Source organism: Lepisma saccharinum, chromosome 6 (assembly GCF_977018435.1).
Source record: "Lepisma saccharinum chromosome 6, izLepSacc3.1, whole genome shotgun sequence".
Lineage (NCBI taxonomy): Eukaryota > Metazoa > Arthropoda > Insecta > Zygentoma > Lepismatidae > Lepisma > Lepisma saccharinum.
The window spans coordinates 30,965,908-31,102,397 of NC_139234.1; the positions used below are offsets into that span (position 1 = coordinate 30,965,908).

The following is a 136,490-nucleotide window of genomic DNA, read 5'->3' on the forward strand; positions in this document are numbered from 1 at the left end:
ATGACTAGCGCCGGCCCTGGTTCATAACAAAAGAAAAAGCCGCGCAGCTTATCGTCTAGTGGCAGTATATGTACTTGTTATTGTTGTGGAAGCCGGCATCCTTTGTAAATGTACAACAAAGGCAACCGACTGTCGCCGATCTCAGAGAGGAAATAATAATACTGCTTCAGAAGGAGTGTTATGGTGCAATTGTAGCGGTTTAACACGTTGGCATGTTATTATCTGCCGTTGCAGTTCCATACCAGTGTATACAGGTTTTGGGAGTGAAAAGTTAGAACACCACCAGTGCATTAATGCAATGAAAAATAATATATATTTTTTTTTTATTTTGTTTGAAATCACTCAAATAAGGAATCGTATGACGAAGTCTTCTTTGCAGCATTTTTGGTAATTTTACTTATGTGTTGGTTCATATGTTGCGAATTTTTAGTCCATATGTATGTAGCTACATACATAGTCACTTGTTAGTACATATTAATCCTAGTCCTGGTATAATGCATGACGTTTAAAACTCAACGTTAGATAGACCTGAATTCTCTAATTTTATTGTTGTACGTAACAGCTGTGCATCGGCGCACCGCAGCGACTTTTCTATCTGCTCCATTAGCAACACTGCTTCTTTAGTTCTGTCGCGCATTGCACGGCAGAATTATCTGCGCTGGACTCTAATAAAAAATAAATCCTGCACCGCAGACCTCGCCAGGGCTTGGTCCTACCAACCCTTAGAAGCCTTTGAGAAATCCGATAAAAGGGTTGTAACAGACTAACATAATGCCCTAAAGGCATAAGGTGCGTGTTAAACTCAGTTAATTTTTGAACCAAGTAACTGTAACCCAGTTACTTTTTGAACCAAGTAACTATAACTCAGTTACTTTTTGAACCAAGTAAGTGAAACTGTAACTCAATTACTCTTTGAACCAAGTAACTGTAACTGTAACTCAGTTACTTTTTGAACCAAGTAACTGTAACTATAACTCAATTACTTTTTGAACCAAATAAATGAAAGTATAACTCAGTTACTTTTGGAACCAATTAACTGAAAGTGTAACTCAGTTACTTTTTGAACCAAGTAACCGTAACTGTAACTAGTTACTTTTTGAACCCAGTAACTGTAACTGTAACTCAGTTACTTTTTGAACCAAGTAAATGTAACTATAACTCAATTACTTTTTGAACCAAATAACTGAAAGTGTAACTCAGTTACTTTTGGAACCAAGTAACTGAAAGTGTAACTCAGTTACTTTTTGAACCAAGTAACTGAAAGTGTAACTCAGTTACTTTTTAAACCAAGTAACTGTAACTGCAACTCAGTTATATTTTGAACCAAGTAACTGTAACTGTAATTTATTTACATTTTGAATCAAGTAACTGTAACTCAGACTGTAACGTAGAAAATGACGCAAGATCTGCAAATTCCGTCAACGCTATCGTTAAACCCGAATTCCGTCTTTCAAGGGAAGAAGGTGTCTATCTCCTTTGGAAGAACCCAATGGCCTTGTCGTCTTGCGTCAATAAAGCTTCGAATGAACAAACGATACGCTGTTGGAGTGGATTCAAGCTGACAGTTGATCCAAGTACTCAACACGTCTTCAGTACTCGCATACTGACCTTGCAACTTTGCATTTGTCCGTTTCTTCAGTCTTTGAAAGAAACTAGTTACTTACAGTGTCCAAATTACACTTTTTCTATTTTGGGGAGACGTGCAATACGTTGCCACATTCTAGCGTAAACAAAACAAGAACAATAAAGAACAAAACTTTGTATTTACAAGAAAATTCATTATTTTTGACAGGAAGCAAATTCACATGTTATTACATGCTCCCAAAGTACAGAATGCATTGCCTGCGAACATCGCAAGTACAAACAATTCCTTAAATTTCAAAGGTCAAATAAAAGATCTGCTGTTAATGGAACAATGGCAGAGTCCTGGCACACTGAAGGTATCAAGTCACTCACTATATGGAATTGTATTATTATTACTATTGTCTTTTGTATTTGTTGTTACACTTTGTTTCGCATCAAATTTCTGTGTATTTTTTGTATCTGTATGTGTATTATTTTACATATAGCTTACTGAATCGGGACCACCGACCCGTGAACCCTTTCGAGCCACCTTCTTCACCGCCTAACAGTATTTATGTAGTCCCTGATGCCTAAATATTAGGCGCATCCAGAAAGTAAGTTTCCCTGGGGTCGTGCACAATGATTTATTTTGCCACAGATACAGCACTTGCCCAGTTACTTGTCAGCATAATTCCCGCCGGAATTCAGACACTTGTCATAGCATGAGAGCAACTTATGTATACCTGCGTCGTAGAAGTCCACCGCCTGGGCGCCGAACCACTGTGTGACAGCCGTCTGAACTTCTTCGTCGCTGTGAAATTGTTGACTGGACAGGAACTTTTTCAGGTGCAAGAACAGGTAGTAATCACTGGGAGCGAGATCCGGGCTGTACGAAGGATGATCGAACACCTCCCAACCGAACCTTTCCAGAAGGACTGCAGCGCGCCTAGCCATATGCGGCTTCGCATTGTCGTGCAGCAAGATCACCCCGTCGCAATGTCCCCAGTGTTTCACAGTAACGGTTAGCGTTCACAGTCTCACCTCTGTGCAGAAATTCGATGAGCAGAATGCCTTGTCTGCCCCAGAACACCGTGCACATCACTTTTCGCGCCGACATTGTCTGTTTGAACTTTGTCCTGCATGGAGATCCACTGTGACGACAATGCATGGACTGCTGCTTGCTTTCTGGGGTGCTGTATGCAACCCACGTTTCATCCCCTGTGATGATCCGGTTGAGAAAATCGTCATCATCATGGTAACGTTGCAGAAATGTCAGCGCCGTGCCCATGCGTTTTCCTTTGTGTTCGGGCGTCAGTTGTTTCGGCACCCACCGGGCACACAATTTCCGGAACAAGAGGCGATTGGTAACAATGTCGAGCAACAACGACCGAGAAATCTGCGGGAAATGGCTGCTGAGTTCCGTGATCGTGATGCGACGATCCTCCAATATGCGCTGCTGCACCTGCTCCACTGCGCTCGTCCATAACGGCCGATGGCCGCCCACTGCGCTCGTCGTCATGCACATTTTGCCAGCCTTCAGTAAATGTCCTGCACCAACGATGCACCATCTGCTTGCTCATGACGTCTGACCCATACACCTGGGACAGCTGACGAAGAATTTCCATTGGCTATATGTCTTGCGCGTTCAAGAACTTGATCACCAAACGAACCTCGCACGCGGCGGGAGATGGAATAAGAGCCGCCATGTTTCATCGCTGCCGCGACGCTACTGAGGAATTTCCGGAGGAGTCTTCTAAGACATTCACTAGCCAGGGCATGTGCCTCTCACACATGCTCAAAATCGGATTCGATACGCATGGCCTGCCATCTGTGGGCGAATGGGAAACTTACTTTCTGGATGCGCCTAATATTAAACCAGGGTGTAAATTAAAGTTTTCTTGATGATATTTTGGTTTAATTCAATTTAAGAGATATATAACAATATAGAATAATTTTTTTACATATAATATAAAATATTAAAATACATATAAATTAAAAAGGAAAAGTACTGATAAGAAGCATATATACATATATTACAATTGGAGTTGATGTCTCCTAACGTGGAATATAAAATGTATTATAATAGTATACAGAAAAAGATATATGTATGATCTACGTATGATATAGTTACATATTTGTATGGCTATTTATGTAGGTCCTTAGGTATCCTAGATTGTCTTGGATGTGTATAGTTTTGGTATATCTAATAGAATCCTTAGATTCCTATCTTATGAATTCTATTCTTGTAGCCTGGTTTAATATATCTGCTATTGGAAGGATATTTTGAAGCTAACTAGTGTAGAGAGATAGGAGTTGGAATGTACTTCATGTTATTCTTCTTTAAGTCTACTTCTAATTTTCACTTCTCCTCCCTCTTCTTCTTACAAAGATTGATGAGGGAGGTGTAGGTATGCCTTACATCATCTTCTGTTCCTCTTCTTTTCTTCTCTTTTCCTATGTCCTTCCTCTCCTTCCCTTCCTTCTTCTTATCTTCAATTACTTCATTTTTGTTCTTTCTGATGTTATATATATATATTGAAGTGGTTCCTAATTCATAGAATTTGGTTTCCTTTGTCTTCCATATAGCTTACTGCTCCATACGCAGTTTATCTTATCTTATATGTATCATCATATTGACAGGGTTTTGGTGCCAGCGCAGCCCTTGGCTGAACCTCGCCCGCTAAATAAAGAAAAAATATTATTATTATTAAATTATTGTTAGAGGAAAAGGTCTAAATATGGGCCCCCCTTTTCATTTTGTCATTTTCGGAGGAAAAAATTAAAATATCAAGCATTTGCATTTAAAATGCATATCTATGAAATATATACTTAAATGTAATACCATGCTAAAGTATAGGTCTCCATTGTTTAAAGAAAAAAAACAATTTTCGAAAAATGGTAAAATGATATATTTCAAAATTGGGGTCTAAATATGGGCTACTAATGGCAATATCACAAAAAGCAATTAAAATTTAAAAAACAGTCATTTATCGCTAAAATATATAAAATTCATATTTATGAATAATCTGTTTTGAAAATCACGCGGGATGGGAAAAATCGAAATAAGAAAAACATCCAAATATTTGTTGAAAATGTGATCCCAACATTAGACCTCATGTCATAGCCCATATTTAGACCATCGCGCTATTTTTCTTCTTCAATTTATTTTCGCTCTCTGTGGTACATATTTCACAATCATGGCATTATAAAAACCCACATTTGTTTTATGTACCGCTAATATCATAACCTATACAAAGCAGATGAGAATTCAGAAAACGCAGAGTTAAAACATACCTGCAAAAAGTTTTCGGAGGTCTCAATTCTATAACAGCGTCCAGCCCGACCCTGTGGCCGAGTGGTTAGCACATCGCGCTGCGACGCTAAGGGTCCCGGGTTCGAATCCCGGTCGGGTATGGTTGTTTGTGAATGTCCATTTTCATCCATTTCATCATTTCATCACTCATCCCCATCTTCGCAAATTAGCCAAGAGGCACAAAACGCGAAGTAAAATAAACTAAATCAATCAATCAATCAATATAACAGCGTCCAAGGCAGGAACTAACCACCACTTACTCTTGCGAATTGGCGTCGCAACCTTTGTCCTTGACAGATAACCAGTTCCAATAGCCTCTGCCAGGCTGGAGCACCCGGGAGCACTCATAACTCCAAAACCCATATTTAAACCTTCTCCTCTATTATAAGGGCTGGAAAGTTGATGAAAATCATTTTTTTTCTAAGCCTTGAAATTAATGCCATACGTGATATCAGTCCTATTTCGCTTTACTTAGAACCAGAAAACATTGTTTTTATTTTGCATTTATTTGCATACTTCGGCCTCTTTAGACTTTTAGGTCATTTTTCAGCACTTTTTGCGTCTTTATTTTTGAGGTTTATCTTTCTCCTTTCTCGTTGTTTCGTAAACTTTAAATGCATTTGCTAGCATAACTTACATATTTAAATTTCCTGACATGGTCCATCTAGCAAGTTCTTCATTAATCAAAAATACGGTCAGTGGGAAAGCAGAATATTATTAACTGAAACTTTTGGCAATGGATTAAATAATTTATTGTGGTAAGCTTATTTCTCCTCCAGCAAACTTAAAAATACTTTTGCGCGGTCTACTTTGAAGTCTCCTTGCTGGCCACTATTATCGCTTTAATCTGTGGTTTTAAAGAAAAATTAGTCCCGGGTTCGATTCCCGGCGGAGGCACATAGTGGTTCGGATCCCACTCTAAACTGTAGGTCAAGTCCCAATTAGCCTTACTTTGCATAAAGTGGACTTAAAATACCAAATCAATCAATGAATCAATACTTCCATAAGCGTAAATAAAGACAATCAATAAAGAAAACTTAGTCACAATATATAAAAAATATATAATCTGATGTACGCGAAACACAACTGTATTTTCAGATGCTGGCCACCTACTGTATCGTTCAAGACCCAGTCTGAAAGAAGGCGAATGACTTTTACAGTTAAACCTTGCGGTGTAACCTTGAAGTAAATATAAAGGAAACTACATTAATACTTATTTGCTTATATCCCTTCGCTTCAGTAGTTTAAACCACCAAGCATTAAGCATTAAGATCATTAATTTTATTATTACATTCTTATTCTATTGCTGTGCAGCAAATTTTAGATCGAATAATCAAATTAAGTTACGAATTGCTTGGTCTTTCTATGATATACCAAGAAGAATTCATCATCTACCGGCTCTCATGCAAGGATTTAATATGGGAATGGTGATGTGAGATGGCAAAATGGCGCCTTGTAAACACGAGAACAGAACTGATTGATGTCACGTGCCTAGTCAGTCGCGCACAGTCGTTAATACGGAAGGAACTAGTTAGAGAACGCGACAACAGATGGCAGCGCGAAGATAAGATGGAAAGAATGTTGATTGACGAAATAGGAGGATACGGAATAGTATGATATCGATTAAAACAAATGAGAAATAAGTTAATATTGATTATAAAAATGTATATATAGTATAAGAAAAATAAATGTAAATAGAAATTACGATAGTTAAGGATATACTCATATGTTAAATGTGCAACAAAGTTAAGAAGTTGAGATGTTAGTTCAAAACCGCGTCTTATTTCGGTCATTCGATCGAATTTATTTTTGATTACCTCTGGCGAGGAGTATGTCGTCAGTTTTTGGTTGTTCGGTCCCTGGTGGCGCTATAGTCAAGTTTAGACGCCCCAAAGCACTACGGTTTGTGCTATTTCCTTTAGACGCACTGGGCCACAGGTAGCGCTTTTCCTTAGAGATCTTGGGCTGTCCCATTTTCGTTTGGCGTATGAGGTGTCCCTATATCCACTCTGCTGCAAAGGTCGACGTAAACAAGAAAGTCACAGTAATTCCGATCTCACCTTAAACTGTAGGTCCACTTCCGATTAGCCCATCTGATCACAATGTGGCATTGACGCAAGATGAAGGCGCAGATATACAGAACCGATAAAAACTAGGAGCTATTGACAGATTACAAGTACCTCGTCCTTCAGAAGCTATCCGGGCTCTTGTGAGATTAAAAAGCTACCTTTTGCCAGTCACGTCCACGTATTGAACGCTCACAGCACTGACAGGCAGAAACTAAAAAGTCATTGCCAGAGACGGGTGCTAACACGTTTCTAGAGTCGCAGTGAGTATCTCATCTCATGCATTTTACGTTTTTAAGTTTCGCCGTTAGTATTCTTGAGTGTACATTTTTTGTGAATTCCTTATTTGAATTTCTTTGACGTCTGCACACTGCATATTTATCGCCAAGGTCAAATCATGTATCTCAGGGCACATAGTGAATATTCTTGTCATATTACGAGCCTCAAGCATTAGCCTTACTTCCTATTACATAAATCATGAGCTATCCCCTGTCTGATTTTGTGTATGTGTGTGTGTTCTCACCGTGTCATGAAAGCACATAACAGTTGGGCTGAAAAGTTCGTAGGCTGACTCATAGATGGCGTTACTAGAATTAAATCCATGTGATTTTTACTTAGTACTAACCTTCAAAAGATACGTGTATAAATTTCACAGCTGCCGGATAATTAGTTTGTGAGATATAGCATTGTGAGTGAAGCAGCTTTTGTTATTGTGAAAAAATGGATAAAAAAGAATTTCGTGTGTTAATAAAGCATTGCTTTTTGGCGAAAAAAAATACTGTTGAAGCCAAGGCTTGGCTTGATAAACATTATTCGGACTCTGCACCAGGAAAATCAACCGTTGAGAAGTGGTTTGCTAAATTTAAACGAGGCGAAATGAGCATCGAAGACGATGCACGCAGTGGACGCCCCAAAGAGGCTGTTACCGACGAAAACATCAAAAAAGTCCACAAAATAATTTTAAATGATCGTAAAGTGAAGTTGATCGAGATAGCTGAGACTTTAAAAATATCAAAGGAATGTGTTGGACATATTGTGCATGAATATTTGAACATCCGAAAGCTGTGTGCAAAATGGGTGCCGCGCGTGCTCACAATCGATCAAAAGCAACAACGTTTTGATGATTCGGAGCAATGTTTAGCGATATTCAACCGTAATAAACACGAATTTTTCCGTCGATATATTACAATGGATGAAACATGGCTCCATAACTACACTCCAGAGTCCAATCGACAGTCAGCCAAGTGGACTGCACGTGATGAACCGAATCCAAAGCGTGGAAAGACGCAACAGTCGGCTGGCAAGGTTATGGCATCAGTATTCTGGGATGCGCATGGTATTATATTCATCGATTACCTCAAAAAAAGCCAGACCATCAACAGCGATTATTACATAGCGTTGTTGGAGCGTTTAAAGGATGAAATCACGAAAAAAACGGCCCCATTTGAAGAAGAAAAAAGTGCTGTTTCATCAAGACAATGCACCGTGTCACAAATCAATGAAAACGATGGCAAAATTATATGAATTAGACTACGAATTGCTTCCCCATCCACCATATTCTCCAGATCTGGCCCCCAGTGACTTTTTCCTGTTTGCAGACCTTAAAAGAATGCTCGCTGAAAAGAAATTTAGCACTGATGAAGAGGTAATCGCCGAAACTGAGGCCTATTTTGAGGCTAAAGAGAAATCGTACTATAAAAATGGCATCGAAAAATTGTATGACCGCTATAATCGTTGTATCGCCCTCGAAGGCAACTATATTGAATAATAAAATCGAATTTTGTCAAAAAAATATTTTTTACTATGTTAGCCTACGAACTTTTCAGCCCAACTGTTAGCTGGCTGGCTCAGGTAAATGGTTGACTTTCCAACTCGCATTTGAAGTTCGGTGTTCGTGTTCAGGCCTGTGCATGTTTGTTTGTGTTCCTTCATAAACTTCATCTGATTGTCACTGAACCCCATCACAGGTAAAAGTTGCCGAAAAGCGACGCACAGTAACAGGAATCTGAAGTGAAGGCACGCATGGAATGTGCAGGTAGGGAGTCACACATTCTCGATCTCGGCCATACTGGATATTGTGATCAGTAAGGTCCAGATTTTATGTAATTCCGTATTTCTTCCTTTGCATGTGGCGAATCAATAATTGTAGTTACTGTTCTAAGTCTACTTTATCCACAGGTAGGCTAATTGGGACTGGACCTAAAGTTTAAAGTGTGCCTCGACAGGGATTGAACCCGTGACCCCTTGATTAGCAAAGCAATAATGACAAATGTCGACAAATTGCAATATTAGGAACGATATAGATCAGGGTTTCTCAACCTGGGGGTCGCGACCCCTAGGGGCGCGAGAGGATTTCATGGGGTCGCGAAGGGAGACGAAAAAGATAAATGTAATTAGGGTCTAGTAGCGGAAAAAATATTTTTTTAAATTATTTTGAATTTATTTTGATAGACATATTTTTATTTCTATACTTATTGTTAAATATAGCATAAAAATATTAAAATCCTTTTTTAACAGTTGAAGAATCGTTTAAAATACAATTCAAATAAAAGAGTGAAAAACTGCATATTGAAATACAAGAAAAATACAAATACAACAAAAAACTGCATATTGAAATACAATGCAAAATGAAGGCTAGTGTGAAATCTGAGCCTGGTGCGACTTCACCAGTGCGATGGCAATGTCCGGTTCAATTTTCGTGACACACAAGTAGTTGTATTGATGATATTATAAACCCAGGAAAGTATGAACCCCCCTCAGGCAGATTTACCTACACTTAAAACTAGCTCAACATGAGCATATGAGCTTTTTGCTCAAGTGTAGAACCCTGTCTAATCCAAGATTTTTGTAAAAAATGCCCTCGGGAATTTCTCGGAAAGTATGAACCCCCTCAGATTGATGAGGCTACACTTATAAAAGGCACTTCTGTGAGATTGTTGTTCATAATCCTGTCAAAAATATGCCCCTCTTGATATTTTTTTTGGCCACACTTAAAACTAGGCCAAGATACACCCATATACACACCCACACCCACCCACACACACACATATTTACTTCCGGTCTATTTTTGGCTATTTCTACCTATTTCTGCCCACTTCCGGTCTATTTCCGGTCTATTTTTGGCTATTTCTGCCCACTTCCGGTCCACTTCCGGTTTACTTCCGGTCCACTTCCGGTTCACTTCCGGTTCACTTCCGGTCCACTTCCGGTCCACTTCCGGTTCACTTCCGGTTTGCCCACTTCCGGTCCACTTCCGGCCCACTTGTGGCCTATTTCTGGTTTATTTCTATTGCATCATGCTGTGCAACAAATTATTATTGTTATTAAATTATTGAATTTAAACCGAGCCACGATTTTACCTACCAACTAGAAGTGCCTTCACAGAGCAGGTAAATATTCTATATACACCCCAACATGGAATATAAGAAAGATTTGATTCCAACTGCACCTCCACTCTATCAGGAAGATAAATATTTACCAAATGTTTCAATATTAAAAAACAATCAGAATAATATCTTCCAGGAAATATAGATACCTGAACATGCAAACATATTTTGAAAGAAGAAATATTGCAAGATATATAAAATCAGACCACCTGTTGGATTGTTTTAGGAAAAAATTTGAAAATCTATCAGAGTATGATTTTTTTTAAAGTGCAAAATGAAACAGAGGCAAGATGGATGTTTGACAGTGATGTTGGGTTTGGGTATGTGAGCATAGAATTGGGTTCTGAATATGATGATTTTGAATCCAATACATACTGGCATAGAATTGATGCATACCTGTTGCATTGTTATTGGGGAAAATCTGTTGCTTTTTTTACAAAAAGTACTTCAAGTTTAGAAAAATTTAGGTTTTACAAATTTTTCCATGATCATAGAATTTATACAAACAGCAGGTGGCCTGTTGATGACATATCATGGGACACAACAATTTCCATTTTTAAAACATACAAACTTCAATGAAATTCTCATGTATATGTTTAGGCAAAAATTTAAAAACTGTAAGCATAAATGCATATGCCTGTCACTTGATGCACACAACATACAAAATACATGCCAATACGACAGGGAATTGTTCACACTGCCATTGTGCCTGTCATAATACAGAATTTTTTTGACATGAGATCAATTTCAAAATACATTAAATCTAAATCACTTGTTGGGGATTTTAGGCTTAGGTTCCTGAACCTGTCCGAGTATGATCTGTTTACAGTTCAGAATAAAACTGAAATGCACTGGGTGCTTGATAGTGACAAAAATTTTCAATACTTGTCACTGAAGAGCATCAGCAAGTTTGAAAAAATTTATGTACAACAAGTTTAAGAGAATTTGTGGATTGTTTGTGCATCACCACACTGGGAGCTATTATTATTTCTGCAGGTTGAAATTGATTGATAAATATTGGTACAGCAATTGTTGAGATGGGTATGAAGATTATGATTTAAAGCTCATTGCTGATCAGAGCTTAAATTGGGCGTATTTTAAATTTTTGAACAGAATAATTTCCAATCCCAATCTGTTTAATAGGAATATTGAATTTGTGACCACAGATGATGGGAACTTGTTCAGTGCAGATGATTTCCACCCGGATCTTGTTGGGTATTTAAAGCACAAATACCTGAATAAGCTTGTTCTGTATTTTCTGAGACAAAAATTCAGAAATTGCAGCAGTAAGTGCCTTGCACTGTGCCTAGACAAAACCGCTTGGAATGAAACATGCAGGTGCGAGAAACAATTATTTAAATTCCCAATAATACATACATAGGTTGGTACAGTGGGAATCAATCCCGCAATGCAAACAATCAAACATGTATCCCCGGCAGTGGGATTTGGAAATAAACAGAGATTATCAGCAGCAGAGGAACAATATCCTCAGGCATAGTGTTGAACATGCCCTTAAAAAATTACAGCATTGCATTTTTGAATATGTCATTGTCCTAGAGAGATGATACACAGCACTGATTGCACTATGTTTTTGACAGAAGAAACTTGTCACAATATGAAAAATCAGAATCACTTGTAGATAGGTTCAAGCTTGTATTTTCCAATTTATGTGAATATGATGTGTTTGCTGTTAGAAATAAGACAGAATTCAAATAGGTGCTTGACTGTGGCCGTGAATTTGGATGCATGCATCTGGGATTGTTGGGCAGGAAGAAACAATACATATATCTGCTGCATAGGAGAATTGTTGGGCTTTTTGTAGGTTTTTATGCACAGCTCTGTCAGGTATAGGGATATTGAGTATAGATTTATGGAAAATATTATTTCTGTATCTGTATCTAACATCTATCTTCATGACAATCACCTATCCATGATTTGAATCCTGTTCCCAATAACAACATCACCGCACAGCTCTGTCAGGTATAAGAATATTGAGTATAGATTTATGGAAAATATTATTTCTGTGTCTGTGTCTAATATCTATCCTCATGACAATCACCTATCCATGATTTGAAGCTTGTTCCCAATAACAACATCACCGCACAGCTCTGTCAGGTATAGGGATATTATAAATTTATTGATTCTGTGTCTGTGTCTAATATCTATCCTCATGGCAATCACCTATCTATGATTTGAATCCTGTTCCCAATAACAGCATCACAGCACAGTTCTATTAAATTATAAATTTATTGATACTGTGTTTGTGTCTAATAGGATATTGAATATCTATCTTCATGGCAATCACTTATCTATAATAATTCCAAAGCTCTATATCTGTGTGAGATTTGAAGCTTTTTCCCCATAACAGCATCACTGCACGGTATAGGATATTGAGTATAAATTTATGGAAACTACAGCTCTATTAACTAGATATTATTTCCGTGTCTGTATCTGTGTAATTGAATCTTGTACCTAAATTCCAATTCCCAATAATAACATTATTGCACAGCTCTATCATGTAAAGGGATATTGAGTATCTATCTTCATGGCAATCACCTATCCATAATAATTCCAAGGCTCTGTATCTGTGTAGGATTTGAATCCTGTTCCCAATAACAACATCACCGCACAGCTCTGTTAATAAATATTTTTGTAATTGTATAATTGAATCTTGTACCTAATAACAAAAATATTGAGTATCTTCATGGTAATCACCTATCCATAATAATTCCAAAATTTGAATCCTATTCCCAATAATTATATCACTAATATCTTTACTCTAAGCTCAACAAGAATCTATATTTGTGCGAAGTTTTGAAACTTGTTCCCAATAATTATATCACCGCACAATTTTGTTCATGGCATAATTCTAAACTTAGCAAAGATCTGTATATTTGAATCCTGTTCCAATAACAACATCACTGCACAACTCTATCAAATATAGGGATATTGAATATAAATTTATGGAAACCACAGCACTATTAAAATTATTCCCAATAACAGCATCACTACACAGCTCTGTTAAATATAAGGATATTATTTCATGGCAATCACCTATCCATAATAGTTCTAAACCCAACAAAAATCTGTTTCTATATGGGATTTGAATCTTATTCCCAATAACAGCATCACCGCACAGCTGTCAAGTATAGGGATATTGAATATAAATTTATGGAAACCACAGTTCTGTATGCATTATTATTTATCTAGATATTATATCTGTGTCTGTGTAATTGAATTTTGTACCTAATAACAGCAGAAATATTGAGTATCTTCCATGACAATCACCTATTAAGCTCAGCAAGAATCTGTATCTGTGTAGGATTTGAATCCTGTTCCCAATAACAGCATTATTGCACAGGGATCTAGATATAATTTCATAGCAAAAATTAATTCTTCACTCCTATCCATAAATCTGTGTAAGATTTGAATCCTGTTCCCAATAACAACATCATTGCACAGCTCTGTTAAGTTTAGGGACTAGATATTCATCATCACAACATGCAGCAGAGCTGTTCATAATTGATAAGATATAATTGGACTCAGAACAAACCTCTATACCAACAAATATTATAAACACATCACCTCTTGCTCAAATATATCATGCAGAAGCTGAGATAGACCCGCTTGTAGAATGGCTTCACTTTTATGAACTTCCAGACAGTTTGGATTCTGTTTCAAATTTAAGAAACCTGAAATACATAAGCTTTGGGAGTTTTGTTTGCAACCCGTACAATATTATTTTTCCTACATTTGTAGACAATATATTGCACAGTCCCGAACTGCTGAAGCTCCAATTGCAGTATAATTTTTTTGTATGATATGGAATCGTGGAAAAATAATTACTCCATGCCATCGCTTGGAATTATGATTTTATGCGGTGCGTGCCTTGTAATAGTACTTGTGATATTAATTGTATTAGAATAGGTGTGACAGAATCCATGGACTTAACTTATAATCTGGTGGAGGTTCCATCTACAAAAAAAATATTTTGTGTAAAAACTCTAATTATTTAAATCCATCTTGTATTGAAGGAGCCAGAATTGATATTGTTTTTAAGCAGGTACATAATCAACTCATTAAAATATAAACCAGAATTTACATCCAATTTTCCTGCCTCATCAAGTATGGAAATTGTTGTGTCCCATGATATGTCATCAACAGGCCACCTGCTGTTTGTATAAATTCTATGATCATGGAAAAATTTGTAAAACCTAAATTTTTCTAAACTTGAAGTACTTTTTGTAAAAAAAGCAACAGATTTTCCCCAATAACAATGCAACAGGTATGCATCAATTCTATGCCAGTATGTATTGGATTCAAAATCATCATATTCAGAACCCAATTCTATGCTCACATACCCAAACCCAACATCACTGTCAAACATCCATCTTGCCTCTGTTTCATTTTGCACTTTAAAAAAAATCATACTCTGATAGATTTTCAAATTTTTTCCTAAAACAATCCAACAGGTGGTCTGATTTTATATATCTTGCAATATTTCTTCTTTCAAAATATGTTTGCATGTTCAGGTATCTATATTTCCTGGAAGATATTATTCTGATTGTTTTTTAACATTGAAACATTTGGTAAATATTTATCTTCCTGATAGAGTGGAGGTGCAGTTGGAATCAAATCTTCCTTATATTTCATGTTGGGGTGTATATAAAATATTTACCTGCTCTGTGAAGGCACTTCTAGTTGGTAGGTAAAATCGTGGCTCGGTTTAAATTCAATAATTTAATAACAATAATAATTTGTTGCACAGCATGATGCAATATAAATAAACCAGAAATAGGCCACAACTTGGCCACAAGTGGACCGGAAGTAGGCAAACCGGAAGTGGACCGGAAGTGGACCGGAAGTTGACCGGAAGTAAACCGGAAGTAGACCGGAAGTGGACCGGAAGTGGACCGGAAGTGGACCGGAAGTAAATATGTGTTGGTGTGGGTGGGTAGCTCTTATGAGCAATTTTGGCTTAGTTTTTAAGTGTAGCCAAAAAAAATATCAAGAGGGGTTTATTTTTAACAAATTTATGGATAACAATCTGACAGAAGTGCCTTTTATAAGTATAGGCAAATCAATCTGAGGGGGCTCATACTTTCCCGGGAAATTCCCGAGGGCATTTTTACAAAAATCTTGGATTAGACAGGGTTCCACACTTGAGCAAAAAAACTCATATGCACATCTTGAGCTAGGTTTAAGTGTAGCCAAAACTGCCTGAGGGGGGTTCATACTTTCTCGGGTTTATAATATCATCACACATTATCAAGTCATTCTCAATTGACAAGTGGTTTCTGGTCTTTATTTTAACGCTTACCATGGAAGAGAAACCACTTTCGGACAGATACGATGTAGCAAAAGGGAATTATGATTTTTAAAGCTGCAGATACCAGACCAGGATATTCTTCTCTTCAGCCAGAACTTGTCCAGGTCTTCATTACAGAATGCCAGTTGCAAAGATTTGTCGCACAATAATTCTATCAGTTCGTCAAGAAGTTGTGGACTTAGATTGGCTATTTTGATGGCCTGTTCAACGAAGAGGTTAATTATCCATCTTGAACCGGCATTTTCCTCAAAGGGAATATATTCTACCATTTGTTCTTGAAGCTCTTCTAGATGTTTGCACATTAAACTGGACAGCGTCTTCATGTCTAAAGAATAATCGTAAGTTGAAAAGTCTCGAGTCGGAGGGAAATTTTCAAAATTGTGGGTTTTGACTGTGGATGCCCAAACTCCTAATTTCTTCTGAAAAGCATTTACTTTGTCTTGAACAAATAAAATGGCTCTGTCCCGTCCTTGCAAGGTCAAATTTAAGTCATTTAGACGAGTGAAGATGTCGGCCAGATAAGCCAGCTGAAGCAGCCATGTGTCAGAGGTAAAAAATTCAGCTAGTTGGGGATTGAATTCCTGTAAAAACAGTAACTACATATGGGGGTCGCTGGCAAGAGGATGTGATAAAAGGAGGTCGTGATAGGAAATAGGTTAGAACCACTGATATAGATAATTGATTGATTGAATTGGTTCATTTTACTTCGCTTTTCTGCCACTTTGGTTAATTACGAAGATGAAGACGAGTGATGATGTGATAAAAATGATGAAGGGGCACTTACAAAGAACACCCACGCCGATGTTCATACCTGACCATAACGCCAGGCCGGGATTTGAATCCGGGACCACTGACGGCATTGCACGCTGTGCTACTGCTAACTACTCTGCAACGGTGGTCGGCCGATATAGATAAATTGCATGGTACATATTGTGGCACTTTTTGAAGTAGCTATTTTTACTAACAATATGGTTTTGGAATTTCTTTAGTTTTATTTTATGTATATGCACTATACATATGTGAAAAAAATTGGTATTTTTGTTAAAATGACAGACCCATCATCTTACATTCATTTAATCTTATACAAGGCATAAAAAAATTGGTATTTTTGTTAAAATGACAGACCCATCATCTTACATTCATTTAATCTTATACAAGGCATAAAAATCACATGCAGAAGTTCCCCCCTCCACCCCAGCCCCCCGGTGTACTTTGTTCGTCACTAGTACCACATTTCTCACATAATCATGTGTACAAATTTCACTTTAAAATCCTGGTCTTAGTGATAAACAACAACACGTTCCGCCGTCTTTAACCTTGGGTTACCCCCATGTACCCATTCATTACAGGCTAGATATACTGCCCGGAGGACAATATAAAGAAATATAAAATTCTCACCGTACACTATCCACCCAGAGAATTGAACCCAGGTAGCGGCAGTCTGACGTCCCACCAACTGGGGACGTTATTTTACTTCACTTTTTTGTGCCACTTTTGGCCAATTTGCGAAGATGGGGATGACTGATGACATGATGAAATTGATGAATGAACTCTCACAAACATCCATGCTCATAGCGCGATGTGCTAACCACTCCGCCACGGTGTCCGGCGCAATTATGATTCCAAATGAAGGCTTCGGGTGTAAGACATGGTAAGTGACATTCTGGTTACTTTGAGTTACAAAGTAAAATTTTCCATCCTTCAATTTTCAAGTGAAATTGCCATGTCATACAATTTTCATTGGACTCAGTGAAGCCTTCTGAAATTGGTAAACACAACACGAAAACAATTTTCCTACAGTATATCTTCTAATAACCTTTTCTCTTAATGAACTCAGAAATTACCCAAATGTCACTTACCATGTTTTACACCCGAACCTTTCAAATAATAGATGGTTGTGTTAAACTTTATTTGCTTCCAAAAAATAACGTGTTGCCATTACCTTAATTTGCCATTCACTTTACTTTCATCCGTGTTTTTGTAAAAGAAAGTTTCTGTACATACACACACACAGACGCACACAAAGCAAAAAAACAACAACTCAAATACTTAACCAAGAAAAATTTCTAACATCAAGTCTAACACTCCTAACGTAACAACAACAAAAGACAGATAAAAACTTAAACACCTTGTATCTTCATTTTAAACTTTACTAAGCAAGAAATGTAATAAAAGGTTTTTGCCATCTAGCAAGTTTTACAAGTAGCTGTAGGCTGGGGTGGGAGGATGCTATTTAATTTTCAAAAGAATGACATAATATTTAGTATGGGCTTATGAAACCCTTACCTCTCCTTCCAGAGAATTGAAGACTAAAATTGGTAAACGCTGCAAGTGCCACAATAATTCAAACACCGTTTTCCACGTTAAACTGTGAATTGTGCCATGCTTTATAATGTGGTAAACGTTTACCACTTTTAGTCCTCAATTTATGAAATTGCAATAATTTTTACCCTCACCATATAAAAAATATAATACAACTTGTTTTCAACCCTTTGTTGCACGTAAAGTGTGTGAACATCCAGCATGGTCCAAGTGTTTGGGCTGTACAATAAGACGTCAAATTCTTTTAAAAATTACGATAATAGATATGTTATTTACAAATCTCTAACTGGTCGACCTTCTCCCATCTCTCGTTTGTGTTCCTTTTGGTGTGCGCTTTCGTCTGTTATTTTTGTCCTAAGAGGAAATCAATGCAACAATCCCAATTTTCATGCTGTGAAACTCTTTCTGGCAGTTTTCTGTCAAGTCTGTCTCTGTATGTATGTATGTTCCATCAATAATCGACAATGCTCTTTTAAAAATGTAAGAAGTTAGAGAAAGGAGGCACAACCAATTTAGAAGGAAAACCTTTTAACTCATTCTAAGCATTTTCCATGTGATTAGATAGAAGTTCTTTGCGCTTTGTGATTGGTCTTGAAAATATTAAGATTTTACGAAGTCAGTCAGTAATTGATAACGTAAATACTAGTTTTTGTGCTCCAAAAAAAAAAAATGTTGGTTCGAAAAAAGAAATAGAGTTGAAAGAGTTGTTTGAAGTTAAGAGACCTATGAAATTGACCTTATTCCGATGGCGTAGTGGTAACGTCTTCATCTTATAGTCAGGCGGTCCCGGATTCGGTATCTGGTGGAGGCAGGCACATTGCACAGTGGTTCGAATCTGACTTTAAATTGTAGGTCCAGTCCTGATTAGCCTTTGTGTGCATTAAGTGGCGTTAAAAACAAATTCAATCATCAATTTAAACTCTAGGTCCAGTCCTAATTAGCTTATCTGCGCATAAAGTTATCCAAAAAAATGCAATAATTGGCCTCCACGATGGCGCAGAGGTAGCGTCGTTGCCTTGTAATCAAGAGGTCCCGGGTTTGATTCCCGGTGGAGGCACATAGTGGTTCGGATCCCACTTCAAACTGTAGGTCCAGTCCCGATTAGCCTTACTGTGCATAAAGTGGACTTAAAACAACAAATCAATGCAATTCAAAAATGCAACAATTCAATTCAATTGACCTTGTTACAGTTAATGTTTGAAATGTTCCAAATACCATAAGAGATCTTCTGTAGCAGGCCAACATTTTGGTTCAAAATGACTCTTCTCGCGAGTTTTGTGAGACCGTGTTGACAGTCTGCCCGTCTTGAAGCTATTAGCATGTTAGAACGTTATAGTCCCCCCTGTATAAACACACTTTTTTCAAAATAAAATATATTTTCCATACACATTATAATTTTCGAGATACATACATAACTATTTGTACCTGCAACTTTACAATTTATATTGACAAAGATAGTAGCATTCTTACGACCACTCCCTCTCTATCCCCATTTGTATTAAAATATGGTCTCTGTACAGTAAGAGATGTCTATAGTATCATGCCTTACTCGTAATGCCCAAAATCTGAAATAATATCTTAGTTTCCATGATCATTTTCAATCTTTTTTAGGTTACCTTTTGGAGCGAAGATGACCCAAACATCCCATTTCTGGATCAACAAGGAGTTCCTTCAGGATGTTCTGAGGACAGCTGAGACAGACCCACAGCTGGAAGTCGAGGACTGGAACGTGTACCTCGCGACCAAAGCAGGAGATAACTACGCAGCCATAGTCTTGAGAGCTAACATAAAAACGAGGGCAAAACATGGACCAAAAGACTACAAACTGATAATGAAGTGTATGCCAGAGAGTGAATTGAGGCAGAAAATGATGAGAGAGTCGGGAGCATTCGACAAGGAAATTGACATGTACGATAAAGTGTTTCTAGAGTTCGCTGACTTGGAGAAACGCAAAAATGTCGCAACGTCCCTTCTTTCCTACATCCCACGTTGCTATTTATGTCAGCACACGGAAGGTAAGGAGGTGATAATTCTTGAAGATTTATCTCAGTTTGGGTTCAAGATGGCCGATAGGAGGAAAGGTGTGAATATCCTCCATTGCGAGTTAGTCATGAAGGAGTTGGGCAAGTTCCATTCTTTGTCTTACACCTTGAAGAAGGACAACCCGGAAGCATTTGAGAAAAATGTAAAGTGCATGAAGGACTTGCTATACGCAGATGAATTCAGAGATACTACAGGACAATTCACTGTAACAGGAATGGACTCTCTACTTTCTATGGTAAAGCGAATGCCTGATCAGCAAAGGTTTATCAAAAAGATAGAGGAACTGAAAGCCTCAGTCTTGGATATAATGCATGAACTTTGCGAACCTAAAGAACCAATCGCAGTGCTCAATCACGGTGATTGTTGGATCAACAATCTAATGTTTCGCTACGAGGAGAAAGGAGGCGTTCAGGTGCCTAAGGAAGTGAAGTTTCTTGACTTTCAAATATCCCGCTACGCTTCACCTGTCCTCGACATCCTTTACTTCCTGTTCCTGGGTGCCTCTAAGGATCTACGCGATAAGCATTTGGATGATCTACTCCGTGTCTACTACGAGAGCTTTTCGGAATCCTTGAGGATGCTTGGAGCTGATCCTGGGAAGTTCACGTACGAAGCCCTAAAGCAAGAAATGAGAGAGAAATATATGTTCGGAATCATCACAGCCTTCACTATACTTCCCTTCATTGCAGCAGAACCTGATAAAGTACCAGATCTAGATAGCATGAAAGATGATGAATTCTTTAATGCAAAAGATAATCCAATTTACTCCGCTTATGAAGAAAATCAAGTAGTAATGACGCGTTTAAAAGATGTATTGGCTGAAATGGAAGAAAAAGGTTATTTGAAATAATGGGATTGTGTTTGTGAGTAATCATATTTTTGGCATCTTATTCTATTGAGTATATGCGTTGTAATCTGCTTCTCTAATGGACCTAAGTCATTCCCCTCTTTGTGTACACTGATATGCTTACAGTTATTGAACTTGTGTTTCAGATGCCGAGTTATTCAAAAAACATTACGAACAGTTTTTTTGTCCTTTTGTGATGTAGATTATGCTTCACTAGTAGCGCATAAATGGAATTTTACCTTGATTTTCTTTGTAGATTAGCTGTGCCCAATTATACAAATGTGTACAACAAAATAAGGGTTATAATTTTGTCGTTACTTGTACCAAACTACAATGATCTCTTTCAGTGAGAATTACTTGTAAGATAGATATGTATTATAACATTTTGTCAAAAATTCATATCAATGCTAGCCTTATATTGAAGTTGCTTCAAATCAAAGGCATGTAGATGCCTCATGATAAAACACGTAGAGAATCTGACTCATAATACCACTACCAAATATTCTGGGTTATTGTTGTTCCTATTACTCAGAAATATTTCTTTTCTAGCCTCTTTCTTTCATTAGAATAAGGGAACTACATCAAGTCATATCGACTAAAACAGGTTTTTTTTCATCGTGTGCATTCTTTCACCGACTCTCATGTCTCATTATCTCCAAGATCAACCCAAAGTAGGCCAAAGGCAGCGCTATATAACAAAGAGTATAATACAAACATACACATACAAACACACGTAACGTTACTTTTCGCTCTATTCGGTTTAAACGCAAGTGATGATAATCAAGATTATAAGTGGTGTACTCTTCGTTCTTTTGTCGCTGAGGTCTATTTCTAATATGTGTCTGTCTGTGTGTGTGTGTCAGAGAGAGAGAGAGAGAGAGAGAGAGAGAGAGGGTGGGGGAGAGAAAGTGCAATTTGAAACTTTTAGCATAAAGTACACAGAGAAACTAATTGACCTAATATGAAGTCATCACAAGAGAGATAGTATTATCCAGTGGCGCAACAGCCTTTGAGAGCCAGGGCCTACATACCGACCGACTGCTAATCTCTCTCCAACGTGCCTCAGCAGAGTTGGATGATCATCCAACCACTGGGTGACGTGTGGTCAGCACGGCGAAACCCCATTACTTGTCGTAGGTTTCTATGACCGGGTTACGCTTCTCATCCGCGGCTACTAGCTCCCTAATTTCCTCACGATGGTGCACGGCCTCCGATCCCATACACAGGCCGAAACCTAAGGGCAAAGGTTGTTAGGCTTCCCGCTAGACTGGAACCTCTAGCCTTCCATGAATTCACAGGGATGGCCACACGTCAAGTTAAAGTTGTGTAAATATTGGCATGAATTGAATAATACGCTTCGTTCTTGGAGTATGGAATGCATACCATGATGCATAGCATGATGGTAAGTGACACATCGAAGTAAAAGTTCCGAGATGAAATATGTAACTGCTCAGGTATAGCTAGGTAACAGTCACCACTCTTCAAAAGCCTATGATGTGACAAAGAAGATGCTTTGTTGGGATATCCGTAATCAGCAACTTTTGGGTCATAATTAAACTGAAAATAAGGTTTTCTTCAGCATTCAGAAATTTACTTTTTTAAAGTGACTTATTTCAAAAAGTAACTTAGTTGCTCATTTTTTTTAAAAAAAAAGCAACTCGGCTACAGTCACTGGTACTTGAAAAGTAATTGTGAGTTAATTCTACATGTATTTTCTATTGAAAATCTTCCTCAAAACAAATTAGCTACACACGATCAATGAACATGAAATCTAAGAAAATAAATATATGTAATGAAGACTTACTTGTGTCTTATTTATGTTTCTGTTACATAATATATGTATTCCTATATTTCTTTATATTATTACAACAAATAGAAAAATGACGGAATATGGAGTCAACTTGATGTCATCTACTTTAAAAGTAGAAAGAAGAGTTGGTATGGTCCAGTCGGGTGACCCGAGCTCGGTTCACGAGGTGGGTGATTTCGGAAGGAAAATTTTCAGCCATGCTTCTTCATGGCGTGTCTCTGGGGTTCCCCTAATAAATAAGTGTCTGAGGGTAAACGTGAAGGGAAAAGGCGGTCGGAGCGTGGTACCGATCACACCAACTCTACAAAATAGCCAAGTTTGTTCACATTTCCCCATAAGCCTTCACGGCAAGTTACGTCTACCTGCAGGTTAATCGCGGCGTGGAGACTATATGGTGAACTGTGAAACAAACATGCAGCTCTCAGAATCGAACACAGGAACCTTATTAAAGTAACGCGATAATGCATAACGACTCCACCACAGAGGTTGCAGTAACTCCGGACGTAACAGAAGGTATTCCTATTAGTACGAACTGTATGAAGGGCTCATCTCCACATGCGGATGTGCTAGATTTAATAGGCACATTACGTGGTTGGCAAAGCACACGCTTCCCCCTGTCCTTGTGCTGTCATCGGAGGTGTTAAGAGATCACTGTTATCTTCCCTCCAGCAATGACAAAGCGTTTCATCCTCAGCGCTCTGTAGCGGGTGGCATTGTTTTCGGTGGAAATAGCTACATAGGTCGGTTGAAGCCACAGTAAGTAAATCTTGAAATTTGTGTTTGGTCATTTAGCGTGACTGTCAGCAAACCAAATTTTGCTAAAACAACGTTTTAACTTGATTTCATCACAATGAGGCTAAATTACATTGGGTCTGCAACATAATATCTAAATTGTGCCAAACAGGCTCGAGCAATCCATTAGCACTTTCTTACAAATCAAGCAAGAGTGAAGTAACCATGCATTTTCTATGTAGCCATTCTCTGTGGATGATTTGTTGATTGGAAGGAAAGTGAAGTAAAATAAACCAAATCAATCAATCAGATTGGACTGGACCATTCACATGTTGCTGAGATTGATTTTGCTTTATTTTACTTCACTTTTTTGCCACTTTTGGCTAACAGGCCTTTTGTTAAGAGTTTGGTAATCGTTGATTTTCAGTTCTCGGGTTAGTGAAATTCTTGCAACGTCCTGTCGTAACTTCACTGACAAATTGATAAGGTTTAGTTTCTCATTATTGATAAGTGTAAATAAAGTATAATACCCTGTTGCGTGTTATACCCTCTATTTATGGCAGGTAATAATATACGACCACATTTACATTTTTCACGTCTACTTGTCTAAGACGGACCATTCGAATTAACAATTCGAATCGTCCTTCACGGAATATTTTAACATAAATTTGTTTACTTTTACGTGAAGTAAATATGAATATGTTTTCGAGTTTTAGAACTGAGATTTACCCTACGAGACTCTTTCTTAAAATTAATGCGTGACCTGCCATTTCCTTCTTACCAAAAACGTTAAGAGACAAGTTTCTTCTTATTTCTTACTTCTAAACATAACTAAGTTGAAATAAATTTCTACACGGGTTAACTTAAATTAGTTATAATTTTCCCTTTAGAGAATTCGAATTTGCGGACAAAAAAGGAGAGTCTGCTTTCGTGTGTATTTTTAACTCGTCATTTTAAAACGCTCTTACTTTAAATGGATTCTGGCAAATGAAGTTCGTAGATAACCGATGAGAAAGTTTTCTTGACATTCGAAAATCAATTTCAACTTCCTTATGAAAAAGTTGTAGGCCTATATGAAAAACGAAATCGATAACTGAAGACTGAAATTGGTAACACCGTTTTCCACACTGTAAAATGTGCCATGCTTTATAATGTGGTAAACGTGAAATGGGGCTGGTAGCCCTCTAAGTAGTTCAAAGGACGTGTAAAGAGGTCACTAGTGTGAACGTTCTTACGGGCTGATGTGCTGAACGATGCGATTTCCCAACACTTTCGCTTTTGGCACTTACAACGTTTACCACTTTTAGTCCTCAATCATATCTCATGTGTTTGTTCGGGATATTGGTTAGCTGCATTACCAAATATACTTTGTAAACGAGGCTTTATTATGGTACGTTTAACGAAAAACTAAGGTAAATGTGCTCATTTAAAAATATATATATTTAACTTGCAGTTACGAGTGAAATACTAATGATACGTTAACATGAATTTTCAAATTTACTAATTGAAATACATTTTTGTTAAACCTGATTGAGAATGATTAGTTTCAATATTAAATATGAGAGGTCAATCGGTAGGTGCAAGTAATATTTAATGTCATAAATGAATCATACAACTTTAAAAATCCATTTATTGAATAATTTTATTTTTATGGTCATTACTCGGTTAAACATAATGCGTATGTTTATTCAAAGAAGACAACGCTAAAAATTTAATGAGGGAGTTATTTTTCAAAAGATAAATGGAACTCTGAGATTTCTGTTTATATACTACAAACTGAAATATGGAAGTAGAATGATTAAATCAAGAAGACTGTGGTTGGCAGGCCATGTGGCAGGAATAAGAGAGGAAGAAGAGTTTACAGAATTCTTGTTGAGAAACCTGATGACCTTCCTACTGGTCTCTTACCAAGACGAAGATGGAGAGATTACGTTGAGATGAACCTAAAGGAAATCGGTAGCGATGGAAAAGAGTGGATAGATCTTTCTCAGGATAGGGACAAATGGAAGGCCTGTGTTGCTGCAGCCATAAATGTTCGGGTTTAAGAAGGCTAGATAGTTAGTTAGTTAGTAATTAATAGTTTATTTCGCCCAATAGTTTAATTCTCGCCTAAAGACAATTTATTGAGGGAGGACAGTAGGTATAACATATTTCGAAGAAATGTTTGCACTGTCCTGTAGAACACGTTGCAGTATACATATTTTTAGGTTTTAAAAAATCAGACAATTTATTTCATCCCTCATTGTAAATTCTACATTTCAGTTTGGACATAAAAAAGGAACTTAAGAGTTCCATTTGTCTTTTGAAAAAGAAAATTAAACTCATTTAAATTTTAGGGTAACCTTCTTTGAACAAACTTTCGTATTATGTTGAACCGAATAATTGCAATCAAAATAACAAAATTCAATATTAATTATAAAAATTGCGTCATTAGTGTTGATTTACTACTCATTGACTTTCCATATTTAATACTGGACTAATCTCTTTCATACCTGAGCACTGTCATGAGATGCTTCTAGAAAACTGTTGTTTGATATTTAAATTTATTGCATCATTTTCCTCAAAATTAATTAACTAACTAATTTCGCTATTGAAATTTCGGATATTTTACACCCTTCTGGACAGCCAGGGCTCACCATAGGATTTTGTGGTTCGGTTGGAACACAGCGGGTGGCTTTGTATCAGCTTATAAGAGGTTCTTTCTGATCATGAACAGAAAGTAACATGCCACTCGAACTTGAAACGAGCAGTCTTCGAAATTGTGGACTGGGAATGCAGATACTATAACGTAATAATAGATTCATAATAATATTAGTATTTACTCAAGATAGATTCAATTCTTTTCCAGGTCGCATCTTAGGAGAGGAACATGATTCAAAACTCTCACTTGTGGATCAACAGGGAATTTATCCAGGAAACACTAAGGGAAGGGGAACGAGACCCAGATCTGGAAGTAGAGGAGTGCAATGTGTGCATTGGGACCAACGCTGGAGACAACTACACAACTATAGTCTTCAGAGCATCTGCAAAAGCAAAGACGAAGCATGGGTCAAAAGATTACAAGTTAGTTTTGAAATGTCTTCCAGAAGAGGGAGCGAGAGCGAAGGTTATCAGAGAATCTGCCATTTTCAACCGAGAAGTGTCTATGTACGAAGAGGTTTTCATTGAGTTCCTTAATCTGGAAAAACTCAAGAAGGTTTCTAGTTCCCTTTTCTCGTCAGTACCGCGTTGCTACTTCTCTCAGTGCACGGAAGGAAAGGAAGTGATTATTCTTGAAGACTTATCTGAGTTCGGGTTTAAGATGGCTGACAGGAGGAAGGGGGTGGATGTTCCTCACTGCGAGGTAGTCATGAGGGAGTTGGGAAGGTTCCATTCTTTGTCTTTTGCCCTCAAGAAAGAAAACCCAGAAGCATTTGAAAAGAAAGTGAAGTGCATGAAAGATGTGTTGTACGCAGAAGAATTCAGAACTGTTTTGGGTTCTCTTGCTACAACGGGGATTAGTTATGTTCTGTCCTTGGTGGAACGATCAACTGATAGAAACAGGTTCAGAGAAAAGATCGCGAATTTGAAAGATGCCGTCTTCGATGTAATGAATGTTTTTCTCGAACCGAAAGAACCAATCGCGATACTGAATCATGGTGATTGTTGGATCAACAATCTATTGTTTCGCTACGAGGACGAAGGGGATTCTCAGGTTCCAAAGGAGGTGAAGTTCCTGGACTTCCAACTATCATGTTACGGATCTCCTGCCATTGACATCCTCTACTTCCTGTTCCTGAGCACCTCCAAAGATCTTCGTGATAAACATTTAGAAAATCTCCTTCGTATCTACTACCAGACCTTGTCAGAATCTTTGAAGATGCTCGGTGAAGACCTTGGGACGTTCACGTTCGAAGCTCTAAGGCAAGAGTTGAAAGATAAATACATGTTCGGGATCATCACAGCCTTCACCACAATTCCTTTCATTGTTGCTGATCCTGAACAAGTCCCAGATTTGGACTCAATGACAGAGGAGGCTTTCTTCAGCGTGAAAGATAATCCAATTTACTCGGGAGATGAAAACAGTGTGTTGGTGTCGCGTATAGGAGAGGTGTTAGATGAAATGGAGGAGAGGGGATATTTATAGATACCAGTATAATGTCGTTCTGTTATCAGGAGCAGTCGTTCGCTTATTTTAGTTAGTGATTAATAGGGCCCGGGACTTTATCTCCTATAAAACTGTAAAATATGTATGTAATTATGTCATATAAATTGGAAAATATGTCATGAAAAATTAAAAATATGCCAGAAAAATGCAGAAATATTCCCAGTAAAGCCAAAAATATGCACAACAGTAATCTGGAATTTCTCCCATACCCGATAGAGTAGAGTAGGGGCTGTAATATACCGAATGTTATTTTTACTTTTGACTGATATTTGTGAAAAGCGAAAAAGGCAAAGAAATGAGAACGAAACTTCTTTACTTTCCGCGCAACAATGAGAGAGAACATTTTTCTTCAATAATGTTTGCATGGCTATCAATTGTCGACGGGATAAAAAAGTGGGGGTATTTTTGTTCTGTACTAAGAAAAGACTGCACTTTTCTTCCTCCGTAATTTTTATATCCTGCCATCGACAATATAAACTATCCGTTGTGCTAAAGCTACGAAGAAAAAAATATGAAATAACCGATTATGTGCGAAAGAATTAAGAAATTATACAGAAATATGTCTCATTACAACAAAATTGAAGAAATTTTGTTGTAAAAACGCGAAATTGGTGAAATATATCAAAATATGCTTTGTCAAGTTTGTCTATTTCGGGTGATTTTAATCAGATATGTAAAGATCTCACCCCAATAATAGATCCGAAGCCAATTGAAAAAATGTTATAACAAAGTCCCGGGCCCTAGTGATTAACATATCAAGTGGTATTGAATCTATTATTAATATATTAGAATGTATTCATATTTTTACTGTAAGTTTTTTTTTATTGGCAGGCTTGAAGAACGAACCAGAGGATCTGAAATATTATTTCATTTTCGTAATCCAACACTCGATAGTAATATAAACATATTCACGTATGATTAGTAATGACAAATAAGAAAGTACATTTATAAGTATTTCATATTTTGTGACTGAAATTAACAAGTATCCTTATTAATATCTTAACTAATTAATTAACCTTCTTAATATCTTAAATCGCGAGTTTTCAGACCGAAGTGACTTTTAGTTTCAAGTCCACTTTATGCAAAGATAGAGTAATCGGATTAGACTTGCAGATTAAAGTGGGATCTGAACCAGTATGTACCACAAGGTATCGAACACGGAAGTCCTTGATTACAAGGCGATGACCTTTCTACTATACCATCATGGAGGTCCTTAGAGACAGAAGTGAAAAGGAACAAGTGTCGCTTGTCATTTACCTATTATCACTTCGGTGTGCATGATAGTCAAATTAAAACTAAAAAGTTCTACAAAACTAATATAACAGATTGTATACAGCTCCAATATAAAGCTATTTACAAAATGACCTCATTGATCAAGTAAGCTTCAGAACGGAATTTTTGCCATTTTAAAGATGGCAGCTCCTCCCTACTCTTGCACCAGTGAAGAAGAGTAGTTTATAGCCCTCTTGAAGCCTAAAACTTAGAAATTAAAATTCAATATCTGTATGGATGATTATCACACCAGCAATTTACGAATGGAGGCTGAAGTTCCTTAATGGACTCAGCTTGCATGACGATGGGTGGAAACATCCTCTCAGTGGTTCATAAGTAACTGCATATGCACCCGAGAGATTCTTCTTTTTGAAGTATACAGGCACTAACCCAGACTTGAAAATATATTCATTTTATTAATGGGTCTATGCTCAAATGCAGCAAACTTGTTCAACCGTGCATGCAGACAACTACTGGATGCAGGCGAGTATATTCTAGGCTACCTAGGCTATCGCCGAAGCCCATATTAAGATACAGGAAATAATCGACTCGCAAATTTAAACGATGCTTCACTCTCAAGTAAGGACCAAGGAATAAGCGTACGTTGGAATTTTTTTCGGAGGCTGGAAATATAAAAGTGGAAATTTCATAGTGGCCTGCTTGAGAAGATAGGGGGGGGGGGGTACAGCATAAAATATTTTGTAATTACCATTTTTACCTTCGTTTTAAAAGTTGTTCAAAGACAAGAATGGTAATCTGGGGTCACTTTGGTTTCTCGCAAGCTCTTTACTGCTTTCATTTGAAAATTTAGCTTTTCTCACCATTTCGGGAGAGACTCTAGCCCCATCAGCTCCCCCTACTCTCCTGCATACGCCAGTTCGCTGAACCAATTAAAGAAAACATTGTAGGTATCATTTTACATTGTGCAAAGATTCTAAACAACGATGATCGAACATGATGTGTACGATGCTTGCAATGAAAATAATAAGCATAAATGACTGTGTGCAGTAAAATTGATTTTTTTTTACTTGCTATTTCCCGAATAGCCTAGATATGTTCTTTGTTGTGTGAAATCCCCGATTGGGATTCGGACGTGATCAGGAAATTGAACGACGCCCGATTGTGCACCGACACTAAGTCATCAATCAGACCGAGTCATCAGAGTAAATTGGTTTCCTTTGGGCTGCAACAAATATGGGATTTATAAACAAATTTCGCAGATAAATTAATTTCATATAAATTGTAAAATCGACGGACACTTCTGGGCTGTAAGGAGCTCATTAAAAGAAAATGAGTTGTTACAACCCAGAAGTCTAAAACAGGGTGCTAAATCATTGAAGATTGGTGGGAGGGGGGTTGAAGGAGGAAGATTGTAGTCTATACACACCCAGGCACACAAATTATACATATACTATATTATATATGTATAGGCTATGTATACATGAAAATTGTGATACATATTTATAATGTTATTAAATATAAAAGTAAATTACTAAATATTTAAAAATACATTAGTATTAAATACATATAAAAGAATTAATTTGATATTGTTTTATCAAATATTTAGAATTCCTTTACTAACTGGTTAAAGATGTCAAAACAGTTCAAAAATAGTTGAAATAGATTTCATGTGTGTAATCTTTTGTTTAATTTTTGCTTTCTATTAATATAAATTAATTGACATAGTTATATTTGTATTGCAATTCTCGTTTTACTTTTACTGTGCATATATTGTTGTTGATGTAGATCTGTTAATGAACATGAGAGAGAGAGAGAGAGAGAGATGAATCATTCAACACTCAGAACCGCGCTACTTTGTGTTTTTTTTTGACATTATCCTTAGTAAAGTATATTTGAAGTCAAAACTAATTGCGTATGTTTTGTTGTTATAACAGAAAACTATCCCCCCGGAAATTTTTGGTGGGGGAATTTTTTAGGCCAAGATTGTTGGTGAGGGGGGGCATTCCCCTCCTTTCCCCTCCAAGAGTTCGAACCTTGGTGTAAAACAAAGTTTGCAAACATCAAAACCAGATTTTGCAGGCACATTATGTGACTGACAGATTGCACGCTGTCTTCTCGTCCTTGAGCTCCGTCAGAGATGTTATGATTCTCTCTACCAATCACGATGAAGGTCATTCCTCGTGCTTCATCGTGCACGACCACACAACGCAATTTGCAGAAGCTAGTAGCACCGACTGTTGTGGATGTGGAGATACTACGCAGGGAACTTTATAATGACAGTAAGTAAATCTCGCAATTGTAGTACCCGCACCTTAGCTATACGTGGCGTTATGGGTGTAATAACGCGATCGAATCAAAATTATACTGATAAAGCACGCAGCATAATGACAGCTTGAACTTTTTTATATTTAAACTATTATCTATATTGTCCACCCTCGTATCAATGTCATAATCAATTGCTGCGATCACTTCTTCAGTGTCAATGGTTTCCGTGTGACATTCCGTCACTCCAGTGTCAGTATTAACCGGATTTCTACTTAAAAAAATCTGGCACAATATTAATGTCAAAATACAAATCTTGTAAACACCATCTTTGTATTCTCTTGTTAGTGAAAGAACAATTCCACAAGTGTGTCAACACCTTGCAATCTGTTTCCACAATAAAATGTTTTCCTTCGAGGAAATGCCTTAATTTCTTGATTCCATAAATTAGGCTGAGCATCTCACGCTCTGTCGCAGCATATACTTTCTCAGTTGCGGTTAAAGTGCGTGAGATAAAAGCAATAACATGTTGATTTCCATCTTCATCATTTTGATATAAACATGCCCCAACTCCATAGGATGACGAATCCACACTCAAATGAAATGTCTTGCCTTTATCTAAATCTTCTTGTTTACAAACAATGTTTTTAATTTCTTCCTCGGAATAATATTCCGTGCGCGTGGGCAACTTTAGAGCTTCCTTATTTATTGTTTGGCAAGCGTTTACGTTGACGTCATCACAATATGGTTCTAATGAATGATTAATATGATCTACATCATTTAATGGCAAAATAGGTTCTTGAATCATGCATGTAATAATACGTGGCTGAATGGAAACATCGCTCTTGCGAAATGGAACTGCATATTTCTCATCTTGATTCGTGAAATTCAAAAGTCCCTTTTCGAAATCAATATTGGCTTGATATTCATGAAAGAAATCAGCTCCGATTATAACTTCAAATCTCAAGTGCGGAACAACTAAGAATGGATGAATAATAACAGTGTTGCCAAGTATAACTTCACCAAGAATTTGTTGTTTAATTCGGACTGGCTTTTCTGCAATTAAGAATTAACCAGTAGATCTACAATAAAACGAGTTACATCAAAATTTAGCTTTTTCAATTCTGCGTTAATCTATGTTGACCTTTTTTTCGAGTAGTCGTGAGAACGAAAAAAGGGCCGTTTTTCTTTAGTTTTGCAACGATCGCTCTTTTTGAAATTCTCTAAATCAAAAACTGGTTGCCCGATCGTGATGACATTTTGGTATGGTGCAGGCAGAAAGTTTTTAAACGTTTTCAAAATTTGTCAAAAAACCGTAATCATGAATTTTGAGAAACAACTTTTTCTTACTATTCGGTAGTCTTTCAAATACAATATTGGCCTTGTTTGGAAGCTCTTTGAATCTGTTTTAATATCCATTATCGTTGTCAATTCACCTTGAGAAACCGATTTTATACAGATTTTTCATTTTTTATTCAGAGGAGTAAAGCTGTACGCACTGCTGTGGCAACACCGCTTGCAGTGACAGCCTGCAGTTTCCATGATTTAAAGGATATCGCTGTGTGCAGTGTTGCCACGTCATCTTTACTCCGCTGAATAAAAATCTGCATAAAATCGGTTTCTCAAATTGAATTGACAACGATAATGGATTTTAAAACAGATTCAAAGAGCTTTCAAACAAGACCAATATTGTATTTTGTAAGACCACCCAATACTAAGAAAAAGTTGTTTCGCAAAATTCATGATTACGGTCCACGTCGCTCCATGTTGCATATGTGTGAAGCATATATCGTGCACCATAGTTATACATGTTAATGTAAAAAAAAATGAAATGTTTGGAATGCATTTATCAAGCATTTTCTGTCTTTCAAAAATAGTTTGTGTGCTTGTTGTCCATTATTAATGTGAAATTGAACGTGTTGAAAAAATAATTCAAATCGTTTGTTCGAACACATACGTATGCTATAGCATCGACTTCTACCCCATTTTGCAAAATTTATGAGGGTAATAACGTCTTTCATACTACTACCACTACTACTACTACTACTACTAATAATAATAATGTTGGTCCCGGGTTCGAATCCCGGCTTGGGTATGGATGTTTGTGGGTGTCCATTCATCAATTTCATCATATCATCACTCATCCCCATCTTCACAAATTAGCCAAAAGTGGAACAAAAGCGAAGTAAAATATAGCAAATCAATAATAACAATAATAATTATTATTAGCATTATTATTATTAAAATTATTATTTTAATTAATTATAATTTAATTCGTAGTTGCGCCTCTGAACCCGGTTCCCTTCATCAGAAGGCGACAGACAGCGTTATCCACTACGATATCGAGGAGGACTGAAAAGTGGCGTTAAAAAACAGAATACAGATTTTGGAATTTGTTGGTAACAACACGGAATAACCATCATCAAAACAATCGCACATAGGAAATTCCAACCCAAGCTGAGTCGCTGGAGGGCTAATACCAGTGGCGTACGCAAGGGGGGGGTTACCGGGTTTAAACCCCCCCCCTTGAGCTTTTGAAATATTATGGAAAATGATGTAGAAAAAAATTAAAAATGGCTGATTTATCACAGTCAAAGATCTGCGACAGTAATAATAATAATAATAATAATAATAATAATAATAATAATAATAATAATAATAATAATAATAATTTGAATTATTATTCACATGCAGCATAAAAAAACACAACATTCCACACACAATCTAAGCGGCCGCAAAGTTCAATTTTGCAATTTTCTTTGTAAAAAGTCGCGCAGTGACTCTCGCGAGAATTGTGAAAATTCCTTGCTTCGTCGCAGTGTGCCGACCTTATTGCAAACGTTCTTCCCGATTTCACATCCCCTTGTGAACTCTCAAGTGATGCTGAGTCTACATCCACATTATTAAATAATGTTGAAGAAGTGCTTTGTGAATCACCTAGAAGTGATAAATGTGTTGGAATGTCTATAAACTTACTTCTCAACGAAAACATAGACTCAGTGGAATTTAGCAACATGTATTCTCGCGCTTCATCATCATCCTGGGCGAGTTCCATAGGTAAAGGTAACGTATGTGCGACAGTATATGCATATAGCACCGTGCCATGAAGGCACACGTAGTGGTGTGGTGGGCCCCAAAGATTCTAGATCTATTTTGCAGGTGATATGATCAGCACCATGCCCCGGCAGCCTTCATCCCTCAGGGTTGCTCTCAGGTACCCATTGATATTAGGCTGGGTGCGGAGACAAGGCTGGATAAATTCCAACCAATTCCGGGAACCGAACCCGGATATCCCACGAAGTTGTCAGACTAGACCAGCGCGGCTCCTTGAATGAGTTTCATATTTCGATTATTTCAATAAATTTAATATATTTGTTTGTTTTTATGGATTTTCTTCACACTTAAAATGTCTCACTTATCATATACAAATAACCGTTGACTATACTGCTTTTCCGGATTCTCTGGAGTAGCGGCGCGCAGAGGGGAAAGCTTGTGGGCGGGGCCAGACTAGGTGGGGAAGGGTGCGGGATGAAAGCAACGAAGTGCTGCGCGCGGTGTAACGGCCGTAAAGGAAAACACTTTCTGCTGCCAATTTCTTCTTTTATTCTTAACAATGGCCAGTGTATTGTTTTACACAAATAACAAATAATATTGCACGTTTATTTGTCTTTTGATGCTACGAAGAACAGAAAAAAATTAAAACAAATTTAAACATACATTTTCAAAAAACATGCAAATAACCACAAACTTTGAAACATCATGTATCAAAGTGTGTTTTAAACATGTCTGAAAAACATGTTTAAAACACTTTGTTTTAAACATTTGTAAAAAAAAAACAAAGCCATGTGTTTAAACTTTTGAAACAAGTTGTTCTCGAACACATTCAACACTATGAGGCGCTCTCCTGAATGCAGAGTTCCCCTAGACTTGCGAGCTGACATGTTTACTACGGAACTACTGGACGGCGAATGAGCCCCCTCCCGTGGATGCCCCTCCCTATCCGCGCGTTCATTGGACGAGGCGCACACCCTTCAACATGCGCACAGAACGCGTTCGCGTTCTCTTACTCCAGAGAATCCGGGAAAGGAATATAGACAATTATTTTGTAACAAAGAAACAAAAGAAATGTAATTTTGTTATATTTCTTTCATAAATAGCAACTGCATTAATAGTAATTATTAGTAGTAATTAAACTAATTAATTATAAGAATTATTAATTTATTATTATTATTATTAAAGTATAATAAAACAATGGTAATGTGAATTTGTAGAAAGTTTTCGAAATAACACCCCCCTTGATGAAATCCTGCGTACGCTACTGGCTAGTACTACACAGACAATTTCAGTAGTCAAACTTGCCTCAGGGACAGACAGAAATCAAAACAAAAGCAGTCTGAGGGTGTTCGGTGTTCCTAGAATGTTCTGTGAAGAAGGAACGAGGCTCAGCGCGTGTTTCGTATTTTCTGGGTGGAAGTTATATTTTTGCGAATACTATTGTTCGCTATTTGTAAGTAAAATACAGAGTGATTAACTTATATTTTAGAAAAGGAATAAAATGGTGACGTTGCACACAGAGAACACCATAACACTTCCTTGTAGTAAGAAAAATTCAATTACACCTTTTATATATTTTTTTGCTATATCAAATTGAAATGTAAAACAACCTTTCGCATCTTGTCTACTCTAACGCATAACATACGGCCAAAGTACACCTATGTTTCGTGTGCTGCACTAAGGATGGGTAAATTGTAGAGGAAGAACTGCAGCGACGGAGGAAAATGCAAATGAAACAGGGAACTATATTCCATCGCGGAATTAGCCACACTCTCGCGTTCGCGAAAGTATCGTCGGTGGCTGCTAGTAATTCGAAAGTTTCACCCAGGGGGTGCTATTCCGGCTTCCCGCGCTACAGTGGCACGCGAAGGTCTTCTGCTAGAGTGACGTCTAAAAAGGGGACCCCTCAGCTGCGGGCCGCTTAATAGCATGTAAAATCATACAAGTTTATCGCCTCATAGAGGCGATTATAACTCTTGGGAAGCAATGTTCAAAACATGTAGTTCTTCTTCACTGCTTTCCCGTGCCTTCTCAAGTTAACTGAGGATGGCAAACGAACAAATTCATGCTGAATTCAGCAAAAAGGGAATCAATGTCTTTGGTTCTTTAACACTATTTGTCTACACTTCTACACGCATCAATAAAGTTGGTTGGTTGGTTGATTGGTTGATTTTGTGTTTTAAGTCCACTTTATGCACAGTAAGGCTAATCGAGACTGGACCTACAGGTTAAAGTGGAATCCGAACCACCATGTGCCTTCACCGGGTATCGACCCCGGGACCCCTTGATTACGAGACACAGCAACGAAGTTAAATGATTATTAGATGAGAGTCTCATCTTGGGACGAGCACGATAGATAGAACACCCGAAAAATCGTAAAGTGAAACAATTTTAAATGCCTGTGTGTGTGCTGGAGGGGGTGGGAGTAGAGTCTCGTGTGCATATTTTCATGCAAATAGTTTACTAACTTAACTAATTATAGCGTGGACATAACTGCAACAGGATCGAGAGAGTAAGATTGAACGGAAAGTATTAAGTAAGTCCCTCTACATGTATATAACGGGTCTCCATGACAGCATAACGCTTTAGGAAGCCAGAGGCCCCAGTTTGAACCATAGTAAGGCATATAGCAATGTTTGTCTCATTCTCAACTCATTAGTTCATCATTCATCCTCATAGTAGCGATCAACCCAGTAGAAATTCGTCTTTAAATGAACGACACATACATACATATTGATTTATTATTATTCGTTTTTCTTCTACTTCTGGCTAATCGCGAAGATGAGGATGAATCGTCATAAGATGAGGTGGTTGAAGGGACAATCATAAACATGTAAGGACAACACAATACGAGCCCCACCAAGGATCATAATGGCCACGAGTCCAGACGCCAGAGCCTCGCTAGTCACTAGTATGTAAAATGCAGTCCAGGGTGTACTACGTGGAAATTAATACAATTGGGCACTCAGGATATATATATATATATATATATATATATATATATATATATATATATATATATATATATATTGTGTGCGTGTGAGTAAAACTATTATTATTATGAAGTTACAGTTACGCAATAATAAACGTCTAAGCCGTATGAATGCAAATATTGCCATCAGTTTTAATAATACTAATGTTTTTTTGTTGTTTTTTTTTTGATACGAAAGAAACATGCATCAAATTATGTCAATATATTGTACATATATTCAGGTAGTGTTGTATTTTAAAAATTTCCAGCAGTAGAATTTCAGCAACTTCTTTGCAGGGGCGGCTTATTGTTGACAAGAATTAATTGAAGTTACTTGCTGCATAACATAATAAGTACGAGTATATTGCAAAATCATAGAGAAAATGCAGTGGGTGGAGGATGTCTATGCAATTTATCTTAGTGGGGGGAATTTTCTTTAAGAGGATTTTCTTAACTACAGAGAGAACATTCCAAAACCTGTCCCTCTTTGAGCACTGCTGCCTCTCCTGTGAAAAAATCTTGCGGACGTCCATGTCAAATTGCGTCATTACGAGGCAAATCTTTTTTTCTTATTTTTGAGTTGCTTTCCTGTAACTTTTACCTAATTGGAAGGCGAGGATGAGTAATGAATAGATGAAATAGATGGACACCCCCAAATGGACACAATGTCCAGGCGGGACTCGAGCCTTAAACCTTCGCTGGGTAGTGGGATCGTTACTGAACCTATTAACGTTCTCATCTATTTCTATTTTGAGGGCCTCCCCGATGGCGTAGTGGTGGCGTCATCGCCTTATAATCGAGGGATTCCGGGTTCGGTACCCGGTGGAGGCACGTAGTGGTTCGGATATGGAAAAAGTTATTCAATTTGAGATTGTGTTTGCATCCTTCCATGGGTCAACTGTTTCCAAGCAACATGAAGTTATGGACACTCTAAAGACAGTACTTCAGTCAAAATTTCCTGAAGTTAACGAAAAGAATTTTTCCCTGTATGTCAGAACAAGAACTTTTATTAGAATTCGGCATTTGAATAAACTAATGAAACTCAAGTCCATGGAAGCAAGTGCAGCGAGAAAAAGACGACAGTGGGTAGCATCGTCTTCAAAATCATCAGTCTCCAGGAAGGGTAAGTTGTAATGAATTTTTATTCTTACTGATATTTATTTCCGCCTTGGCCTCCACCGTATACGTAGTGATTAAGACTGTATATCATGGAAAGGCCTTTTGCGAATTCGCCTTCCTTCTGCCGATAGAGCGCGCACAGCGTTTACACCACCAGATGTTTTGTCCAGGCCCGCTTCGCGAGGCCCTCAAGAACACGTCTCCTCCGGTACACGGGCAGTTAGTGATTGACAGGTCGTAAAACCCTTGTCATTTCTTTTCTCAGACATGTCCTAGGTTTTGCTGTTCGGGTCGATTGGCATCTTCATTGTCAAAAGCTGATCTTACCATTTCGTGTCAAAATTCCAGACAGCAACAACAATATGTGGCTTGTAACATACATAATTGTGGAAGCTTCTCTTCAACGAATAAGGAGTCCCAGTAGTCTACTATTTGACCTCCGGGGCGAGGTAGTTAGCACAGCGCGCTACGACAGCAGGGGTCCCGGGTTCGAATCCCGAGTAAGACATGGGTGTTTATGTTCTGAATGTGAATGTTAAAAAATATGGAACTGAGTAAATACTGATATATGAGAATAGCAGAGAAAATATGACATCGGACTGCCACGTAGTAAACCCAGGTTTCGATTTTCAGTGTGAATGATTTCAAGCGGAAAATTTTCCAACATTATCCTTGCATAAAACCGACTCTGTGAATGTATTTGATCTATTTTTATAAAACTTTCACTGATACGCAATATATGCGCTAATTTAATCAAACTTGCATATTTTAATTAATATTAGGTCTAAAGCAAAATATGGTCATTTAATAACCTGTGGTCCAAAAAGATAATAATTGAGAAAATGGTCAACTTTTTCTATTTATATAGCCTATATTTTTGTTGTTGTAACCCCTATGCAAGGGTAGTATTTTCCTTTACATGACTTTGTTTAAAAATTGCGGCCCTGTTTGACTTATGATTTGCGGCATTTTTAGCCTTTGTAGACAGTTGCAGTAATTATGATAACTCATCTAAGAAAAATGATAGCTTGGGTAAAAAACATTGTTTTCAGTACATTTCAAGCTACATTGTATGTTTCGTGTAATTTTTCAACATATTGATTTGGACCAAAATTTAAAGTTTAGGATATTTTTGTTAGGGAAGTTATGTAATATCAGAGTATTTCGGCTGAATTACTGTTATAGCTCCTTGATCGTTTCTTGATTCTCTTTTTCAAAATTTTGAGCCCAGATGTCTCCGATCGGGGAGCTAAAAAAATTGATATTTACAGCGTAAAGATTACTCTATGACAGGTACCTGTGAAACAAAAAATTCCAGATTGATATTTCATGGATAACAAACCTACAACAGGGGAGGGATTGGTCAAAAACAGGCATTTTACATTATTATTTACAAAGAAATGTTTGCTTTTTAATAATCATGTAATTAGAATTATTGTGTTTATTAATTACATCATGCGAATGGCGTAATAAGTCCGTTAGTACTGTTACGAATTAAATTTTCCTTTTTCTTTATCCAATTAGTTATGAAGAACTTCATCCCGGCTCGACAAATGTCACAAGGTCTTTCCAACTAAAAAATAGACTGCTTTATGCCAAATTTAAGTCAGATTACGTGTCAGTAAGCAGTTTTTTACCTGTTAAGACCACTACTTCAACTGCGACATTTGTCCGAACGGGAAGTTTACCGATTCTGGCCTATGTTAACTTATTCTTTATAGAATTACAACAAAATTGGTTGCTTTGTTATTTTATTGTAATTTTGAAAAATCCAATTATGTATAAAAAGATGTTTTGTTACTATAATTAACTACTTGTATTTGAAAGAAATTGGTAAAGCCACCCACCTGCATTATGCAATGTGTTTTGAAGGCATATTGGTAGGTGGGTGGTGGTGGCTCTTTACATATTCACAGTCTCGGTTATTTATAGAGGCGATGCAAATCGTCTCTATGCTCCGACGTAGTTATATAGTATAGTTCCTTGTACGTAGATGCACCCCATGCAGTGGGAGAGCCCACTTTCCTCACCCTCTCCTCCGGGAATCGAACGGCAGTCAAGTTCTCCTATCGATGGTCTTTATCCTCCCAAAACTAATTTCCGAAATAAATTATGACCGATTTTGAATCAGGTGCAACACAAACAACATTGGAGATATTGAATTGGTTGAATCGGTAGAGAAAACCCGATTTGCAGGTTGTAAACTTATATTGGCTCCCGAGCGTTCGTGTATATAAATACAACCCCCCCCCCCATTTTTTATAATTCTCTAGGCATTGAATTAATAATGGAGGTTAGTATATTGAATCTTTCACCCGAAATTCATTATAAAATTTTAAAATGAGTTCTTAATGATTTATTGATTTGGTGTTTTAAGTCCACTTTATGCACAGTAAGGCTAATTGGGACTGGGCCAGGCATGGAACCCGGGATCCCTTGATTACAAGGCGACGACGCTACCACTGCGCCATCGAGAGTGCTCAATTTTTAATGGGGATGTAATTCAAATTATTAATATTACAAAAGCCTCCTCGCTATTTATTCCATCCTGTTTAATGATTACGAAAGATTGTTGTTTCAATTTAGCATGTAGGAGGATTAGAACAGGTGTACCAGCCAGATTAAATCGGCGTTATCTTCCAACGTTTTGAGCACATACATAGCAACATCATCTCATCCCTGAAGATGAGAGCAATGTATACGATGGAAGCTAACGTCGATTGACGTCGCCACGAAAGCTACAACTCTTGTGTAGAAGGGTGGAAATGCAAACGAGTTGGATGAGATAATTGAGGAAATTAATGAATGATAAGTCTGATGAGATGGAGGCCAAAAAAAATATGTACATAAGAAGATAAAGTGCCTACTGGCAAGAGCTAAATATAATAAGATATTAGATGGAAAATACAAAAATTGATTTAGTAATAACACAGGGCCGCATGGGTTCTGTTGTTTTTATAATTTTGGGTGTTTTACATGCATTTGAACTTGCTGATGCCGAAACTGGCATTAGTTTTCTCACATCACGCAAGAATTTTTTACAATTCACGATTTTTATATGTGGGTTGTGGTATGCACGTTTCAGTGCAATTGAAGTGATTGTCGCTAGATGTCACTGGTAAGTTTCAAAATTATTCAACAAGTAATAAAGACGAACAAGCTTTAAATACAGAGATGTTTTGTTTTATTTAAATTAATTAATATGTTTCTTGCCTAAATGCTGAAAATAATACTATGTAAAACATTGATATATCATTTAAAATTAGTTTTATATGTAACTCTCAAAAGTCCTAATTTGCATGGTGTGGCCATGGCATCTCGTGGTTGTCTAAATAGCCCAGATATGTTTTTGTACATCTGCGGTGAATTTGTTCCCCGGGTACAGAGACAGGAAATTACAGATTTTGTAAGAAGAGCATATTACGCATACTTTAAAATGAAACTAGGAGATCAAGATAAATCGTGGGCCCCACACAAGGTATGTAGATCATGTGTGGAATCTTTACGAAACTGGAGCACGGGAAAGCGGCCATCTATGCCATTTGTAATACCTATGGTGTGGAGGGAGCCTCAGGATCACAGCAATGATTGTTACTTCTGTTCCTGTGAAATTGTAGGTCGAAATATTAGAAACAAGAAAAGGATAGTGTATCCCAATATTCCCTCTGCAATGAGACCTGTGTTGCACGGTCCAGACTTGCCTGTACCAACACCTCCATCAAGTCTTGATTGTGTAAGTGATCCTGGTTCACTAAGTGATTCAGTGGAAGGAAGTGAAATGGAAGATGACATTTATGACCCCCCTCACGGATCTCGTGACCCTATACCGTTCACTCAAAGCGAACTCAATGATTTAGTTAGAGACCTAAATTTATCTAAAGAATCAGCTGAGCTTCTTGGTTCCAGACTTAACGAAAATAACTTGCTGGCTTGTGGAACAACATTTTCCTTGTATAGACACCGAGAAAAAGAGTTTGTGCCTTATTTCCCGAAACAAGATTCTCTCGTGTTTTGTTGTGATGTGTCCGGTTTGCTGACTAAGTTAAATTTTCCTTGTCTTTCAACTGATTGGAGGCTATTCATTGACTCGAATAAAACAAGTTTAAAATTTGTTCTGTTACATAATGGAATATGTAATATTGCTCATTCTGTGTCACTAAAAGAAACCTACAGCAATATGCAACTTGTTCTTAATAAAATTAAATATGAGGATCATGGTTGGTTGGTGTGTGGTGATCTTCAAGTTTTGAGCATTTTACTTGGACTACAATGTGGATATACGAAAATGCCATGTTACATCTGTGAGTGGGATAGTAGGGCACAATATTACCACTAGGAAAGAAGAGAATGGCCAATACGGAAAACATTGAACCCGGGTTCAAAGAACATCGTACAACAACATTTAGTCAGTCCTGATAAAGTTGTACTTTCTCCTCTGCATATCAGATTAGGGCTGATTAAACAATTTGTGAAGGCACTTAACAAGGAAGGACAATGTTTCCAGTTCATATGCAACAAATTTCCATCCCTGTCGTACGCCAAAGTGAAAGAAGGTGTTTTTGTTGGACCAGACATTAGGAAATTAATGAATGATAAAGACTTCGAGGAAACAATGACTGTAGTTGAAAGAGATGCTTGGATAGCATTTAAAAGTGTAGTGTTGAACTTCTTGGGGAACCACAAAAGTCCTGATTACAGAGAAGTTGTTGAGAACATGTCACTTAAATTTCAAGAGCTGGGTTGCAACATGAATCTCAAATTACAATTTTTGCATTCACACCTTGATAACTATCCACAAAATCTCAGTGAATTAAGTGAGGAACAAGGCGAACGGTTCCATCAGGACATGAGGGATATGGAGAAAAGGTATCAAGGACATTGGAGTGTTAGCATGATGGCTGACTACAGTTGGGCATTTTACAGAGCAACGCCAGAAGAAAATCACAAGAAAGTTAGGAAAGCTTACAGAAGAAAGCGTGCTAAACAGAACTGAAAAGTATGTATTGTGTAATGATTTTGTTGTGTGTATATTATATACTGCTATATGTCGTTTTCTATATTATATGGGTCCTTTGTGTCTGTCTATATTCGTTCTAAATAAACATGTTGATGCGTTTAGTGTGATAAGCTACTTATTCTGCTTCAAAAGCTGCTTACTTTTAGGGATATTTGATATCGAAGCAACACGCGACAAGCGACACGTGTCTCTTGGTAACTGGCTCTCAGTAATAAACGATCAACCATTCAGCTTGTGTTGTCTTTTGCTTGTGTGTCCCTAGGACTGAGTTCTTTTTCATACCGTCCATCGTGTCGCCCTGGCCTGTTGTTCGCGCATGCACAGTCAATATTTTGCTTTAGACGGTGTGAAATATCTGTGTCGCTTGAGGATTTCACCAATTGAACGCAGGCTTGTGTGAGACGTTTCTGTTGATTGGATTGTTCTCTAGAGGTGTGTGTCGCTTGTCACTTCGGTCTGCAGCTATATTGAGAAACGTTGCTGTTGACTGGCTCGTTCCCAAGCGACACGGAACATTCACATCAAGCAACAAGAGCCTATTCAGTTTAAAGCAAAACATGCACGAACAACAAACCGAGTCGACATGATACACGATATTAAGAGAAAGTCCCAGTCCGAGCGACATGCGACACGAGTAGCTTCTTTCAGTCATGAACAAGCTATGAAGATGTAATTGAATTCATTGTCACTCGCCCTCTTAGGGAAAACTCACACCGAAGCGACAAGCAACATATGTCGCTTGGGAACGAGCCAATCAGCAGCAACGTTTCACACCGTAGCGGCATGACAGGCCGCACATGCCTACGCTCGATTGGTGAAATTCTCAAGCGACACGCCGGTCACTTGTCGTTCCGGTGTGTTTTCTCCCTCCATCACGATTAATGTATTCACATAATATCCAAAGTAAAATGTTAATGAAACTAGAATTAAAAAATTTGCAAGATGTAGGTTCCATTATTATAACATAACATTACATATAGTATAATTGAATGTACAGTGAATTATATTTAAAATTTAAATATCTACCTTCAGCATAGTTGTCTTACCTCTTTATGAAATATATCGGTGTTCTCTAAATGTGAATGTATTGCCCAAGCGTGTTCTTTGTATAGACACAAATTGTATTTTTAAAATGCGTTGAAGTTAATGTGACTATAATTGAAATTATATTCAGAGATCGAGACAAAAACGAGAGAGCGTTTACATAACTTGGGACAAGAACAAGATTTACAGTTTGAAAGAGGACCAGACTGACTGTCTGACTTCCTTTCGCTGTAATTTCTGTAGGGCCTCCCAAGGCATGTATCTAGAAATACACCGAACCAAGTGTGTCAGGAATAATAATAATATGATGTTTAAGTTAAAATTATATTATTATCACATAAATAGGTAAAAAGATCAAATAACAGCACGTATTCATTATCTAGCTTACCTAAGATCGGTATAATTGTAACGAGTGCACTCACGGTCCCCGAAATGACGTGTCAATCATACCCCGGCACGGGGCCAAACGTCGTTATGTGTACGGAAAGCCGGTCGTGACTCTCGGTCCAGGTTTTAAGTTCGGTACTGAGACGGTCGTTTATTGTCATACTATTGCGAGGCTGAGATTAATACCTTGAAATGTTACACTGTTTTGTTTACCTTTGATATGTAGATTCGAACAATCATAACACACTAAAAACATAATATCGGTACCTGAAAAACGTCAAATAACAACACTGACGAACGGTAAAAAGTGAATATATATTGTAACAACAAAAATTATTGCAATCAACAACTGTTTACAAAGCCTCCTCAAACTCTCACAACATTCACTCTATCTCTCTTTCACACACATGAGGTATTTTTACATGTGAAGTATAGATACAAATCATGGGTCTCATTAACATATCATTCCTTTTAATTTTTAAACCTTTATGTGAATTTAGGGCATTTGTCTGCCAGCTCCTGTGCTCTTTTAAATTAACTTAAGTGCCAGCCCTCGGAAAGCGGTTAACTAAGACAATTGGGTCGGCGTGGTTAAATCTTTCGTTCGAATGAACGTATGCATCCAGTCGTAAGCACGACATTATACAAGTTTCTCGGACGGGGGTATTACACACAAGCCTCTCTCGTCCAATGAGAACAACTACACAATTACATAGGGATGCAAAAACTTAATTGGCTCCAGCTGTCGGAATACACAAATCAATCGTCGGCGCGAGAAAAAATTACATTAATAACCACTATGCAACAAATAATACTACTTCATGCGCGCGACCTTGCAATAAAAATTACGCTTTCCACAATTAAAAAGGACTCATCAGTCAACTATTGACAAGTTAAATGGCGCGACGGGGCGGTCGGTTACACAAAAAATGGAGCACACTTTGACAATTTACACTAAATATTAAAGAAATGGAATGGAGCTTCTAACCCTGAATGCAGACAATTAAATTAGCACATCTGAACAAGAAATAACTCTTTTTTACAACAATACCAAAAATTATCAGACACGGAAATTAGGTTCGGGCTTTCCTGAGTAACTTTGCAAATAAGTGAGACTTCGGCGTTAACAGTACGGTGTTGATACTAACAATGCACGTTTACATTGACATAGACCCTCTGAAGTATACTCTACCGGACTCTGCTACATCGCGTGGTCGTCCATCCTTCCTGGACGCGGGACTTGCACACGGTTCCTTTGTGGCGGAATTGTTCTCTGAGGTCGATCGCGACGAAGAATAATTGCGACGATATGGTGTACTTGCACCTCCTTAGTACTTCGGGCGTTCCTCTTGTCACTAGCGTCGGATGTACGTGGTCACGCGCCGGTCAGGAATCTCTCCAGTGTCGGGCATCAATTGGACGTCGATCTGCAATCATCTCTCTCTGGTGACGGGCTTCGTTTGGGCGTCGTTCTGGAATCGTCCTTCCCTCTCTCTCTCTGTTAACGAGCTTCGGTTGGAACGTCGATCTGGAAACGTCCTTCGGGCTTTGGTTGGGACGTCGATCTGGAAGCGTCCTTCGGGCTTTGGGCAGTGTTTGGTTTTGGCGTCGTCTGACTGGCTTCGGCGTCGTTGCAGGCGTCAAGAGAGTCGACGGACTCCCTTCTCTATCTTCTTTAGCCGCCCATAATTATGTAGTCCACGCTTGGCAAAAACAAATAACCGCGTAATCTTCACCAAAATAAGGCGCACACTGGTAACTCTCTATCTGCGATTCGTTCACGGTACGTAAGGAAACGAAGTTCACGGACACAAAACAATACTCACGCGAGAGTGTAGCGCGGAGATGCACAATGAAAAAACAGCCGGGTGAAGGAAATCAACCTTGGATTTTCCGAAATGGTCGGAGCACGGTCAAAAGCCGCCCCCAAGGGAAAAGACAATGCCAAGGGTAGAAGAAGAAGTAATCCAAGCCACGCCCACAGTAGTAAAATCTGGTCAGAGTCATCTATCGGCAGACGGCTGAACTTGTAGGACTTGAACATAACCCCGCCAGCCGATGGCCAGCCCCGCTATGGCTCGAATAAAGCCATTCTCAAAGGTGTTTGAAAATGCATATCAATGTTTGCAATGGCGTATTGTCACAATGGGCCTCTCAATTTGAAAAATACAAAAATCAGTTTACTCAGGAAGGATGCAAGAAAGCCTTGCAAGGTTAAATTTTTACAGTAACTTAGAATCGGGATCTATACGCCGATCCAAACACTGAGATATTTGACAGATAATATCTATTAAAATATGGAAGTGATAAAATAAAATCGATAATCACTGTTAAGATTCATCCTTTCTGATCAATTCACCACAAAGCTCATTCAAATGTCTCAAATAGTTTTCGAGTAAAAGTGTTCTGAATGAAGGTCTGTTTTTCCGCTGCCCATGATATGGCCTCTTAACAAAACATTGCTAAACCAAGACAGAGGCCAGGCCTATTGTTCACGTATTTGTTATTTGACGTCGCTTTTTTACCACTTTTGGTTAATCGCGGCGATGAGTGTTGATAACATAAAATTGATGAAAGGGCAGACACAAAGAACATTAATGCCCACGACGTGACTCCAAGTCGGGAACTTCAGTGATGGGATTCAAAGTCGAACACGCGGTTGACCAGATTCGCCATCGAGCTGGCACGAGTTTCCTTGAATTTATTAAGGGATTACGCTTTCCCACGACATTGCATTTTATCCATTTATCATATATTTATTAATTTCTTAAAAAACATATTTTGATGTTACGGTTTTTTAAACACAAATCAGTTTGGGTAGAATATTTCTGCAATTTTACCATAGTGTAAACCTTAATGTAAGCGAAAGCATGTGTTCATCACTAGTTATAAATTTTCACATCTACAAAAAAAAAAAAAAAATCCAAAACTAATTTCCACCTCGCTCAAGGATTATGTTAATTCAATTCAAATTGTACGCGGGTTCAGTGCCATGAATCTAACCTTTACTGAACAGAATGAGATTGGTTCATAGAATGTATCGCCGAAAATCAATTTCGCTGATATCCCGTTGTCGCTGTTCTATTTTCATTAGATACGAGCTCCAATTACCATTTTAATCCTTCGTTTTAAAAGTTATTCAAACACAAAAATAGTTATCGGGGTTCATTTTAAAGTTTTTTTTTACTTCATTACTGTCTTCATTTGATTTTTTTATTTTCTAAGAATTTCGGCGGGCTGCAGCCCCTTAAGCCTCCTTGCGTAGATCAATGCTTGCCACACTCATCTAGCCTACGCTCCCATCAAATTTATCATTTCATCATTCATTTTTATTGTTGCGGTTACCCTAAACACGTAGAAAAGCGACGTCATATAACAACAGCGACAGCGACATCCTATGTATACTAGATATATAAATTATAATGAACAAATTATTAATAACAAACATCTGTGAAAATTTGAAGGTATGAAGGATAATAAGTTTTGGTGCGGTAGCGAAATATTTAATACGTAAAATTGTATTTATTTACCCATACGCAACTTCAGATTTCAATGTAGGGGCGATATAAGAGGATAGTCGTGATTACTTTTTGTTTGATTTGTATAAGGCCATTTATTGTAATTGCGTGCTGTAAACTTCTTCATATTATTGCCTAGGTCTTATTCCTTGCGTTTTGCTTATTATTCTGCTGCAAATGGTTGATAGAACCAAGATATGGACAATTAAAAATGAAAATATTTCCCTTAAGCTTCCATTGCTACGCGAGCCTCGCCCCTTGACAGATCCCCTTGGTCACGTCAGAGCTCGTTGCGGCTTCTGGCCAATGGGAGAGCTCCGTGTCTCGGAATGCTCTTCCTAAAATACTTCTACATTCCTTGAGTTTCACCACCAGATGTCTCAGACTTAAGACTGACAATCTCGTCTCCTTGATATTGAAAGCTTGTTTATCAGTGTCCAGTGAAGCTCGGTGTGGTGAGAGAAAGTGTGTGTATTTTGCTTCGTTTGTCGTTACTGATTTTAGTAGGTAAGTGTAGTTAATTACAGAAGGAAGTATTCGCTAAAACTAAACTATAATTTGACTCTGGATGTACAAATATGAGCGAAGACTTTCCTGCCAGAGATTCTTGTAAAATCGTCTGACATCTACAATCTATCTTCTCAATGTTTTAAAGCACATCGCCCACTATGGCGCACCGAAAAGCTGCACGAAAGCAGTATTGCCAACCTCTCAATAAGAAGAAGTGCTACTTAAATTATGAAATTATGCTCAATGCCGCTAAATTGTCCTACGATCTGTTATTGTTGTTAATATTTTGTAATATTAATAATAATTTGTATTTTCTTAGGACTGTAGTTTTATGCTCAATTTATGCTCTAATTTTGGAGTTTTGAACTTTCATTGTTGATTACGGTATTTACTATACTTATGTGATGTTGATAGTTTATTCCATAAAATTAATTACTACGCTTCAACCAATAAAAAAGACTGAATATTGGACTTGTAAAAGTTTGAGGAATTTCAACGACTACGACAGGCCCGTAGCTAGAAATGACCTCCAGGGGGGGGGGGGGGGGGGGCTCACGGGTTATCAGGGGGGGCTTTGTAAACCAAGTCCATTTTTCAAAAGTTTAATACTCGTAGTATTAATTGAAGGTAAATTAAATTATGTCTGTCGGGGGTCATTAAGTTAATTTAAAATATAAAATTTAGAAATATCATACGAATATTACAGTTCTTTCTATATTTTCTAAAACATCTCTTGAGGTGCTAATGACTGCTACTTAATACACACTCCATACTATTCTTGATGATACAGATATTTATATCATACATGTTAAAATGTGTCTGTACATTCCACGCCCGGCCAAAGCAACAAAACTTGAGATCTGTTGACATTTGATGCAGATACGGAAGGAATATGGATAATTACATCAAAGTCACAGATTTCTGTCAAACTAGAGGCTGCAACAGGGACAGGGAAGGTACCGATAAAGAAGGATCCCTATGAAATAATTATCTAAAGTCTAGAATCTTCTAAACACTTGCCGCTGCTTAGACTTCTGATCATAAACAAGATGAACGAACGAAGTTGTGAACAAAATAATATATTCTGTGTACATTTTCACCCTTCACCTCAAACAAATTAGAATACAAAATAGTTTTACCTAATGTCAAGGGGACTGGCGGCAGTGCCAGGGGGGGAGGGTGCTGCCGACCCTGTCAGGTTGATATGATCCACATTTTTATGTGACGTCACCAGCAGAGGTGGTCACCCTCCGGAGGGCGACCCTCATGACGGCAGACCTCACCCTCACCCTCCGAAGACTTGTGAGGGTGAGGGCGAGATCGATCCGTGAGGGTGAGGGCGTGTGAGGGTGAGAGCGACTAGTGAGTCGTGAGGGTGACGGCGTGTGAGGGTCAGGGCGAAGCCGAGCTGTGAGGGTGAGGGCGAAAGGCGAGTCGTGAGGGTGAGGGCAATGTCAATCCGTGAGGGTAAGGGTGCGTGAGGGTGAGGGCGAAAGGCTAGTCGTGAGGGTGAGGGCGTGTGAGGGTGAGGGCGAAGTCGAGTCGTGAGGGTGAGGGCGTGTGAGGGTGAGGGCCATGTCAATCCGTGAGGGTGAGGGTGAGGACGAAATGCGAGTTGTGAGGGTGATGATGAAGTCGAGTCGTGAGGGTGAGGGTGTGTGAGGGCGAAAGGCGAGTCGTGAGGGTGAGGGCGTGTGAGGGTGAGGGCGAAAGGCGAGTCGTGAGGGCATGTGTGGGTGAGGGCGAGCCGTGAGGGTGAAGGCGTGTGAGGGCGATGCATTCAGGTGAGGGAGATTGAACGAAAATGACCACCTCTTGTTTAAAGTTGGATCCGAACTACAATGTGCCTCCTCCACCGGGTGTAGTAAGAAATAGGCTTTAATATTTTTAATTCGTTTCATGGTGTTTCTAGTCCAAAAACGCATTTTTATATTTCCTATAAATGCCTATTAGGTGAGTGCCTATCTTGCTTAATCGTGCCTAAAATGCCTATTCTGCAATTTTTGCTTACTTTATCTTTGTTATGCGCCTCTGGCTTTCCCTATGTTGAATGTAAGCCTTCGTTGACGGTGGACTGACAAAGCCTCAATCGGGGTAAGCAAACTGGACAACCTGTTAGTGACTCATCATATATGTGGACGTAACGACGCCAGCTCTCTCCTTCTTTTTTTCCCCCTGAAAGATTTGTGGGAATCAATCAGTACTCATTTACTTTGTTGTGCCTGTGAAAAAATGTGGTTGTATGAGGAGGTATCATGTGTTTCAAAATGACAAGGGATATGACAGCCAGAAATGTATTAATCAGTGGCGTGCCAAGAGGGGATCGGTGGAGGTCATAACCCCTCTCCTTTGCTCCAATATTATTTTTAGAAAGTGGAAGGCAGTAAATGATAGAAATTACTGCGAAAATCCTGGACACGCCACTGGTATTAATTAATAATTCATCTTCGCATGGAATTGTGAATTAAAGTAATTCTGATATAAATAACTTGCACTAACCATTTGGCCAATTTGAACAAATACCCCAATTTCGGATGGCATCCCATTTCGCCTAACCGCCTAAACCGGTCGGAAGGGGAATGAGGGAAATTTTGATCCAAGTAAACACCAAACAATTCCCAACATGTGCCCATGCCAAATGGTCAGGTGTTGCTCCGAAAAATGAGCATTGTCACACAATCCAGCAGCCGGGGGTGTTTGTTATATTTTCTATAAGATAAAGGAAAATATGACTCCATTTCTTGGTCTATCTTTTAGTAGGCAGAAACAATCCTCCACTCGTCCCCCTTCAATCTCTGACTTTAGTCTCATTAGAAACTCTAAGCTGCTTCATTGACGCTTAATGTTCTGCTTGTTCTTGTTTTATCTAACCTAACCAGGTGTGTGATATCAAGGATAACTAAGAATGACTTTCATAACTTGCACCGGAGTTCGGGCATTTATTTTGGTTAGAATAGGCAGACAAAAAGGCATTTATAATGTGGAAAATAGGCACCAAATTAAAAAAAAAAAGACACAATAAACAAAAATAAAGTGGGAAAGTTCCAAATAATTTAACTCTATAATTTCATTTTAAAATAATCAACATGTAAAGAACATATTTACTTTCATTTGTTACCTTGATTACACACAACCACTAGTTTTTTGTTTTTGTTTTTTTGCTTTCTTGAATATTCATTCATTGATAGCCGTCTGTCAGAAAGAATGATTTTCATAATGAGAAAATGATCTCATTTGACCACCCATGAAATAGGCTATTGTAAGAACTGGATTCATATCGTGAATAAAATATTTTTTCTCGTTTAAGAATATCACAAATCGTTTTCAAGTTTTCCAGTTCTACATTTTTACTCATTACGCCTTTGCACTTTTCTGCAACAGCTAACTTTTTCTCCTGACACTTCAATTAGTAGCTGCACCGATTCGTCCAAGACTTTAATGGATAAGAGTTTCACCTCTTTTTCTCAGCTTTGTAATTGTTAATGGCAACTGGCAACATCGTAATGTGCTAATAAATAATGTTTTTGAAAGAAAACTAAGTTATGTACAATTTTTTAAAAACACATTAAAAAAATGTCATTGAAAATTAAAAAAAAAACAGGCGTAAAAATGAAAGATATAGGCAGTAGGGTATAAAGTAGGTAAAACGAAAAAGTTTCTAAAACATTATCATCAACATAAAAAATGTACAGGGGATGGACAAAAATATGGAAACGCCACGACATCGGAACGGGTGATATCGACGCACTTTTTCCACTTGAAATCGGACACGTTGCGACATTCTTTTGTCTTGCGCCGTGAGATAGGACCCTGTCGGCCTGGTAGGAGTCGACATTTGCACTATAGATAGCGTGCAGTGCAGTTGATACTGAATCATGTCGGAGCTGACAGTGTTTCAAGGAGAGCAAATTGTTGGTGCCTGCCTTGCAGGGGCCTCTGTTACCATAGTAGCCACGTTATTTGGCGTATAGAGAGAGACTCTATCCAAAATCATGACAACATAATAGTCTGTCCGGAATAACATCATCAGATAAACACCTGCGTGGACGAAAATGTACACTGCGTGACAGAGACAGACGGACACTGAGAAGGATTGTGACCATATTTTGCTTGAAGAATGGTGCAAGATTCCATTATCCCCATCCAGGACTTGTATTTGTCCATTCCTCGGAGACTGCAGGCCGTTTTGGAAGCTAAAGGTGGTCCTGCACCTTATCAGCTACAGCATTCCAGCTTTTCATCGCAGGTGTTTCCATATTTTTGTCCATCCCCTGTATATTAAGACAATTTTTTTCAATAAATGCAGCAGGAAAAAACAGGTATTTCGGCCTGTGGAGAGACCGTTAAATTTCATAAATCACATTATACGCATACTGTGCCGATAAGCAGTTAGGCAAAGGGGATTAGGCGAAACTGGACTACGTGTAATTTTGTGTTCATTTGTACCCACAAAAATGGATGAAAAGCAATTTGCATCCTTTTAACCAAAAAAATATTTTAAATGGTGTGACAATTAAAATTTCTGGGAAGAAATGAACTAGCGTTACCTATTGCACTAATTGCGCACAAATGTTTCATTGACAATGGATTATAATTTTAATCATATTCTCATTTGCATGAAAGCTAAGATAACATAACCTGATTAATTGAAAGCATTTGCATTATTTCATTTTTGTACGATTATATGACCTGTTTATCTGTGTATGTGCATCAAATTATAGAATAACAAAGATTTGATTTTGATCTTCTAAGTCCACATGTTCTGGTGAGCCAAGAGAGGCCATTATCAAAATTATTAGAATTATATTATTTAGTAGGAGAGACAATGAGCAGGTTAACCAAATGGGCATAAAGGTGTAACATTTTTCAAATAGGGCAAGTAAAATGTGCTGCAAAATTCCCTTCTGATGGAACTGTATTTTGTTTGTAAAAGAATTAATACAAATGACGTATTAAGTACAAAAATGTGTTGAATTTAATTGTACAGGGTGGCTCAAAAGGTCACTTAACACCCCCGGTACAAGGCCACTGCAGCGCGCAACGTGGAAATGGTAATGTCCAATCGTTATCAGGCCAAGGGGAACCACATTGACGCCACCCGCGTGGTCGACGGCCATCTTGATGTCAGCCATCTTGAATTCAACTTCAGAATTTTAAATGGGAAGGGGGTGATATGATATATCAAATCAGGCTAGAATTTCACGAGAAATGCAATGGTGAAGGTTTTTTCGACGTATCTTTAACCAGTAAAAAGTTATGACTGAATTCTCGTACCAATTTGCTCCTTTTCGAGGTGTTAGAAAAATGCCTTAAAATTTGTTTAGCGCATCGGTAACGCATCGAGATCAAAGGAATGTCTAGGGAGAGAAGTTCGCATGCCATTGCACACGATTTTAATCGGATACATCCAAGAAGAGATGCGCATTATGAATGGTTGTCGCGAACAATTTACGGTGAGGCGGTGGAAAAACTTATGTCAAGTAGAAATCGCCACATATTAATAAATTATGAAATTATATCTCAAACGTTTGCACATAGTTAGCACATGAATGCACACTATTTATTTTTATAAGCACATGAATATTAATCAAGATATTAATGAGTTTATTGTGGCGATTCTGGCTTGATATCATGATAAAATCGCCACAAATAAAAAAAAAAAATCAGCAACGAAATTGTACTATCTTTTAGGCATTCGCTAGCACATGAAAGCACACTATTTATTTAAATTAGAATACAAATAGTAATCAAGATATTAATGACATTATTGGCAATTCTGGCTTGATATCAAGATAAAATCGCCACAAATCAAAAAAATATTTTTCAGCAACAAGATTGTACTATCTTTTAGACATACGGAAGCACACTATTCATTGCCAGCTGATCTCACCGAGGGACGAGAAACAGGTGAAAGAAAAGTGTTGTATGTGAACTGTGGCTTCAACAAGTCAATAAATATTGTGATTTGAAAATTAGATATGTGAGATTGATTAATCTATCTCTGCTGGACTAGCTACTCCTCAGTGCACGTCACTCCGTATTTTAATTGATCCGGAAAGAAGGTTCTACCTCACTCAAATATTATGAGATTTCAATCGAAGTTGACCAATTACACCTGAATATAGTCGGTTCAGTGCCATGAATCTAACCTTTAGTGATCAGAGTGAGATTAAATTTGTTCGGATCATAGAATGCATCACCGTAAATCAATTTCGGTGCAGTGGCGGCGATTGGATTCTAAAACCGACAGAGGCAAGGTGCCAAAACTGGGGGGGGCAAAGGCAGTATATTTTCCTTTGTATATAAGGTTTAGCAAAGTACGAGGGCAAAAGTGGCGAAATGTTGGGGGGCAATTGCCCCCTCGCCCTCTAATCGCCGCCACTGCCTCGCTGTTGTATTTCCTTTTTCATGACATAGGAGCTCCAGTAATTATTTTAAACTTTCGTTTCAGAAGTAACTCAAAGAAGAAAATGGTTGCTGGAGGGTAATTTAAAGGGAAGTTTTCCCAAGTTCTTTAGATTTTCTTATTGTCAAGAAATTTCGGGGAGGGGTTGTAGCCCCTTATTCCCCCCTCCTCCGCGTGCGCCAGTGGGGTAAGCAAATTGTGTCTGCTAGTAGTGGATTCCCGATATCCTTGGATTTCAAAGCGACGGCGTGGGCACTACATTATCTGGGAGTTACCAAAGGGAACCCCACGATACAATTAACCACGGAAAATAATTGTAGAAATTGACTGACATATTTAAAATTATAACACAGTACTATTGTACTTGTACTTTGATTGTTGTTCTGTCTCATTCATTTTCTCTTTTCAAAAACTTCCACCCAGTACATTATATTTCCATGTCCACTCTGTCTTCAAAACTCTTCATTCACCAAGCTATAGTAAATGCTCCTGTTCCTTCTGTGAGATTACCATCATGGTTTCCAAGAATGAATGTCTTTCTTCAAATCGAAACTGTCCCTCTTACAACAAAGGATGGGGTGGAGGTAGGGGCTTTGAACACCTGCGGGGCAAGTTTTCCTTTTCCATGGAATTCCAGTAATTGTCACGTAGTGAGATCAAGTTCAACATATTTGTGCAGAGGATGAAGTGATCCCACAACTTAGATGTTTACATATTATCAATAGCTTGCGGATTTTTTGCGTATTTGCCTTTTTCATTCTTTCGCAGTAAAACATAGTCTTTAATATTTTTAATTCGTCTCATGGTGTTTCTAGTCCAAAAACGCATTTTTATATTGCCTATAAATGCCTATTAGCTGAGTGCCTATTTTGCTTAATCGTGCCTAAAATGCCTATTCTGCCATTTTTGCTTATTTCAGCTTTGTTATGCGCCTTTGGCTTTCCCTATGTTGAATGTAAGCCTTCGTTGACGTTGGACTGACAAAGCCTCAATCGGGGTAAGCAAACTGGACAACCTGTTGGTGACTCATCAGTCATCACCGTGGACATAGCGACACCTACCTCCTAACTACCCTTTCTTTTTTCCACCTGAAATCTTGTAGCAGTCAATCAGTACTCATTTGCTTTGTTGTGTGTGTGTGGGTGAAAGGAAGTAGACAGTTATCTGTGGAGATATCATGTTCATATGTTTAAAAATGCCAAAAGCACAAGACTGCCAGATGTGTATTGATTTAAAAATGGATTTCTGCAAAAGTTTGTTTAACCACCGACGGAAAATTTGATTTTTGTTATTCAGCATCGCTTTTCTTCCACTTTTGGCTAATCGCGAGGATTCGGATGAGGGATGACGTGATGACATTTATGAAGGAACACTCGCAAAGATCATCCTTGCCCAGGCCAGGATTCGAACCTGGAACCCCTGCTGTGCTATCCACTTCTCCACGGAGATCGGCACCACTGACAGAAAAGTAATTTTCTGTCAAGCTTGCGTTAAATTACTATGCAAATAAATATTCTATCCCACATACACATACCTATATAGTTTTACAAAATATCCTTGTTCAAAACTCAGGTTCTCTGGACGTGATTTTAGGCTCCTCTGAAAATGTTTTTCTACCTATCGCCGCGTTATGAAACAAGAATAAATGGTGAACAATGCACACCGAGATGAACCATCTTACATTGCCTCAGTTCTGAATGAAACAATGCTAAGTTATGTGAAAAACTTAGTGTAGTGCCTTTGTGTTGCGTAAGTCAAACGATGCTATTTATTCTAAAATGTAATGCCATACAAATTAACAGCTCACGTATTAGTGTAATGTGCGTAATCAGCGCAATGAGTAATGCAAGTTCATTTCTTCAGATACATTTTATTGGGAACATCCACAATTTATTTTAAGGGTGCAATTTTTTTTCATAACTTGCAAACAATTGGGCATGAAACTGGTGGAATTTACGTAAAAATGACAAAGGCAATAGTGGCAATGGAAAAAGTGGCAAATTGAAAATGGCAAGCGGATAAAATGGCAACGATACAAATGGTGAGAATAAAAGTGGCAAATACAATTATTATGATTTTACTTGAAAATTGAGAAATTTCTCGCATTTCACAGTTTGAAATTAAAATTTAATATAATGGTATATTTTTGCAGATATATTTACAAGAAGTATAACTTGCACATGTAGCTCAATATCGGACACACTGGACGGAGCAGAATTAAGCCTGAAATCTTCTTCATTAAGTTTTAGCCTAATGTACGAATTTCCATTGATTTATTTTGTTTATTTTACTTAAATTTTCTTGGATGATCGCGAAGATGAGGATGTGTGATGATTAGGGTGTGGATTTATAGGCACTAAAAACCTCTGAAATAGGCAGGCAAAGGCACCAAAATGATGCAAATAGGCACTTAAAAAGGGGCTCTAAAATAGGCAACCAAAATAAAAATACATTAAAATAGGCATGTTTTACTTCCAATGCACATGCATACTGTATTAGCATTCCAGTTTACATATAAAAGTGTGCTAACAATTCACAAATTTCGGAGAATCGTCAGTTAAAGTAATTCTCGCACAAATAACTTGAGCTAACGATTGTTACGTGAATAATTGTTCTGAAGTGATGAAAAAAACGATTTTCACCATTTTAACAAAAAAAAAATATTTTAAAGGATGTTCCGATTAAAATTTCTCCGGAGAAATGAATTTCTGTTACCCACCGTACTAATTACGCACATATGTTTAACAAACTGTTGACAATAGTTTGAATCAAATCATCATTTGCAGGGAAGCTAGGATAACACAACCAGGTTAATTTATTTATTTGAATGTATTTTACTTGCACTTTTTGCACGAGTAGATGAGCTGTTCATCTCTGTATGCGCATAACATTTTAGAACAAATAATATCGTTTGACTTAGTGTCAGTGCTGGAAGTGAGTCGGCATGCGAGCGGATGGCATCCTCGCAACTAGGGCCAAGACACGCTATTAGTGTAATTCTCCATATTCAACACAAAGCCACTAAACGAAGTTTGTCACATAACATAGCATTGTTACATTTAGAACTGAGGTAATGTAAGCTGAAGGCTCGTCACAGTGTGCATTGTTCACCATTTATCCTTGTTCCCAAACAACGCGAGAGGTAGAAAAACATTTTCTGAGGAGTGGAAATTTATACGTGAGCAGCTCAGAGTTTTGAACAAGTGCAATACATAAAACTATACATATGTAGTACCTAGGTACATGTGATATTTAACAGTTAAAGATGTCTGCTTCATACAAGCTTGACAGAAAATTACTTTTCCGTGTGGGGACGACCTCCGTGGCGGAGTTGTCAGTACAACAAGGCTACAACTCAGGGGTCCCGGGTTGGAATCCCGGCATGTGCATTGGGTGTTCCTTGTGAGCAGTGTCGTGCCCAGGATTTTCGAAAGGGAGGGGTTATGTATATTTTTTCTTGGTAGTCAGCCTTCATTTTGTCATATTTTTCTACCTTTGACGTTCTTTTTTTTTAGGAATACTGGCCGAAAGTGGGGTTATAACCCCCATCAAGCCCCCCTTGTGCACGCCACTGCTTCTGAGTGTCTCTTCATCAGTTTCATCATATCACTCATCCTCATCGATGCGATGGAGAAAAGCGGCGCTAAATAACAAAAATCAAGTTTTCAGCCGTAAAACAACCTTCTGCACCAATCCATTTTTGATTAATACACTTCTGGCTGCCTTGTGCGTAGTTATTTTTAAACATATGAACACGATATCTCCACACATAACTGCCTATCTCCTATCACACGCTCAACAAAGCAGATGAGTACTGGTTGACACTAGAGGCTTTCAGGTGGAAAAAAGGAAGTAGTGGGTTCAAATTTGGCGAATAGTACCATATTTCAGTCAGTTCAATGTAACCAATGGCTTACCTTCTTCAATGTAGGGAAAGCCAAAGACACATAAAACAAGCTGAAGTTATCAAAAAAGGCAGAATAGTCATGTTTAGGCACGATTAAGCAAAATAGACACTAATCCTCAAAATAGGCATTTATACGCACTTAATGCGTTTTCGGACTATAAACACCATGAAACGAACTTTAAGCATTAAAGCCTACGTTTTTCTGCAAAGGAATAAAGAAGGCAAATAAGCAAAAATCCGCACCCTAGTGATGATACTTTAAAACTGAAGAAGGGACACTCACAAAGAACACCTATCCAGGCCAGGATTCCAACCCGAGACCTGTGCCATCGTAGAAGATGAAAAACGGTTGTAGCAGCAATACTGACCTAGTTTAACTTTAACGTGGTGACATGATGACAGTTTGGCAGCGAGTGGGATGATCTGTGAAAAATGTTGCTAACTCGGGGAAACCATGCCCCCTCACTTCGAGCACATTTATCCCCTTTCTTTTAAAGTAATAGGTACAAACACAAACCCTGACCTGGATACGTTTTCGGAGTAGCCGAAAATCACGTAACCAGCTGATAGTTTTAAACAAGGCCATTACATTAAATTACATATTTTTCCCATGTGAGAAATAAATATTAATCTGTCTTTTGATTTTAGGGTGTTTTTTGAAGTGCTTATTTTTTATTTTATTTTTGTGCCCATTTGTCTGCCTATTTGAGGGCTTTTTAGTGCTTTTAAATCTGCACCCTCATTGTTAGACATTATACACGTACACATTAATATCTACTGTTTTCCGGGCTCGGTTTAAAAACTGAAAAGTGGAGTTTGATCTTTCCAATTTCCCTTCAATTATGTCCATGGAATGATAACTACCAATTTTATTGTATTGTCTTCACACATGCAAATTTCTCAACATTTATCCCTTAATAATCAAGTAATGTAATTTTATCATAAATCGATTGTGTTTTAAATAAAAATGAGAACTTAGCAATATTCCAGTGGTTTCGAGGCCAAATATGTGACGCATACATAAAACATAAAAACTTTCACTGTCAAACGGGAGGAAAGCAAAGTAATAACAATAACTTGTGTCTAACAGTACCAAGTTTAGTTTTAAAGAACATAACACTATGTCGTAAACTAAGATTACGAAAAATTCGGATTTTGTCAGATGTCGTGGATAAGATCTGGCAAGCGTAAAAAATATTAGAAGTTGTTGATTGATGTGATGAATAAAGACAGAACTCTAAAAGTAGTCCGCCAATGTTTTCGACATTGTGAAACAAAACATCGCAATGTCTGCATGCCAATCGTATATTTCTCTAACTTTCCTATTGTTTTTTTTGGCACTTGACAATTAATTAATTAAATATTTCCTCAATTAGAGTATCACTTACATTTCTTATATATATATATATATATATATATATATATATATATGTGTGTGTGTGTGTGTGTGTGTGTGTGTGTGTGGGTGTGTGTGATACTTGTTTCTCTTAACATATTGCCCTCTCTATCCCCACATCAGTCCTTTTTATTCCTCTTCTTATCTATGTTCCTCGTTTTTTAATTTACTTGTTGTTGCTATCCCCTGATACTACCCAGGTCTTGTGAAATATATGCCGTCAAATATTTCTCGTGTTCACATTATGTATATATATATGTAGACGGAGGCAAAGGAATTGAGAATGGGAAAGAAATAATTTAATAATTCCCATTCAGTATCGATGCCTCATATGCAAACAGGTAGGAGCAAGCGAGTACTCGACTGTTTCCCCTATTGACAATGACGTTACTGTAACCACATTCGTTAAAAGAACAGCATTCATATCATGACGATCAGATTTCCATTTACCTGGTAGAGGTTAAATCAACAAAGTTTCTTGACAGAAAATAAACTAAACTAAATGTTTGGTAATTGCAACGTTGTGTTCTCATAAAATCGAGACGAATTACATGGGGTGTAGGCAGCAGTAGCATATGATATTCGTAGTATCTTTGCCATAACCCACTCTGTTAAACGCGGGAAGGAACCATGTGATTATTTATTAATCGAAACACTGACCGTGTATTATGACGGATTTCTTCCGAGAAAAATGAAGTGAAATAGTTTTTGGGGGAGAGAAAATGAAATGAAAAGTTTCATGTGCCCAGATATGGATTTTTCTTTGTGTTCCCTCGCCTATTCCTTATTCATGTATCTTTATCGTTGCTATTCTAGAGAAGTATAATTGGAACGTGAAGAAACCAAAATTCGATTTGATTGATTGATCGATTTGCTTTATTGTACTCCGCTTTTGTGCCAATTTTGGCTAATTGCGAAGATGGAGATGAGTGATGAGATGATATGATGAAATTAATGATTGGTGATTCACAAACATCCATGCACAAGCCGACAGTCGAACCGGAACCCCTTGCGTCGTAACGCGATGTGCTAACCACTCCGCATCAGGGGCCGGTTCAAAATAAGAAGAAAAAGAAGCAATGTACATTGCCCACCAACAAGGTAGTAATATTTTATATTCGTTATCAAGGGATGTAGTTTGTTAGACGTAAACTTTATTCTCAAATAAGCTAATATCTACTGCACCTACAATTACAATGGGAGAAGTACTAAATTGTACACCAGCTAGAAGTGGAATCCTTGGATTCCAAAACGCAGAGGTGCAACAACGAATTTTTGTCGGGGAGAGGGGGGGGGGGGCAAGTACCAGGGTAAAAGTACCAATAGTAGTAGTAGTAGCAGTAAAAAATGACATTATTATTATTATTAGTAGTAGTAGCAGCAGCATCAAAAACGTTATTATCCTCTTAAATTACGCAAAAAGGGGGTAGAAGTCGGTGCTAAAGCATTTGTTTGGTCAAACGATTTGAAATATCTTTTCAACACGTTCAATTTCACATTAACTAATAATGGAAAACAATCACACAAACTGTATTTTTGAATGGCAGAAAATGCACGATAAATGCATTCCGATTATAATTCTTTTCGTACACATGACATGTATAACTTTCATGTACATCATATTTGTACACATATGCAACATGGAGCGACATAAAATAAGAAAATACATATGCAACATGCTGCCACTAAATTGTGTACAAATTCAAAATTTATTCAATACATATATGTACAACAGATGTATACTGCCAAAATATATTACATTACAGAAAACAATTGTATTGCGAGCAAAGCGTATATGAAAATTTTTAGATCCAATTTTTCCAAACTGAAAAGAATATTGATTTAATATGGTGCAAATAATTTCACGGGGCGCCATGGCACTCTCTCTTTTATAGCTTTTTTTAATTTAGATCGCTCAGCGTCCATGGCCGACTCCCGCCGCCCCCTAACTACGGCTCTGAACTTGACGAGATTGAGAAAAGCAGACAGTGCGAGCGAATCGTGCAAGAAAATTTTACGAAATGTATTTTTATTTGCACAAAATTTGAAATCAAGGGGGGGCAATTGCTCCTATGTGCCCCCTGGAAATGCCCTTGGCCGTCAACGTTTGCGCCCTTAGAATTGACTTCCGTCGAAGCTTTGGGGGGCAATGCCTCCCTGCTCCCCTGTAGTTGCGCCACTGTCAAAACGACAGCGTGGGCACTAGTCTGTTTGACAAAGGAAAGTTTATTTAACCACGACACGATACAATCAGCGATTCACGAACCAATGAAAAATATTTTTTGAAATTGACTGACATATTCAAAATTGTAGCACAGTACTATTGTACTTTGATTGTTCTGTCTTCATAATCACGAAATTTATGCCTCGTCAATATATTTCCCCCTTTTAAAAGCTTCCACGTTCTATTTAGTGAACATATTTCCATTTCCAAGCTGACTTCAAGCTACTCTAAACACTCCTGTTGGCGGTGCAGAGTTCCATCACGGTTTCCAAGAAGATCAGTGAATGGAATGTTGTTTTCCAAATCCAAACTGTCCTTGCAGACAAGAGGGTGGGGGTAGGGGCTTTGAACGCCTGCGGGGCAAGTCTTTCTCATCTATGGAATTCCGGTAATTGTGACGTAGTGAGATCAAGTCCAACATCTCTGGGCAGAGAATGAATTGATTCAACTCAGATCAGGCACGTATCCAGAAATTCTCTTCGGGGGGGGGGGGGGCTAAACATCATTTTTTTTACAGGGGTATAGATAGAACCTCGCAAGGTTTAATGTCGATGGTGGCGATTCAGTTCCAAAACGGTTAGGGAGGGGAGGAGGCAAGAAAAGTTTACTTTCTCTTCGTAGACAAAGGTTAGCATTAAAAAGCCATAGTGCGTGGCCAAAAATGGAGAGCAACTGTCTCCTAAATCTGCCACTGTTTAAGCTGCTGGTTTTTCTTCTTTCAGAACGTGATATCGGGGCATTATTTTATCACTCGACTCCTCTGTTGCAATGTACGAACGTTGTGTTTGTGCGATCTCAGTATGTGTATGTCTCCGTTTCACGAAGTTGTTATGCAATAGACAATCCATTCGAATGTTTTGATTTGATTTATTTTATTTTACTTCGCGTTTTGTGCCTCTTGGCTAATTTGCGAAGATGGGGATGAGTGATGAAATGATGAAATTGATGAATGGACATTCACAAACAACCATGCCCGAGCGGGATTCGAACCCGGGACCCTTGGCGTCGCAGCGCGATGTGCTAACCACTAAGCCACAGGGGCCCATTCGAATGTGTTTTCCCAGGTTTGGATATGTTCCTTTATAGTGTTGTCGCCTGCCTTCGAAACGTAACCTTAACAAAAATCCTAATTTTCCATCCTTGTGACTTGGATCTTCAAGATTTAGGAAGAATTCAGACCGAAGGAACACACACGTCGTTTGCAATGAGTGACCCAATCAACAGAAACTTTTCACACCGTAGAGGCACGACAGGCTGCACAAGCCTGTGTTCGATTTGTGAAATCCTCAAGCGACACGTGTAGCTTGTAGCTTCGGTGTGAAACCTGGTGGGTCAATCTCATTGTCACCTTGAAACGGCAGCTCGTGTTGACCACAGAAGAAAAATATCTTGTCAACCGGTGGGAATGTCCCTTAGTTTTATTCTATCTCCTTTTTCTGTGCTTCTTCATTAAACAGGCAACATCTTACGGTTGGGCATACACAAGAGATGTACCATGCAGAAATTTTAGCGGAAAATGCAGGCTCCACCAGGCATACCGTGCAATTGCTCTAGCGCCAGCAAAAGATCAAGCGAAGCCAAGGGTAACTCGGTAGCTTACTTGGTAGAATAAAGAATGGCATGGTATATGCCAGAGACCCTGGTTTTCGACTCATGGTCGAGCTTGCTTTTTCCGCTAAAATTTCCACATATGCAACATCTTCTTGCTTTCTCTTCTCGACATTCATAAAATTTTCGGCCTTCATGGCTGCCCCTTTGTGGTAGTTAGTGTTTGAGTGTTTTTCCAAAACAGTTGACTCAAAAGTCCTTTCTTAACCCACGAAACTTTCGGACTGCATACAGGAAACTTGGTCCGGTCACTAATTAATCGTCACTCAAAACTTAGATTTTCAGTCAATCTGTGCAGCTTATTTCCTTTTTTTTTTTTAAAAAAAAAAAATTTGCTCCAATGCCCATTACTGCTGATATATTTACTTTAGAGACCTTCGATCTCTTCGGCTCATGACCCGAAACTAGCACTACACTGTCGGCAATGTCTTCAGCTTTGGACCCGAACTTGTAATAGTGGTAGACTTCAGCACTTTCCAGAAAAATGTGTCACTAGTTCTCCCCCCCACCCCCTAATCTCTACATCTTATAAAACTGTCAATGGACACTGACTGATCACTAATCGACTGTCACACTTACTCCTGAAGTCTTATTGAATGATTCTGTTGTACCAACCGTGAAATTGAATCCGCGTATTTATATCCATATTATATTCTGGAATGTTCCGCACATAAAATGTCTTGTAGTTCGACTCCACCTCCTATTCACTTTTCAGAGAATTAGTAATCCAACGAATTGCCCGACTCATGGCGCTGCCTTCAACAGTGCTTTGTTGTGCAACTTCCAAATGCTGACAAATCTTTAAATAATGCTCAAGTTTGTTGCGACAACACCGAAAGAGCAAGAAACGTTTACATACAATATTATCAATAACAGGGTTATGCCTCAGGGTTCTAGAATATTCTCAGCTTTTCCTCGATAATTATATATATATATATATATATATATATATATATATATATATATATATTTCTCTCTTTAAATTATAATCACAATATTTTATTTCACACACACAAGCCAAAAACATCATTTTATCTAGTGTAAATCGAAAAATTTCGGAGGGGGCCCGAGCCCCCTGAGCTCCCCTCTGGATACGTGCCTGACTCAGATGCTTGTATATTATCATTGTTATAGTGTGATAAACAACAAGAAATAAAGACGGAGCAGTTGCATCTTCCATTGATAAGGTGCATATCGCGCTGCGACGCCGAGGGTCCCGGGTTCGAATCCCGGTCGGGTATGGTTGTTTGTGAATGTCCATTTTCATCCATTTCATCATTTCATCACTCATCCCCATCTTCGCAAATTAGCCAAGAGGCACAAAACGCGAAGTAAAATAAAGTAAATCAATCAATCAATCAATCATTGATAAGGTGTTTATAAAGTGAACGCTACTGTCAGTGGCCCACCCACAATACTGTATACCTAGGTATGACACGATTTTTGTGACAACGTATAGTTAAAAATAATAAATATATTAAAAATAATAATTATACTTGATGTAAATTAATTATGCAATATATAACTCAAATAATGTTAGTCCAAAATGATACTCATTGTTAAACCTTATTGCTTAATAAAGAAAATGTTTTATTATTATCATTATTATTAACTTCCTTCACATGAATGAGTTAACAATTTCGTGTCATTTCAATGTATGAAATGCACGTGGTAAAGGAACTAGTTTTTTCTTCAAACATCGCTAACTCTCTACGGAGGGCAACCCTCATGAGGGCAGTACTCACCCTCACCCTCACCCTCCGACGACTTGTGAGGGTGAGGGTGTGTGAGGGCGAGGGCGAGATCGATCCGTGAGGGTGAGGGCGTGTGAGGGTGAGGGCGAAAGGAGAGTTGTGAGGGTGAGGGCTTGTGAGGGCGAGGTCGAAAGGCAAATCGTGAGGGTGAGGGCGTGTGAGGGCGAATCCGAGCCGTGAGGGTGAGGACGTGTGAGGGTGAGGGCGACCTGTGAGCCGTGAGGGTGAGGGCGTGTGAGGGTGAGGGCGACTGGTGAGTCGAGAGGGTGAGGGCCTGTGAGGGTGAGGGCGAAAGGCAAATCGTGAGGGTGAGGGCGTGTGAGAGTGAGGGCGAAAGGCAAATCGTGAGGGTGAGGGCGTGTGAGGGTGAGGGCGAAAGGCAAATCGTGATTGTGAGGGCGTGTGAGGGTGCTACATTATGGGTACTTTAATGTATCTTTGTTTGAGAGAGTGCACTATACGAATTTGTATTTCTAAGCATGCATAGATGTCAGTTTTGTTGGTAGAATCTTTTTGTAATTAGTGAGTGATTCACCTGTACTTGAATCTGTGTTCTCGAAATAGTATAAAAGCGAGGATATCGCGTAAGAAATATCACACTTTCCCCACGGATCGACGAAGCTTTTAAACTTAAAAAGAACTCCTCGGTGTTGTGCATACATCTTGGTATGGTAGTTCGTGGCGCAAGCTAGGCCTATGTGATCATAGGTACGTACAATGCTATGCACAATACTGCAACCATTCTACGTTAAATAATAAAGCTAGCCTAAGGATTAATTTGGAAATAAAAGGCTAAAGAGCAAATATTGCCTCAGTTATCATTGCATATCTCTTGGTGTGGTAGTTCGGGGCGCAAGCTAGGTCAATGTGATCATAGGCTTGCCGATAGCCACGCATTGAGTTTATGTGTTTTAGTTGAGTCAATTCATCGACAAAGCGAAATCCTCGCCTTCGTCTCCAGTATATTTGCATTATAATTGCAATAAATAAAGAATAAAACCTTTCAGTTTATACATACTGCAGTAATGTGGTTTTATTTCTCTGTGCCATGAATATTGTCTTTGCCTAACACTATCCCTGTACCTGAGAGGAGTCTGTGTACTTCACCGAGTCTCATCGTTCACCGCTGAGTATTATTGAGTTATTAATAAATATAATAATACGTTTAATAGATAAATAATAGTATAATAATACTTGAAATACAGGCGCTTGAACGTATCAAGTGGCATTTCAACGTGTTGGCTCGATATTGTAGTGTACAAGGGCAAGACAATTGTTTAACGTTGAGATTCATTGTGCAAGAGCACTAAACTTTTATATTTGTAGAAAGGCACAGAGATACTTCGTTCGAAATGGAAAGAAAACATTTGCGTAGCGCAAATAAAAATCTTGCTTCAAGTTCAGAGCTTAATGTTCCCGACATTAATGTCGGGACATTAATAAAGAAAGAACCACATTTGTGTGCAAGAAATGTACAAAGCTTCTACATTATGACTGTTGTGGCCTAGATATTCGAACTGAAAGCCACGAAGCTACCGATTTGGTTTGTAAAGATTGTAAATCATTGTCTACGGATAGTTCATCTGATCCATTAAATATGTTCAAAACATTAAAAGCCATGATTGAAGGAATTAGCAAGCAACAAGTCAAAAGTATGGAAAAATTACAGGCTGATATTAGCAAACAGTCTGAAACATTACAGGCTGATATTAAACAGCAAGCTGATTCCATTAATAACTTGAAGGCTGATTTTAGCAATGATATTAGCAAACAGTCTGAAGCACTGAAAGCTGATATCTGCAAACAGTCTGAAGTACTGAAAGCTGATATCTGCAAACAGTCTGAAACACTGCAGGCTGATATTAAACAGCAAGCTGATTCCATTACCAGCTTGAAAGCTGATATCTGAAACAGTCTGAAACATTGCAGGCTGATATGTGTAAACAGTCTGAAGCACTGAAGGCTGATATCTATAGACAATCTGACATATTAAGGGAAGGTACGGATGATATCGGTAAGCAGCACGATGAATCAATAAAAGTATTAAGAGCTGAAATAGGCGAGATGGCATGTGAGATTCAACAACTGAAGTCTGAGAACGAGGAAACTAGGGCGCGATTCTCTGAAGAAATCCGGCAGGCTAGAGAGATAGACTTTGATGACTTCCGGCGTAGCTTGGCAGCCGATGTAAATAAAGCCACGGAAAATGTTCGCACAGATGTGGAGGATATTAACTCGAGATTCACTGGAGAGTGCAATAGGATTATTGAAAAACAGCTGACAATAGAACAGATGTTGGCCGAGGCCGAGACTGACAAATTACAGTTCCGGGCTGAGGTCCAAGAAAATATTAGTCAGATTTCAGTAGTTGTGTCTCAAAGAAGCAAGGATTTTGAGGAAATAAAGACTCGAGTAACACAACTTACAAATCAGTTAGAGAGTATGCACGTTTTCAGGCAAACGGAAATAGAAATTGGATCTCGAACAGCTGGTCACCCGTCTGCAGTGGCTGAGAGTGCAGTGTTGCCCACTATGAACAGTGAACTAAATGAAGCGATGGACAGAACAGGTGGAGAGAAAACTAGAGAAGACAAACAAGTCTGTCGTCCACGAGTTACTGCTGATTCAAGAGCTAAGGAAGTGGCCCCTGCTATTCCACCTACTTTCAGTCTTTCAGGCGATGCCAGAGGTTACAGAGAGCTTGAATCTCGCAGGGCACGGCATCGTCCTTATGAAGAAGGGGCAAAGAGGAAACATCCAGAAAGGAAGAAAGATCGCAGTTCCTCCTCTTCCAGCACCAGCTCTGACTCTCAATATCAAGCAAAAATCAGGAAGCGAACACGAAGGCATGGAAATGTGAGAAGCGGGTCAGATGAGTCACCACCGCGAACTCAGCGATCAGCAACGACAGGAACCCCAAGGATGGCAGACCTTAATTCCTTGTCCAAGTTCAAGGGAGACCTGGAAGCCCAGAATGCTGAACAGTATTTAAAAGAACTCAATATCAACTTTGATTTAATGCAAGTTCCATACGAATACCGATTGAAAATTATTCCTCGGTTATTCAAAGGCCAGGCTGAGCATTGGTTTCAAGCAAATCAGTTGGAGTTCAGGTCCTATTCTGATTACTGCAGCCGCCTTCGCAAGCAATATGCTTCTGAAGAGACCAAAGAGAGGTAGCTGACGGCAGTGAGATCTCGCCGATATTCAAAGCAGTCTGATATGAGTATGGAAGAATACGCATGGTCCATTTACTCAGCCTACCGCAATCTGTCTGCCCGTTATGTAGAACCAGAGATAGTGAACTTAATAATCTCTCAGCTTCCATATAGAGCCCGCAGTCTGAGTTTGGCTAATTCTCCTCGAACTGTACGACAGCTTGCTGATTTTTTTAAAAGATTCGAGGTGCTTGAGGAGCAGGACAGTTGGAAGCCTGTGTGGAATAGAGAAGGTGCTGGCCAGGGAAATGCTCCCAGACAAAATATGTATAATTGGAAACCAACAACCCAGAGTCAGACAGGTTATGCAGAACCAGAGGAATGGTTATTCCAATTACAACAGGCGACGTAATCCTCAGAGAAGGGATGGCAGGAACAACTACTCACGTGGGCCGCGTCGTTCCAGATCTGACCCAGAAGACCATTCCCGTGACTCCTCACGTAACGCCTCTGAACCCAGTAACTTCAGAGCGACGGCGCCTCCATTCGAACCTTCTGCTTCACGTTTGACGAACGAGCAACGTCAAAGCGTCAACATAACAAGATACTTTTGTTGGGCACCATCGACCAGTGCTAATCCGAGTGGTATGCAGTCGGATTTAGCCAGTCGTTCAACGTGAATTCTTCGTTCCCGATCACGGTTGGGCTAAAATCTTGGACTTCTCTGGGAACAGATGACAGCGTTATAAATAAAGCTCGGATTTTTATGTAATATCAATCCCTAAAATATGTACATAAATATGTAATAAAAATGTCTGAAATATGTAAAAAATATGTAAATTCATAATGAAATATGTACTATAAATATTTATTCCAAACGTTACTTCCTATTGTTGTTACATTTTTTCCTCACAAAGGGATATGTTTATTTCAAAACGACTTACAAAAATGTTACAATATTACAATGCTTACATTAAGTATTTTTTATGTTCTTATAGAGCAAAAATATTAACCACAATTTGAATATATTCAATATTTAATATACAATGTCACCAGGTACCATTCAAAATGTTCAGTAGTAAATTTTCGTTGCCCAAATTTTTCACTCAAAAAGCACTTACAAAAATTCAGGTTACCTTTGATCTTGGGGCAGGCACTGTATTTAATTATTTAACTTACAATATGTTACCAGGTACATTTCCAAATATTCAGAAGTAAATGTTTGTCGCCGATCAGATAATATGTTCTTGTACGCAGAGAAACTTCTCTCCACGTCACAAGAAGTAACCGGAGCGTACTTCAGGAGGTGAATGTGGTCGGGAGAAATATCATTGGGAGGGTTAACTGTTTCACCATTGAGAATGCGGCTCACTGTAAATAAGCTGACGTAACCTGGGTTTCTTTCAGTCACTGCGTCAAATTTTCTTCGAGCTTTCTCTCCCACATCTCCTCCAACAGCAGACAGTTTCTTTCTTGCATCCTCATATATATCCATGGCTTCCAGGAGAGGAAGCCCAACAGTTTCAAGTTTTTTTATGCTTGTATCAATCCAACCAAAATTGCTGTTTATGTATGCCATATCGCAAGCAAGTTTGGTGTCCTTGAAGAGATTTTGAGCAGTGCGTACCGATACAGCTGAGTCCGCCGAAAATGAGTCAAGCACAGATTTCACTTCTTCAAAATGTTCGTTGTAAAACTTACTTGCCCGGATCCAAGTGCCCCATCTAGTAAGAATAGATTCAGGAGGAAGTGGTACACCTGGCAATTGTTCCTTGTAAACTTGCACACGTTGTGGTGCCTTCAGAAACACCTCTTTCGTGGAAGAAATAAGTTGGTTGACTTCCGGGAAATTGCCTCTCACCTCCTCAGCAATGCGTTGGAGAGCATGTGCCAAGCAAGTAAAGTGGATCAAGTTAGGATAAAACACTTTAAGTGCCGTAGCAGCTTTTAACATGTATGACGCACTGTCTGTGAACATGAGAAGAACTCTCTCTTCTTGTACGCCATCCGGATACAACAATTTAAGACTCATTCACAAATCGTGCTATGGTGGAATGATTAGTACGCTCTAGAACTTTGCATGCAATGAGATGTGGTGTAGATGGAGAATCAGCAATTCCAGCTTTCTACAGCTAAAACACCGTTTAAATACTGAGGCAAGCTCTTCTTAAAACTCCAATGGTTAAAATGAAAAGGCGACGAAATATATATACGAAATTCTACGGTTGAGTTAACAATACTTCATTCAAGATTTGTCGCCGCCGGCTGCAAAAATCAAAACGATCACAACAATGTACGGATGAAAGGTAAGTGCCTCTCAGCGTTGTACTTGCCGCCTTCCATGTTGGTTCTCTTCGTTAGCTGTGTGTTGCTTGCCGCTCCATGTTACAAACTGGAAACTGAAACACTGTCGAATCTTGATGTAATTGTTACGATGCGGCGAATCAACGAACTGCTATGTACGTACAACGAAGGCAAATCGCACTTTTAAGTTACTATATTTTTTTAGACCTGGAAATGGGGAGGGGAAGTGAGAAGATACTTTTTTAACTAGTAAGCCAAAAGTTCATTGGATTTTCCTCTTAAGGACTGTTTTATGTAAAAAATATTTCATATCAGGAATATGTAACATTTAGTAAAATATGTAAAAATATGTAATATAAAACTTCACTGTGACATCTCTACTGACGTAATTCGTCAATATATTTTAATTCCACGCTTGTACATATAAAGGAAAAAATATGTAATTACATAGAAATCCGGGCTTTAGTTATAAATAGTGAAGAGAATCATCTTTTTGTTGTGCTGACTCTCAATGAAGGAGAACAAAGTTTAGATAGAGCACTACAACAGGCAGTTAGAAAGGAAAATTTACCCAGGGCTCCGTTAATTAAAGCAACTGTAACAGGCGTTGATTTTATTTGTGTTCTGGACACTGGAAGCGAATGTAATCTCATGAGCTACGCCATTTGGAAGAAGATTAAAGAGAAGCTGCCGTCATTGCAGTTACAAACATGTCCAGATGCTAGGCTGACTGATTTCACTGGGACAAACAAGACTAGAGTTGTGGGATGTAGACAAGTATATCTGGAGATTGATGGAAGAAATTTATTGGAGGACATGTTTGTCTGAAAGGTCTCGAAGCTGACTTTATTTTGAGCTACCCATTCCTCAGGAAATACGAAGCAGGAATTGACCTACAGCGCGAGAAGTTATCCCTCACCGTAGACGGAGTTACGGTTTGAGCAGGACCTCGTGAATAATGGATCTTCGACATTGACGTGTGTAAGAAAAGTCCGGGAAGATTCCCATGTCGATCAGTGGACGGCTAGTCCTGACGACATTCTTCAGAAGGTCAATGCGAATGAACTTTTATGCGAAAGGGGTAGAAGCCAATTGAAGAAAGTCTTATTGAAGCATAAAGATGTATTTTCCGGGAGACCAGGTACTATTAAAAACTTCCAGTATGAGATTGAACTCACCACAACAGAACCTGTGTATCGATCTCCATGTCCCATACCTATAGCCTAAAGAAAGCTCCTGAAAGAAGAACTGAAAAAGTGGAGACAATGAGATGTTGTGCCTTGATATTCATCTTGTATGAGCACCTTAATTGTTGGTAAGCCTGATGGTAACACACGGCTGCAGTCGACTTGCTGATTAATTATTCTATTTCTGAGACCACTGGATATTCGCCTGCTGAACTATTCTTCAATCATCCTATACCCAGAGAGACCCTAACATATTTCAATTGGCCCGAACGGGAAGAAGCCCAACCAGATTGGAAGTCCAAATTATTCTTAGCCCAAGTCAGGGAGAAGAAGAAACTGTCGAATAATATAAAACAGAAGGGAAACGCCAAGACATTGACAGTTGGAGATTTCGTGATGGTTAAAAACCATTCCTTAAGCTCCTCACTAGATAGGACCATTCAAAAGTTATTTATGTTGTGGATAGGACCTTATCTAGTGGACAAAGTGCACAATAATGTTGTGACATTGCTAATTCCAAGGACTAAAGAATTATATGATAAGGTTATCAACTGGTGCGTTTTTCGGAGGATAAAAAGAAAGAGTTTGTACTTTAAAACTAAGTTTCCTCCAGGTAGATGACTTCCTTCCTGAAACTTAGTTTCCGAAAGGAAGGGGCAGAAGATATGATCCACATTTTTACGTGACGTCACCAGTAGAAAATATGTCACTAATGTATTTATTTTTGTGAAGGAAAGCGTAATTTCTTTGTTATTATATGTAATAATACACCTTGTTTGTAATGTATATCTTTTGTTTATTGTTTATTGCATTGTATGCTACATTATGGGTACTTTAATGTATCTTTGTTTGAGAGAGTGCACTATACGAATTTGTATTTCTAAACATGCATAGATGTCTGTTTTGTTGGTAGAATCTTTTTGTAATTAGTGAGTGATTCATCTGTACTTGAATCTGTGTTCCCGAAATAGTATTAAAGCGAGGATATCGCGTAATAAATATCACACTTTCGCCACGGATCGACGAAGCTTTTTAAACTTAAAAAGAACTCCTCGGTGTTGTGCATACATCTTGGTATGGTAGTTCGTGGCGCAAGCTAGGCCTATGTGATCATAGGTACGTACATAGCCATGCATTGATGATATGCACAATACTGCAACCATTCTACGTTAAATAAAGTTAACCTAAGGATTAATTTGGAAATTAAAGGATAAAGAGCAAATATTGCCTCAGTTATCATTGCATATATCTTGGTGTGGTAGTTCGGGGCGCAAGCTAGGTCTATGTGATCATAGGCTTGCCGATAGCCACGCATTGAGTCAATTCATCGACAAAGCGAAATCCTCGCCTTCGTCTCCAGTATATTTGCATTATAATTGCAATAAATAAAGAATAAAACCTTTCAGTTTATACATACTGCAGTAATGTGGTTTTATTTCTCTGTGCCATGAATATTGTCTTTGCCTAACACTATCCCTGTACCTGAGAGGAGTCTGTGTACTTCACCGAGTCTCATCGTTCACCGCTGAGCAGACCCGTAGCCAGGAATTCTTTGTAGGGGAAGCGAAGTCAATCCTAGAGGGGGCAAATTTTTAATATACGATGTCGCATTGGCAGATATAGCAGGGTACACAGAGGCAGTTGCCCCCTCCCCCAAAGGAGATAAGTAACAGAAAAGGGATGATATCTTGAAACTCCAACGAACAAAAAAAAAACTTCGAGCAACATCAAATAGCAATATATCGATAATGACCTTTCCAGATTGCCAAAGAATATAAAGTTTAACATAAATAGGTTAATAGGGACTGTATCTACTTGATATTTACAGGTTGATAATGTTAATGGACGATTAATATGTACCAACAGCTTTAGGCCTCTCTGCAGAACTGATTAAGGGAGCCCTTTCTAAATCATGCTTCATAATGATTCCCTCTAGTTTCCAGCATGCAAGATTTTTACGCACAAAGGAATCTAACGAGAATCCAACAACGCCATTGTGTTGTGTTATGGAAGAAAAATTGAATTAATTAAATAATAATGGTTACATATTATCTACACTTTGATGAATTGTGTAAAAGTTTTTAATACATTTTTTGTACTTTCTAAAACATTAAAACATGGGTCCCTTAGTCCACCACGGACTCTTATTTCCTTCAAAGGGGAGACTATTGAATCACTACAGACAATGTTTGCCTACTGGTTATGTTAACCATTTTGCAAAATATTGTGTGAATTATAGGTGAAAAACATGTGTTTGACACCTGACAAACAAATAGGAATCCCTTGATTGATCAATGACTTCTTGGATTACAGTGTCATCATTAATATTTCATATGAAGTTTCATAAAAAGAAATTGTTTTAATAGGGCGCAAATAATTTTACGGGGCGCCATGGCATTCTCTTTAACATTTTTTTTTTCATATAGATCGTTTGGGTCCCAGGGCCTACTCCCGCCGCCCCATAGCTATGGCTCTGAACTTGGACTATAAGAATAGCAGGCATTGCGAGCGGAGCGAGGAAGAACATTTTGCGAAATGTAATTTTACTTGTATAAAATTTGTAATCGAGGAAGGGGGCAATTGCCTCTCTGTGCCCCTTGCAAGTGCCCTTGGCTGTCTGCAAGAAAAATGCAAGGAACATGTGAAATGTGAAAACTAATTCCATCACGAGTATCCAATTGTCCTGGTATTCTTAGATTCTCCTAGTCTTGTTTTTTTTTTTTTACTTCAATGTTTGCTTCCCCTAGAATGGACTTCTATCCAAGTTCGGGAGGGGTAGTACAATGCCCCCCGCCCTCCTGTGGTTGCGGCACTGTTTATGAGTGTCTCTTCATCAATTTCACGTCATCACTCATTGTTGCGATTAGCTAGAAGTGGCAGAAAAGCAACGCTAGTAACAAAAATCAAATATCTATTCCCTCTCTCTACCACATGAATCATTATTACCAAAAGGTAGACTTGGGAAACAAAAATTAAACAGTTCCAAGTAACACATCCAAGAAAAACATCCGAACACATTAGGCACCTTTAATACAAGACTACCGTACTCAAAATGTCACAACTGTTCTAGATACTGAAAATTGCGAAATCATTTCCCGAAGTCTGAATCTGGAAGGGAATCCCCCCCCCCCAATTCTGATGCATTATTCGGAATCCCATACACCCTAATAAATCACAAAATCAATAAGTGTCTTTGTTATGATGCTAGAGTAACACTGATATAATTGTAAAGATTAGAGATAATTCCAAGCAGGAATGTGTTCCGTATTTTTCACAGGGGGGGGGGGGGGCAAAGCAGGCTCTCAGGGGGGCCAGTTGCCACCCTGGCCCTCTCTAGCTACGGTCCTGTTACAGCGCCTTGAATAACGTAGTGTGGAAAACGGCACGGTTCTGGTTCTGGACTCTCTGGCTGGTTCCACTCGAATATGATACCGCTAGAGGCGCTTATTCGTCTGCTTATATTGGAAGTAAATGGAGTTTGCGCTGCAACGTCTGATTCTTTGACATGAAGCATTTCTATGAATGTGATAATTGCTATGATATTTGGTACAGTGGTCGTGAAGATATTAACGAACATTCTAGACAGTCGACCACGTTCTGTTATCGTTATACTTTCATTAATAATGCGGGAGAAAAAATACGCGTTTAATGCTCTTGGTAACTAAAGTTTTGTGTATGAATTAGGTTCATAATCATAATCATTATCATCATCATCATTTCTTTTAAAGATATACGCAGTGAAGCATTTATATATTTTATATTTACTGTCTCTTTTCTTCCGCTTTAAACTAATCGCGGCAATGATGATAATGATGATTGCATGAAACGACAAGGGGAAACCCACAAAACGTCCTTAATGCCATCGACATGAGTGTAAGGAAACTTTCAGACCAATGGGACAAGCGACACGGGATGTTTACACTGATGTGACTAGTGACACAGACACTTCCAGACTGTAAAATAGCATTCATTCATTGCGCATGAGGGTCGAAACAGCAAACGACACGTTCATATGTCGCATTCGCATGCTACTTGTTACTTCGGTCGGAAAGATCCTTAAAGGAAGGGTGCTCAGACCGAAGCGACACGCTACAGGGGGAGTTCCCAACTAAGTGACAAGCCTTGAAGCAGCACTTCAGTCTATTAGCAAGCGTTTGCTGCGAATTGTGCGAACAGACCTAGGCAACACGATAAGCCACACGTGTCGCTTTGTCGCTTGTGTGTCGCTCAAACTGGGCCATTTCCTCAATAGCTTGCAACCAGCGTTGCCAACCCCTCAGCTACGAAAAGTGCTGTTCGAACTTTGAAATTATGCTAGAATGCCACCCAATTGTGCTACGGCAGTATTTTTATTATTATTATTAACAATATATTTTATTACCATTTTCAGATGTTATATTTTATCCCACCCTAAGATCTATTTATTTTAAGTCGCTTTTTTTTTTTGCCTTAGGGTCTCTGCGTATAAGTACGACAATGAGGGTGAGTTAAGAGTTTGTTTGGGTAGACGACGTAAGGAAGCTTGTGGACCGTTTGCTGGTTATCGCAGGCGAAGAAAATGCAGGAAATCGCAACTTCCACAACGAGAAGGTGGGCATCATGGACATAGTTAGCACCCAGCTTGCCAACTTCATTGTCAACAACAACAAAGGTATAGGTTATCTTATCAAAATCATCAACACCCTGCCTCCCAAATTCTGGAATGTAGCCGAGGGTCGAGGTCTCGTGAACGATATTATCAACAAGCTACCCTTCGAGATGCACCTGCCAGGTTACCAGTACTGCGGCCCCGGTACCAAACTCGAACAGCGACTGAAGAGAGGAGTCAAGGGTGTGAACCCACTGTACGCAGCATGCAAGGATCACGACATTGCTTACAACATACACACAGATCTCGACGCACGTCACGATGCCGACAGGAAGTTGGAGCATGCAGCTTTCGGGAGACTCGTCAGCAGAGATGCCTCGCTAGGTGAACGGGTTACCGCATTGGGTACGACCATCGCCATGAACACAAAACAAAAATTAGGGTGGGGATTGTAACTAAATAACCCTTGTGAAAAAAAGCAACTTGTATAACCAAGCTATCTTCACTTCATTGCATTAGGGGGCAAAGCCTTACCTTTCTTTACGATATATATAAATAACATACTATCACTATGAAGCCCAAAGGTGTTGTTTACCAAATACCCTACGCAAACCTCAAGTCTCTCGGAGCTCTTGATGGAATGCTCACTAAAAAGCAGCGTGAGAAGAAACATTCCTGCTTGGCAAAAGGTCATGGAATGAAATTGCTGCTTAGCACTTCTCAGTTGAGGAGGTTACAAGGTTCGCAAAAGCAGCAAAAGACTGGAGGTTTCATATTCAGCATCCCGGCTATCTTAGCAGCTTTGGGCGCTGTAGGCAGCTTGGCAGGAGGCAGTGCCGCCATTGCCAAGACCGTCATCGATGCAAAAAAGAACAAGGCCGAGTTAGAAGAGCAGAAACGCCACAACCTGGCTATGGAGAAGAAGGGGAAAGGTGTGACCAAAAAGCGAAAGAACAACCTCGAAGCTTTGAAAAAGTTTGAAAAAAAGAAGAGCCCCTGTCCAACTTCGATATTGAATCTTTGATCGAATCGTAGGGGGTCAAGCACTTCAGGGGCGTTTTCATATCTGATTCTCTACCTTCTGTTGTGAAGAAAAAAGAGTGTGGTGTGGTTAACCTGGACAGTTACGAAAATCCAGGTACAAATTGGATATGCTACCTAAAAAAAACAACAACAACAAAGCATTTGTTTTCGATTCATTCGGAGGCATACCACCTGCTGGGTTGGTAAACTATCTCAGTGTTGTCAACCTCTACTACAATGACGAACGCATTCAGGGTTTCAGCGATGTGAACTGTGGCCATGTCTGCGTTTCCATGCTTGTCTTCCTCTCGCAATTAAATAACCCAACAATCGAGGATTTCCAGAAAGCATTTTGGCACCTAAAGCACTATGGGAGTATTCCATCTCACAAGCGAGACTTCGCTTCTGAAACTCGCATTGCATGACGATATCATCTATCGTAAATCTATTGCTCTTCGTGCATTCTACAGCATGTACCTGATACCTAATGTGACGGTACGCAACAATGCATGCCCGTAGTGGAATACGAAACTAACTACGCTCTCAAGTACAAAGCAGACATTTTGAAGAATCCCCAAGTACCCATCCAATTTTACGGTTACCAGTGCGTGCAGAAACCTGCTTCCGGCAACCATTTTGAATTTGACGTGACCACACAGTTTAACAGCATCCGGTACGATATGCCAGAGTTTGTGGTCGTCCTCTTCCAGACAGGGGAGGACAACAACCAAGAAAAAGATTCGAGCCAGTTCGACAACTGCAAGATCAAGAACATCTACCTCAAAAATGGCAGGAACGAGATATTCCCGCGTGAGAACTACAACCTGAACATTGCAAACAACGACTACCTGAAACTATACGAGGCATACACTGCTTACAAGAGAGTGACCTTCGGCAATGTGGACGTGTACTACAACCCCAATGAGTTCATAGCTCGTAGACCCATGTTCGTCATTAACACATCGAAGGGAAAGCAGGTGGTTGTTAACGATCGCACCAACATCAAGATTGTCTGTGAGTTCCACGATGCCTTGCCCGCCAACACCCTGTGCAGCATCATTCTTATTGCAGAGAAAACTTTTGTGTATGATGTTAAGAATGAAAGAGTGACCGAACAGTTTTAAGTACAAGAAAAAAATCGCATAATTCTATAAAAATTATACTGACCGTAGGTTCAAACATTAGATTTTTTGTTAACCTGCAACGCGGTGTCCAGGATGTACTGCGAAGAACATACTTCATGGAACATCTTACATTTGTGGAGAAAATGTTTTGAGAATAATCTGGAAAGAAAATAATAAAATTTAATTTTGATGCATTTTTATAAATAATCACACTTGAGCGCTCAAAAGAAACTTCCTCTTTTGGCCCTGCGTGTGCCCCTTTTTCGCCCCGTAGGACACGGCAGGGAGTTAGTTCCGTAAAAAAAAATCCCAAACCTCCACCTGTTTGCATTTGAAGATAAACACTATTGTTCTAGTATCTTGACTATATTAAATTGGAACTTCAGTTACATGAGTTTTTTTTTTATACATACTATCTACTACATTTGAGGCACATCTTACTAGTTTTTAGGCAATAGTGGCCCCAGGGGAGCGTGTGAATCCCACATTTCAGAACACACCTCTTGTCGTCGCGTGCGTCCAGGGCAACCTTTCTCACCTTGTTGGTTGTCAAGACATGGTCGACACTCTGGATGCGCTGCTCCACTCCTAGAATTGGCGTCCTAGTTTGAAGAGTCTCGACGTAATCCTCGAACTTGAGGTGCTCTTGGACGACCTGCCTGCCCACACCCTTAGCTTTTTTTGTGATGGAATCCTCTGCCCGAATAGCATAGGCTTTGGCGCGAAGACCGGCAAACTCAAGAATTACATCTCCGTCCTTCTCGTCTTTGAGTTCGCCAGGCACCTTCTTTTTGCGAGCCAGGATTTTGTATCGGTTCGGCTGGGAATAGCCTGACGTGTCAAAAAGGTTCACAAAAGTTGGTACCGTGGCTATATCCCTATATGCGTCGTCCGTGCGAACGTGGTACACCAAACTATCTGTGTCCGTGTAGAGTAGGCTGATATTGTCGTTATAGTGCAGCTTGCTCAGGTCTAATACTGTGGCACCAACATAGATTGGCTTGTTGAGCATCACCTCGCTCTTCCTCATATGCACCAGAGCAAGCTCCTCATTGTAAATAGTACGTGACTTGAATAACGGGCTTGCTACAAGCTTGCGACATTGTGCTTTGTTTGATATTAGCCTCACATCCACACGATTTCGCACATTCTCCATGGTTTTCTAAAAGACTGCGTTGTTCATTAACTTGAAGAAATCGCGATCGAAATCAGAAGTAGCGACTGTGCGGTGTATGGTGTTGAGCTCGATGTATGGTTTCAACCATAGACAATGCTCGAACATAAGAACTCGATGTACTGTGCGGACGGTAACCCCTTGCTCCATCAACCACCAGAGGTTTTGGTAGTGCAGAACATAACGCTCTTTGGGCTTGAAGTCCATGACGAGCTTTGATTGGTTCGAGCCAGGCGGGCATTTGAATTCCGGACTGGTGGAAGGTCGCAGAACATATCCTGCAGCTCCTCGGAGAACTCAAGGTCCACCTCGGCAAAAAAACCCGCATTCCACATCGCTGAAACCTTCAACATTAAATTTGGAGGGATCAGCCCACCTGAACCCTCCGGAGTGGAGTGGCAGCATCATGGAGTGTCCGTAGAGGTTGTTGACGTCTGTGTACATGATGGCGTGCGAGTGTCGCTGCGACACCTGGACCATTCCACCCCGGACGGCACGTTCTACAAACAGCATCATGTCCACATCTGAAAGAAGCTCAAGCCTAACTTTTGTAACAAGGAGCATGGCCGACCATGCCAGTCCAGGAAGACTGTAGAAGTATACAGGGTCCAGCTTGTAGATGGTCTTCGCAGTTGCACGAAACGCCTGGATCACATCAGCGAGGAGCGTCAAATCAAGTTTTAGGTAGGCATTGTGGTAGTCCCCAAGATTTTGGCAATCCAGCTCGCGCCACATGGACTGAGCATGGTTGTAGTCATTCTCAGAGATGCCTGAGCCTCGCAGCTTTCTGTAGAACTTCGCTCGAGGAGGCAGCGACTTCTCCGCAAACTTGGTTGAGTCGGTGATGTATTCGTAGGGGTAGACGTAGGTAGACGTAGAAAAACAGAGTTATTTCCAGTCGCCATGTTTTAAATCAAACCATAAGCATTATTTATGTTTATACTATTCGTCGAGCAATAGCAGATAGAGCAAGAATCGTTTTCCTACAACCCATAGTTTATGAATTACAAAACGTCTTAGAAATTACATCTTGAAATTTTAATCTAAAATAACTCGAAAACAGCAAGCACTAGTCATCATCGCTCCAATAGCTTGTAGAGTACTTCTAATTTTTTATCGAATACTATTAAAAATTTTGAATTAGGGTGAAATTTAAGCCGGCAAATCAAGTTTCTCAAAAAATAAAAAATTGTCTGTATTTCCGAAACTTGAGGGGGTAGAATCGATTTTATTTGCCAGTCGAATAGTTCTCGTCGAATCCTATCCAACAAACCTAAAATCATCATCCGAGCTCAATTAGGAGCCAAGAAAATCAATGTCTTGGAAAACGTCTTAAGATTTTTGTCTTAAGAAAATTTTCTTGACAGACCGGAAGTAACATCTTGACAAACCGGAAGTCGACTTTCTTAAAGATTAAGATATTTGTCTTAAGACGTTTTCCAAAACATTGATTTTCTTGGCTCCTATGGGACCTAGAACCATGTAACTTTGATCTATGTATATACTAGTACTTTTCCTACATGTTCACTCACCTTACAACCCACCCGATCAAAAAATAAAATTCACCCCCTGCGCGCATGCGCACATGTATAAATTTAAATATAGGCTCGATATTAAAAAAATATCACTTTTCTTCTTCTCTCTGGCCAAGATTGCAAATAATTGCAGGAATAATACCATAATATTTTAGACTGTAGGTCCAGGTCCCGAACCAGACAACATATTTGCACTACAACACAAATAAAAAAAATCATATCTGTGCATATGGGAAGTCCAATACATAGTTGGCAATGTGTGATGTGATCAGCACCAAACATTTAATTTATATGTATCTATGTATATTTAAGTACCGTGTTGCAATCATGAAATTAAATTTTAATTAACTTTTTTTTCTATCCATCTTTCTCTCTCAATCTATATAGCCTGTTCATATTTGGCACAGTCATTGCGAGTCGGCCGTAGCAAAAACAAAATCTCAAGTCATTTTTGCGAATGCTCGATGTGACCATAAGCATAATTGGATATAGTTGCTATTAATTAGAGGATTTGATTTAATTTTAGGTTTAATATCAATAAGCGTGCATAAAAACTAAATATTTTAAATAATAAGATTCGAATCACTATGTACTTCCACTAGATATCAAACACACACAACTCTTCGATTACGCCCCTCCATTTTCTTGCCTTCCTCTAACAATTTAACATATTTTCGACTTTTTTTATTATTATTTTTTGAAATATGCCCCGCACACATATTTCCTACCAACAACGGCACACAGAAGAGCTATATATATATTCCAGCTACCCACATACTGAAAAAGCAATATACAACTAGCTTTTTTTTAAGAATTCACGAATAACATATTGCTCACAAATTCTTAAAAAATAGTTACATTAAATTTTCAACATGCTCCAAATATATAAAGCAGAGAGAGACATGAAACATCTTCTATATTCCCTCTCTTTGTATGATTTGTGAGTATATTTTCTTCCACAATACATAAGGGCTGTTAGGTTTTTCAGGAAGTTACCTTCCATCCACAATCCCGTACGTCTGTTAGGTTTTTCAGAATCAGCTCACAAAAGCAACGCCATATTTATAAATCAAAGCCAACCCATGCAAGCTAAGAAGCAAAGTTACTCACTTTTTGGAAATCTTGCTGAAATGTTCTTCTTCACCGACGTTCAAAATGAAACCGAACTTTCCACACTAAACCTTTTAGTTTTATCCGGTTTTAGTGAGGTCGAGGAGTGATATGTTAGCCAACGCAACGTGGACCAATATAAATCCGAGACAATTCGCTCTAGAAAATAGTCCCCTATATTTCAGCCACGATCTCCAATGCTATTAACTGACGTCACTATTTCTCAACAATTGCCGGGGTTGATGTTAAAAAAACAACTGCTGTAACCCTGTACCCACATAGCATCGTTTGTATTGAAATATGAACAAAACAATTTGTACACGCCATATTTATTGTTCAGCTACTGAAAAACCAGGAAGTATAACTTCCGCCGTCCAAGCCCTACCTATTGTTAAATTTCTGTATTCTGTCAACATTGTTAGCACACGCAGGGGAACGAAATTGTAGTTTCTACATGTCCACAGGCGAAACGTAATTTTCAAATACGATGACAGTCGCTTTTCGATACCAAAAAACTAATTGCTACAATACAATAAGTATATATATTTACAATTAATAGCAAAATATTAATATTTATTAACAACATCTATCTATGAATTTGCCTCGAACGAAATCATGTTATAGAAACATTTCCAGCCGTAAGTTCAAAATTTTGGCCCCCTCTCTTCCCCCAAATCGCATTACATACATACATGTGGAGGACCCGTGGCCTGCCTCCCAAGAGGTTTGGTTAGCATGCAATAGATCAGTATGCTAGAAAATAAAGAGAAGAAGAAGAAGAGGGGGGAGAGAGGGGGAAAGATGGAGAGTAGGAGGAGAAGGAGAGGAAGCATTAACACTGCACCACCACCACTATTGCCAGTTAGCGTCATTAATTCTTCTTCATTTTTTACTGCATACTTATCATCTTAGAAGGCTACGCCGTCAACTCCTATTTGTAGGTTAGCCTCGCCTCTGAAATATCATATGGCAAAATGTTTAAAAAACAAAAGGTTTGTGAAGCAACTAGTCAGTGTTGCCAACTCCTATTTGTAGGTTAGCTTCGCCTGTAAAATATCATATGGTGAAATTTTCTTGGGGTGGGTTGGCAACACTGCGGCTCACTTGAAGTTGGTCAAGCGGCTTGATCCTACTACTTTCAATATCAATCGACGGTTGCAGATTATGCTAGATTTGGCTGTTATGCCAAACATAGGATGCTAGGTGCCAAAGACGGTTAAATTATGCTAGGTTTAGCACCATTATGCTAGGTTTAGCACCATTATGCTAGGGTTGGCAACGCTGCTTGCAACGTGTTGCCGTGGCTTGTTGTTCGCGCATGCGCGATACAATGAGTGTCTTGCTTTAGGGATATTGCGCACCAAAGCGACACGCGACACTCATCGCTTGAGGATTTCACCAACCGAACGCTGGCCTGTGCTGCCTTTCATGCCTTTACAATGTGAAATGTTGCTCTTGATTGGCTCGTTTCCAAGCGACACATGTCGCGTCTCGCTTCGGTATGAAAGTTGCCTTGGACCGAAGGACCCGTGTCGCTTTGGTGTGAAATCCTCGTATCGTTTGTCGCGTCTCGCTTTGGTCTAAAATCTCCTTGAAGAAACGGTGCAGTCAGAACTTGTGTCCCTACGTTTAGAAATGCTGCATTGATTACCAACTGCTCGCTTTCAAGCGACACTTGTAGTTTGTCGCCTCGGTATGAAATATCTCTCATATTCATATTCTAATAACATAGAAAAATAAACTCTAATACACAGTCCAAGACCTAACGTCAGGAATCACATTGCGATGTTTCTTCTTGTGTTACGCAAGCATGCTATTTATTTATTTATTAATTTTATTTTACTTTTCTTTCGAAATTAATGCCATTTCGTGACTGCAAATCACTCCACAAATATAACTGTTTCCATCAATTCACGTACCGGCTTTCAAGACTAACAAATCTACATAATATATTCCAAAAACTAACAAAGCCGCATAAGTTTCATAAGAAAATCAGCACCGATACTGATCGCACTGCCATCTATGATCTCATCCGTCTCGGGAACCAGTTTCTTGGGTCGTTTTCCACACTACTTTATTCAAGGTGCTGTACTTTAGTGCAACATTTACAGGTGTCCCTGCACACAGAAAACTAAACACATCATTTGAAACAAAAAAAAAAAATGCATAACGTCTGTAGCTCAGACCAAATGTTTAAGTGCATCATATAAAATTATGCGGAAAGGTGCAGCAAGAAAACGCGTCAAATGATACATTAATATGCATCAATATAATGATGCATCTAAACGTTTGGTCTGGGCGACAGACTTTTATAAATAATGTGTTATTATTCACTAAGTAGGCCATCCTGTTTATTTATTCTTACTTTCTGTTACAGACTTAAATACAAAGCAGAAAGCAGTTACTTTACGTAAGGGAATCTATCTCACTTGCAATACCTTAATTGTACTTGAACCTTCGTAGTGTTGTGCTTCGAGATAGTGCCATGGAGAGGATAACTAAAGAATTCCTCCAAGGAGTCTTCCCCGACTGTAAGATTAATAATCATAAGGTGAGTGACGCCGTAGCTCCTGGGGACAATTTCATGTCCCTCACATACCGAGTTGAAGTCGAACTGAAGTGTCCCGATAAAGGAATTACGCAGAGGCATCTGATCGTGAAGCTGCAGCCCAACAACGCGGTCCGGAGGGAGAGACTTGGAACCGGAACAGCCTTCTGCAACGAGGTCCTTGTCTACAAACGCATCCTGCCAGCTTTCGTGTCCTTCGCTAAGGGCAAGGGGATCGAGAGCCCTTTGTCCTCATTTCCCAAGTGCTTAGGAGGATTTGCGGATGGTAGCGTCAACGACTTCCTGGTACTGGAAGACCTCGCACCCTTGGGGTTCAAGATGCTGGAGAAGAGAAAGGGTTTTGGCTTCAGGGAGTGCGAGTTGGTGATGAAAGCTCTCGGGGAATTCCACGCCTTCTCCTTTGCAATGAAGCAGGAAAACTCAGAAGGTTTCCTGGCTCTCAGGAGGAAACTGGATGAACTCTGGTTCAGACCCGAAAGAGAGACTATCATGTCATCATGGCTTACATATTGCGTAGACTTAGCTCTAGAAGCTTTCAAGAGTAAAAATCCAGACACAGTTCTAACGGAAAGAATGGCCAAATTGAAGATCGAGTCTTTCTCCAAAGTTCTTGAATTGATCCAACCAAGAGAGCCAATGTCAGTAATAACTCACGGAGACTGCTGGGTTAACAACCTCTTAGTTTCTCACAACGCGGAGGGAGAAGTGACGGAAGTAAAGTTGATTGACCTGCAGATATCTCGGTACGCATCTCCGTCGATTGATCTCCAGTATTTCTTCTGCACCAGCACCACCAAGAGTATTCGAGAGAATCATCTGAAACATCTTCTCAAAGTATACCATGGAAGCCTCTCAGATACTCTCGAAGTTCTAGGATCAAAGCAAGACATTCCGTTCAGCGATGTTGAGAAGGACTTCAGCGATCACAGCTTGTATGGTCTATACATGGCAATGGAGCTCTTGCCGCATGTACTCGTTGATAGCCAATCCATGCCAAATTTGGAGGGAACGACTGAGGATGATCTTTCCAGGCAAAGACGAAGAGAAGAACGTCGTGCAGCTTTGACTACGGAATATGAAGAAAGAATGTCGGATCTTCTAACTGAATACATCTCAGCTGGGATTATATAAACAACCGATAACTTAAGTCTGCTTAAAAAGTATAGTGTTTGGCCAGGTCTCAATGTTGCAAGTGTTGTTGTTATTAGTCTGCATTATTAATATGGCTTTGTTTTACTTCGATTTGGCGGATACGAACTTTCTCAAGACATTTTCAAATATTGTATAACATATCCTGGTACTAAAGTGAACTGTTGAAGTTAATAATGTAATCAATATGCAATATTATATAACAAGTTTGTTACAACGGAAATTATAAACATTATTTGTGTGGTGTTGTAAAAAGCAAATAATAGAAAGCGTGAACTATTCCATGGTAATTTTTTGCTTTAACCAAGAAAGTTGTAGAATTTATAGAAGTTGAAATCCAGGGTCAGCTCAAAAACGCGATTTCTTTTTTTAGGCAACAAGGCATGTGGAGTATATACTGTTACTGTCGGATTTAATATAACGGACACTAGAGTTTGGACTCAAATTAACAATTAACCAGAAGAATTACATAAAAACGAGTTACATCAAAATTTATGTTATTCAATTCTGCGTTCATCTATGGTAATCAAATTTTCTTTCGAATATGCGTTCTATTTTTTATCGTCGTGAAAACAAAAAAAAAAAGTGTCGTTTTTCTAAGTTTTGCAAACGATCACTCTGTCTGTTTGAAAGCCTATAAATAAAAAAAATATACTTGTGCTCCGATCGTGATCAAATTTTAATACGGTGCAGGCAGAAAGGTTTTAAACACAATCATAATTTTCGGATTTTAAAAATCGGTCAAAAGACCGTTCTTATCATTTTCGTGAAACACTTTTCTTAGTATTGGATAGTCCTACAAATACAATATGGGCCTTGTTTTTAAGTTATTTGTATCTGTTTTTAAACTCGTACATTATAATTGTCAATTCACATTGCGAAACGGAATAAAGATGTAAGTGGAACGTGCCAAACTGCACACAGCGTTGGAAATGGCGGACTGTCACTGCGAGTCAGTGCGTATTTGGCGAAGTGTTAAATATTTCACACACTGCAAATGGATAATATATTTCAATGTCATTTGTGCATAACGTTATGTTATTTTTTGCCTATTTTTCTTTTATTACTGTATTTTCATTTACAGCGTGCCACATTGCTTTGCTTTTTTTATTTGAAGATGCCATCTTATTTGCTTATTTTTTTTGTTTGACATCTCATATTTGTTTTTTATAGTAATTTATGTAAAATCTGTTTACTGTTTTATTTATGGAAGTCCGTTATATTTGCTTACCTAATAAGCACACGTCTTTTTATTTTACTATATTGTTTAACTTCTCTGGACATACATTCCTTTTCCTGACATTTTTAGCTTGTATTTTTCTTTTAGTGAAATCCGTGTTCAGTATATTGTAGAGTGTATTTGTAAAATTTGTTAACGTTTGAAAACGTTTTTAAAACAGGGGATTCTAGAAAAATAGAAAACTATAGACCTATTGCAATTTTATGTGCACCAGCAAAAGTGTTTGAAAATATTATATATATGCGCGAATATTTGATCATGTAAAGCGTTATATAAGTGAAAGTCAACATGGATTTTTTGCTGGTATGTCGACAACAACGAATCTAATTAATTTTTGTCCAATATGCACACAATATATTGCATGATCGTTCAAGTATGCATGTAATTTACACTGATTTCTCCAAAGCATTTGATAAAATTAATCATGATGTCTTGTTAAATAAACTTTCAAGCTTTGGGTTGACATATGATTTTGTCTCTCTTTTTGACTCGTACTTGAAACATAGGAAACAGTATGCAACATATAAAAATGCTAAGTCATATATGTATACCACACAAGGATTCAACTTGGGACCATTGTTTTTCACTCTTTTCATTTACATGTTAAACATTCATATTGCTTAATGTATGCTGGTGATGTAAAGTTATATAGACAAATTAACGAGCCCCAGAATGTTATGAAACTAGAAATTGATTTAAACAGCTTATGTGAGTGGAGTGTTAAAAGTAATCTTGGACTCAATATAGTCCAAGAAATGCTGTTTTATGGTAATATCAAATAGAGAACATACCACACATTATGAGTACTTCATTAATCAGGAAAACTGAAACAAGTGAAAAGCATTAAAGATCTGGGAGTAATAATTGATTCTAAACTAGCGTTTCATGAACATATACGTATCTCGTATAATAAATAATGCGAAAGATCTTTGGGTTTACTAATAAGAAACTGTCTCAATTTTTACTTCTATCGAGCATCTTTATAGTGCCTTAGTTAGAAGCAAACTAGAATATGCATCTATTGTTTGGTCGCCAATTTACAAAATCCACATACAACAAATTGAACAAGTGCAAAACAAGTTTTTGAGATATCTATATTATAAGAGGTACAACATGTCTGCATAAGCAAACAGAGTTTCGTATGGCTTTTTACAGCAGGAATTCTCATGTATGACACTCAGCAACAGAAAAGAATTAGGACAACAGATATTTCTTTATAAAATTATAACTGGGTTGTTGGATAATAGAGAGTTTCTTCACCAAATATGTTTCAATGCTAGCACATGTAATTAAAGAATAAGAAATTTATTGCTATATAATATCCCTAAAACTGAAAAGTACAAACAGTCACCATTAATTAGAATGAGTAGTCTGTATAATAGAATAACATCCACAAATTCAAATATTGATTTTAATCTTAACATTTTGAAATAAAAATGCTATAAAAGTCATACTTAACATAGATACTTTCACAAATGGTTGATTATTTATTGTAGAATATGTTCTATGTGTAATTAAGTCCACTTTATGCACTGTAAGGCTAATCGGGACTGGACCTACAGCTTAAAGTGAGATCCGAACCACTATGCGCCTCCACCGGGAATCGAACCCGGGACTCCTTGATTACAAGGCGACGACGGCACCATTGCGCCATCGGGGAGGCCATACGTTTTGTTGTAATGTGTTCGGATGTGCCATTATTGAAACTATAGCAAAACACAAATAACACTATACGCTTAATAAACACTGTATAAGGCAATAGAAAATCGCAAGAACACTTGTAACACGTAACCACTTTCAAAATACTACTGAACTGAGATCGTTAAGATACTGAAATGAAATGTAGTTAAGAAAGAAATCCACAAGTTATGCTCAAAGCCATGTGTTTCAGTTGACACTCTGGCGCCACGAGCTGTCTTGTTACCAAAGCTGTGCGAAATTTTCTAAAAACAAAAACGAGTGAATGCACGAGGACAACATTTCCAACATCCCCCGTGACAATTAATGTGCTTATTTTGAATGTAATTGTAACAATAATTCTGAGAACTTGGAAGTCATTTCGAAGCTAGCGGCTTCCATAGTGGAGATATCGCATGCGATTTGACGGGAGTTGGCGTCCGGGCGGCGTATTCCACATGTGCACATTGAAATAGAGATTAGGGGCGTGGCTTGTAATGGAGAAGCCTCTGATTCGCTGCCACGAAGGAACATGGAAAACTGCATCGTCTGCAACACCAAAATATAAATTATACGGGTGTAATAATAGGAGAAAGGACACAAAATTATATGAATATACTGTAACAAATACAAACGTAGAGACGAAGAGACAAAATAAATCATTGACGAAGAGAACAAAACAATCACGGAAACTTTTAGTGGGACCAACACAATGAACATTGACAATATAATACAATTTCTTGATTAATATATAAGACCCCTGGGTTTACACTGTTTTAAAATATTAACTTTATAGAAAAAAAAGCTAAGCTAAATTCGCACATTTTAGGCGCTAGTATTAATTCCTGCTCTAATGTCTCTTAGAATTTAGAGGATCAGTTTGGGTGGGGCTATTGCAGCATTTCAATTTCGTCATGAAACTATTGATCCGGTCACAATTAGTATACATGCATAATATTGGACCATGCTTTTCATACAATGCTCTTCTTTACAAATAATTTTCCATAAATATTTGCCTCACCAATACAATTTATATTATAACTCTGAGAGGGGATATGCTACCTTTCTGGGTAGGATAAAGACGTGTCAGGTTTGGGAAGAGGCATCTGATTTCATACATAGGAATTGGAAAAGATGAAATATTTGAGCATCCCTGCTGAAAATTTGGTATACTGTTTTTAGTAGATCTATAGATGTTTTGTAATATCTACTGTGTTCATATTTTCAAACAGATAAAAATTCTTAAGAAGAAGGAATAAAATGTAATATTCAAAGACACCATCTTAAGCTAAACACACTACATAGCCTACATATTAAATACAATACTGTACTACTGTAGTTTCTTTACTGTACTGTTGTCAGCATCTATAGGTGTTTAGAAGCATCTACTGTGTTTAGATTTTCAAGTAGATACAAAAACAAATTGTAAATCAGGAGGAATGAAGTGTTATATTTACAGCCAACAATATTACATGTAATACTGAAGAGAAATTTTCACTTCCAGTTCTTCTACTGTAAATGTACATAGGTCACTGAAGGTGTTCAGAAGAGAATCATCAAGTTTTAGTAGATTTCTGAGACAGTAGAGTACAATTAATAACAGTATATTATGTCTACTGTAACTAACTAACTAACTCTCTAGCCTTCTTAAACCCGAAGGTTCATGGCTGCAGCAACACAGGCCTTCCATCTGTCCCTATCTTGAGCAAGATCTATATACTCTTTTCCATCCCTACCGATTTCCCTTAGGTCCATCTCAACGTTGTCCCTCCATCTTCGTCTTGGCCTTCCTACAGGTCTCTTACCATCAGGTTTCCCAACAAGAATCCTGTAAACTCCTCTTTCCTCTCCCATTCGTGCCACATGGACTGCCCACCTAAGTCTTCTTGATTTAATTATTCTAATAATATCTGGACATGAATACAAATTATGTAGTTCTAAATTATGTAACCTTCTCCACTCACCTGTCTCCTCATCCCTTTTAGGTCCAAAGATTTTCCTAAGGATCTTATTTTCAAATACTCTCAATTTATGTTCCTCTTTCAATGTAAGGGACCAAGTTTCACACCCATATAATACTACAGGCAAAATTACTGTTTTGTATATTTTAACTTTTAGTTTCTTAGATATTAAACGAGAAGACAAAGGTTTATGAAGAGAGAAGTAACATGCATTTCCTGAATTAAGCCTACTTTTTATTTCCTCTTTAATATAATTTTCATTTGTAAATATTAGTCCTAAGTATTTGAATTTGGAAACTGGTTCAAACAAGTTGTTATCAATAATTAGATTTTGATTATTACCTAACACTTGGTTTCGGCCTGTAAGCATATATTTAGTTTTATCTTTGTTAACTTCCAAACCTATCTCTTTAGCAGTTTTGAAAAATATTTTAGCATTATTCTTAATTGTATTCACATCATCCCCCAGTAAGTCTACATCATCTGCATATGCTAACAACTGAGTCACACCATTTAATTTTAGTCCTTCTTTAGTTTCTTTTACCTTCCTTACAGCATATTCTAAGGCAAAATTAAAGAGCAATGGAGATAATGCATCTCCTTGTTTTAACCCATCATGAATTGTAAATTTGTCAGACATATTAATACCCACACGAATTTTACTTTCAGTTTCACTGGTGCATATTTTTATCATACTAACAAGTTTCTTAGGTATTCCAAACTCTACTAATATATTATATAATTTATCTCTTTTGATGCTTTTTTGAAATCAATGAATAGCTGATGGACATGTTGATTATATTCCCACTTTTTTTCAAGTGTCTGTCTGATGTGAAAAATTTGATCTGTAGTTGATCGGTTACGTTTAAATCCACATTGATAATCACCTATAATTTCATTAGCATATGGGGTTAGTCTTGTTAAAAGAATGTTAGACAATATTTTGTATGTTGTTGAGAGTAGAGAAATTCCACGGTAATTACTGCAGTTCATTTTATCACCTTTTTTAAACACAGGAACAATTATGGATTCTTTCCACTGTTGAGGGATTTCTTCTTTATTCCATATTAAACAAATTAATTTATGAATTCGACATATTAATGAATTTCCACCATATTTAATTAACTCAGCTGGTATTAAATCAATGCCAGGTGATTTGTTATTCTTTAGCCTTTTAATAGCATCTTTAACTTCAATCAAGTTAGGTTCTGGAACTAAAGGTTCTGCTGTGTGTACTTCATTCACTTCTGATTTATCTCCTACATGGACATTTAAAAGGTCATTAAAGTAGTTCTTCCATCTATTTAGAATATCGCTTGGGTCAGCTAGAAAATCACCGTCTTTATCTTTTATCAAGTTTACTTTAGGTTGCCACCCCTTTCTAAATTCATTTACACCTTTATATAAATATCTGATATTTTTATTTTTGCTGTTTGTTTCAATTTCATTAATTTTGCTTTTCAAGTAATCTCTTTTTTTACTTCTAAACGTGCGGTTAACTTCTCGCTTTATTCTATTATAATTGTTTAGATTTGTATCATCCGAGTTATTTAACCATTTAAGTCTAGCCTGATTTCTTATTTCTATTAGATTATGACATTCATTATCAAACCATGGCTTACTTTTTCTTGGTTTATGGTATCCTATACTTTCTTTAGCTGCTGATTCTATTGCATTACGTATGTGCTCCCAATTCTTATTTACCTCTGTTTCATTTATATTTTCATCATCATTTAAATCCTGCAAAACATCAAATCAATTTGACAGTTTAATTTGGTAATCTTTCTTAATTCTTTCATCAGCAAACTTTCCTGTATCAAATTTTATAACTTTTAGATTTTGTTGCTTACGATTTATCACTGAGAGTCTTTCTCTTAATTTAGCAATTACTAAATAATGGTCACTGGCACAGTCAGCACCTCTATGTGTACGAACGTCAACTATACCAGTATGTCTTCTCTTATCAATGAGAATATGATCTATCTGATTATGAGTTTTACCATCTGGAGAAGACCAGGTATATTTATGGATATCTTTATGTTTAAAAGTGGTACTTTTCACAATTAAATTCTTTGAGGTTGCAAAAGTAATCAATCTTATACCATTATCATTACTTAATTCATGAAGACTTTCTTTACCAATCGTGGGTTTAAATGTCTCTTCTTTGCCAATCTGTGCATTACAGTCACCTAACAGAATTTTCATATCATACTGAGAAAATTTATCAAAGACCTGTTCTAACTCTGCATAAAAATCATCTTTAGTATTATCATCTTTATCTTCCGTTGGTGCATGTATGTTTATTAAAATAATTTTACACCACCTACCCTGTAAAACTGCATATGATATCCTATCATTAATAAATTCTACTGTTTTAAGAGCCGAGATAATTCTATTATTTATGAAAAAGCCTGTTCCAAAATTATGATTTTCAGTACCACCATAGAAAAAAGTATAATTTTTATTTTTACAATTCCCTTCTCCTGGCCACCTAACTTCCTGGAGAGCTACTACATCTAATTTATACTTCACTATCTCATTAACTGTACACTGAAATGCCCCAGGCCGGTAAAGGCTCAGAACATTCCAGGTGCCTAATTTAATATATTTATTCCTAACGTAGATCTTATCCTTAGTCCAGGGACCTCCCAAAGTAGTCCCCACCCGGAGATCCGAACGGGGGACTATTTTACCTCCGGAATATATTACCTTGGGACCATCCATGGCCTTATATTTCTGTTTCTTGACATGTCTTTTTACAGTGCAGAGGTGTCAGCTCTACGCCTAACCCCCAATATGAATGGAGGAACTACTACACAAGACAAACACAAACATATTAGACAGCACAATTACTACACAAGACGAACACAAACACATTAGACAGCATAACTACTACACAAGACACACACAAACACATCACAACTATAACACAATATAGACATAAACATACCACAACTACTACACAATATAAACACCATACACACATACACACGCACACGCACACACACACACACACACACACATAGATCATTATTAATTACAAACCTCTAAACTATTAACTAACACTGCAAATGAAATTGGTTAGCTGCAATTGGTAAAAAGCCAAAATTTCTGTTTTTCTCCTACAAAAAAAGACAGCTTTTTATATAAAAAAATATTAATTAATAAAAAGCCAGCTTTTTTGCAACTCTACTTGTCACTGCACACAGAGGATTAAAATGACCACAAGAATTACCGGGGGTGTCAAGTGAGGCTCACATTTGGGTGCCTTCTGTGAAGGTCACCCTTTCCGCCCCATTAATGAAGTAGGAATGTGGAGGACGAGATCAGAAAGTAAAATTTACAATTTTCCTACTTTACCCCACCTTTCTGTTGGATAATGGCATGAGGATGAAATGACATTCACATACCCAATGAAGAACTGACTCATATTGAAGTATGAGTATGCTGGAGCAAGGACTCAAACCTGGAACGCTCGATAACGTAATCATGAGTCTACTGCACAATATGCTATGTCACCAAAGTCGCCAAATATGTTGAATGAGTCTGTCACTCTCTATCCATGCATGATTTCTTTTTTACTACTGCATGTATCAATGAACGTCACCAGGAAATGAGAAAATACATAATTTTATTTCATAACATATTTTTCATTTGGCTTCAGTTCTAATATTGTGGCGAGATTTTTACATATCTGATGAAAATCAGCCAAAATAGACAAACTTGACAAAGGTATAGTAAAGTAGTACCTTTTTTCATTTTTAGTGCCTATTTACCACATTGTAAATGCCTTTTTGCCTGCCTATTTTAACGAAAATAAATGCCTGAACTTCCGGTCTCTAATTATTACGAATGTTTTGTGTCCTACATTTTGACCTAAAGACCTATATTTTCGGACAGTATGTCCTACATTTTCCATGTAGCGATCTGGTAACTCTAATATTGAGGCTAAAATAAAAGCTATAAATTCAATTCAAATCAGTACAAAACTACTTACAAAAATAATAGGGCAAAAAAACTCTCCGTTTCTAGACAGCACTGTGATGCAAGCATTCTACACTTGTAGAATGTCTACTGTAAACAGTAGAAATTTCCAGCAGGCTGCAAATGTGATTGGTTGCTTCTTATCATGCAAATGAAAAACTCCAAATTCAGTTTTAAAAACATACTTGTTCATCATAATACCAATAAAAATAAAATAACAATAAATCATTTATTTAGCAGGCAAGTTTCAGCTGTAAACTGGGAAACACACACACACAAATATACAGGGTGATTGGTAATTCGACCTGTTCCTGGAAAGGGGTAATACTAGAGCACATTTGCACAAATTTGACCCTATGCACCGGGGGTCGGAAATCAATGGGTTTCGAGTTATTGCAGTTTGTAGATTTTCGTGACATATTCAGACTTGCGACCAAAAAACTACTAATTGTGAAAAAACTACTACACCCTGGGCACTTAATCGACATGTTGCTAACATATAACGAATGAGTGACTACTGGGAAAATAATTCATGCCAAAAATTCCCATACCCACAGAAAGAAACAGTCATTGGAGCACACGTCATGAAGAAATTTGGAAATTATCGTTTAAATCGAAGAGAATGATTACTCAAAAAAATGGTAACACACTTAGCGTAAAAATTAGGGAAAAACTTTCTCGTTTCATAAGCTCTCCAAAACGATACAAATGTTGTCAACTGGCACACGGGTTGGGGGAAAATCTGAATAAAAAGCGGAGAAGGCGCGTTGTAGACCTCTTTGTAAAGTGAAAAGAATTGTCGGTTGTGAGAAATAAAGAAACGAAAATGAGTGAAATAATAATGTTATTTACCATTCTCATGATTCCAGGTTGTCAGAATTAACTGTTACGAAAACTACAAATCCTGTTACAATTGCCTCCCCGGTTACGTATGCAAGCACGCAGCCTGCGGCGTACTTCAGAGACAGTCACTCGCGTTGACACTCATTCTCTTATGTATTGGACGGCTGTCACAATTCTCTCTCTCAACTCTTCTTGGTAATCCACTGGTGTACTGTAGACTAACTCTTTCATATGAACCCAAATGTAAAAGTAGCATGGCGTCAAATCTGGACTCCTCGCCGGCCAGGGGGTCGGGCCGCCTCGACCAATCCATCGCATGGGATAATTGTCGTCCAGCCACTGTCGCACACACCAGTGTGCTGGGCAGCCATCATGTTGGTAAATCATACCCCTTTTTGTGGCGAGCGGCACATTCTCCAGCAGCGTCGTCAATTCTTCCCTTAGTTTTCGTAGGTAATGCCGTTTAGGTTTTGTGGCAGATAGAATGGACCGATCACATGATTGTGGACGATTCCCATTTAGCGAGAATATTCTCTGGTGAGCCTTTTCTTTAGATTTTCTGGGGTTATGACCCTTAGGGTTCCAAACATGCGCATTATGAAAATTCGTAATACCATCGCGGTCGAATTTGATTCGTCCGTCCACAGAATTCTTGTCAGATGATGGGGTCTACAACGCGCCTTCTTCGCTTTTTATTCAGATTTTCCCCCAACCCGTGTGTCAGTTGACAACATTTGTATCGTTTTGGAGAGCTTATGAAACGAGAAAGTTTTTTCCCTAATTTTTACGCTAAGTGTGTTACCATTTTTTTGAGTAATCATTCTCTTCGATTTAAACGATAATTTCCAAATTTCTTCATGACGTGTGCTCCAATGACTGTTTCTTTCTGTGGGTATGGGAATTTTTGGCATGAATTATTTTCCCAGTAGTCACTCATTCGTTATATGTTAGCAACATGTCGATTAAGTGCCCAGGGTGTAGTAGTTTTTTCACAATTAGTAGTTTTTTGGTCCCAAGTCGGAATATGTCATGAAAATCTACAAACTGCAATTACTCGAAACCAATTGATTTCCGACCCCTGGTGCATAGGGTCAAATTTGTTGCAAATGTGCTCTAATATTACCCCTTTCCAGGAATAGGTCGAATTACCAATCACCCGTATACGTAAATAACATGATATGTTCAATAAATAATGCCAATTGGATGTATGTTTGCTAACTGGAAAATCTTAAGACAGAATAAGAAAAAATATATTTTACATTTCCTGTAGGATTATTCTTTATGTTCCTCTTTTCACATTTATTTCACTATTAACAAATATTTACACATGAAAAATTTCTTATATTAAACCAATTGTTATAAAATTTACATTCCAAGAAAATGACAAATGTACATTTCTTTTGAAATAAGCAGTTTAAATGATGTGAGAGGGAGCTCAGTATATACTTAATCTAAATAGGACCTGCAGCATTGGTTACCAATGATAATAAACATGGAATGACAAAACTGAGCAATTCCAAACACTATATTATAAATAAGACAGTATATATTTCATAATGAAAATCATCTTTGTCACATGATTTATTCGGGAATATTATTTTAATGCTAGGAATGCACAAATACCAAAGAAATATTACAACACAGGTGTTATACACTGTGACAGTCAGATTTACCGTCATTATTATTATCATTATTATTCATGTATGTAGCGGTAAAAAGACGTGTTGATTCAAAGTGTTAAGTGTTTTAATTTGTAAGATTACATATTTGATTTTTGCCAAGCCGACGGGAGGAACGAGACATTCGCTTGTGTTAAGGGTGAGCACCTGAAGGGTCACGCTATGCGTGTAAAGCTTAGGAAATTCGACCGTAATGACAAACATTTAAATATCTCGGTTTCCAACGGTCAGATTCATGTGAAACTTATACCAGCGCAGCGGCATATATGCAAGGACAGATGTGTGGAGTTTCGTCACGATCTAGCGACAATTACGGACGCCAGATCAAATCGGTTCTAATTGATCAGTTTGTGGACAGCGATTGCAATTGAGCTATGGGCGACAGCCAGGCGGAAGCTTAATCCGCGCAAGTAAACTTCAGACACGGTCCGTCCTAGTTTGGAGACAATAGAGCGTGGTGGAATAACCTCTCCGGAAGCGTCGTTCCAACGTGCGCCTAGCGTCCTTTTTCGAAATCCAAATAAAACGAAGGACATGGTTTTTCGATACACAGTCTTACCGCGATCCTTGTAGTGAGAGCAGCTCCGTGCTAAGTCTCCATATACAGTTTTGCCGCGATTCTTGGAACGAGAGCACCTTCGCGCTACCTTTCGTGTACAGTGGACTTTGTTGTGTTGTGCGAACACCAGTGTGTGTGATAGGCAGTAAGTCTACACGAGTGCGCCTACCTCAACCGCTGGGGGAAGTTGAAGCGAAACCGTGTTTCCGTGATTACCTTACGCCATTTATAATTTTTGAGAAACAAGGAACACCGGAAACTATGGCGGGCTAGAGGAAGAAAGGAGATGAGGGCGTTACGTCGATTCGCCCGACGTCAGAAGAAACTACGCCGATGATGCCTATCCGCCGCCATGGAGAGAGAGAGAACGTCGAACGCCGCCCTATTGATACGCCGACGACGCCTACCATCCGCCACGTTGACGCCCCGACGACGCCGACGACGCCTACCAGCCGCGACCGAGAGACGTAGAGAGAGATGTTGACGCCCCGACGATGCCGACGACGCCTACCAGCCGCGACAGAGAGATGTAGATAGAGATGTTGACGCCCCGACGACGCCTACAACGACCGCTCGGATGCGACGCCCGAACCGCGCCATACCACGGAGATCCACCGATCCCGAGAGGAAGAGAAGCCGGGGAACTAGGTGTTTGAATCCTTTTCGCATCTTCATCGTCGCGACCAAAGGTACTTTTCGCGTGGATACTATGTGTTTTCAATCGCCCATAAAGACGCCAGGATGCACCCCGGAAGCTGAGAGGTGGTAAAGTATTCATCTGTGTGAACCTTAACACGTGACGGCCCGATTGATTTAGAGAACGCCCTTGAAATTAGACGACGTTTTGAAAACGCCCACTCAACTCGAAATTTTATATCAAACTCCCGTCGCGCTTGTCATTTGTAATGTATTCGTCTCAGGTCAATTTTTCTTATTCCTTGTGATATGTTTTTAATGGTCTTAAATTTATTGTTGTTTGTGCCTCTTTTGTATTTGTTTGAAGTGCGTACTATTAGAGAAAGCGCCGCCCACTTAATTGTTTAATCTACTGGAGGTTTGTTCAATTTTTATGTGTCAATGCTAGCTATGTCAGGCCGCACGTGTGATTATTTAGTAAAAGTATTTGCCTAGTAATGTGAATTGCTCGTCGCGGCGAAGTGTTTAAGTCCCGCCTGCTAGCGAGTATAGGTTTGCGTCACTCAACGGAGGTTATTTGTTATGTTTGAACCACGTGAGGTCTTGTAAAAGGAAAACGTCCGCCCACGTGAATGTAATTGCCGTTGAGACGCCTTTGTTTATACTGGTCAAGTAATGTATTGTCACCGCGCCGACTAGTTTCTTTTTAAAAACAAAAGGTGAACTTAAGTAAGGGCTGGCTAGGATTTAAGTAGCACTGGAGCAAAAAAATCACAAATGACCTGATTAGACAAAAAGTAAGATAAAATTAATTGAGAATGCAATAATTAGGGCTTGTCGCCATAAAACCTGTACATGTCACGTATAATTTCTTGTGTCGATGACCCCATGAGGATTGAATCTGAGAGAGAATGTGAGAGTGCAAGTGTGGGGACCTGTAATGATTCCATTTTTGTTGGTTATGAATAGAATATACTTTTTATTTTCATGTTAATTTTGGGCTATATCATTTTCGTATGCATGTCGCTACCCGTGATTTTCAGGTAGGCAGCTAGCCGCTTCCCGGCTACAGGTAAAGAGGTGGTAATCTGAAAGTACATATGTCTTTGTGTTTATTCGATATGGCTTATCACTATGCACTGTCGGTCACCGGTTCCTACACACGAACTTAACCTGGACCGTAACGCTATTTCGCTTGTCCGAGGGAGATTTTGCCGCCTCTATCTAGGTAGTGGTTGCATTTGTTTTCCCGGGCAAGGGAGGGCGTAGCATACATTTTTGGCGCCGCGAACACAGGGACCGGTATATTTTAAATCGAAAGCACCCTCAGTGCAGGTGCATATGTCGTTTTTGTAAGGGCTACGTCAGGCGTATTTTGGTGTCATGTAACTGTGTTTCATTGTGAGATTTTATTGTTTTATTTTGACGTGAGGTGGTAATTGAGACATTAGGCGTTTATTTTTGTCAAGGTAGTAGGGCAGCTACTTAAGGCGTTAGGCATTTTAAAATTTTTGTTTGGCATATGGCATTAGGCGTTAAGTTGAGTTCTGGCAAAAGGGGAATCGACCGCCCTTATCTTTTTTCGTTTGTGAATTGCTTAAATATATATATTGGTATATATTGTGAGCGCTCACGTTTACGCTTGTCAGCGAGCATTGAGAATCGACCGAGGGTTGAATATTTGGTTTCATGAAATTGCGCAACCGCCGCATCGAGAACTTAAACATGAGTGACGTAAGGGTGATTTGCGATGTCTGCAGCGAGGAGTTCCCAGAAAGTGAAATCGTCGGCGCAGCTAGTCAGGTTTGTTCCCGGTGCGAGGTCCCGTTAAGTCCACGTGAAGAAACCAGTCTACCGAACAGCGGGGGCGAGCCAATGAGACCAGCGCCCAACAGGTATCTCTGGGAGAAGCAGAACGGGTCAACGAAGCAGCTAGCCTGAGTGGTACCAACTCCCAACAGATCATCGAGATGCTACTGCGGATGGAAGCAAAGATAGAGGCCACGCGAAGCGGAATTGAAGCCTCGCTCGAAGCCAAGATGGAGGCTACGCAAAGCAAGATAGAGGCCATCAGCACCCAGATGCGAGTGACGGAAGACCGCCTCCAGGAGACCATCCGTACTTCCGGTGAGGTGATAACGCAAGAACTCGTCACTCGGGTACAGGAATGCGAATCCCGTGCCGAAGCCAAAATCGCCGACACCAACGTGCGGATCGACCGGCAAGAGAACCAGATGGCAACACTGTCTCAGAGCGTGCGCGACCAGGAGGAAGGTATGCAGCAGATGGCCCGACAATGCGTGCAGCAGGAAGCGACATGTGACCGTGGCATAGACTCCCTGGGGCGACATGTGCGGGAAATTTCACTTCGAGCCGAAGGAAACTCCGAACGAATTGAGGACCTCGAGAGGAAAGTGCGTCAACTGAGCGTGACTAGCAGCGGCACTTCACAATCGTCGCGGGAGCCCAGATTGACGTCACCACCGGCAGCCGACGTCGCGACTTGTTCGAACGGGGAAAGCGACCAGCGAGCTCCAGGAACGCCCCGCCCCCTTCGAAGAGAAGACGCTGCGTCACCACGGTTGAGTCCGCGCCGCGAGCAGGGGGAGGAAAATTTACACTTTGACCCATCGTCCGCCAGGAGAGCTCTGTTTCCGCCCGAATACCGGAAGCACTTCAAAAAATTTTCGGGTGCTGACAGAATTCTTCCTTCCACGTACCTCGAGGAATTTAATTCTACCGCCCGTGAGTTAGGTCTGACAGACGAGGATAGGCTTCTGATTCTGAAAGGTTTAATGCAGGACCGGGCCAAGAACTGGATGGACAGGAACGAGGGGAACTTCAATTCATATGAGGAGTTCAAAGAAGCGTTTCTCACTTATTTTCAACGTCCCCTGCAGGTCGAGAGGATGCTGATGCAGGTGCGAAACGAACGATACGACAGGGGCGGAGGACTCACGTATGCCCAGTACTTTTGGAAACGTCACAATGAGTTCAAGTCTCTGCAACCCCAAATGACTACGGCGGAGATAATAGCCGCTCTGGTGTACCATTTTCCGCACGAGATTCGTCGTCACCTCAATGGAGCATGCGTGTTTGACGCCGACGCGATGTCCCTCACACTGGAAAATCTGTTTCAGTGCGAGGAGGAGAGGCAGAAAACCAGGGGTGAGAAGTTTAGCAAGCGGCGCCGACCGGAAGATGATTCGTCGCACCGGAATAAACACCCGCGCGTTCATCTAGTCCAGCAGGGATGGAGAGGACAGCACCACGCTCCAGGGGCTGAAAGGAACCGCCAGCTGCAAGATCCACCTTCACCGCGACGAAGACGCCCGTTCAGAGGCAGGAGACGGCGTGGAGGTCCGACTCGTGCGTCGCCAAGGAGGAACGACAGCTTCTTTCAGAACGGCCAAGTCCGGGATGGCTTTTATCAGCGCCACGCGGATAGCAGGTCGGTCAGCCCGGAGTCAGATCGGGGAGATGCAGGACGCCGTGGAGCGAGGACGCAACGGAGCCCAGCGAGAGAAGAGACCAGGCCGAATTCCAGACGCGGTTCGCCCAGGCCAGGACCGTCGGGATACCAGCATCCGGGAAACTAATAAAAGTCTCGCGTCAGGGCTCGGATGCGGGGCAGACTACACCTGATCCACCTTCGCTTGAGCCGAACCACCCGGATGAAACAAAGACCACGCCGATCAGGATTCGTGCCGCTTGGCTGGACGAGGAGATCCACGCCGACGAAGAAGCCGAGGAAAGTCACGAGGACCGCTGGCCTTCGAAATCGCCACATGTACAACTGCGAGTGGGCGATGAAATTGTGATGGGGCTCCTAGACACGGGAAGTGAGGCAAGCTTATGCTCGGAGGCAACTTGGCGGCGCGTGACAAAGGGAGTGCGCAGGCCACAACTTCGGCACGTACGAGACTTTAGACTCATCGATTTCTCGGGCAAAGCGAGGGAGAGGCCCCTCGGTCACACCATTCTGCAGGCAACGCTGGATGAACATCACGTTGAGGTTGAGGTTCTGGTGGTCCAGTCATTGTCCGTGGACCTGCTGCTGGGAATGGATTTCCTGAGCCGGTATGCGTCTGTGCTCAACATCGGTCGACACTTTGTAACCTTGAATAATCGCGACGAAGAGTTTAACGTCGAATTCTGGAGGTCATGCGCAGGAGAAGAGGGCGAGTTCCAGCCCGTCGTCGCTCTATGTTCAGAGGTCGACCGCGACAAAGGAGTACAGGAAAGATTGCACGCCGCAGTTGCTTCATGTGAGAATCTCTCGGCGAGTCAAAAGCAAGTTTTCGCCAATCTTTTGAGGGATAATGCCGTCGTTCTTGATGAAAGGCCAGGAAAGTGCCGGAAGTATACGCATGAAATCCGTGTCGAGGGAGAAAGTCCAGTTGTCAGTAAGCCTTACCCGATAGCGTTTACACATCGACCGGAAGTGCGTCGGCAGCTGCAGCAGATGCTGGAGTGGGGCGTAATAAGGAAATCACGCTCAGTACATTTGAATCCTCTACTCGTGGTGAAGAAATTTGACAATAGCCTCAGAATTTGCGGAGATTTTCGCGCGCTAAATACGAGGTGTAAGCTGGAACGCGTCAGAACATTAAAACTACAGGACACCCTACAACTGTTCCATGGAAAACACGTGTTCTTAAAAATCGATATGTTATCTGGATTCTGGCAGGTTCCCTTGTGCGAACAGAGCATGCCTTATACAGCCTTCGGATTCGAGGATAACTTATATGAGTTTACCGTCGTTCCGTTCGGAATCTCTAACGGCGTGCAAGCTTTCACGAACGCCATGGCGGAAGTGCTCGGAGACGAAGTGAAAGATTTCTGTCTGTGGTATGTTGATGACATCTTGTGCTTTTCAAGAAACGTGGAAGAACATTTTGAACATCTAAACCTGATCCTCACTAAATTACGAGATGCGGGAATGACAATTAAACTCGAGAAATCGGCTTTCTTTCAACCGGAAGTGCAATTTTTGGGCCACATCATAGACGCGCAAGGCGTGAGGCAGGACCCAGTCAAGTTTGACACGATAAGGAAGCTCGAGCCCCCGACATCAAGGAAAGGAGTCCAGCGCCTTCTAGGGATATTTACGTGGCACCGGCGCTTCATACAGAACTTCAGCGAACTTGCGTCACCCCTATTTGAACTGCTGAAACAAGGAAAGGCATGGAAGTGGACGCATCAACACCAAGGAGCCCTAGATAAACTAAAGGACGCCGTCTGTGAACAGCTTCGCCTCTACCACGCTGATTTTTCTGACGTCTTTTATGTCCAGTGCGACGCTTCAATCACGGCCGTGGGCGTAGTACTCTATCAAGAAAAGGAGGGGGAGAAACGTGTGATTCAGTACGCCAGTCGTTCCCTGCGGGGGGCAGAGAGAAATTACACCGTCGGAGAACTCGAGTGCCTGGCCGTGGTGTGGGCCATCGAAACCTTTCATGTTTATCTGGCCGGAGGACACTTTATTGTGAGAACAGACCACCGGAATCTCCCATGGCTGCACCGCGCAAAAAACTGGAGTGGGAGACTAACGAGGTGGAGCAATCGCCTTCAGCGCTACTCGTTCGAGGTGGAGTATGTGAAAGGGCGAGAGAATGTTGTGCCTGATGCCCTGTCAAGATACGTTGGGGGGAAAGGATTAACAAAAGTGCACGTGAATTTGATGCAGTTCGATTCCCTGTACCTGACCACCTTCAGCCGCGGGCGGTTTATAGAAATGCAACACGAAGATGCCGAGCTCGCACAGTACTTCAGTATCCTGGAAGACCAGCAACCCGCAGATCCACGTCGCCAGCGACGCGTGAAAGAGCATTTTGTCGTCGCGAACGGGATCCTGTGCAAGACGGATGTCCACAACCCGGAGCGCCTGAGGGTATATGTGCCAGCTGAAGCGAGAAAGAAAATCTTGGAGGAAGCGCATGACAAATCAGGTCACTTTGGGGGGAGGAAAATGTGGAGATACCTCGAGAGTACCTATTATTGGAAAGGGATGCGGAAAGACGCTAAGAAATGGGTGCGCGATTGCGTCATCTGTATGCAAACTAAGCCTAACCGCGTCAGAGCAGCAAAAAACCCAACCTCGTTTGTGGCAGAGAAACCGCGGGAAGTGTTGTTCGCAGACTGCGTGGGACCACTCCCGAAGAGCAAGGACGGCACGAAGTACCTATTCACAGTTATGGATGGATGCAGTCGTTTCCTAGTTGCGTATCAAGTCAGGTCAACCGCGACGAGAGTGTTGCTCCGTAAGCTTACTGAAAATTACTTTGTACACCTCGGAACTCCGCGCTACATACTCACGGACCGCGGAGCTCAGTTCACAAGTAGCCTCTGGAGGGACACTTTGGAAGCATACGCAGTGAAGCTCATATGGACCCCGAGCTACAGGCCGCAGGCAAACAAGGTCGAACGCATGCACTGTGAAATGAACCGCCTCTTGAGATTATTTTGCCATAAACAGCATCAGGAATGGAGCAAGCACGTCACCTCGATTGTACTCATCCTAAACAACACAGAATCCGACACCCTTGGGTTCACACCAGCAGAGCTACAATTCGGCAGCACACCTCGGAGAGACGTAATTCGTCACTTTGGATTGAGGGAGGACAACCGCGACCCAACTGTCAAACAAAAGATCCTGATGGCCGTCGAACGGACGAGAGAAACCAGGAGGAAGGCCAATGAAAGACAGGCAAGAGACGGCGCCGAGATTCGAACTGGAGACCTCGCATTCGTAAAAAATCACGGACTTAGCTCTCAAATTGAAGGGAAATCAAGAAGCTTTTTTTTCATGTACGATGGTCCGTACTTCTGCAAGAGCAAGCTCGCCGCCAACATTCTGGAGTTAGTGGACTGCACGTCTGGGAAGACCATAGCACCCCAGCATATAGAGAACTGCAAGAGGTGGAACTGTTCCGATGAGAAGCGCAGATAGTGGACAGCACTGTACGAGAGTAAGAGCGACGTAGGAATGCAAGCTGACACGTAAATGCTCACATCTTGTTCTTGTTTTGTGTACATACTCTTCGTGTTATGTTTATATTCAGGGTGTTATTATATATGTTATGTATCTGGAAGGTCACAGTGTCAGTGCCGTTCAGAGTAAATTTTTATATACAGGGTGTTCATGTATTTGCTTGTCAATTTTTATATACAGGGTGTTAATGTATTTGTTTGCCAATTTATATACAGGGTGTTCATATATTTGTTGGTCAATTTTATATACAGAGCGTTCAAGGATTTGTAAACAAAAAAAAAAATTCTGTCCCTGTGTAGAGCGAATTTTTCACGCTTACGAAATCCTTGGAAGAAGGAGAGGGGCGAGGTTGTGACAGTCAGATTTACCGTCATTATTATTATCATTATTATTCATGTATGTAGCGGTAAAAAGACGTGTTGATTCAAAGTGTTAAGTGTTTTAATTTGTAAGATTACATATTTGATTTTTGCCAAGCCGACGGGAGGAACGAGACATTCGCTTGTGTTAAGGGTGAGCACCTGAAGGGTCACGCTATGCGTGTAAAGCTTAGGAAATTCGACCGTAATGACAAACATTTAAATATCTCGGTTTCCAACGGTCAGATTCATGTGAAACTTATACCAGCGCAGCGGCATATGTGCAAGGACAGATGTGTGGAGTTTCGTCAAGATCTAGCGACAATTACGGACGCCAGATCAAATCGGTTCTAATTGATCAGTTTGTGGACAGCGATTGCAATTGAGCTATGGGCGACAGCCAGGCGGAAGCTTAATCCGCGCAAGTAAACTTCAGACACGGTCCGTCCTAGTTTGGAGACAATAGAGCGTGGTGGAATAACCTCTCCGGAAGCGTCGCTCCAACGTGCGCCTAGCGTCCTTTTTCGAAATCCAAATAAAACGAAGGACATGGTTTTTCGATACACAGTCTTACCGCGATCCTTGTAGTGAGAGCAGCTCCGTGCTAAGTCTCCATATACAGTTTTGCCGCGATTCTTGGAACGAGAGCACCTTCGCGCTACCTTTCGTGTACAGTGGACTTTGTTGTGTTGTGCGAACACCAGTGTGTGTGATAGGCAGTAAGTCTACACGAGTGCGCCTACCTCAACCGCTGGGGGAAGTTGAAGCGAAACCTTGTTTCCGTGATTACCTTACGCCATTTATAATTTTTGAGAAACAAGGAACACCGGAAACTATGGCGGGCTAGAGGAAGAAAGGAGATGAGGGCGTTACGTCGATTCGCCCGACGTCAGAAGAAACTACGCCGATGATGCCTATCCGCCGCCATGGAGAGAGAGAGAACGTCGAACGCCGCCCTATTGATACGCCGACGACGCCTACCATCCGCCACGTTGACGCCCCGACGACGCCGACGACGCCTACCAGCCGCGACCGAGAGACGTAGAGAGAGATGTTGACGCCCCGACGATGCCGACGACGCCTACCAGCCGCGACAGAGAGATGTAGAGAGAGATGTTGACGCCCCGACGACGCCTACAACGACCGCTCGGATGCGACGCCCGAACCGCGCCATACCACGGAGATCCACCGATCCCGAGAGGAAGAGAAGCCGGGGAACTAGGTGTTTGAATCCTTTTCGCATCTTCATCGTCGCGACCAAAGGAACCTTTCGCGTGGATACTATGTGTTTTCAATCGCCCATAAAGACGCCAGGATGCACCCCGGAAGCTGAGAGGTGGTAAAGTATTCATCTGTGTGAACCTTAACACGTGACGGCCCGATTGATTTAGAGAACGCCCTTGAAATTAGACGACGTTTTGAAAACGCCCACTCAACTCGAAATTTTATATCAAACTCCCGTCGCGCTTGTCATTTGTAATGTATTCGTCTCAGGTCAATTTTTCTTATTCCTTGTGATATGTTTTTAATGGTCTTAAATTTATTGTTGTTTGTGCTCCTTTGTATTTGTTTAAAGTGCGTACTATTAGAGAAAGCGCCGCCCACTTAATTGTTTAATCTACTGGAGGTTTGTTCAATTTTTATGTGTCAATGCTAGCTATGTCAGGCCGCACGTGTGATTATTTAGTAAAAGTATTTGCCTAGTAATGTGAATTGCTCGTCGCGGCGAAGTGTTTAAGTCCCGCCTGCTAGCGAGTATAGGTTTGCGTCACTCAACGGAGGTTATTTGTTATGTTTGAACCACGTGAGGTCTTGTAAAAGGAAAACGTCCGCCCACGTGAATGTAATTGCCGTTGAGACGCCTTTGTTTATACTGGTCAAGTAATGTATTGTCACCGCGCCGACTAGTTTCTTTTTAAAAACAAAAGGTGAACTTAAGTAAGGGCTGGCTAGGATTTAAGTAGCACTGGAGCAAAAAAATCACAAATGACCTGATTAGACAAAAAGTAAGATAAAATTAATTGAGAATGCAATAATTAGGGCTTGTCGCCATAAAACCTGTACATGTCACGTATAATTTCTTGTGTCGATGACCCCATGAGGATTGAATCTGAGAGAGAATGTGAGAGTGCAAGTGTGGGGACCTGTAATGATTCCATTTTTGTTGGTTATGAATAGAATATACTTTTTATTTTCATGTTAATTTTGGGCTATATCATTTTCGTATGCATGTCGCTACCCGTGATTTTCAGGTAGGCAGCTAGCCGCTTCCCGGCTACAGGTAAAGAGGTGGTAATCTGAAAGTACATATGTCTTTGTGTTTATTCGATATGGCTTATCACTATGCACTGTCGGTCACCGGTTCCTACACACGAACTTAACCTGGACCGTAACGCTATTTCGCTTGTCCGAGGGAGATTTTGCCGCCTCTATCTAGGTAGTGGTTGCATTTGTTTTCCCGGGCAAGGGAGGGCGTAGCATACAACACTTATTACTGAATAAAATAATACAAAAATAATATAATATATTGTAACGTCATGTAACATATATCTACTTCATGTACAGTCGTGGAAAAAAGTTCTTCCCCATAAGGCTTTAATAGGAGCAAGTAATGCAGGAAGGTAGGCAACACATTCTTCGATGATCGGGTGATTTTGCCTGTCTTAACACCAAGAAATGTCTTCCACGCGAAGGTCAACATGACAGGAAAGCAAAGAGGGTCACGTGACTATTGGTTACGTGGAGTGTTGTGCTTCTCCACGTCCCCAGTTCTTGATCCACATTGCAGAAAAAGTAGAGCTGCATCAATATATGAAAATAGATTGTTTTCAACTACACGCTTAATTATGATTTTCCCAATTGTAAATCTATCAGACGTGTCTCCCGATTTAGTCGGGACAGTCTTTTACTTTGAATTCCTGTTCGTCATAGGCGTAACTTGACGGGAGCAGAAAGGGCATTTGTAACCCCCCCCCCAATCAGGTTTCTTAAAGCTGCTAAAACAGGAATTAAATACTATGATTTGACGCGTCCAAAAAAAGTATTATATTTGAAAGATTGTTCCCAAATACGACGTTTTAATACTTTAAAAGTGTCTCAGATTTGTTTATTATGTCACATCTTAGTGTGGCAAAGGTCTACTACAAAAGTGGAATTTCGTAACAGAAAAATGAACCCACTCCTTTTATTTCGTAGCCGATTTCATCTTGAAACTGAAATTAGGAATATTAGTCATTGGTAAACAATAAAAAAATGTGTTAGACCCAATTCTTTAATACCTTATCATAATCTTTATCGCAAGTTTAAATTTTGTTGTAAGTCCACTTTATGCAAAAAACAAAAAAGGTAAAGTGCTCCCCTGTGCTTAGCGCTACGCCATGAAGGCGTATAGGGGGTGTGGGGGTAACGCCCCACACTTTCTTGATCCGTTCGTGAGTAGGGGTGATGTGATCAGCATTACGCCCCTGACCGCCTTTACCCCAGGCTTTCCCCCAGGTACCCATGTCATTCGACGCTGGGTGGGCGCCGGGGCCGCTTCCAACTTTAGAAAAGTTCCCGGGCTTGAACCGGCCGGGGATCGAACCCGGGGCCTATAGCATGGTAGTCAGACGCGTTACCGACTGAGTCACCGGCACAGATAGACTAATCTGAACTGCATACAGTTTAAAGTGGGATTCGAACCACTATGATCTATCACCTGGTATCGTACCCGAGACCCCTTGATTACAAGGCCTTACCACTACGCCATCAGTGAGGCGCACACAATCTTTGTATTTCGACCTTTTAAACCTATATGTATCATATAATAGGTTGTTTAACGTTGCTATGCCTCTATGGATTCTTTAGCCAGGTTTCATAGAATATAAGCTTCTCTTCCATGTTTATGGTTTCCTGTCTGCAGTAGAAAAACTGGCAGGTTCCCATAGAGTTTCTTTCAATAGTCTTACAATGGTTGCATATCATATCACTCAAATTTGATTCATTCGTTTCGAACACAATCCCCGATGGCGCAGTGGGATCGTGGGCGCCTTGTAATTAAGGGATCCCGGGTTTGATACTCGGTGGAGGAACATAGTGGTTCGGATCCCCCTTTAAACTGTAGGTCCATTCACGATTAGCCTAACAGGACATGAAGTGGACTTAAGACACCAAATCAAGCAACCAACACAATCCCGTTATTGTCCATATTATCGAATCCAGAACCTTCGTCGCGAATAACATAAGCAGTAAGACAGTGTGAAATAACCGAATAGAAGCAGAACCTAAAACCTACAACGGATAGATTGGATTAAGTCGACGATACAGCACGCGTTCTGAAATGAAGAATAATACGAAAGTTGAAGGACCTATACGCACCCACTTTTCCTCAACTCAATGGGAAAGATATCCTTCCATAGTGCGCGTCAAATCTCCTGCATATGGCCTGGAACTGCTGAACAGCACCAGCGAATCACAGACGTGCGGCGTTGCCTAGTTCAGAACCTGTTTCACCTCGCTACAAAATCGTGTACCTGGCGCTCGGATATAAATATATTATTTCAAGTGTCAGTAGTTCAACAGATGGAAAGATAATGAATTTGCGAGTATGTACGAAAAACAAGCGTGATTGTAGCTTATACCGTTCCCTCTGTAGAAGCAATGTTATTATAAACGTATTTGCATTGTATCCTTTTTGCTCTTCCTTCGTTCCTGTTTTTAAAATAATGTTCGAGTGAAGAATAGAGAAGTAAAATTGACTTTAAGAAATGCCAGGCTCTAACAGCTCAAGCGTGTGGTGTGAATCAAGCTACCGTTTCTCGGATATGTTCGGGGGCAAAATAATGTGGATCGGGGCCTGCTCCAATGTTTCAATCACCTAGAAGCACATTAACGTACCGAAAAGAACAACAAACCTAGATGACTTTGAAAAAGACGTAGTTCGTAGAACCGTCTTTAAAGTTTACGATTGTGGCGAATTTCCTACTGCCAAAATGATAACGTACTCTTTACGGGACAAAATATCTTACAAAGGCTCTAGAACTTCCACCTTGAGAATATTGAAACAATTAGGCTTCAAGTACAGGAAAACCAACGACGGTCGTAAATTTCTGATGGAGAGAAGTGACATTGTTACGTCAAGGGTAAAATTCCTTCGTGCAATGCACGAAATTCGAGTATCTGGTGATTCAAGACCAATCTTTTACCTTGACGAGATATGGGTAAAACAGAACCACACATTAAAATGTGTTGTTAACTTGTTAACGAATAACTTGACAATGTAACACAAGAACAATGGGCCGCTTGTGTTAAACATGCACAACAATTACAGGAAAACGATTTTGTAAGGGAGATATTTTGGACCCAATTATAATACATTTGAAGGACGACACAGTGACGTTGAGGACAACGACGGCAGTTGTTGGAGTGACGAGGAGCCCCTCTCTGGCAGTCCCTCTGGCATAATCAGGCATGTTCTTTTCTCCCATTAAGTTTAATATATGTTATATTACCTAATGTTCCGTGCTCTCCGTGACAAGGCGTTTTGCTCAACCACGCTGTCTCTTTTCCGTGCGAGATTTCGACATGGCACCGCTGCAGTGCGCTGCTATTGGCTATCGCCATATGCAGGAGATTTGACGCGCAATCTAGCTGAGAAGCCTTTACGTAGGAGTGCCCTGAGGGAACGTCAAGGCCATGACGATAAAGTGTTCTACGTGTAATGACGGGACCAAAACATACGTCAGATAGCTGTGTTCCTCCTTATTTCGTACGCCATTGATAACAGGAACACGTTACTTCGCCTTTGGTAGAGCAGACGTCTGCTTGCTTGCCACCACCCTTTAGTTCAGTAACCTTCGCCCGTAGTTAGCAAGAATGAATGACTCACCAGATACTTGTTGTCTGTGAGGCTACACAAGAATAGATATTTCGTTAGTGGCTGTAAGTATTGTTTCATCTTCAGTTATATCAGTTAACATTTGAATAGTTTCCTAATGGTTACGTTAGTGATAAACATGTAAATTAGTTATCGACACATGTAAATTAGTTATCGAGAATGAACGTTTTATCTATTTGAATGGGGGGATTTTTATACAGCCTGCATGTATTATTTTTTCCTGAAACAAGAAGAAATTCGAAGACGCAAAAAGAGTTGTATAAGAGTAGTTAACAAAAGGAAAAAAGAAGAAGAAAACAAAAATGTATATGCTGAAATAAATTATGGTAGAGATCGAGTGAATAACATTTTGTCATGGGGCCTCCTCGATGGCGTAGTGATAACGTCGTCGCCTTGTAATCAGCGGATCCCGGGTTTGATACACGTGTCACGTACATAAACTGCTTTGCTTTTCTTTGAAATAAAGGATCATAGATGGCAGCATGCAAAAGGAACAACGGTTATAAAAGATGCTGCATAAATTAGTTTAGAAAGTGGGTAAGAAATGGCACCACCCAGGAGAACTTATACGATTGTAAATAGAGACAACGGAAAGAGCAGATATGATGAAATAGTGATTGTATATATTAATACTAATTATGAGGAAATAAATAAATAAATTTAACATAATAACAGGATATAAATAAGGAGAAAAGGGGAATTATCATTCAGTAATGGCATAAGTGATTAATATACAAAAGTAATGAAGTCGAATTGTAATTTCGATTTTGTGTCTATTACAGTTCCCACGAACTGAGAGTTTCGTGTGGCTTTTGGGTTGTTTTCCCCAGGTGTAGCGCCATTTCACGGCAGCACCCAAGCACATTTGGAAGCGCATACACTGTAGCTCCAAGTTAAGGTTAGCGCCGGCTAGGCGGCGATCTTTAACTAACCCCTTTCTCTTTGTTTGTTTGGGAGATCTATTTTCTTAATATTTTCGTCAATTGGATAAGATCGACAAAGAAGCCCAAAGAAGAGAAAATAAACAATATGTAGTAAATACAAGAAGTAGAATTAGTAATTACAAAAAGAAGCCTTATTAATTGCAGGAAGAAGGCACTTTAATCATTATAAGAAGGAAATGCAATATTAAACATAAGAAGAAGATGTTATATTAATTATAAGAAGAAGATGCCATATTAATTATAAGAAGAAGATGCCATATTAATTAAGAGGCTATAAGAAGAAGATGCCATCCTGGGCATACCTACCGACTGCCGGTCTCCCTCCCACACTTTCTCTCGTCACCTCTAAGCGTGGAGATCTTCAACCAGTATTGGAATAGTCGGGGGGTCAGCCCGACGTATCCCCAGCCGTTATAGTAGGTCTTCTCGACCGGATGACGCTCACTCACTCGGAGCTCCCCAATTTCCTCACGATGGTGGGTTGCCTCCGGCCCTATACGTAGGCCGAATAAATTCCGACCAGAGCCGGATTCGAACCTACGCCGTCCCGCAGCGAACGATCTCAAGACGAGTGAACGCCTTAACCCGCTCGGCTACGGAGAAGCCGAGGCTATAAGAAGAAGATGCCATATTAATTATAAGAAGAAGATGCCATATTAATTAAGAGGCTGTAAGAAGAAGATGCCATATTAATTAAGAGGCCATAAGAAGAAGAGGCCATATTGATTACAAGAAGAAGAAGCCTAAAGAAGAATAGATACAATAGAAGAATAATATTGTATAAAAGGATTTACAAAGATATTAATATTTGTATATAATTATTCAAGAATATAGTACGAGTTGTACCCTCAGTAGTGGGTTAAATCTGGTGTTTCTTTTCACATATTCTTAGCGTTAGTAACCTTGGTCTGTGCCCAGAGGTATCTCATTGTCTCTCCCCTGTGCTAAGCTGGTAGATGCTTACGCGAGGGACGTGGCACACGGTGGATACACGTAGTGGTTAGTATCCCACTTTAAACTGAAGGTCCAGTCCAGATTAGCATATCTGTGCACCAAACCAAAACTAAGAAAGAAATTGTCACAGTGTAAGAAAATTTCATGTTCAACCACATACGAAACAAAAGGGAATAATATATTTCAGGTTGGAGTTCACATCTGTAGCATCTAACCAGCACAATTATGAATCGCAACATATCGTATCAGATCCATTTTTATTATACATGTATGATAATATAAGAGAAGTAGAGGAAAGAGAAAACCAAGCGAAACACGGACGCCTTCTCCAGAATTTCAAATTTCGTTACATAAGGTTCTGGGTTGGAGTCACGAACAGGCATGACTTTCTTGTTCTTGCCCATTTATCTGCTTCATTTCATCATAATTCATCGTTATGGTTTACCTGCAGGGGAAGAATAATGACAATAATTGCCAATACAAAGCCAATGACAAACAGAACAACTCGATTACGGAGGTGCCAAGAAGAAACGAGACTTGACAGTGTCTCCGTTTCTCGGTTTGTCCAATTGAAAATTGCTCTCCCGTTCTCGGTCTCGATTAGTTAAATATAGAAATCGAAAATGTATGTGAATGAATATACATGTATTTCATATATTCCGGTTTTGTATTAGATTTCGTGAGAGATGAAATAAGTACTCTTCCATCGTATTTATTTTTATAATTTTTATTCCTTGTTCGCTGATCGCGACGATAAGGATGAGTGACCGTTACATGAAATTGATGACGAACTAGTCAAACACCCCCGACAAGGACGGTACTCAAACCCGGGAACTTTGGCGACGATATCGAATGTCAATTACTTAATGAGCTTGACCACCGAGCCTGCTTAATGTTGTTTCTGTCAGGTAATTCGTAATAACTGTCAATATCCCACATTCACTACCATTTGCTTCATAATTTATCTTATTGTTGTGATTAACCTGAATTCAAAGAATTAGTTGAAAGGCAAGAATGCAAGATTCAATGTCTCTGATGTTACTTCGTGCCGAATAATATGACGTGGTATTATGATATGAATTTATTAATCATATAATATGTCTATAGTAGTTGTATTGATCATATAACCAGGACAACAAATGATGAGCTCCTCAGATTGAATTTGTCCACACTTAAAACAATGGCAAATCGGGCATATGCCCCAATCGGCCAAGTGTGGAACCCTGTCTAATCCAAGATTTTTGTAAAAATGCCTTGAAACTACAGTGTACAAATGATGAGCCCCCTCAGATTGATTTGTTTATACTTACAAAAGTTGCATCAGCCAGATTTTTGTCCATAAACTTGTCAAAAATTGATATTTTTTTGGCTACACCAGAAATTAAGCCACCCTCACCCATACCCATACATATTTACTTCAGGTTTAAGTTCAATTGGATACCAGGTTCAAATTGTTTATCTAATATTAAAACAATGTAATATGCAGAGCCCCTTTAGAATTGCTCTGTGACTCTCTCATTTCTTACATCATAAACATATGATTTTTCACCTATGAGAATAACACTGCATATGGTGTCATCAGGTAATGCCTCATGGAATTCACAGATAATTTTAATATTTGTTCTGTCATTCACCACAACCTGTTTTCTTTTTGAAGTGTTGATTACAAACATGGGTCTCTGTGTTTTGAATTCATCTGGTGTGTAATACATGTCAGTATTGCCAGTAGCGACTCTTTTGAAAGCCGAAAATGCCTCATATAATTTAAGGAAATCATCCTTGGACATGTCTAAATTGTAATTTTCTCTAGGAAATACCTCATTTCTGCCATTTTTAAGATATATGTTCTTGATGTTGCAGTTATCAAATTTGCTTGAATTTTTTTCCTGATTGTTGTGTCTTCCAGTCTGAAACAATACCACCACAAAATCAGGCATGTCATATTGAATACTGGAGAATGAATTTGTGGCATCAAATTCATAATAAGAACCAGATGCGGGCTTCTGTACACATTGATATGTATAAAATTGTAGAGGAATCTGTGGATTTTTTATTATATCAGCTTTGTATTTAAGAGCATAACTGGCCTCGTATTCAACAACAGGGATTCTTAACTCCATAGTCTGAATAATGCACTTGCCCTCATCAGGTAGGGTATTGGGCAGAGCTTCTCCTGTAGAGTTTATTGCACTGTACCTCATCAAGGCATTATTATCATTTGCAGCTCTTCTAAATGTGATTCTTAAACCACCCTTCCACATAATTTCTTTGTAATCTGAGAAGAATCCTGGCAACAGGCGCATCGGGAACAGCACTGTGTGGTTTTTAGATAATATCTTATCACCAGCCTCAAATCCACCGATTTTGTAGTATGAAGCCTCGGTTTTGGATAATTTTAATGTGGCCAAAGCTGTGGAGGTAATGCCGGGATAATCCACTCTGTTTATAACAACGCCATGCTTTCTGATCTCAATTTCAGAGAATAGATGTGGCACAAAATTGTCTACAAGTCTTATATTTGAATTTGCCGGATAATCTGTTCCATCGAGCTTTACAACATCAAATTTGATGTATAGATCTGCTCTGTGGGGGTGTATAAATCCATCCCCTACATCAAGATCAACCTCAATCTCTGTGTTGGGTTGATTTAAATTTGCAAAGGTCCTCCTGTTTGGGGGGAATGATTGTAGCTCATAACTCTCAATATTTTCCATTTTCTTCTTGTATGTATTTTTATTTAAATATTAATCTCTATGATTGCAGTTGTTGTGGCTCCAGCAAAATCAACTAATTCTTCTTTTTCATTAGTGACCATCAATTCAATATTATCTATTCTGTTATGACACACAGGAAAATATAATGTTGGGGATGGATTGTAGATGATGGGCTCCATGAATTCAGAATTAGGTTTGAATGTTGCAATGATGCCTGTTTGTTTGTGAGTGCCTATGCCATTTGATTTGGTGATCATACCCTCAGCCACATTGCAGTGAATATTCAGAGTCTCTATGGCTAAGAATTTAGGTATATTCATAGCAGTGTGTTTGATGCCTGGTTCAAGTTTTGTGTTGTTCTCAAATCCTAACAGCTCTCCTATAGTACCCAGATCCACTGTTTCTGTGGCAGATACAATCTCTACTCTGTGAGTGACAGAATTTGGACTTAACACAATACCTCTGGGTAATTGAGCATTTAGAGTGGATAGATTATACTGCCCTGGAGTGATGACAATTTTTTCATCACCAATTGCAATTTTGTTGTTGTGGTGTGTAATATTAGGGATTAAGTACATGCCATAAAATGCCCTGAGAGCTATTGTTTTGGGATACACTATGTCATCATGCAATTTGAGTTTTAATATTGAATTTTGGCTGGTGAGATGGAATACCCCCATGATGTTTCAGGTACCACAAGGCTTTTTGAAAATCTTCAATTGATGGTTTATTTATTTGAGACATATATCTAAGAACAGATAAACACAAATATCCGCAATTAACATCTCTGAAGTTTTGAACACGGGCATTATTGTAATAAAGATTAGATGAATTTAGATATTTTATTAAATTTTCAGGTGGAACACCTCCAAATGAATCAAATACAAATGCCTCATCTTTTAAATATTTAAGATAACAAATCCAGTGAGTGCCCTGATTTTTGTACTTATCCAAATTAACAATGTCACACTCTTTGTTGAGTGGTTGTTCTGGCAAAGAATCAGACATGTACACACCTCTAAAATTTTTGATGCCCAGTGGCTTGATTAAAGCTTCAATATCTTGGTTTGTAAGCGGCTCTTGTTTTTTTAAAACTTATTCATGGCTCTCTTAACACCTTTGCCTTGTTTCTCAATGGCCAGGTTATGGCGCTTCTGCTCATCTAATTCTGCCCTATTTTTCTTGGCATCTATTACTGTTTTTGCTATGGCAGCTGATCCCCCAGCCAAGCTCCCAACAGCCCCGAGAGCAGCTAAGATGGCAGGGATGGTAAATATAAATCCCCCCACATGTGATTTTTTTCTTGATTGCTGTAATTTTTTTAATTGGGGGGTACTAAGCAACAATTTCATACCATGCCCCTTTGCAATACAAGAATTTTTTTTCTTGCGCTGCTTTTTGGTCAAAAGACTGTCAATAGTTTTAAGAGATTTGAGACCTGCATAAGGTATTTGATACATAACACCCTTGGCCCTCATTGTAGGTTTATTATATACATATTCACAACCCCCACCCCAGTTTTTGTTTGGTGCTCATAGCTATGGTGGTTCCCAATGCTGCTATTTTTTCACTCAAAGATGCATCTTTGCTTACAAATCTACCAAATGCAGCCTCTTCTAATTTCTTGTCTGCAACATGTCTCTTGTCAAGATCAGAATGTGTGTTGTATGCAATATCATGGTCTCTACAAGCAGCATCTAAGGGATTAACACCAGGATCACCTCTGTTTAATCTATGGTCCAATTTTGTACCGGGACCACAATACTGATAGCCTGGATTATGTAGTTCAAATGGCAACTTGTTTATAATGTCATTAACAAGGCCCCGACCCTCAGAAATATTCCAAAATTTGGGGGGTAGAGTATTAATAATTTTTATAAGATATCCAATCCCCTTAGTGTCATTCACTATAAAATTAGACAATTTGGTGCTTATCATGTCCATAATTCCAACCTTTTCATTGTAAAAATTGTGGTTGCCAGCATTTTCCTCCCCAGCTATCACCAATAACCTATCTACAAGTTTCCTGACATCATCAACCCAGACAAATTCTTTAGGCAGGGTGTTGTATTGTTTGATTCCACTGCCAGTCTTGATTTGTGACCATATGGGCTTGATTAAATTGTTGTATTTTGCCCCACTGCTCGACTTAACCCTTTTTTGTGTGGGATCATTGTTCTGGTATAGAGCATCTGATTTTATTAATATTTCTTTGTAATCCTCATAATCTTGATCTGTATAGCTGCCAGGTCTTTTCCTAGTCATCAATTCCCACAATCCAGGTGTGCCGAGATACTTAACAAAAGCACCTTTTTCTTCAAGTCGAGATTCTGAATATACAATTATATCATCTCCCATAAATGTTACTCTGAAATTGCCAATTCTATGTATGATGCTACCATCAAGCTCTGTGTCAGCATATAAGCCAAACACCTCATCTTTATTGTCTTTAGGTGTGGTTAAATATTTTTGAGCAAGAAGACCCAATTCAATAGGATCTTGACTAGCCTCAATTCTTCTAGGAGCAATAGGACTAGGTGTATGAATACTGGAAAGTGGGGTGAATGGATAATCTAATATGTTTCTTGCAGCTACAGGTACAAGCTCTGTGAGCAAATTTTGATTTTGCTCTGTAACAGTTTTGATATTCTTACCTAAATTATTAATAGCATCAATTACAGGCTGTTCTGTTTGTTTGTGTTTTTCATAAATTCCTCGGTTCTCTGATTTCCATCCCTTAAATCTTTTTACAAGATAATCTCTTAACTTAAGATCATCAAAGATTGGCCTTTTCATGGTTATTTATTTATGTTTCAATGTCTAGAAAATTGTTGATTTTATTTCTGTATTTACCACTATTAGGTGTTCTTGTCATATCAATTGTGACAAACCCATAACTGTCCTGGTTCCAGCACTTGCTGCAAATCTTGGAAAAATCATTGTAGCTCAGGTCCCCACCTACATATTCATCATGTATGTGTTTAAGGTTGGTATGATCCTGATGAAATACACAAATAAAATTGCTGTTGTCTCGGATCAGTTGCTTCGGAATTTTTGAAAAAGTCTGTGCCAGGTAGAAGCAATCAATGTTTTTGTGTCGGCCCTGTGTAAAGAAATTCCTAACCTTGTTTTGATTATCCAATATAATATCATCAAACACAACAACAGAATTATCGAGACATTCATGAAGTGGCTTAACATCTGGTTCAAAAGTGGCTATATCCAATCCATCATATAGCTTCATCAGCTGCTGATATTTTAATTGTTCCAAGCTCTTAGAGAAGATATACAAGTGCCTGTTTTTCCAGTCTAACCAGTTGGGTGCCAATAAAAAATTATCAACCATTAGTGTAGTTTTACCACAAGCAGATGGCCCAACAATAAGACACCTAATATTTTCAGGCAGCAATTTGCCATTTCTCTTATTCTGTTGTTCAGGTTCTGGCAGCCTTTTTATAACATCCCAGGTGCTCATATTATTATTTTGTTTGCATCGATCCAGCTGTGTTCTGGAAGTCCCAGCCATTTGACAAGTAACTTGTTGCCTTTTCTGCGGATGATTTTTTCTATGAGATATGTGTCAGGCTGTTTAGTTTTGCTGAGCTCTTGTTCATAGAACCTGCCTTTGAGAATTTCTCCTCGGTGATCCTTTATTATATATGTGTTAAGGGTCCCGGGTTTAATTTGAACCACTGTAAATAATTCAGTGCTCCAGTTTCTTGTAAAGCCTCTCTTGAATAAGTGCTTATATTTGCTGATTCTTACTTGATCCCCCACCCTGTATTTGGCCTTTCTTGTTGTTGGCTGATATCTAGGATAATAAACAGTGCTGATCAATTTTTGCTCATCAGATGAAGTTACTTCAGAGGGTTTCATGTTGATTGTGGAATGGACCGAGTTGTTATATTTATGTAGAAGTTCTGGAAGAATATTAATCCATTTATAATTACCCTGCAGTGTAAATTGTTTATACATAAGATTTTTTAAGGTTCTGTTGAATCTCTCTACAATTGAGGCTTTGAGATCACTGTAACTCGAATAATGTTTTATTGCCTGGCTTTTAATAAATTGTTGAAACACTGAATTATAAAATTCTTTGCCATTATCTGTTTGCAAATAGCGCGGGGATCTTCCACTCTGATTGATGATTGTCCTGAGGGCTTCTGTAACACATTTTCCAGTCTTGGATTTGAGTGGCACAGCCCAGGCAAATTTTGAAAATGTGTCTATTACAGTGAGTAGATACTTGTGGCCCTTGTTGATTTTGTCTAAGTTTTTCAACTGCCCACTTGCCATTTCAATCAAGTCGCTTTGCCATAAATCATCTATGCTTTTTGTGACTACTGGGAGTCTCTTAAAATTATGTCGGGCTTGTCTGTGTAATTCATCAACAATAATTTTTCTAGACATAATATGTAAACAAGAATATTGCAACTATAGGGTGTTCAGCAGCTGATACTGCAGGATTTTCTAAATATAATTTGTCTCCAATATGTATTTTAAATTCCAAAGAGCCATCATCTTCAGTATAGGCTGTTTCCAATGTATTGGGATCTGTAAAATCCTCCAATTCTACACTGGTGATTTTCACTTTGTTATCAGCATTTGTTATTGATAAGGTAGGGTAGTGGTGTGCCTGTGGCTGAAGCCAATATTTGATCTTGATTGGTCTCAATGTGCCCCCAACAAAAAATTGGTAATAAAATTGTGCAGGGGAGAGCATATATATTTTGCCACCTGGTGTAAATGGAGAATCATATTCTTTGTTGGGGATGCTGTACAATTCAAGAATTACTGAATGTTTAGGATTTTCAATTATGCCTGTTATTTCCTTTTCTGCTGTGAGCAATCTGCTTGTTACAGATTCAAGGTGCTCATTGATGGTCCTAACAACATCATCATGGCCTGGTTTTATTTTTATGTCCACAACAAGTTTTTTGTATTGTTGCACAATTTCTTGGAGCTGGGTGGCAAAAACAGACAGAGCATTTGCTTGATTGGATTCCATGGTTCCTAGCTGTTGCTTGATATTAGCTACAATTTGTTGCAAATTTTCAACAACTGCCAATTTTGAATTTTGAGCAGTAAGATCATGGACCTGTCTTCTGATATCCTCAAATAGGGCATGCAATTCATTAATATGTTGATTGGTTGGTAGAGTGGCCACTGCCTTAGTGAGATGTTTGATCTCTGCCTGGATATTCTTGATATCTTCTGATTTCAATATCCTATTCACTGCCCTCTTAATATTTTTAAGTTCCTGTGATGTAGGAAGATTTGATACTGTATTTTGCAAAAATTCAAGTGCCAATTTCACATTGTTAAATTCAGAAGCATCAGCCACATTTTGCATAGCATTTTGGAGCAGGGCTATATCTGCCTGAGAGGGTGTGGATTGTTGTAAAATTTCAAGTTTTGTTTGGATATCATCTATCAAGTGATGAAAATGAGATAGTTCAGATTCAGTGTTGAGGTTTTCAAGCTTTGTGATTTGTTGCTGGACACTGACAAGGGTATCTACAATCCCGGGCAATCTGGATTCTAGTACATTTGCCAAATCACTTTGCACTGCTGCTATTGTACCTTCAAGATGGGTTATGGAACTTTGAATTTTTCCAAAATCTTCATATGTTTCAAGTTGCAGCTTAATATTTGCAACACTCCGAGTTATTGCATTCAAAGCATCAGAAGATGGCAAATTGTTCATAAAATTTTCAAGTGTCTCAATTTTTTCTTTAACCTCGGCTATGGCATTGTTCAGAGGGTTCAGATTAGGTATTTGGAGTGACTGAATCTGTTCCTTTAGAGTGGAAATCACTAGATCAAAATCTTCTTGTGATTTTATGCTTTTGACAATTGTTTGGAGCTGTGTCTGGACATTATTTATCTGCTCTTCCAATTGCTGTTTCAATTGCTCAGAATTGGTGGCTTGGGTCTTAAATTTGGCTTGAAGAGCTGCTACAGCTTCTTCTAAATTTTGAAAATTATCCAATGTGGCCAGGTCAGTATATTTCTGAAGCAGCAATTTGAGTTCAGAATCAATTTTAAGAAGAGGGTCCATGCATTGTGATTGCAAATTTGTAATTTCTAATTGAAGACTGGCATTGAGTGTAGTTTGTAAAGCTTGTAAATCACTTCTTAATTTCTTGACTCTGACATCAAGCATCAGAATCTCATCACTGTGATCTTCATGTCTTGTATGGCCAAAAATATCATTGGGCATTTTGTTTAGTAGTTATTTATTATAGAGTATCTGATTCTTAATTCTATAAAAAGGGTATAAGCTTGTCATAAGATCCAGGGACTTCAATATATAAGCAGTCACCAGCAGAAACAGTATAAACAGTGCCAGAAATCATGTTTGAGTGCTTAATTCTATAAATATTTCTCCCTACTGAAATTTTAACATCACCCTCAGGGGTTGTAATAAATTGTAATTGCCCACCTACAGGTAATTGGTAATGATTTAAATTATTGTTAAATATGTACAATATTTTGCCTGTTTCATCATCAATATCTGTAAGTATGCTGTTCAGATGAATAATTAACAAGCCACTCAGTTTAGATATTATATCAGGAGAGGCTTGTGGTGTTGGCAGGTCCATAATACCTTGTTTTTTGAACCCAAATAAGTTCATAGGCATGTTTATTTATTTCAAATCATGCTCTGTGCTTGTGCATTGTTTGCCATTTTTCAAATCACAATGACCCCATCTTAGAGTATGTATGCCACATGACAAAATGCATCTCTTATCATCATGTGGGTCCAGAGCCACTTTTCTTACAATATTGCTAGTCAATAAGTGATCCACACTCTGGATTCTGGATTCTGATGTTTTGATTAAATTCTGGGATTTGATGCAATTTTCATAATCTTCAAATTGGAGCTCTTTTTCCACAGTTACTCTGCCAATGCCCTTGGCCTTTTTGACAACAGCACTACATGTTTTAAAACTGTACATCTTGGCACTTAACCCAGCAAATTTCACAATAACATCACCAAGTGTCTCATCTTTTAACTTGCCAGGCACTTTTTTGTTGTGGTGGTGTTGAATCTCTTTATGTTCACTGGTATCAAAATATTTAAACAATTCAGGCTGGGAAATATCTTGATAAACATCTTCTGTTTGAATATCAAGAATAAAACTATCCGTGTCCATGTACATCAATTTTATATTATCACCATAAAAAGGTTTCAAGACATCATAATACAATATTGACATATGTAATTTGGCCAATTCCAATATTGCAGCCCCTACATAAATAGGTTTATCAAACTTAATTTTTGTTTTTTTCATGTTGAAAAGTGCCATATTTTCATCATAAATTCTTCTATAATTGAAATTAGGCTTTGCAACCAATTTTTTGCTCAGGCTGGGGTCAGTAATTATTTTAACATCGGTATGTTTTCTGACATTTTCAATTGTTTTGCCATATACAGAATTGACCATCAATTTAAACAAGGCCTTATCAAATTGGCTCTTTGCAGATGTTCGAAGCTCCGTGTTTGTATTAATATATGATTTCAACCATTTTGAGTGCCTGAACCTTAAGACTTTGCCAAGTTTGGTCACTTGAACACCATGTTTCATCAGGAACTGGAGGTTTTTGTAATATATGACATAGCCCTGTTTTGGCTCCAGAGTCATCATGAGCTTCTTCTGTTTAGAGCCAGGTGAGCACTGAACCTCAGGAATTGGGGGCAGATCAGAAAATTTGTTGTGCAAATAATCAGGAATTGTCAGATCAACCTCTAAGAAGAGGCCATAATCACTGTCATCAAAGTCCTGAAGATCTTCAATATTGAAATCTTCAACCCATTCAAGCCCTGCATATGGCAGTTTTTGCATCATGGCATGACCATAGAGGCTGTTGGCATCTACATACAGTATATAATTTGATGGCGTGCTGGATCATAACCACGAATATATTTGTTATTTGCTCTGGCATATCTCTGGGAACATTGCACCATGCCTCCTCTTATACCTTGCTCCATAAACAGATACATATCTTGATCTTGGATCAGATCTAATTGCATTTTAGTATTCAAAAACATTGAAGACCATGCTAGGCCCGGGACACTGTAAAAATACACTGGGTCCAGTTTATAATTTTGCATAGAAGATTTTCTGAATGCCTGCAATATATCAGCTAAGAGGGTCACATCAAGTTTCAAATATGCCATGTGATTATCACCAAATGTCTGGCATTTTAAATTGTTCCACATCAATTGGGCATGGTGATAATCATCATCAGTGATTCCAGATCCTCTGATTTTGCTGTAAAACTCTTCTTGTGGTGGCAAAGAACATTCATCAAATTTAGAAAAATCTGTAACATAGTCATATGGATATACACCCTTCCGCCTAATTAATTTCAGGTCCTGATTTGGAAACAAAGCACGTGTGATTTTGAATTGATCATCAGATAATTGAGTGGCCAGTGTAGCCAGGCTAGCAGATAAAATTCTGTAAGAATCAAGAAATCTTATGTGAATAGGAACACCATTAACTTTAATTATTTTGCTAATAGATATATATTTCTCATCATTTTCAGCTAAAATATTTAAATTCTGCTTCTCAAACCCCTCGTACCTGATCAAATGATGAAAATCATAATTGGATGCTCCATGGCAAAATATGGGGACAAATTTTGGTCTCTTGATCTTAATATTACAGCTATTACACAGGGCCATTAAGAATTTTCCATCTGTATGAGAATGGTGTTTCACCTTGATATTTGTATCTGAAAATTCAGAATCACATACCGGGCATTTTTCTGCATTGTTGAAATCTTCAATCTGTTTCTCTGTTAAAGGCAACATGGGTTTTGATTTTAATAAGATGTTAGATGCTATGTCACGGCACTCATTTTCTATTCTATGTGCAAATATTTTGATGGCATCTGCTCCCATGTATGAATATTCTTTACTAACAACACCATCCTGTACAACCACATAATAAAAGCTGGAAGGTTCATGTAGCTGGTATGGTGTAATTGAAGATTCTTCAGGATCTGGATTGCAGAATGCAAGATGTTTGAGGATTGATTCAAAATCACAGACAATATATACTGGGTGTTCCAACAAGGCTTCAAACTTTTTGAATTTGCAATTTTCACTTGGATTAGGCATCACCATATGAACAGGTTTATGATTGCCACAGTATTTCAGATGCTCAATTAACTTGTTTTTGGCAATTTCTGCATTTTCTTCCCGAACCCTATTTACCATTTTTTGACCATCAAATACACATAAACATCTTCTGCACAACTTAAATATTCTATTAGATTTGTCTAGTTGTGTTCTCACTAAAGCTTCAAGATTATGTATCAGAGTGTAATGATATTTGCCATCCTCTTCAATTAAGAGCAAATCAATCGGAATAGCAGATTCATCATCAATTGTACTGATTCTGAGAGGTTCTATCGAACAATTGCCAGTGGAACAAATAAATACATTAATAGATAATTGTTTGCCATTGATATGCCTGGCCTTTTTTTCAAATTTATCAATATTCTGAACAGACATTGGATATTCCAAACCCTCCATTGCATCGTCAAAAAAATGTACATGTTGTTTGTAATAACTTATTCTTTCAGGATGCCTTAAAACTGGAAACAAAGCAGCTAAAATACACCACAAAAAACATTTCTCATCATTATTTTCAATATTAACCACGGCTGTTTTGTTTTTAATATTGGCAGGTAATGGCAAATATGTAGATCCTTGTAATGGGCTGAATTCAGAAATATTAACATATAACTTGTGTGGAGAGCCGCATAGGCTCCATCCAGACTCTTTTGCCGCAAATTCAGAGTGTTTAATATTCAATTGATCTATTAAACTGCTTATTATTGTGTCTGAATTTGCATTTGAATATACCGGTACAGTTTCTGTTTTGTGGGGCTGTGTAAATTTTGTGCCATTTGGCTTCTTATATTGTGTATACAATTTGAGGGACAGCTTATAAGAGCCATTTTGTGTATTTAGAATTGCCTGCAGATCAGGATTTACACTGCTCAAAAAATTGTTAATACCGCATCTTGGCTCTGATACAAACCGATAATCCCTAAGTTGGGCATTAAAACTGCTATGGATGGGTTCATAGCATGGCTGCTTTGCTGCTCTGGCATTAACAGGTGCTTCATGCTTCCTTTTCAGACCAGATGTGGATGGTTGTGGGGGCAATATTAATGACTGTACAGAACAAGAGTCCACATGTCTATTGAAATATGCCTTGCTAAATATTTTATTGCATTTGGGGCATATTTTAATGGGAGTTTTGCATTTGTCTGGGTTACAATTCCTTTGGTGTCTGGCCCAATTGGGGCTGGATATATTCTTATTACACTGATTGCAATATTTTTGATTCGGCATTTTTTTGTTATTAGTTTATTATATATATTTTCTGGGCTTCAATTCAAAACTCTATGCTGGATAAAAATATCAGTTGGGTTCAGCACTGTGCTTTGTGTGTGTGTGTATGTGTGTATGTGTGTATGTGTGTTAATATTTTTGGCTTTGGTATTTATATAAAATTTCCTGGGTTTTAAATCTAATCTCTATGCTTATCTTATGACAGGTTGTAAAGCCAATAGCCCACAAGTGGGAAAAAAGAATAAATATTCATTCACACTGACCTTCCGCAAATACCTGCACGAACATGCATGTCTAGAATGGCAATAACCTTGTTATGTATTGATTTTTGTATAACAAGCTGGGACAGATATAATCCTGACCCTAAATAAGAGTGGATTACAACAAACAAGCTAGATGTAACAAATATCAGGCAAAATATTGTTCAATATATATTTAATATTCATATTAAATCAAACAGGCCTGTAAGTATGAGAAGCACTGTAACAACACATCTGTTCTCCTCAACCACTCTCACAATACTGGCTGATGCAATACTCGGGAATTTCTGTAAGTACTGGCGCTGAGGAGAACATGCAAACCAAAAAATCAATACTACCGTCTCGGGAATTGCACACATTGCCACGGAGCAATTCTAGAGGGGCTCTGCATATTACATTGTTTTAATATTAGATAAACAATTTGAACCTGGTATCCAATTGAACTTAAACCTGAAGTAAATATGTATGGGTATGGGTGAGGGTGGCTTAATTTCTGGTGTAGCCAAAAAAATATCAATTTTTGACAAGTTTATGGACAAAAATCTGGCTGATGCAACTTTTGTAAGTATAAACAAATCAATCTGAGGGGGCTCATCATTTGTACACTGTAGTTTCAAGGCATTTTTACAAAAATCTTGGATTAGACAGGGTTCCACACTTGGCCGATTGGGGCATATGCCCGATTTGCCATTGTTTTAAGTGTGGACAAATTCAATCTGAGGAGCTCATCATTTGTTGTCCTGGTTATATCATCAATACAACTACTGTCTATTCATTCCATTGATTGATCCCAATTGAGCACACAAAATATGGTATAATGTCCACTCCATGGAGGAGTGGTTAGCACTTCGCGCTACGATGCCATGGGTCCCTGGTTAGAATCTCGACTTGGGCATGGGTGTCCTTGGTAAGTGTCCCTTCATCAATTTCATCATAGCATCATTCATCTTCATCGTCGCTATTTGCCAAAAGTGAAAGAATAGCAAATCTAAATAACAAACATCCAATCAAATCGAACATCTCCACCGATTTAATTCTATACGGTACCAAATTCCCACTTTATTACTGCATCTTACGTCATTTTACAGCATCTCAATTGTTTTCCGATTCGAAAACATTTGGAATGTTGTTTTGTGCCATTGATTGTGCATTGTTTCGTTGTTTGGTTTGTTTAATTAACGTTACATTAATTAATTTTAGACCAATCGTGACAGGGGGAAGCAAGAGCACAAAGGAAGCGAAAAAGACAAGGGAGAGACCACGGCTTTCGTTAAAGATAGCATCCCGTGAATACAACTGAAGTGACTGAAGAATATTATGAATAAAATTTATATCGCTTTTTCCTTTTATTTCTGTTTCAGTTATTTTACTTCGCTTTTCTTCTACCACTCGCGTTAATCGTGTCTGTGAGGAAGAATTATAAGCTCGTGAAATGGACGATGGTACAAAAAAATATATGCCTCTCCCACGGTTCGAAACTGTCAGTACAAAATATTGTATTATTTTTAAAATTTACGGGCAAATATGGTTTGTCACGTAGCAATTTTCACTTATCTCTTTCTCAAGGGGTTCCATTGCCTCTCCGATGGCGTAGTGGTAACGTCTTCGCCATGTAATGAAAGGCTTCCGAATTCAATACCAAATACAGAGGCATTTGGTTCGGACCCCACTTTAATCTGTAGGTCCAGTGCATGAACTGGACTTAAACAATTAATTAACGTGTGGCATGTGGTCTGTGATGAGAACCATAATTTCAGCGAACCTTCTTGACAATGACTCTAATATCACTCGAAAGAATAGTATTTCTTTACGAGTAGCTCTTGTCAAGAAACCAGTTCCTGAAATTTTCTTCTGGAGGCCTCGTAGCACCCAGCTGTTTGTTGTGGCTGGGGCACGAGTCATGTGACTCATGCTATCAAAGCTCAATCCTTCCCGAGAACTCAGAATCACCAGGCAAACTTAAGCGAATATTTTGTTATTTGGGTTGCATAAACAACAGGCTTTAAGACGTTACGAAATTCTACGTCCCGTGGCCCAGGTAATTTTTTCTCTGACTGTACAATATCAGTTATTTTAACATTTATTTCCTCACATGTCATAACATCCATAACTTAATGGTGTTCATTGCTGTCAAACGTAACTCAAGCTACATGAGTCATGGACTGAAATAAAAGGAATAGGAAGAACCGACAGCGATACGAACACCTAGCCTCTGGGGTGAGCAATCTCCCAAACAATAAATTCAAATAATTAAAGGTCCTCAACCTATTGCGATCTGTCCCTGGCGGTTCGTCTTGCTGCATGGGTCAAACATACTATAGATTCCGGGAGTCCGGAATCCGGATCACAGTGCATACATAAAACAAGAAAAAGAATGTGAAAATAAATAAAATAAACATAACTAAATAAAAATGACCCAATTATATTAAAATATAACTATGTGCTGATATCTGTGAAGATCACTAACAATAGTACTGTAATGTGTAATTTGTAACTTCTAATTTACATATAATAATGAAATCACTGTATTGGGAATCATGTATATGTATGTGTCTTATATATTTTGTTTTCTGTTTTTTTTCTTTCTCTTCTTATATTTGTTTATATATATATATATATATATATATATATATATATATATATGTACTGTAGTAAAGGATAATTTAAATAAAGGTAGTGTGCAACAATAATGGGTGAACCGTAATACGAGCAACTGCCGTCCCAGTTTATATCAGAGTCACTGTGACATGCGCAATGTGCATACCCTCGAATGTATGCGGGTGGAGGTTAGGATACATTCGGGGGTTCCCCCATTATTGTTATTGTTCATTGCTGTTTCTAATAGTCTTGAAATGTGTATGTATGCCTCAACATTTAAGGAAGTTGAAACAACTTTTTTGAAATTGAAGACAAACTGTTAATAACATCCCACAGTGATGTTAAAATATGTTTAATCCAATCATGAAAACTCTGCCCCTTTAATCTTGCCCTTAGCATCTGCAATCTACTTTTGAAAAGAAATATCAGGTTTTAGTGCGTAATGAATTCAAAGATAGTCAAAGACATCTGGAGGAGGTAGCAGAGCAAGAAGAGACTATTGTTATTCTCTGGAAAATGAATGTCAGCCTAAAATTATGTATAATTTCACACTTGTAATTTAATTTCAAGTAAGGGTGGTACAGATCTTTGCAGCAATGTAATGACTTTAAACAGATAGAATTCTGCAAATGCCTATAAGATATGATATCGATTATGGGCAATTCCATTCTGACGGATGTGACATTCAGACAAATTAACATTTATTCTTTAATTATTTTTTTGCATTTTCAAATTTGTAACTCCATCAATTCATGTAATTTCATTTTCCTTGATGAAAGTTGTTTAATTTCAGAATAATCCTCCTCCATCTCAACTTTTAACTAGAGAAATTTAATCTTTTGTAATTGTAAAAAATGCGACACTTCTGAGATTTGACTTTAGGACAAAACAAACTTTACTCGAAACTTAAATGCTTTTAGTTTCTAAAAATATTAGTACATCCTTTATTATATAAAATTTTTGTCTGTGATGGGTGTGACACCATGCACATTATTTACTTTGAAGGATTATGGAACAACGCAAAGGCTATGAAAATGATCATAAATATATTCTTCAAACTAAGGTTCAATACGTTGTTGACTTAACTTTGGGAGATTGTCAGCATGATGGGAAAATAGTGCGCAGCTTTCCCTGACGAATTTTGTTGGTGTATGTATGTATGGTTGTTAATGTCACCCATGATTTACAATGTCCCAGTCTCTGTCACACTTTCCCAACCAACTTGTAAGTAAAAATTGACTTCTAATATTGCATAGCTTAGTGCAAGTTATTTGTATAAAAATAATACTCAGCACTTTCTCATTTGTATAGTGTCATTGTTTTCTAGGTACCTTCAAGTGGTATCAGAAAACACTTTCGAAATTTTACTTACTTTCCCATCTTCCATGGAATTTAGTCTGCACATAACATTCTTTAACCACCTTCACAAGAATATATGTAAGAATGTTCTTGTTCTGTTACAGCTAAAGAGATACATAATAAGCAATTCCAAACACATCTTTCATCCATGACAGCTGACAAAGGACTGGTGAGCTGCTGCATGTTATGACTGAATGTGATGATGTAAACACTATCACATATAATTTACTTTACACACTATCATTTACAGCATAGTTTTGAAAGTTGTCGTAATGGGATAAAGTAATTTTTAAAACTGATATTCACTCACTTTTTCATGGTTAGACAATCATTGGCAACAAGTATAGACCAACTTCAATTTGCCAACCAATACAACCAACCTTTCCCATGTAAAAACTAGGGTTGGCTCAATTCTATTAATTATTATTATTATTATTGTTAAGCCTAGTAAATGTGCATAAAAGACAAAATATAGAACATCTGTAACAACAGTGTCCATTTTAGTTTAGGAATATAAGTACAGTTGTGAAATAACTGTCTAGCTAACTGTCCCTGCAGGTATCAGTAGCACCATAAAAGCTGTTAGATGATGTCCCTATTTGAGGGGAAAATAACAGCATTGGTGTTTCTGTACACACACACAGACACACACACACACACACACACACACACACACACTTTTCTTACTTTGCTTCTAATTTTTCGTCATCATTCTCAATTTACCGAGTACAGTATGGTGTTCCGATAATGTAAATGCCCCCTTAAGGACGAAGCATGTGGCCACAATTCAATGTCAGTTCTCATTGAGGCTCGTACCAGCGAACAGCCTCAACGGTGTATGCTATGTTGAAAATTCAAGCACATTATATTGAAAACCTCATATTTCCAAAAACATTCCCCTCTTTCCATTTTTCGCCATCTGCACTAATAACGCAGTTCTCCTATGGTGTCAAGACTTTTCAAACACCTTGTACATATACAGATTGTCAAAAATTGAACTATTTTTATTTCATTGGCTTAGTCTGACACTATTTTCGATATTACTGTTGCGTTCTGGCACATCCAAAACATAGGTTTGATCCAAGACATGATCAAATAGCTGAAAGGATTATTTTTAGACATTTCGCGGCCATATTGGCCGCCATATCTAATATTATTTGATAAAGTGGCTCTTTGTAATTTCTTATTATCATAATACAGTTAAAAACTGCAAATTAGGTGAAAATAAAATGTCATTAATGATAAAAAAACTGCAACAAACTAACATGTTTCAGGTCTAGAATCTTCGTCATGACCGCCATTTTGATAACGCCATTACAGACAAACGAGGGCTTAAAAACTTAGAGTCTGGGGCATTTTAGGTTTAGGAATTAATGTAATGTCCGCCCCCCAAAGGTGACGTTCTCCGCCGGAAGTGAAATATCTTCCGAAGTTCCGACCGCACTAACTTGCAGATCTCTCGCTACGCCTCCCCAGCTATAGATCTCCAGTATTTTCTGAACATGAGCACAACGAAGAATATTAGGAGCAAACATCTGGATCAGTTTCTGCACGTTTACCACGAAAGTATCAAGAGATTCCTCAAGGTTTTGGGATCCAACCAGCACATCTCCTTCAGCACTATAGAACAAGAGTTTAACGACTATAAGATATATGGATTGTTCTCAGCAGTGTGGATCTTACCACATGTGCTTGCACTAAAGCTGTACCAAGTGTGGAAGAATTAACTGAACAAGATGTCACGAAACTGGGGAAATATAATAGATGGAACTCAGCCATCACGTCGGACTATGAAGAAAGAATAGTGGACATTCTCATTGATAACATATCCTCTGGAGTAATATATGAACGAACGCCGAGTGTAAGAAACGATAAGAAATTTTCTCTCAAGACGGATTAATCAGCGTTTGTGTGATGAACGGCTGGCTGGTGTTAGCAATGAGGAGAAACTTATTTTTGTCATTTTTTTAATTTCAGTTAATTTGCATCGCTTTTCTACCTCGTGAGTTAATAGCGACGATGACGATGAATGATAAACTATGGAGAGACACAATGATAATGTTCAGAGTTCGAACCTGTTACCTCTAGCTTCGTAGCGCGTACCGCTGTTCACTCCACACCGGAGACCGGCAGAAACTTCTAATCGAGGAGGCAAGGGAAATTATATAAATAGGGTTTTTCTGACAGCTGCGTCTCTTATTTTTGCATGTTTTACTGGATGTGATTAGTCTCAATGGCAAATGTATTTTGATGTGATATTAATGCAAACAATTTTCGCGTGATGACATCTTATTTAACAACCATAATGTGAAATAATGACAAGAAGGAACAGGGAGTTTCAAAATTTAGGTAAGAATTGCGTACGTATAAAGCAACTCGCGTACTTTGACCTTCGGCCACGTTGTGGACTCAATCACGTTATAGTGTTCGTGAATGATCTTAATGACCTTGAAAATGTCAGCATGTTAGTAGAATGGCAGGAGAATAAAACCATGACACAGCAGAATTCGACACGTCCGGTGTTAGGTTACGAACGGTGACATCCGTGTATGAGCGGATAGAACGCTGAGTCAGCAGAAAGTTGACGTGGCTGTTAACCTTGAACACTTGCTTCGTAAGAGACACAGACGGTGAGCCAGGAAGTCAACAGTTTTGCGAAGGAAAATTGTCGGAATTTCATCGGGGCCTAAGGAACGGCGCAATGGCATAGAGGTGAGGAGAGATTTGACTTCTTGAAGGGAGGTTTTAATCAAAGAGAGTGTGTGGGAACTAACAGACTTTACATGAGGAAGAGGTTTGGAAACTGTCTCTGAGGAGAAATTTTCATTAAAAAAATTGTTAAAAAGTTGTGCTCTCTCGTCTCCCACAGCGGTGTCAGAATTATTTGCAATTTCCATAGGCACACGAGGGTTTTGATTTCTTGAATTTAATAATGAGTAGAACTTTTTAGGTTCAGCAACACACTCGGCTGTTATGTTATTTACATATTCAGTATACTTGGTTTTGAGTAAATATTTTGAATGTCTCCGAATATCACTAAACGTTTTGTGGGTATGTTCATTCGTGTACTGCTTCCACAAGTTCCAGGCCGAATTTTTGTTTTTCAATGTAAGGATAAGTTCGTTGTCGAACCAAATTGGATATTTTGCAGAACGCACTTTCTTGGTAGGCACAAAATCCTTCATTACAGCATGGAGGACTTCCAGGAACATCTCCACGGCGTCGTTGACCTCTTCCTCTTCCAGCAGAAACCAGGGATAGGCATCGAGTGCTCGCCGGACGTCGTTCTAGGTTTTTTTTTCGCCACGGCGGCGAGGACCGTTCTGGAGATGGAGTTTTTTGACCTTCTCAGCAGAGGGGAGGTGCACTGCGACATCGAGAGAGGCATGGTCCGAGGGCAGCAAATTCCTTTCAGGTGTTATTTCTAGATTACACAGCGTTGCCAGCACGTAGTCTAAATTGATTTCTCCACGCGTTTTGTGCATGTTATGCTGTCATCCTTGTTTCAAAGTACTTCTCAAAACCAGGAGTGATTCATCTGTGTGATCTGTGAGAAATAATGTACCTTCACAATGAAGACATGAATCAAACAAGATATATAGTTGGATGTCTTGTACTTGTATAAACGAATTCAATAGCGACACTAAATCGGAAAAGCAATATTTTACGTCTCTTGTCTTTCACATTTTTCAACGTAAATGAAAAATAATTGTTTTCCGTCATTCCCCTCAAATTCCTACCTCTTCTGCTCTGATGCTCATATTTTGAAATTCGAAAAGTCTAGCATAATTCAATTACAGTATCTTCCGGGGTGAAAATAAACTGGCTTTAAGTTCACCAGTATCCTGTTTTAAGATAACACACTAAATATATATTGCACAAAACTTGAAACCTAACTTACGGTGAAGGCAATTCTAGTTATATCTAACATACTATCAATTACGCAGAACGTGACCCTTGCCATAAATCCCAAGAATTAATGATAAAAACAACGTGGGTTATCAGTACTCAAGACCATTGATGAATTGTTAGTACTTGACATACACGTTGAACTTACCTGTTATCGCTCATGCATTGTTAGTAGATAATATTTTCTGCTTGAAAACTGTGTATCTAAACAAACAAGTCTTTTAAGTTCTACAGATAATAACATGATATAACGAACGCACTTACAAGTAACATTTTCTGATTTTTGGTAACGGTAACTCTAGCTCAGTTACTTCTGTTAACAAACGACGAAAACAACAGAAACTCTTCTTTACGTTTTCGAATGGAAGAAAACTCGCATTTAGGAAAAAAAATACCTCTGAATTTTCATATTTAGAATATGGGGTTCTTTACTGAATAATTTAACAAAATTAATTCAAATTTAGATAATTATCAGTGGAAAAGGGACAGCCTTATTGTAATTCATTGCAATTGATATCATCTCGCTCCCCGTTGCTTAGACTTACTTCATGATAAATAAAAGTCATTGATTTGGTTTGATTTGGTGTTTTAAGTCCACTTTATGCGCAGTAAGGCTAATCGGGACTGGACCTACAGTTTAAAGTGGAATCCGAACCACTTGTGCCTCCACCGGGTATC

General features: G+C 38.9%; 3 protein-coding genes across 4 annotated transcripts; all 3 read left to right on the forward strand.

The window, feature by feature from the left end:
* The first annotated feature begins 7,106 nt into the window (after positions 1–7,106).
* LOC145988658 (uncharacterized) lies at positions 7,107–22,507 on the forward strand. The gene is made up of 2 exons (XM_083123720.1): positions 7,107–7,205; positions 19,591–22,507. Exon 2 carries the CDS (start codon positions 19,610–19,612, stop codon positions 20,870–20,872), a length of 1,263 nt encoding a protein of 420 aa, XP_082979846.1. The 5' UTR covers positions 7,107–7,205; positions 19,591–19,609; the 3' UTR covers positions 20,873–22,507.
* Positions 22,508–23,347: 840 nt separating this feature from the next.
* LOC145988659 (uncharacterized) lies at positions 23,348–28,009 on the forward strand. Its single transcript, XM_083123721.1, has 2 exons — positions 23,348–23,435; positions 26,260–28,009. Exon 2 carries the CDS (start codon positions 26,281–26,283, stop codon positions 27,535–27,537), a length of 1,257 nt encoding a protein of 418 aa, XP_082979847.1. The 5' UTR covers positions 23,348–23,435; positions 26,260–26,280; the 3' UTR covers positions 27,538–28,009.
* Positions 28,010–30,980: 2,971 nt separating this feature from the next.
* On the forward strand, positions 30,981–88,812 carry LOC145988663 (uncharacterized). 2 transcript variants are annotated; one of them, XM_083123725.1, is made up of 2 exons: positions 30,981–31,070; positions 85,549–88,812. In XM_083123725.1, the coding sequence occupies exon 2, from the start codon at positions 85,657–85,659 to the stop codon at positions 86,869–86,871; it is 1,215 nt and encodes a 404-aa protein (XP_082979851.1). In that variant the 5' UTR covers positions 30,981–31,070; positions 85,549–85,656; the 3' UTR covers positions 86,872–88,812. The 2 variants fall into 2 exon arrangements, with proteins under 2 accessions (XP_082979851.1, XP_082979852.1); XM_083123726.1 differs by lacking the exon at positions 30,981–31,070 and adding an exon at positions 48,521–48,670.
* Positions 88,813–136,490: the final 47,678 nt, after the last annotated feature.

What these genes read in the sequence shown, in the direction of transcription:
- LOC145988663 (XM_083123725.1), top strand. Translation starts at nt 85,657, where the DNA reads ATGGAGAGGATAACTAAAGAATTCCTCCAAGGAGTCTTCCCCGACTGT.
- LOC145988658 (XM_083123720.1), top strand. Translation starts at nt 19,610, where the DNA reads ATGACCCAAACATCCCATTTCTGGATCAACAAGGAGTTCCTTCAGGAT.
- LOC145988659 (XM_083123721.1), top strand. Translation starts at nt 26,281, where the DNA reads ATGATTCAAAACTCTCACTTGTGGATCAACAGGGAATTTATCCAGGAA.